We start from the raw sequence: 133,871 nt of genomic DNA, 5'->3' as shown, positions 1-133,871 counted from the left end.
TAACTATACATTTTTAGTTTTAAATATTGTTCTGATTCAAAGTGAATGTTGGAGTCCACACCACAACTATAATGATAATAGTGGAGAACGATATTGTTGGGATCACTTTCAGAACAATTTGATGAATGATAAAAATGCTGACAGCCAATCAAAATCCTTCCCTTGACTAATATATTTATTTATTTTAATGTATCTTTGCTCTTCTCTCAGCACGGACTGACAGACGGTGACAGAGATGATTTATTTAGATAGGTCCTTATTATTACAAAGATGCTGGAACTTTGTCCTCTTATTATAATGTATTTTTGTAAGCAGTGCACTTTTATACACCACGCTTCAACATCTGCTGCTGTCGGTTGGGTAAGTTTGGTCTGTAAATACTGAAACATCACAGCAACTAGTGTCTGATTCAGCACCCACCTCTTTCTTTTTTACTATCAGCTCATCAATAATTAGCTGCAGACACAGCTGGAGTGCGCAGCGTGTGCTTGACACAGCTGTTTACAGATCGTTATTGTTCTCAGTGTGGATGGCCTTTAAATGTCACATCAGACAAGATCATTTGTATGTATTGAACATTTAATTTACATTGAATTATCCAAATCAAGACCAGTTTTAAAAAGGTTAAATGAAATAAATGGGTAAATCTAAGAAAAAGCACAATGCAGTCCCAGTCCTTTAGATCTATATACACTCCCACTGATTAAAGAGATAAAAACAAGAAAACAGTTGAGTCTAACAAGATCTCCAGGGGGAAATGTGTACCATACATTGAATTAAGTTTAATATGAACTCAAAATTACTCTATGCCTGAAATCAAGCATAATAGTTTTTGAGAACTTTTGAGAAGCTTTATCTGTCCTACTAGAGGCAACGCTGTCACATCAACACATTTAGTCAGTGCGTGTGGTCTAGGCATGGGCCGGTATGAGATTCTGCCAGTATGATAACCATAAGATAAAATATCACGGTTTCACAGTATGGCGGTATTCGATTACAGCTCTAAAATGTAGCAAAAAGGAAGAAAAAATAAAGACAGACATGTTAATTTAACCTGAATATACACTGTAATGATAGTGTGGGGGTCGTGATACTCTACGCTGCAGCTGCACCACCTGAGGGATTTCTGACCAGCACTTCCTGTCTTTGACCAGACAGAAAACAGCTCATACTTTAGGAACGGTATGACAGAAAATTTGGCGGTTTTGGTTATCGTGGCTTTTTCAAATCGCGGTATACCATGAACACGGTTATCAACCCATGCCTAGTGTGGTCAAGCCGTGTGGTGGAAAGATCATCTTATTCTGTCTTGTATTAATATACAAAAAAAGGGAAGAGAAACTGTCTCTCAGATAGGAATCATTCAATTAAGAGGAGCTGCCAACTCAATCTCAACCAATACATGGCTAACCTTCAACTCGAGGCTTTTTATATTCATACACTAATTTTGCTGTAAACAAACATACCAACCATTCAAAGAGTCAAGACCATCTTTATTTGCCTTGTAAACAGCATAAATCAATTCAGTAGCATTGAAAACCCCTTACCGAGCCATTATTTACAAACATTTCATCAATTATTACAGTCAAAAGGAGAAAAACTGTAGGCAATAGGCTATGCTGTGGGCATTTCATAAGGATGAGATGCTTTCAGGATGACATTTTCAGACATCTGGTGAGCAGTAACATTCGTAATAGTTAGCTAAGGAAGTTGGGGGAGGGGGAAAATATACTCAACAATTAAAACAAACAGACTTTAATATTCAAAAATCGGGAGGAAGGGAAAAGCAGCCTCTAAAAAGACTCAATGCATTCTTTTAACCAAACGCTACCACTCCATGCTCGCTTTAAACTTATTTTTAAAGACAGGTCTAACCCTCAGTATTTACATGTGTGCATTGAAGTATTACACCTCTCTGACAAATTTTTAATAATAAGATATATAAAATGTTCAATGTCACTGATTTCGAAACCAAACCTGAAGGAGAAGCAAATCTATTTCTATCATGAACCAAAATTTAAGCACAAAGGAAAATTAATATTAGATAAAGTACGAGTGAGCCGACTAGTAACCCTTTTTAGCGTTGTGTCAATTATTGCATAGTAAACTACACTTTGAGTTTTTTTGGGGGTGGGGGGGACATGCATCTGTCGTTTGTGGCCTCGCTTCAAACGACTCGGACCGTACAAAAGCGTAAGAAATCTCACTTTGTGCCTTACAGCCGATTTCAGAGGAGCTTAAGCAATTCAACATTCATTTGGGGAGAGGGGGGAGGGGGGGTATGGAAGAGGGAAAGAAACTATGATCAGTCACATGATAACAGCTTCTCACAAAGCACAGTCTATGCAGAATACACATTCAGGCAAGAGAGGTCAGGAAAATTGTTCAAAGTGCTTTATGGCTAGTGAGATAACGAGGGATGCAGCATTAACCAATTTTTTAAAAAAATGCTTGTATTTGTAATATTGAAAAGTGGAGCTTGTGACTTTGAACACAGGTCTATACTTCTATTTATGGACCTTTATGTACAAATTAAGATTTTTCGATGCCTTTTTCTAAAAAAAAAAAAAAAAAAAAAAAAAAAAAGGTTTCTACTTTAAGTTGTAGGAGAGGGGGGAGAAACTAGTCCACATAAAACATGTCACTAGAAACACTCTAAAACTTAATCGTTAATTTTCAGTCCCTGCTACGACGTGACGATAATCTAGCCTCGCTTCTATATGTCCTTTCAACACATTCATTTATCATAACCTGCACAGAACACTTGTTAATAAAGTAAGGATCATGTTGAGGAGTAGTGTGGTTTTAAATAGAGAGAGAAAAAAAAAACAATCAACTAAGTTACAGTACATGTAGATCAGCGGTATAAGAGGAGAAACTTAAATGGGTGGGGGAGGTGGAGGGGGGGTGTAAAATTTTAAAAGTTGTGTCAATCATCTCAGTAGTGTATGGCCTTTTATCTTGTTACAGTTCTCACTGTTGGTATAGGGCAATTATGAGCCATGCTAGGCACTTAGGATTCTCTTGTATTAACAGATGTGGGCGATCGCTGATAGATAGCGATAAACTGCGGACCCAGCTCATTCTGTGCAGATTAGCGGATAATATAACTAGCTCTTGAATCGGCTTTTAAAAGGCTGGCTTAAATTCTTATCGTAACACCAAAAAACAAAAAAAAAAAGAACACTTTCCTATTATGATACAGCAACTTTGCGTACACGCTATTCTTCCCTGCAGGCAAGCTGGAAATCTGAGAGCATAAAAATGCCTCTTGTTGCCATAAATCCAAGTGAGAACAAAAAAAAACATCTGTGCAGTTTAATATAAAACTAATCAACATATATGTATGCTAACCTAAATGTAAGCCATGACTGAATACTGGGGGATTTCTTTCCATTCAGATAAAACCATTTACTCTAATATGTTAATCTGTGGTTTGTTCAATCAAGTGTGTAATCCCTGATAGCATTAGTCCTGGTGCCTTAAACCTATCAAGACCCTGCCTTCTTCCTGGCCTTATTAAAAACATTTCCCCAAATGGAAATATAGTATATACTGCATACATATAGCCAGGGTGGGGTGGGTATCTGTGCAAAAACTAGAAGACCAATAAAATAAGAATTACATTGCTGTTTATCTATCCTTGGTTGTCAGTTTTTCAATCAGCTCCTGTAGTGGGACCAGCTCTTTCCTGTCGATGAGGTTGAACTCCTGGACGAGACAAAAGGAACGAGAGTATTTTAAAAAATTGTCCATATCTACTAGTAGGATAAATAACAGATAATCAATATATATATATATATATATGTTTGTCAGTTTCTTTACCTGAACAAAAAAGATGAAGTGTTTGAATGACGTGTTGAGGTGGGCCTCCTCTTGGAGCTGCATGACGGAGTCAAAGTGCTGGTGGTAGATGTGGGCGTAGACCCTGAACAGGCGCTTCAGGATGGTCTTTGCCACGGACATAAAGTTTCGCTTAAAGGGGACGCCTTGGGAACAGAAGAGAGACAAGACAGAAAAGACTCATTACATATAAAACCAAAGCTGTGTACATTACAGTTACTAGTCAAAATTAACAATTTAGGATTTTTGGAGTTCTAGAGATAACACCTTTTTACCACTCAAACAGAAACACAGCAGGACCAAAGAACCAGGTTCCTTGTCTATCTACGTCTATAGCTACTGTGAGCATGACTTTCTATGCAAACATGACTTTCTATGCAGCTAGTTTACAGTTGAGTACAAGTGATGGACAGTGTGCAAATACCCAAAACATATCAGAACATGCACAGGATCTAACAGAAGGAAACACCGAGCTGCAGTTTGCGGGGGTTCAGGTTGGGGGGGGGGGTTCTCTGTTCGGTTTCAGTAATTTTTCCATTTATTAGGATTTCAGAAAAGCTTGATGATCTTTATAATGATACCATTTACCGTGATATTTTTGGCTACAATAGCATGAAAATTTGACACAGGCATATCTCTCTTTGACATGTCACTAATTACAGGTGGTTTCTTCAGCTGTAGCCTTAAAATAAAGTCAACACTGGGAGGATTAATGGAGTGATTTTTCCCCCCTTTCATTCCTGTTAACACTGCTCATCTCAATAAGTTCAAAAAAACCTCAAAGCATTGACAGCAGATCTAGATACAGATACACCATGTTCTCCTGGAGTGCACATGTCTTCACAGGCAGGCCTCGGCATGATTGAAGGGGAGCGCAAACAATCGTGACTGCTACGGGGAATCTTCTCTCGTGGCAACGGCGTGTAAAGTGCTGGTCTGTAGTCGTAGGAATTTTGATGTTGTTACAAGAGCCGTGTCTCTACCCTGCAGACGTGCTGTGCTGTGCTTCTACCGTCCCTCAACAGCAGGGGTGAAAAGTTACAGCACAGCAGCCTTCTTATCACAGATTGCAGGCAGCTACCTGCAGTATAATTCAACATCAATTATTCAAAGGAAGCTGGTCACCTAAAGGCAAAGGAGTTGTTTTTTTTTTTTAAATGAATCATACCACCAACTTGTCCAATTTGGCACCACATTTGACTATATCAGGAACATCAACCATTTATATGATAGAGAATGGCATTAGTCCTGATGGGGTTTAACATTTTAACATGTGCAACAAGCTTTTGCTCATATTCAATCATAACATGTTGGAAAATGTTCTTTCCCATGCTGTTTAAGCCACAGCTTTACTTCCAGCTTGATGAGGGTTGAGAGGTTTTTTGAGGTACTGTGGGCCCAAAATGAATAGTACATCTATTGATTGCGGACAATGAAGCTAATTCTGTCACCCCAGGGGAGCCCTTTTAGTCTTTGGCTCCCTCCACAGAGATGTACTAAGGGATAGTTCTGACATTTATTTGTGCTGGCTGCCATCCAGCTCTATTAAGGCTCCACCCGAGACAGCACAAGCCTCGGCTGGCTTCGGGGGTTGGAGAGCTGAGGGTTGGTATGTATGTGAACGGCTTTTTCCGTGGGCCTTTTACACTGAATGTATTCTTCTGAAAGCGTGAAATACATTATTACTAGATTGGAACTGCGACTGATTATTCATTTTTTTTCCATCGCCAATGAATCTGACTAATGTTTTCTTGTCATCTTCTGGTTAAAAAAAAAATGTCTGTTGTAATTTCTTTGAGTTCATGGTGATGTCTTCAAATGTCTTGTTTCGTTTGATGAAAGGTCAAACATCCAAAGACATTTGGTTAACTGTCACGCATGAAGAGAGTGAGGAGCTCCAACCAACTGTTTTTTGCATTTTTGCTTAAGAAAAAGTTAGTTGCATGCATACAACACACAGATGTCCATAGAGTTGTGTAATAATGTTGTTCACTTATGTAACACTCTTTCTCTGTAGTCCATTATTTATTTCACATTAATTTCAAGCAAACCTAAAAGAAAAATGAAGCCTCTGTTTTAATTAGTCTACTTGATTACATAAGAACAGCAAACAAACAAGAGTCTGCCCTGCTATCAGGATATATGTGCATAATCTCCATTATATTGTTTTAATATCCATTCATTTTGCATGGCAGTTACATTTCACAGGACGTTGCTTGCTAGTGATGGTCATTATGGTCGACTGCAGAGTAGGTTTTTTTTCTGTCAGACAGTTTCTTGGCACTAGACATTCAGCAGGTGTATAAAAGTTGCTCTTCTTGATAGTTGAACACTAATTGGAACCAGAAACTGACTGAGAAATGACTTTGAGGGGGTGGGGGAAAATAGAAAACAGACACAAAGCATACCGATCTTTGAAGGGAATAGTGTCTCATCGTCGAGCTGGTCTTGCACCCAGGTCATGAGGTAATCGATATACTTGGGAGCGGAGCACTTGATGGGCTTCTTGATGTTGGTTCCATCGGCCCAATGGTACTCGTACCTACAGAAAATATAGAGATAAAAAAAAAATATTCAGAGCAGTCATTCACAACTGACGCCATTCCATACACCACAAAACTTTATGATGAAGCCTCAATTACAAAAAGACTGAAGACTGATTGTAGAAGCCAATCTAACATTTGCGAGCTCAGTTTTCCCTACTAGAGATATCAGCATGTAAAACATCAACTGACAGTCTACTGAGTATGGCAGCTGGAGGCCACACTACTGACCACATCAATTCTCCATCAGTCTTGAATAAAAAGAGTATTCTATTTATTTATGGTAAAAAAGAGACATTTAATCTCTTTTTATGATCCAGAAGAACATTTTATAGAGTATAAAGAATACAGCAACAGGTTTGAATGGTGATTTCTGAATTTTGTAATAAAAACAAGTCAAAGTTGGACATTTTCATACACGAGAATGTTTATCAGCTGCGCAAAAATGTAAAAAAATGATGCGTTTTATCTCTATTTTTGTATATTCAGGGTCACATTAGCAAAAATTCCACCAAGAGGAAATGAATATTGAGTGTTTTTAGAGCTCTTAAATGTAAAAAAGGGTCAAATCTGACCCTGAAAAGTAGGTACGGGTTGAGATGATTACAACATGTGTGCTAGATTTTGAAGACAAACTATTTAATTGTCATATTTGATTTGTCTGATAAACAAGATGACGAAAACACAGCTAAAGTACGACCGCTAATAAATCAAAAAGATGCTGAAAAAACGGATTCATGCCTTCATTTTTCAAGCTGATTCAATCACTGTAATGCACTTTATATGCCTCCCAAATAAACTTCAGCTGATCCATAACTCTGCAGCTCGGCTATCAACCACAGCTAAAAAGGAGAGGAACACATTAGTCCAGTTTTAGCTGCTCTGCACTGGCTTACTGTGAGTTTCAGAGTTCACTTTAAGGGCCTACTCCTCACATACAAAGCTCTTAATGAGCTACAGGCTTGGTGCTAGCTCATTAAGCTGTTAACTTGTTAACTGTTTGCCTTCGAGAACACTGCGATCATCTGCTGCTGGTTTATCGGAGGTTCCCAGCAACAACTGAAAGGAAATGGGGGAAACCTTTGTCAATTATGCCCCAAAATTATGGAAGAAACTATTTTTAGATATGAAGGAAGCCACCAATATTATTAAAAGAAAGCTAAACACTTATCTCTTTACTTTAGCCTTAAATTAGCTTTTTAAGCACTACTGATGCACTACTGACCTTCTTTTAAAATGTTGTATTTTACTTGATTTGTATTGTATGTATTCTATTGTTCAGCTACTTCTACTGTACTATTTTAAACGATTACTTATTAAAATGTTCCATCTTATATTACATGAACGCCTCCCTTTGGAAGTGTTAAAGGCATGTCCAGCTGGGAGGAGACCCCCGGGGCAGACCCGGAACACGCTGGAAGGATTACATATCTCTCCTGGCCTGGGAACGCCTCGGGATCCCCCCAGGAAGAGCTGATGAGCTTGGCTGGGGAGAGGGAGGGAGGTCTGGGTTTCATTACTCGGCCTAATGCCACTGCGATGGATGGATGGATGGATATTACATGTTTCTTTTTCTTTGTTTTTTAACACTGCTTTATGTTCCTTCTAGGCTCTTTTAATGTGAAGCACCCTTTAATGTCTTTTTGTTGTGTTGTAAAGCACTTTGAGCTGCATTTCTTGTATTAAAGGTGCTATACAAATAAAGTTAATATTATTATTTAAAAGTCTTATTGATCCAAGTAATGTTGCTGTATTCCCACTGACTCAATCCCCTAACCATCACCCTGTTGGACCATGTCAGATCTAGATGAGTAAAGCTCAACTGGTGGGCTGGTTTTATGAGATTGGGAACCCCCCCCCCCCCAGACCTGTAATGACAAACTTACTTAGGACCAGCGGACATGACCGGACAGCTTTCCTCTGTGCAAAAGTCTGTGATGGTGCCGTACAGCATGTTGATCTGGTTGAAGAAATCCACAGCTGGAAAAAAAAAGAAGAAAAACAAATTAATAACATATTCAAATCATCTCTGCGTGAGACTAAATACCAGCTCAAACAGTCGGCGTCATGTTCCCCCACCGCCCCCTCCACCCACGGCTTTTACACCCACCCCCACTTCACCCTGCCCGGTCCAAACTGAAGACCAGTACGCTCTCCAGTTATCTGGCACAAATGGTGTTATCACTCATTCCCAGAGGCATACAGCCAACTCTGGCTTTCCATCAGCCGGTGAGATCCATTTAAAGAGTTGGCAGCGTTAATGCTGGTGCTCGATTTGCAAATCTCACAGGGGGGAGGAAAAAAAAACCCCAAAAAAACATATTGAACAGCTGATATGTTTTAATTAAGGTCTTGTTGACATTAGCTCTGAGTCCAAAACATTTTTAATCATAGCCTGGTGACAACCTGACTTAACTAAACTTTAACTTTTAGTGTCTTCTAAAAGCCACAAAGGTTGTTAAACTTATTACAGGCTCAGCTGCTTTCCAATGACCAGTGTAGGAAGTAGAATTAGAGTTACCTCCATTTCAAAGCAGCACCATACTAACATTTCATTTCACCTTCTCTCATTAAACTTCTTATTGCCCTGCCAAGTCAGCCAAGAGTGAAAACCTCTCCTCCTGGGTGTTAAAGAATGGGAAAAACTATAAACAATAACAGGTGTGTTGTCTCTGTCGTGCTCCCAGCTGGTAAACATGTTGACTTTGCCATGACAGGTGCCAACGTCCTCATCACCATGACAGATTTTTCCTAAGGTCTAAACTGGGAGCTGTATGCAAAGAGACAGCGGAGCCACAAGATATCAGAGATGCTCCGGGGATAGAGAATAAAACCGATGGTATTGTTCAGTCAAAAGAGAGAAAAAACCACTAGTGATTATTCTGTAAAACCCCGCTGGTTTCATTCTGGTCTGGGAGCTTTGTTGCATGTCATAACCCTCTGTCAATCAATTCATCTGTATTTAAATAGTACCAAATCATAATACAAGTTATCTCAAGGTACTTTTCACATAGTAGAGCCAGAGCAATATATTGGTATCGGCATATATGTTGTCCAATGTGCACCGATATTTCTTTATATAGGCAGCATTTTATGTATATCTGTTCATTTTTTCTTAAGTTCAGTTTCAGTGTACTGTATTAATAGTTAAACTGTATAATATCCTGCCTCCATTACATATCTTTACACAAGTGTTTGATAACCACATTTCAAAAAGATGTGTGTGTTACATAAATATTCTGTTTTTCAAAGATTATCAGCAGATGTATCGATATCAGTATTTTTTGACTCCCTAATATCGATACTGACATCAGCCCCAAAACTCCAATATCGGTCGTGCCCTATCACATTGAACAGGTCAGGAGTGTACTCTTTAATTGAATTTAATGTAATTTAAAGAGACCCAATATTCCCCCGTGAGCAGCACTTGGCAACAGGCAGCGAGGAGGAACTCCCTTTTTAACAGGAAGAAACCTCAGCAGGCAGAACCAGGCTGTAGGTGGGCGGCCATCTGTCTTGATCGGTTTGGAGAGATACCTAGTCATTGTTGCTATGTATTACAAGTAAAATGCCCTCCCCCCCCCCCCCCAAAAAAAAAACAAGTGCTTCACGCGAACACAGATCATGAGGAAAGTCATCAGTGGTAGCAGAAGTTACACTCACAGCAACTTCCCTTCACTGTAAACACTAAAATAACTCTCAGTTCAGTTTTGACCCTTGTCCTTCTTTTCCAACTAACTTCCTACTTCACTGTGATGTAATGTCACAAAGCTACAAAGCTACAAAGCTAAGCCACTTAACTGCGGCGAGATTTAAACGCTAATAAGTCTGTGAACTTGTGTGAGAATTTCTGTTCATTAGGGCCTGAACGATATTAGATTTATGGGTCCAATGCCGATACCAATATTAAGAAAGTTAAAAGATTCTGACATCAATATATCAGCTGATAATCTTAAATGGCAGTTGGAATTTAACATGTATATATTAAACTTCAATTAAGTAAAAAGGATCAAATATACATAAAATAAACTCTATATATCTTTAAAAATACATATATCGACACTTATCAGACGGCATAAACACTGATACCATAATATCTATGATGGACCAATATTGGCCGATAATATTGGTAATGTTGATCGATGTATCAGTCAGGTTCTACTCTTATTATGTAAAAATCGTGGATAAATATAGTCATTATATTCCAGTTTTCACACATCTGGGACTACAAAATGGATCAAAACATAAAAAACATGAGTTAAAGTTGACCCACTGTTCTTGTAAATAACTTCAAGATACTCAAAACCCACACTCACACCAGGGAAACAAAATTAATCCTAATCTTTTACGTCATAATGTAGTAAAAATATTCAAATAGAAAGCTTTATTGAGCTGACATGCTGAGCCGCTGAACAGCTCCATCCCTCCCTAAAGGCGCTCTGACGCGAGAGGAAATTAAGCTCCGACTTGACCAACCATTAGTCTCAATTTAGAGGAAAGTAAACAAGGCCCTCGCAGCACAGACAATAACATCTATTTAACATTCACAGTGGTTTTTCCAGCATGAATGCACATGGTCTTTAGAGGGGATGCCAAGATCTTAACACAGCGATAGTTCACTTTCAAAATGACTCTCCATGTGGATTCATTGAGATTTCGGGAACAGGAGAAAAAGAGATGAGAAGAGGAGAGGAGAGAAGAGGAGACAGGGAGGTATAAAAATAAAAAAAGGCATGTGAGGTCACTTTTCCAGGAACCCAAAAAAAAGGGTGTATCAAAGGAAAAAAAAAGAAGGGAAAAAGGTAAACTTGGCTGTGCTTACTGTTGACTGCGACCCATTCATTTAAGTCTTCGCCCTCGGGCAGCATGACTGCCATGCGCAGGTTTCCACTTCCCAGTGTGGCCTCTGCATGTTTCAACAGCTCGTACTGGTGAGAACCCTCCGGGATATTCTTCTTGGGCTTGAATGTCTTGGAGGAACGATTTCCACTGTGAGTCACATTTTTTTACGAGAGAAAAAGAGAGAGAGAGAGACAAATAGAGGGGTAAACACGGAGGTAGTCAAGACAGATATGATGACAAATCATGAGTTCATGGGGCCCGGACGTGAGGAACTTTTGTTAACAAGAAGTCAAGATTGTGTTTTTTTTTTAATGTTGGCAAACGAGCAGTCGATGACTTGATGTGTTTGGCAGAGAAAAACAGAATAGTGAACAGAACAAGAGTGTCTGTTGTGTAACGAGGCCATTTGGAGAGGTGCTGTGTTCAATCTCTCTCACTGCCCCATTAAACAAGAATCCATGAGAGTAAATCACAACATGGTAGGTTACACAAGTTTTTCTTTTAATTAAAGCCCCAAAGATTTTGAGAAAATATCTAAATCTCATTGTGATATGATTTGCGATATTAGAGGGTAACATCATTTTTACCCCATGATTGTCATTTTGATTGAGAAACTGATTTTTGACACATATTTCGCATTAAAAAGGATACGATCACAAAAAGTATGTCTTAAAACAACAGTCAGTTGTCCCAAAGAATCCTGAAGAGGTATTCCCCTTTTCATACTGGCTATTAAAAGATCCCCTTCAAATGTTTTTATATGAGTCTTCTTAGCATCAAATACCCTCTTTGTGTTTCCTTGTTGAGCTGTGGTGGAAGTATAGTAACACAAAGAGGGACTTTGGCACATAAAAGACTGTAATGTTGAAAGAAATCTACTTGATATGACTCACTTGGACGGCTGAAGCTTCATATTAAGCTTCAGATAAACTTTTAAATGCATTTTTGCACAGAAGGCCATTTACATTATAAATGCATTATAAAAGGGATCTTCTAATGGTCAGTATGAACAGAAGGAATGATTATGACAAGAAAAAAACAGTTTTAATGTTGATTTGGACATCTGATTGTTGTTTAAGACAGACTGTAAACTTGTTCAACTTATATTAAAATCAACATTTCATCTGAAAGCCTATTCAGATGACAGCCCTATTGAATTCGGCAGGGCAAGAGAAAGATTGTTCTTTTATTACAATACATTACAAATGTTACCTATGACTAGCTGCTTAAAATTAGATGTACTTTTGATCAATTTAGCATGAGATAAAACATCAGGAATTAGCTGTAGCTAATTCAAATGAAAACTGCAACTCTACTACAGGGTTCCCACACATTTTTACCATTGAATTTCCAAAACTTTTCCATAACTATTCCATAATATTTAACCCCATTTCCATGACTTAATTTAACATCATAGTGACTACAAGGCACAGTAACAGGTCCTCTAACAGAGTAGATGTAATTTCCTGTACTCTGGTGCCTGTTTTGACACTTTGATCTCACTAAATGATGGGTGCATTTTATAATTACATCCCAGAGCAAGTGTTTGGCCCCAGATCACAAATTAGATGATATTAAAAAGCTAAATATAGAAGTTAATGATTAGTATATTCATTTTCTGACATGGTTAAAGTGGGAGGCCCAAGTTCATGCAGCCTGTCTCATATCTGTTATCTTTGATATCAGAGCAGGTCATCATCATCAATTAAAAACTTTTCCAAAACATTCACCTAATTTCAACCAATTTCCTGATCTCATAACTTTTCCAGGAATTTCATGACCGTGGGAACCCTGCAACTAAGTGAAACTACAACATGATTATCTATATGACAAACAAACACCGTGTTAGTTTTGTTTTTTTAAACTCAGCTTCTTTTTTGTTTCCTTTTCTAATTACCTAAAAACATACTTGCATCCTCACCAGAGGGCGCATTCAGTATGTTTCTCCTACGCCCTTTCATTTCATCCACACGCAGGCTAGATTTCATTAAATGTGACCATCTAAATGGCAATGTCACACAAGACAATCATGATACTTACGATACAAAACAATGGATAAGAGGTTTGTGCATCCTGTAACATAAAGGCAAGATTAGCTCATGACAACAAAGTGTTCACACCAGCAACTACCCAGGCCAAACCTCTCAGTTAAATATTGATCTGAGGTCGCTGTTACAGAGGTTATAATTTCATGGCAACTATTCTTTCATTGGTATTAACAAACAATCATTACCAATGCTTCTTATTATTAAAGAAACCAACGCGAATTACGTCAGATAGTCGGGGTCAATTCAGGAAATAGTCTTAGCCCGTGTACTAAGGCTTTAGCTAGCACAGCCAGTTAGCTACGAGGTAGTGACATTTCCCCCAAAAAAACACAACTGCAAAGCAAAGACAAACAATAATAATAATATACATTCATCATACAATCAGGTGTAAACTCACAAAAGGAAGCTCATGATTCCTCAGACTGGTGAAAATGACTCTGGTAAAAAGCTTAAAGCGAGCAGAGTGGAGGCGTCTTCAAAGAGGGTTTCCTCGCTGTTCTTCTTCAAGAAAATATCCAAAATAAATATCACCGTAACATAAATAACTACTGAGTTAGTGTGAGTGTAAATAGGTTGATTTTAAAGACAAGCTTGGTTCACTGTCTGCTGCTCTGTACGCTGAGAGGCAGCAGCGTACTGAATGCAATACTAACTTCTTCATGTGACGCTGCGAGGAAAACTACACGCACTTCTGTTGTGTGTGCTGCCACCTAGTGGACGATGATGTAAAACACACCCGCTTATTTACCCTGTATCACCAAGGGAATCATTTTTGATAAATGAGTTTTAGAGACCTCTATATCATCAGTGTGATCTTTTTCCCCATGAAAACACCTGTTGTGTACAATGTTAAATGTCTAAATATTTTGTAGCTTATTTTATGGTAAATTCCTGTTGAAAATGTGTGTATCAAATTAGATACAGCAGATATAGAGGGTCATTTTAATGCATTTCCTGCGTTATGTATTATTATCATGTATAAAAAAGTTTTAAGGTGCTTATGTAAGCTTCATGCAGGACTTCAAAAAATGTTGTATTCAATATGTTTCTGTGTGTTTATTTGTTTGTTTTATTCCTCTATGTTTGCTTATACATTGTATTTGTGAAGCACCTTGTAACTATGGGTTTATCTACCACAACTCAACAGTGAAACGTTGTTCAAAGAAACACAAAGAGATGCTAAAAGGACTACATATGGCTGATATTCACTTAATAATAATGCACTTATAATGTAAGTCATAGGGGACCAAATCCATTTAAAGGTTGATCTTAAGCTAATATGTAACTTCAGCCATCTAAACGTGTTAAATTAAGTAGATCAACGTTACAGTCTTTTTAGTGCTTAAGTCCCTCTTTTTGTTACTATACTTCCACTGCAGCTCAACAGGGAAACGCAAAGAGGGAGTTTGACGCTAAATAATCCACTTATTAAGACTAATCAGACTGCTGAGGCCTCATATAAGCTATAAGATAAAGTTTCAATAGGAAATTCATATGAAATCCGAGCACATCATGTTCAGGGAGAAGATGAGGTGGAGGAGGAAGTGAATGGTGGCGGAGGAAGATTGGGTGTCTTGACCAATATTTCATTCTTTGTTGTCTGGAGAGTGTCACTCCTCACTCCCCCCCTGCTCCCTCTCCTCCAGAGCAGGTTCTTTCCATTGTGTCTGTTTGCAGATGTTTTTGCGAGTGCTGACAGTTTGCATACACTTTGTTCTCAATGCACTCCAGAGGATAACCTCTGTCTAAAGGTTACTGAACTCCTGCGACACACAGTGACACAAAGCTTTAAACTGGGGATATAATGTACGTTCCATGGAGTTGTAACAATTTTGACACTCGATTAATCATTTTCAGTTATTTTTTGAGAGAAAAGTTCAAATCCCCTGGTTCGACCTTTAATGGGAATATTTATAGGTTGGTTTAGTCTTCTATGACAGTTTTTTAAAACCATTTTTGACATTTTATGGACCAAACAACAAATGAAATGAGAAAGGATAAGATGTTTCATTGCTAATAACAGACATGTGATTAGTCTTCCAGTTTTTTCATTGTAAATCTGCAGTTTTGGTGAATATTTGAATTTAGGCTGCATTAAGTCCCACACACATGGTTTTGTATTCAACTTTGAGGTCATGAAAACAAAAGACAGCATGTTCACCAGCTGGGCTGCTCGTCCAGGAGTTAGGCCACTGGCACAAAGGTCCAGGGTTTGACCCTAGGTGGACAAATCCTATTTGACAAAGATGAAGCAAGTCATGCATGTGGTATGTTTCCAATTGTTTATTGTGTTTATTTATTTAGTAATTTACGTATGTATTTATCTATGTATCTACATATTTACATTTGCATCTATTTACATAGTTGTTTACATGTTTTTATAGTAAGATGTATATTTATTTACATATTTACTTGGTCATTTAGTTAATTCTATTTACTTTTTTGTTGTTTGATTTTTATGGAAGCAAATAAGGCTGAAACATATTTGTGATTACAAGGTAATATGATGTTAACAGACAAGCTGGGCAGTATTTTTGAAGATTATTTTTCCCCGTCTTTTTCCCTTTACCATAAGTGATTTGCCTCTTGACCCTTCATATGTGTCTTCTGATGTTTGTTATTGTTCAATTCTGTTGTGCAAATTGAAAAAACGAATAAAGAAAAAAACAAAACAACAGCGACATCATGAGGCGTTCAGGTGACTTGTGCTACCTTCATGGGCTGTTGGAAACATACCCTCAAAATCTTAAAGGTCTGACTTCAGATGTAACCGTCTTTTGTAATCATCAACATTTTCATAAGTAACTGTAATTTAATTACACATTACATGTAATTAGTTACTCCCCAAAACTGGTTAAATATTAATAACAGTGACAGTCAGACCTTTAAGATTTTGCTCAGGAGGAGGGCTTCTTCTTCATATTTGTTACTTAATACATATCCATGTTTTTTTTATTCTTTGAAATCAATATTTTTTTAATATATTTTGTAAATAAATCATGACATGGATCTTATTTGGCGCACATGGGCTTAACTGGTGTCACAGTACCAATTAAGTCCATGCCAGACTTTTGACTTTTTTTACAATACAATACAATATCTTTTATATTCCAAAATCTACATGAACTAATGAATACATTTTCAAATGAGAGATACATCTTGTTTCATAAGAAATGATTTCCCTTATAAATCATGTCAGTATCTATGAAAAACAACTGAACTGGCCTTACTCTCAAACCCAATTCAGATAGTAAGGAGTGATTGCAAGAGGTTTGAAATGCAGCCTTTAAACATATATGGCATATTTCAGACAGCAATTGAAGGCAGCACGAGTCACCTGAAGGCCTTGAAATAGTTACATTACAGTAACATTTTAACCCTTACATACTGTTCATATTCTACACCCTCACAGTATGTTCTGGCCTGGGTCACATTTGACCCAATCCATCACAATAAACTATTCATTTAAACAAGAAGCCAATAGATATGGCTCAAATTTGACCTGGAACAGCATCATTAGACAAAAGTTTGTAGCACCCATTTTAAAATATTTTCATTTTTGTGCATGTTATTATTATATTATTATACATTTCAGGGTAAAATAACAACATTTTCAGTGTTTTTACAGCTGCCAAAATGTCAGAAAGAATCAAATTTGACTTGGATAGGAGGATAAGACCTTTAGTGGGGCTCATTCACATTCAATGCCCTGTAAGTGTTCAAACCCCCTGCTAAATAATTCATTTCACTGGATAATGTAAATTACATTAATACATAGTAGAGTGGTCTACTATAATGTATAACAAGAATAAACAATGACAGAGAGGACTCTAAGATAGTTAATGAACCCTGAGGAAAATACAATATTAATGACAGAACTATCCAAAGTACATTAGATCTAAAATAAAACAATTTTAACCTGTAGTATAAGTGTTTGTCCCATCTCTAACAGTTGTATAAAATAATTTAAAAAACCCTGCTGAGATCAAATTTAGGGCTGTTTGAGCAATCATAAAAAGGGTCTAAAAATCGTCACTGATATACGTTTATTTTTATTTTTTTACATGTGTGACTTGAGCCAGTCTCGCACTAGGACCGCTCGGCGCCGTGTTCAGCAGATGACGCAGCCCGTTAAATGCGACGGGAGCCCGTAAGGCCCGCAGCTTTTCCAGCTTGTTGCGAAAACGGATGTTCCTGCTGCTACAGGCCCATGTCTGAAAGCCCAGACAGACGCTCACATTTCACCAGAAAGTCAGGAACACTAGATTACGTCGGCTAAATCAAAACAGGTAAAAAAAAAAAAAAAAAAAAGGCGGAAAAAAAGGGCAAAAAAAAAAAAAGCAAAAAAAGCAGCCTCTATCTTGTATCTCTAAGTAGTGTTACGTGTCCTAGCTAATGTAGTAATTGGTTCATCGTTTGATGTCAAATCCTCCGTGTTAGCTTCATGTTATGTCTTTATCCGCAGCAGCAGCAGCAGCAGCAGCAAAGATGGAGTGTGCGTGGAAGCCAGACGAGCAAGGACTTCAACAAATATTACAGCTGCTGAAAGAGTCTCAGTCGCCAGACACGTCCACACAGAGATCCGTCCAGCAAGTATCCTTTTCCTCACGCATAGACGACGAGACATGCTTTGTTACGAGTTAGTAAGCGCTTAATAACGGGCGAGATAAGACTCAACAGGCTAGCGATAGCCAACACTAGCCTGGGTGGTCACCGTTATGAGCAGGTATAATACGCAGGTGCTGGTCGTGCTTGATGTTTTTTTTGTCTGTAAAAGCACAACAACTCAACCATGCTAGTAGAAAAGCAGTATGTTTTGGTCATATTAAACATGTCAGATTTATTATAAGGTAAGCTTTTCATTGTGCTTCAATAGAAATGTTTAATTTAACAGCTAATGCATGCAACCTTCATGTAAAATATCTGCATATTAATCTTCAAACATGCATGCTTACATAGTCTGAACTAACTAGGTAACAGTTCAACATAATATTCATTTTTAAGTGTCTCATATATATATAGTTACCTGTGCAATGTCACATCTCTTTAATTCTTATAGGTTTCCATGTCAGAGGTCATAGGTGCAATTAAAGTCTACTGTAAAGTAATAATGATGTGATGATTAATGGTGACAGAACAGGTGTCCTCATAAATCCAGTAGGTTGTGTCCTCCTAAATTATCTTTCACAGGAAACATAAAAAGCTTCAAAGAAATCCTGAAAAGCATACACAACATGTATCTAATACCAGCGAGGCGTATAAGCATGAAATCCCTAGATATGCATCAGCGTCTAAACATTTACAGTGCAGGAAAAATGAAAACTAGAGAAAAGATTTGGATTTAAATGTTTAAAAATGGAGGTAAAAATATCTTCTGGCAAACTTGGTTAGCATTAATAATGAATGACAAATCCTGTTTATCAAAGCTTTCAATGGCATTTGCTCCATCTCAGTCTACAGAGGACTGTCAGGATTTGTTCATATCCTAAAAATCAAACTACGATCACCCACACCCCCCCCACACACCCCCAACCCCCCAACCAGCATCATCTGCATGCATTAGACCCAAACAGGAAACAGGCTGAATGACGTTTGCTTTAGTCATTTGAACTGTGTGACGGCGAAGTGCGTTATAAACCTGTCATATAGCTTGTGCAAGGTTACTGTTATTGTTGACGCAAATGGGCTACAGTATTGTTTTGTATAAGTCAGTTACCTCATTCTTTTGCATCAGAGAACAATAACTGTCCTCTGCTTCATGCTTCTGACCCTAATGTATTTTTTTTGTCCGTTTGCATGCTGATATTAAATGATTAGCTTATGTAACTTTTCACTGCATCATTAACTCATAGACGACCTGCTGTAATAAATATGCCATCTGGCTGCTGGGTTCAGTCACATCAGATGACAAATTTATGACCACCACCTACAAACATAAACTCACTCCCCTCTCTCTCCCTCTCTCTCTCTCTCACACACACACACACACACACACCATTACACTGTTACATTACACCACCACTTGACCACACAAACACCTGCTATTTCTAAGTGTCTTCAGATGAAATAAAAAAACACATACCTGCTGTTACGATCATGTGACAATAACGTGCTCATGACCTTTTTAACATGCCAACATGCTCTGTTAGCACATTGTCTTCCTCAACCGCTTCTCTCCCAGAGACTCGAGCAGCTCAACCAGTATCCAGACTTCAACAACTATTTAATATTTGTTTTGACAAAGTTAAAATCAGAAGGTGAGCCATCTGTTTCTGTTTCAGTACTCTGTTTTTTTTTTAAAATTTTGTTGTGCTCGTATTGTGTTCCTCGATCGTCTGATGCTGCTGCACGGCGTCGACGTCAGATATGTCATTTTTTTTATGTAACTGTTCAGTGACAGGTTTGTCTGGCCGTGACTCGGGCGACCCGGTGGCATCTTTGCCACAGATGATGTGGCACTCAGAATATGGGTCACTCTAATTTTAAACCTAATTCCTGGCACTGCTCAACTTTTGGCTTCACTGTCTGCACAGTAGACGACCCAAATGTTAAGTGGTGTTAAGACATTTTAGGATGCTGCTGCGCTATTGCTTTCAAATGAAATACAGCAAGTGAGAAATAATCAGTCCAAAATGACAGCATGTTTATTATGAGGTATATTTCCATTTATTTCAACAAACAGTTATTTTTTGCAGTATCTAGTTCAGCATTTGACATGGAAAGCAGGTCTGTCTTTATGTCGTGATGCTGGCATATTGTAAAGCAGGAAACAGAATGAGATGGTAATAGGATCCTGTGAGCAAATTAATGACTGAGTCACCAACCTTCACTGCACTGTAACCTTTGTCTCCGCTCTACCAGTGTATTTGTGCTCAACAGAAAACACTGTTCTAAATGTCTGCTCTTTTCTATTTCCCCCCTCCTCCTGCTCGTTCGCCCCCTCCCAAACCTAAGATGAACCAACGCGCTCCCTGAGTGGGCTGATACTGAAGAACAATGTGAAAGCCCATTATCAGAACTTCCCTAACGGTGTGTCTGATTTCATCAAGAGCGAGTGCCTCCAAAACATCGGAGACTCCTCGCCGCTAATCCGGGCCACAGTGGGTAAGTGGCGTCCTCGGGGGGTCCATTGACTGTTCCTGATATCCGTGCACATTTAGACCAGCAGTGATAACTTCATCCTTAAAACATCTACCCCAAAATACTGAAGCTCAGGGCTGTTAAATCTTTAATTATTTATTCAATTTTTTGGTGATGAATCTTGCATTATTTGTCTTGTTTGGTTGTCCGGTTGATGCAGATTTGCCTATTTGCTGACACATCGCGCTGTCACATTGAATCTACAGCTGAATGCATCAGCTTCACATCAATAATGTCAGCATCTGCAGTAAACAAAGCATGTTAAAGGAAAGTGAGTCTACCATGGAAATTAATTACCACTCTCAAATGCCAAATCTTGAAACAGTTCTGTGTCTGGAGATATTATTATCTTATTAACACTTGAAACATAGCCTCATGATTAAGGCCTAGCTTTTAATGCCTCTAGTCAGGTTTGATATCCCAATCTCTCCTTGTTGTTGTTATTATTATTATTGCTGTATTCAACTTTACTTGTGACTAACAGAGTTGCAACATGCTGATGTTTATGCATGGACAACCAGTGGCCACACAGTCATTCAACCAAAGTTAAAGCTATTTCATCACCACATTAAATCACCTGATGCATATTTATATTGAGCATATGGCTACAAAATGGATAGTAGAAAAGTGTGTATCTCTTAACTCTTGGCTTCTGCACGTTCCTGTATTTGTTCAGCTCACAGAAATAGCAGCGTCTGCACCTTCTCTGTAGTTATGTCACACCGGTGTCAATTCTTCTCCCCAAACAGGTATCCTCATCACCACGATCGCTTCCAAGGGAGAGTTACAAAACTGGCCGGAGCTTCTGCCTAAACTGTGCCAGCTGCTTGATTCGGAGGACTACAACACATGCGAGGTGAGGAGACACGGTGAAGCTTGTGATAATTAGTTTACCGATGACAGGAAACACATCCCCGTACAGACATTAGCGCTGGTCTGTTGGCAAACGAGACCAGATAAATCTTTTCACGCTGTAATACTATTAAGTTACAAAAATGGAACTCTTAATATTAAGCATGAAATCACAGGATTTGATAGATGGCAACAGCAGCTAAAATCTTTTGCTGGAATCAGAGATATTAGATGATAGTTACTAGAATAAAATATATCTTCTGACAAAACTGGCAAGCACTAAAAATGGTTGAACGTGAAATTTTTTGATGCTTTTCTCACATATCACGAGGACATGTCTGTGCTGTGACAAGCAGTGAGAGCTTTTATATGGCAGCATCTTTTAGGGGTTATAGTGAATGGTAACCCTAATCTTGTTTTTTGTATTGGAAGCTGGCAGTACTAAAGTTTCAGTTCTTCTAAATTCTCATCGGAAGTCAGAGAAAATATGTTTTTGCATCTCTGCGTGTGTGTCTGCTCTCTTATAAGCTACTTTTGGGGACACATTTCAGACATAGGACCTTAATTGTGGCTGGCTCATGTAATTGGGGACAAAAGCTGTGTCCCTAATTTGGAAAAGGTGAATTGTTTTTGGTCAGTGGTTGAGGTTAGGGTTAGGGTAAATCTCCGGAAAATGAATGTAAGTCTATGTAATGTCCTCAAAAGAGACTCTGTGTGTGTGTGTGTGTGTGTGTGTGTGTGTGTGTGATGGAGAGATGGAGACGGAGATTTGTCATTGCTCACTTACGCAATAAGTAAGCATGTTTCTATGTGTGCGCACGTCTGTTCATTTATTTATTTATCGTGGAGAGGAAAGAGCTGGGTCGGCTACGAAGCAGCATCTGGATAGCATCCCTCTGGCCAGATGAGCTGAAGGCGGCCTCACAGCTGGAGCGGCAGCCACAGCTACAGATTATTCAACACGGAATCATTTTATTCTCTTTTTTTTTTTTTTTTTTATCCCTTTAACCAGAAAAAAAACATATGACCTCATTTTCTGACTTGGCCCACACGGTTACCCAGAATAACTTTCATAATGTGCACATCAGCAAAAAACAACAACAACAATGTGTTGTTTCATCTTTTTTGATCGAGCTCTTTTTTTTATTTCAGATTTTCAAAATATAGAAAATAGAAACAGCACTCAGCTAATCTCAAGCATCCATCCAGCCACCCTGCAGACCTGCACCATTAAATCAAAGTCAGGCATTTTACACTCTTGCAGAATAGGACAAATATACAAACAAACAGAAAGATGAGGTCATACATATCATGAGGTGTCATTCTTAGATTCCATTTTTTTTCTACTAATGTCAAGAAAAGCTGCCGAATTGCACAGAATCTCAGAACAATGTTAATGTGTTTTATCTTAATCATAACAATAATGATAAACTTGAATTATGGAGCACCTCTCATACAAGGGATGTAGCTCAAAATGCTTTACAGAGACAAATGAAATACAATAAAATAAAACAACAGTAAAAAGAATAAAATTTGACAAATATATGACATTTAGTCCACATCTCTTGCCATCATTTTGGAGCATAATTAAAGAGAGCTGCACCACTATTTCTATTTTTTTGTGTATATTTAAATGTGTGAGCTCGTCAAGCATTGTAAGAACGACAGAGAGTCTGTGATGTTGGATTTAGAGCTTTAAAAACAAGTAAAAGAACCTTAAAATCTATCTTAGTGTGCAAGTTTTACATTTTTTTCCCCCTCTATAGTCCATCATCATCCTTTATTTGGTACAAATACAGTGTCTTAGCTCCTGTGATTGCTCTGTAGTAAAGCATTTATCTTTTGATTGTATCAAGTAGGATTGCCTGATGTCATCCGCTGCTGGTGATATCAAACACTTCTACAGTTACAAGATGAGGATGCTGCATAAATACTCCATTGTGGCTCAGCTGAAATCGCCGTGTGCCGTTATAGAGGCTTTGTAGTATGTTGGATCATCTGATCTGTGTAATGATACCGCACCCATACTTAGACTCACATAAAGTCTGCAGTCGTTAATACGCTGTCAGCTGCATGTGCCCGTGACATCAGCCTTAGCAATAGGTAAGGTAATACATTACATCGCAGAACACGTTGCAAATTAAAATCAATGTCAAGTTGTCACGCTCAATTCAGCCTCGTTTGAAAAAGCATCCTGTCAGTAATTGTTCGTTAGCGGCAACGTCCAGGTGATTATTATGAGGGGGGGGGGGGGGTTTAACACAAAAATGGCTCTCTCCGTGTGGCACCGCAGCCCGCCTCTCTCTCTCTCTCTCTTATAAAGCTCATTCAGAAGCAGAGATTTAGGTCAGCTATTTACTGCAGAGGATCTTTAAGTGTATGTGTGTGTGCACGGCTTAACACTGAACAGCGGCCAAATGTAGCTGCTCCTCATAGGAATCGCTATGTTGTTTTTTTGTGGTTTTTTTTTTTTTTTTTCAAAGCAGCTTGGAGGCTGGAAAGCTCCTTAGTATCTGATGTTGAAGATCGTTAAATTGGTGCTGGAAGTGTCCTTTAATCATTCAGTGAAAATGTTTTAGTGTCATTGAGTTAAGGAAGCAGTGCCAGAGGTCTCTTTATACTGTTTATATATTAAGTGTTTTAATACTTTTATGGTTATAGACTCAATTAGACTTAATACATTCAAATGATGACAAAATGTAACAATAAATGATACTTTTACTCTTTAGCACATGCTTCTCCTTTCATTTGGATTCCTCTTGTTTGCTCTCACATAATCAAGTGAACCAAAATAGACAATGTTAGATAAATGAAGTGATGGAACTTTTCTGTGGAAAATGGCCTTATCTGCTTTGTTTGGCTTTCCTTTCCGGAGTTAGTAGCTGCTTGTTCTTCTTCTTCTTTGAATATATTTTCTTCAGTAAAGCTTAAATGGACACTAGTAATAGGCTTTGGGAGATGAATGCACTTTGTAACCTAAACAATGAGGTCGAGTACAGGACATGTGATACAAATCTCTTGATCTCTTGACTTCAGACTTTTTTCTTTTTTTTTTTTTAAATCAGTCTGCATGTTCTATAGTGTGCAATATAACATATAGATAATTTAAATAAAGGTATGTAGCATCATTCTTTTGTATTGATGCAAAAGTGTCATACTGAGCTATAATTCTGCTGATGCTGATGTCATGGGGGAAAAAGAGGGGTGGATATGTGGTACTGCCCCAAACTCTAAACCTACAGAGTTAAAAAAAAGGTGATACAAAACCAGTCCACCACCTTGGTAACATCAGGATTTGCAGCTGCACCGGTTGTGTTTGTGGTTTTATGAGCAGCAGTTGTTAGATGAGCTCCCCGTGCCGCCGCACTCTGCCCCTGTCTGCATGTATCTATAAAAAGACACCAGCAGGTGTTTTCGGATGCCAAGTGTGATGTTGGCGGATGGCTTTATATAGGTTTTGCTTGAGAGCAGTTTTTAGCATTTTGATTAATGACATTTGGAAAGTGTTTGCGGGGGTGTGTGTTGTGTGGGTCAAGTTTGATTACACTCCAGAGGGCATAGGATCATGCATGTTAATGTTTTTTTTTTTTTTTTTTTTTTTTTTTTTTCCCCCTCAGTGCTTATTTGAACAGCGGCACATTAAAATTTCCAAGGCTAAAGTGTAAGGGGAGCTGTTTAGTTGACTAAATGCATGCCTGTCTTTGCCCCGGCTCGCTGTCATCTGCATAACTTGCATTCTCGCCTTTAATGACCTTCCATAGCAGGACTTGGAGGGAGGATTACACTTTAAACACTCAGCGTCACTGGAATGCTTTAAGGCCACTCCCATTCCTCTGCCCTTCTCTGTGAACACTCAAACACACACTATATTACGTTTTTAAGTCAACGGGAGGGGCTCCAATGTCCTGCTCCATACATTTTCACAAGCTTTAATGAAGCCATATTTCAGCATGTTATTGTTCCCAGAGCCCAAATATGATTCATAATAGACTTTTTATTACTGATTGGAACATTTAAGGCAGCTTTTTTAGGTCATTAAAATGTGTGCTGTTCAGTTTCATCAGGCATCTCATACTTGAATTATTTTATTTCAAAGACTCTGGCTGTGTTTTTATGCATATTTGCTGTAAGAATCAATGACTGAAGTCTTTTCCAACCCGAGGAATGCTTCCACCTTGTCTCTTCTGTCAACGACCTTGACACAGCCGCAGCCGTTACCCTCCACGTCTCGTTTCATCCCTTCAGCTCCCCCACATTTTTTTTTTCTTTTTCTTTTTTAACCATTCTGTATCTGTCATCTGAAAGGAATGCCGACATGGGAACGGTTTCCATAGAAACACGTTTTCAGACGGCGTCGGTGTCAGTGCCGTGCCGGTTGCTCCTATCATTTCCTCAGACTGCATTTTTGTGGGAGAGAGAGAGAAACTGATGTCTGCAGCATATCGTGAGCATGCATACTAACCATCAGTCAAGCAGCTCGTATTAAGAAAGGCGACGCAAGAGAGATGACGTTTGTGTGTCTATGTGTGTTTGTGTGTGTGTGTGTGTGTGTGTGTGTGTGTGTGTGTGTGACTGCTTTTCAACTGTTTGAAGATTATTAGAGCAGAAGTGGATGAATCCTATTAAAGATCTCGGATAAGCAGGTTAAACCCATTTCATGGCACTTGGCACTGTGCAAGAAAAAAAAAATAAAACAAGATCTTTTAACCTATCAATCTAATCTATATATAAGATTAGATTAATTTTTTAAGATTTTCTTCAATGAGGTCAATAAAATATGAAGATATTAACAGCGTGTTGTAGAATGTACTGGAAAATAGGACGTCAGCACAAAGCTAAAAAAGCTGAACAGAGTCTTTAATCCATTCCACCTCCACAACCCCTCCTGTACAGCTGAGCCTGCAATGAAACCTGCCTCGAGGTGGGGAGGAGGCTGAGGAAAAGGAGAAATGATGATTCTGTTATTATATTATAGCTATAACCTGCCTACTAGAATTACATAGTTATGAAATCTGCAATGGAAGTCTCATCCATTTCTGTGCTTCTTCTTTCTTTCCTTTTCTTTTCGATCCCCTCAGGGAGCTTTTGGAGCCCTGCAAAAGATCTGTGAAGACTCTGCTGAGATCCTGGATAGCGACATGCTGGATCGTCCTCTTAACATCATGATCCCCAAGTTCTTGCAGTTTTTCAAGCACAACAGCCCCAAGATTAGGTATCACATTTTCTTCCAATACTTGCCATGATTTAATATAAAGACAACTTTGAGTCTTTCCAGTGGAGGCACATTTGTTAAATCTGCTACTGATAAGTTATTTTGAAGAATCTATGGCATTATTAAAATGATTATGAATCCCAGTCACTGTATTTGATTGATGATTAGCTCACAGAGATTTTCCCTACTGCTGCTCTCTAATTATATGATATATGATATATAATATATAATATAATTACAGGTCCAACCTTTATTGTATTTGTTACATTAGAATTATAAACTATTAAGTCTCAAGTGGGAAAATTGCCCGTCATTTCTTTTTTTAGTCCCACCTTTTAACCCAGCATTTAATCATCAACTTATGAGTATGTTTTATAATTGAAATATATTTATTTAGATCTGTATATATCGTACAGTATTATGTACCAGACAGGCTAAACGTCTAGGACTAGAGGTCTATAATATATATAATTATACAGCTGAAGTCTCAGTCTGTTCATTTGACAGAAGAAAAGAGGTTCTTCATATTTGGAGGTTAAATTAGAGGAGAGAGGAGTAAAGAAGAAGACAGAGGCTGCATTCATAGCGTTGCAACATGTGAGGAAAACATGTTGTTGTGACTCTTAAGTGGTGGTTATTGTGTTGCAGGTCTCATGCCATCGCCTGCGTTAATCAGTTCATCATCAGCAGAACTCAGGCTCTCATGCTGCACATCGACCCTTTCATTGAGGCAAGTCTGGCTTTAACTTCACACTAACGTCCTGTCATGTGTGTAGACACAAAAAACACACACACACAAACAGTCGGTCTATCCCCAATAAAGATGAACTTCCTCCTGCAGGTCACTATTCATCACTGCAGTAAATAAGACACTAAGCTACCTCACAGTTGTGGTTTGTGTGTAGTTTCCTTTAAACGCTCTTCTTAAAGTCTTAGTTTAAAAGCCTTCGTGAAAAGATACAAGTCATGATTGTGTTTGAATGTTGATCGTTTTTAGCTCCAAACATTAACCTGGACTTGTTTTAGTATCACAATTTTTTATTTGTGCTGTTTTTAATTCCTGCATATGATATTCATACTTATATATTTTACAGAAATAACTCACAATGAAAAGCTAGCCTGCTATTTTACCCATAGTAATATGTGCATCACATACAGATTTTATTCCTACCTACACCTACACCTACAGCCTACACCTATACCTACCTATACACCTACAGCCTACACCTATACCTACCTATACACCTATATATATATATATACACCTATACCTTCCTACCTACACCTATACCTACAGCACCAAACGTTTGGACACACCTTCCCATTCAATTGAGTGAGAAACGTGTCCAAATATTTCTCTGGTACTTTATATTGAAAGATTTAGATTAGATTTTTGGTGGAAGAAAATATAAAATAGCTGAACAGTGACAGACGTAAGGTGTCTTTAGTGATGCTACATGGCAGAAAACGTGGTCGCAAATTAAAACATATATGTAGAAAATTACTATTTACATTTAAAAAAAACGCTTGGTGGTGCAAGATTGGTGCCAGTATATTTAATTTAATTTAAAATACTGTTTAATTGACCATTTCTTCCACCCCTATTCATATTTGTTCTTGAACTCACTTAACTTGTGTGTTATTCATGTATTACTGTTACTACTGTTAGCAGTTGTTGTTTTGGTAGTTGTTTGGAATGATTGTTTCACACTATGGAAAGAAGATCTGATCGTGGTGTCTCTCTGTCCTCTACAGAACCTGTTTGCGCTGGCGACAGATGAGGAGCCAGAAGTGAGGAAGAACGTGTGCAGAGCTCTGGTCATGCTGCTGGAGGTTCGTCTGGACCGTCTGCTGCCTCACATGCATAACATCATAGAGGTGAGTGAAGCTTGGCGGAGGATGTAGGAAGACGTAGCAGTGATGTCAGTGTGATACTTTAGATAGAATTTACTGTTGATTTTTTTTTTTTTTTTTTAAGTATTTTTTGGGGGGCTTTTTGCCTTTAATGTACAGGTTAGTAGAGAGAGAGACAGGAAATGGGAGGCAGAGAGGGGGGCAATGACACGCAGGCTGGGGCCACTCGGCTTAGTGTTGATTTTTATAAATACAAATCATAAAGGATGTAACATTTAATTTATCTTCATATCATCTTAGTACATGCTGCAGAGGACTCAGGACCAAGATGAAAATGTGGCGTTGGAGGCCTGTGAGTTCTGGCTCACTCTGGCGGAGCAACCGGTGTGCAAGGAAGTGCTGTGTGGACACCTCTCACAGTAAGAACACACACACACACACACACACATATATATATGGATATACAATTCACAGACTGACACTCCAGTACAAATATTGAAAGCTGTTGATTCATAGCAACCTTGGCAGTAAGTCAGTAAAGACCTTGTCCCAGGATGATATTCTTCCTCTTCACCTCTGGACAGCTGATTAAGAACCGTGGCTGTTGACCTTAGCTGTAGCATCTGTCACCCATGCTGTCACATTAAAGTGTGCCCCCAGCAGGAATCACATGTGAGTGATCACTTCTGGGCTCTAACCTATCCTTGCCCTTTGTTCTCATCATTTTCTCCTCTGGCTTGTGCTCCAGGCTCACTCCGGTGCTTGTCAACGGGATGAAGTACTCTGAGATTGACATTATCCTGCTCAAGGTCAGTTTATATAGCTTAATATTTGCACCTGTAGGTAAGGCGATGAATTCTCCCCCCCCCCCCCAATGACTCAAGATGACATACAGTTCAATTTGGTTGTTTGTGTGACGGAAGTACTTTTGAGTTAAATACATTTTTACTGCAGTCATTTGTAGATGTTGGTACGCTGTGATGTTTGTAGACCGTTCAGTCAAGTTTAAGGATAAGTTCACAATAATTCAAGTCTGTATTAAAACAATAATCAGGTGCCCAAATTAATATTGAAACAGCTTTTGCTCACTGCAATAGTTATTTCTGTTCATACTGGCCATGAAAAGATAACCTCTAAATGCATTTACAACTGAACGATGGAGGACAAAATCTACAGTCCTTGTTATAAGAAGGAAATTTATTTAAAAGTTAAGTATGAGTTAGACAAATAACATTGCTATCCTTCACAGTTAGCCTTTCTAGTAACAGAGAAATGCTCTTTGTGTCTCGTTGGGTAGTATTTTCCTGTTCAGCTACATTGGAAGGATGGTAACACAAAGAGGGAAAATAACTGAAAGACTTGATTTGGGCAGCTGCAAGCCTCTCATTAGATTTGAATATACTTTTAATTATAGTTTTATATTGTAGGAAGCTTGTGGAGTTTGTCCCCCAGCTCTTCACACTTAAAGTGTATTATTAAGGGATCTTCTAATGGTCAGTATGAACAGGAGGAATGAATACAACAAGAAATTTTGGCTCCTGACTTTTGTTTTAAAACATGAAACAGAACATGAACATTTTTTGAAATATCTTATATGACAAGTACGAGTTTACCTCTATATTCCTGTACATTCATCATCAGGGGGACATTGAGGAAGATGAAGCCATTCCCGACAGCGAGCAAGACATCAGACCCCGTTTCCATCGTTCCCGCACAGTCGCTCAGCAGCATGAGGGCGATGGGATAGAGGAAGAGGAAGATGATGACGATGAGCTGGACGATGATGATACTATCTCTGATTGGAACCTGCGTGAGTTAATGGAGCTGTCTAGATCTCTCTCTCCAGCAATGGTCTCCATGCTGATATAAATCTTCCTCTTTCACAGTCTCCCTTCCCTTTATATTCTGAGACAGTATTGGGATGTGGACTGATTACTTGTCTTGTGTTTGTGTTTTATTGTGCCTGTGATGTCCGTATGATGTTTGCCTTCAAACATCTATGTTTGTATGTATGTCTCTCTGTTTTTCTCTGAATGTTAGGTAAATGTTCGGCAGCAGCTTTGGACGTTTTGGCCAATGTGTTTAGGGATGATCTGTTGCTGCACATTCTGCCCCTACTCAAAGAGCTGCTCTTCCATCCGGAGTGGGTAGTTAAAGAGTCTGGCATCCTTGTGCTGGGAGCTATAGCTGAAGGTAAGATGGGAAAGAAAATGAATTAAGGAAAGATCCCCCACAGGACTTGAAATATCCTGCTTCAAAAGACACTGTTCTCATCCTTTTATCTGCAGGCTGCATGCAGGGCATGATCCCATACCTGCCTGAGCTGATTCCCCATCTCATCATCTGTCTGGCTGACAAGAAGGCCCTGGTGCGCTCCATCACCTGCTGGACGCTGAGCCGCTACGCCCACTGGGTCGTTAGCCAGCCACCAGATGTTTACCTGAAGCCTCTAATGACGGAGTTACTCAAACGTATTCTAGATAGCAACAAGCGTGTGCAGGAGGCTGCTTGCAGGTGGGCAAGAAGTCCTGATAAGCCATGTAATTTTACAAATTAGGAACCCTGTAATGCATTAGGACCGGTGCCACCCACACAGTTTACCCTCAGGTGTTGGAAATGCATCCAGATTTCTTGGTAACAATATGTTCTTCTCTCCCTCTACTAGTGCCTTTGCCACACTGGAGGAGGAGGCTTGCACAGAGCTGGTGCCCTACCTGGCATTCATCCTGGACACACTGGTGTTCGCTTTCAACAAGTACCAGCACAAAAACCTGCTGATTCTTTACGACGCCATAGGGACACTTGCAGACTCAGTGGGGCATCATCTGAATAAACCGGTACGCAGAACAAAAATATATCAGTTTCACTTCACGTTTCTATGCATAACATTAGCACATACTATTCACTCCTTCCTCATTTTATTTTTGTAGGTCTAGTAGTGGTAAGCATACTTTCAGAAGTTATAGTTAAATAGAGAGGATGCCCCATGCTTCTAAGATCTATTTGCTTTTAATTAATTACCGTCTGTAATTATCACTCACTCATCAAATGCATACTGTGTTTCAATGTATTCATCAGGAGTACATCCAGATGTTGATGCCTCCACTGATCCAGAAATGGAACCAGCTGAAAGATGAAGACAAAGATCTCTTCCCTCTATTAGAAGTGAGTTTCTAATCCATAATTAGACCGTGCATGTGTAATGATAACATAGTGAGGACATACCTCTGACTGAATGTACTTCCTGTCTGTCTTTTTGTCTGCCTAGTGTCTGTCATCTGTAGCCACTGCCCTGCAGAGTGGCTTCCTGCCATACTGTGAGCCTGTGTACCAACGCTGTGTTAACCTGGTCCAGAAGACCCTCGCTCAAGCCATGGTGAGTGTTCAAGCCCATCAAATGTTTACGATTCATACACTCCACTGTTATTTTTATATACAAAAGGTATATATTTGAACCCCTGGACTCCTAAATTATTGACCCTACTTCCTGCAAAGCCAGGTAAAACTTAAAGCTGCATTACTCTGTAATTTTAATACCAACACAGGATCAAATAACTATGTATCATGTGAAAAGAGTTGCTTATAGTGACAAACCCACCAATAATTATAACCTGACTCTAGTTCCCCTCAGCTAAGAGTCTTTGTGTCTCTTTCATCTCATTGTTTTAGTTTTATGGCCTTTAATTTTTTGGTCCACTGTCAAAAAAAGACTTGTTTTCAGACGCAGCTGTTTTTGGTGAAGAGGCTTTGATATACCCACTCTACAGATGGTGGGAACTGTATCATCAGAATAGAGAACTGACTTCTTAACTCAAGCTTATTAAATAAGTATAATGTGATTATCCAGTGGTTATGATATTAATTTAACTCAACTATCTTTACTCTTCTAGCTTCATCAGTCCCAGCCAGACCAGTATGAAGCCCCTGACAAAGACTTCATGATCGTAGCTTTGGATCTCCTCAGTGGACTGGCGGAGGGTTTGGGAGGCACCATTGAACAGCTGGTCGCTCGTAGCAACATCCTGACCCTCATGTACCAGTGCATGCAGGTGAAGATCTGTGAAAGTGTGCAACATGCCACTTATCTGATGAACTGAGAAACTCACGTTGCATGATTCACCTTTTTGTTTTTCTGTCTTACCATTCAGGACAAAATGCCAGAAGTGCGTCAGAGTTCTTTTGCTCTACTGGGGGATCTGACTAAGGCTTGTTTCCAGCACGTCAAACCATGCATTGGTATGTTCTTTGAAGTTCACTATGAAGCATTGTTTTGGAAATATGTTGTCAGTCAGTTGCTAAATCGACTCATTTCCTTCTTCCAGCTGATTTTATGCCCATACTGGGTACTAATTTAAACCCAGAGCTAATATCAGTGTGCAACAATGCTACATGGGCAATTGGAGAGATATCTATTCAAATGGGTGAGTGCTTCATTTGCAACACATGTACACTATATTTTCTGTATACTGTGCTTGCTCTCCACAAATTTCTTTCCATCATTTTCTCATTGTTCATACTTTCTTAGGGCCTGAAATGCAGCCGTACGTTGCCATGGTGCTGCACCAGCTGGTGGAGATCATTAACAGGCCCAATACCCCAAAGACTCTTCTGGAAAACACAGGTACCGCTATGTGGCAGTGCTGAACCAGCCAGCCAGGTTGCCACACATGCAGGAAGGTGCTCACACACACTTAGGTCCACTCAGCCAGGACTCACCACACAAACTTGAGTGCCTGCCCTGCCCTTTTAAACTCTTGTCAGAAACCCTTCCAAAGCCATGAGCCTTACAGGTTGCGCTGGTTTCTCTAAAGTATGTAAAATATTTCAGCCACTGATTTGTTATCTGGCAGTGTGGCCTGTAAACATAGATGAAAGAAAATTAAACCCTGGGCAAGCCCGGGTGTGAAATTCTTGACACTCTTGAATCGAGCGAGCCATGTAAGCGCCCAGACTTGGAATTAACTAATGTGGATTGACTGTGAACCATCAGGTGAGGTAGAACATAGAGACAGAACAAAAAGCAAAAGCAATAAGCAGTGTGTGAGATAGATAGGTAAGTTCACAGCCTCACATAGTTAAATGTTACTTGAGACATATTTACACTTCAACAAGAACTACTCATCAGTGATTTAGAGAACACCTAAACTGACTAAATGAAGGGCACCTAGCTGATAACACTGTTAAATGAAAGCTTACACTCTACTCTTGTTTTACCAATTCAACTGGAAATTTGGGATTTGATGTGTCGCAGCGACCATCCCATCAAAAAAAAAAAAATTTATGCAAGGGTTAAGTGTAACCTGCCTAAAAAAAAGAAAAACTAGGGACTCAGTAGATGTGTTCCTGTTTGTTTGCTGTCAGTTTATTTGTTGCTTTTATTTACTGTTCTTTAAATGTGGATGCATATCTGCCAATAGATGTTAAATGTTGTTAAGAATGGCCAATGTTTGATGCAGGATACATGATATTCATAACTGTGTCACGCCAGTCGTATTTCATAAGACTTTATAGGAAAGTCTGCATCTGACCAGTGAACCTTTTCACCACGTTTTCAATGTGTTAATTGAAAACGTGACAGTGGATACAAAGGAAACAAAATTAAGAAACAAAATTATTCAGTTTTGCTTTAGAGATTTCCAGAATAACCAGTTTAATAGTTTAATACTGGATCTAAATTTTTAAATTAACAGCCATGTAACACCACAGTTAAAAAGGTGGGTGTGGCGGAGCATTTTTTCGGAGTGCGTGGCAGCACTTTTCTTCTCCGATCAGCTGATCCTGCACTGAACTTTATTCTAATGAGCATACCATCTGCTTTCTGCATGTGTCATTGGACTGTTCATAAATGCCTGTTTGTTAATGAGAATGTTGCATAGTTTTGTGTCTCTTAAACTTAGGTCCTCCCTCCTCTCTGCCTCATAAGAACCTGCTGTGCTGGATACTAGTCTCCCTCCATGTAGTTGGCTTGGAGTAATCTGTCATTTCTTTTCAAAAGAACAAAAAAAAAAAACACACAAAAAAAACAACATTTCTGTTTCTTCTGTAAAATTAACATTTGTGAGTTTAAGGGAGAAATCTGAAAGCCCAAGTGAACTGCTTCTGTTTAGTCCAGTCACATATATACACATGCTACAGCTTAGCTAGCCTGTGTGTTTACATTTTTGAAACCTATCATATATTTTTTTTTAATTCAAGCTAATGAATTTTAAATCGGTTAAGTATAAAAGATTTGAATAGCTGTTTGATCCATATGATTTCTGAAAGCAGATGCCATTGTTTGCCTTTTTCTATGAATGTCTTGTCAAAGTTGTCAATGTGTTCTCCCTTAAACGTGTTGTATGTTTTTTTTAGAGTGTCATATTTTACATTTATTCCCCATGACTGACGGGGGCAGTAATAATCAACACTAGTGAAATCTTCTGTTTATTATCATACACAGATTCTGTTGATTTATGTCTCTGAGTTGTTTGTTTTTTCTTTATTTTTCTCCTCCCCTCCTCATTGCTCATGTCTTGGTTGGCGTTTGGTGGTGTGTAACCGTGATTGCGTTACCTTAGCAATAACAATTGGTCGTCTTGGTTACGTTTGTCCTCAAGAGGTGGCACCCATGCTACAGCAGTTTATAAGACCCTGGTGTGTATTATTCAATCTTTTATTTAATTCATCTTCTCTCTCTCTCTCTCTGCTTTTCTTCCTCTCTTCTCGTCTGTCTCCTGTTGCTACCCCCTTTTTTCTCCCCTGTTGCTCTCCTCTCCTCACTTTCCTTCTCAAAAAAAAAAAAAAAAAAAAGTCTTTCCAGTTTTTTTTTTTAATTTAAATTTTTTCGTTGTTTCTTATCAGTTTGTAATCATTGCCAACCATGTGACTAACCCTGTCCTCTTTTAGGTCCTACTTGTGATTTGTTTTTGCCTCAGTAGCACCTTCATGTATTATACATTAATTTGTTTAATTTCTAGTTTTTTGTCATTGTTAACTGTCGCTAACAACCTAAAAGATGCATGGGATCAGATTTGTCACATGCCTGCTGGTTCAACAACAGAGAAAGGATGCAGTCTTTGCTGCAAAAAGAGCATTCCCTAAAGCCCTTTCTCATTTAGTAGTCACCCAGCTGCATGTGCCTGTCCCAAAAGTACACCCAAACCTTCTCTAGTCAAATCTGTCCCAAACCCCCCACCCCCCACCCCCCCCAAAAAAAAGTAATATTACATTTCAAGGTGCTATAGATGAGGTTTTGCTGAACACACTGCTCATAGACAAAACAATGAAGTTATTAGAGCTCAGAGTAGTTGTGTTAAAAGTAAAAATGTTTGTTTTTTTTTATTTTGGATCTGTTTTGTGTGCATGCTTGACTTTTTTGTGGTTATCTCGGGTCGTGATAGACACAGTTGTCTCCTCACGTACAGTGTAACATGGTAGTTACTGTTAAGGAAGATGAGGACTGATGATAAGAAAACACCTAAATGTTACATTTAAGGGTAGCAATAAGCTGTATTTGTTACATATCTCTTACATTTCTTACCAATATGATGATATGTCTTATAGAGATATTAATGTTAGTGTATTTGCTTTAGTCATTCATAGTAGCAGTTGATAGTCGATTCATACATAAGTTTCTACAATTGTTACTTGATTCTTTTTGGTATGTCTGATGTTAAATTTGGCCGTCCCTGTTGTCAGGTGCACCTCTCTACGAAATATAAGAGACAATGAGGAGAAAGACTCTGCGTTCAGAGGAATTTGCACTATGATCAGTGTAAATCCGGGAGGTGTAGTGCAGGTGAGGTCCAGCAATTAAGATGGTAGAGTGGGTGGTCAATATGTTTGTTAATCGCTCTGGAAGTTGAAAAGTTGCCTCACCTCTCTTTTCTGGAACAGGATTTTATATTCTTCTGTGACGCAGTGGCCTCCTGGGTAAATCCAAAGGATGATCTGCGAGACATGTTCTACAAGGTAAAAGCTGAAATGCTCTCTATAGACACAACTTAAGCAAATTATATTATTTTATGTTTGATTTATTCTATTTAAACTAAAACATTTTAAAAACTGAAATTAGAAAGTCCATGTTTAGGATGCAAAGCACATCTTGGTTTCAGACTTCAAAGATTTGTTCTTTCTCTAACTTAGTCAACCTTTCTGCCCCCTAGTGGCCAAATGGAAGAATAACAGTGTCTGCAATAATCCTGTCATGCACTAGATCTATTTTGAAAGGCTCGGTTTTAACTTGGTATGAACTTCTCCCGGTGTTTAATTTCAGATCCTTCACGGGTTTAAGAACCAGGTGGGAGAGGAAAACTGGATGCGCTTCTCGGATCAGTTCCCCATGCCACTGAAAGAGCGGCTGGCAACCTTTTACGGGGTGTAACTGTTTCCACAGCAGTGTGCCTCATCACTGGGGTCAGTTTTCTTATCTCGTGATTTGTTATTGTAGGAAATTCTTCACTTGCTACTTTTTTCCAGTGACGTGAAAGAAACATTTTTATGGGAATCTGTTCCCTGTCTGATGCCGATCTCTCTTTTTCTACGCAGGTCATTCATGATGGGAGACAATATAGGGAACCTCTTTTACCCAGGGAACATGTTACCCTTTACTGGGGGGAAGGGTCTGCCTGATAAGGGGAGGGAAGGGGTGCGAACCCTTCCCCGAACCTGGTGGACGGGGTGGGAGGGAGGTGGTACCTGCAGTGCCCAGTGCCCCAATGCACAGGCAAAGGGGGGGAACGGGACTGGCAGAACAACCTTATCATGGGAGGAAAATTCATGTAATCAATCAGAAATAATGAAATTTATCACCTTTTTTCTCTCCATTTATTCCTCAAAAAATCATTTTCTGTCACCCGAACTACTGAAAAAGAATGGAGAAAAACTTTGCAAAACACTATAGGATTTGCTCTTTTTTTTTTTTTTTTTAATTTTGGTTAGATAAGGAGTTTGCACATATTGAAAGGTTAGTGCATTAAATGATCTTCAGAGTAATCATTTCAGCCACGTAGACGGCATGTGGCAGTAAAATGAAACTGAATTCTACCAGTGGAAGACTTGTTGTTGAAACATGACGTGAAGTCGGAAGGTTCATCAAAAAGATATTTAACTTAGCTTAAATGCTAACGGATAGCAGCCGATGCTAAGAACGCATCCAGTTGGAGCCGACCCTGGAGAATATAGTTTTATAATGCTGCATATCACCAAGAATTTTAAGTTATCATCCATATAGTTACCAGATTATTTCAGTGTTCCTATTCCTTAGCAGGGCAAAGGCTGTTAATTATGTCACTGGAGGCACAAGATTTTTTTTTTTTTTTTAAGAGCAGCTTTTCTGGGAATAGGTAGCATGCTTTGTATCATTGTGGAAAGCTGTAGAACATTTTTAGTGATGTATGTTGCGTTTAACAGCTGTCATTGCCCTGTGATAAGGTTCTTCTTTGACCTTGTAATTTATCTATTTACAGTACTTCTTTTTTTTTTTTCTTTTTTTTGTTTCCTCTACCAGAGAATTACGGCAATCAGCTGTAATGTAGCATGACTGGGTTTACACACCAAAATTTTTAGGAAAAAACGTGTCAAAATCTTGGCTGTGATGTAACGTCGGAGTGAATCTCTCAGTTTCGGTCTTGTGTGCGTGAATGTGACATGGACATTCATCAGCAAGCATATCAAGAGCTTTAGATGCTTACAATCCTTAACATTTTTCTGAGCCACTCGCGGAAGGGATAAAAATGAAGGAGAAGCAACGCAGGTTAAAACATCCTGTGAGTCAAGTCATCACCGGTCCTGTTTCTCGGGGACTTCACACCACTACGACGCAAATCCTGTCTTGGTGATTTTTTTGTGACTTTGGCTGTCAGAACCATGCAAAACCATCGAATCAATGTTAGATATGTTACTTTTTACGATGTACTGAAGTTCTTTTTTGTTATCGGCTGTTTGGCTTCTTGTGCTAAAAAGCATGATCTTGAGGATGACTGTAATGTTTTTTGGGTGGTTGTGTTTTGTGGGGTACTTGGATGCTTTCATCTCTTGCATGTTGGTGGCCCCTCACACCCCAACATATAGTGGGAGGGGAGGGGATTTAAGGGAGGGAGGGTAGCTTCAATTACAGGTTTAAAAAGTACATAGTGACCGTTTATGTATTGCAGCACTGAGACTTTTATAACTTCACATAAATCTTGCTGGAGTGTTCTCCCTAAACTTTTACCCCATAGCTGGATGTATAGTTTTTAAATACTGTGAAACCACAACAATGTTAATTGTCTCTGGTTGTTTTGCGCTGTTGTATTTTTTTTTTTTTTAAAGTGTATAAGTTACAGATAGCCTGAATGTATTCCATGATGGGTTGGAGAGATTGGAAGATTATTTTTTAAATATTGTTAAGGTTTTTTTTAAATGCCCTGCCAGTCACTTCTCTGCTGGCCAGAGTAATAATTGCAGTATTTTAACCCCATGCAATGCACATGAAAGGCACTTAAAATTTTAATTACAAAGTGCTCAAGTTTAACGATGTAGCCAAACCCTTCAGAATATGACCTTAGTGTTAACATGAATCAATAATAATGTATTGCTGCTAAAAAAAAGTGTATTTAATGAATGCAATAAAAAAAAGAAATCGTGATGCAATTGGGTCACTAGACTGTAAAAGTCGTTGAGTGTCTTAGATAAATTGATGTATTCCACAATATGAAATGTATAACAGGTCTCTTAGATTAAGCATTTATCGAGGTAAACGATGTTGAATACAGGATTTTAATGCATCATGGAATACAGAGGCAAATACTTGTATGTGCCACATCATTTTGTGTTTTGAGGTGATTTTGTCTGTCACATTCCAGCTGTTTGGCATGCAAAAAAATGGAGTGATCACGGCTTGATGGGGTGTGTGCGTGTACACAGTCCTGTTATTCTTTCATTGAAAGAGTGTAGGTCTATAGAACACACATGAAATAGTCCCCACCATTACTGTGCTGTATTTCTGACTTGACTGCTGCTATACATTGTAGGTGTGTTTCACTACTTGAATATGTGTTTTCTATGTGTTAACCTCAGGTTGTCCGTGTTAAGTGTTGTTCTTATTTGTTTTTATCATTTGCCCGATGTGTACGCCTTTATGCATCTCCTTTTAAAAGAGAAAACTGAGATTAGTAAAATTTCGCCCTTTACATTAGAAATGGATGCCCATGGGTGTTAATTGACATTAGTGTTATATGTGTGCAACACTGCTAGCTCTCAAATGTGAAGGTATGATCAAACACTTACAGCTGAAAAGCAAGGGGGGAGAAGAAATTGTGCTAACTTGTACCAACTTCATGTACCTTTTTTCAAAACAATGATTGTTATCAGACTATGGTTAATATATAGTATAATGTATACAATGCCTTGAGAGCAAATACTTTGAGGTTTTGTTGGTGTTTTGCAATAGTTATACAGTATACAGCATACTGTATCTGAAGAGACAGGTAATGCCTAATTTAAAAGCAAAGAAATAGTTCAACAACTTGGTATAAACATAATGTTTGCAAATATAAGTTTGACTTTCTATGAAGCTTTATTCAAAAATTTGTATTTTATAAAGCACCCACCAATATTAAGGAATGTCTAGTCAAAGAACTCCTGTATTTTCATCCTCATTTAGCCTTCAAACTTGATTAGACTATCTGCCTTCATCTTTTTTGCTAATAAAAGCAAAAACATAATTTTGATAGACAGTTTGATTTTCTTTTTTTTTTAAATAAGCTGCTGAATTTTAAAAAAAGTAATACTTTTGGGGCCACCAAATATTTTGGATCATGCAAAGAATCTATATTGTACTGTAGTAATTTTGTAATATTTGTAAGATGATATAGTGGGTGTGACTGGTTACCATTGCTTGAATCTGTACATTGTTCCAATAAATTGTTTACATTATTATGGGCCTTTGTCTTCTACTTTCTCAAAGTTTGCAGATCATTTTCACACTACAGCTTCACAACGTTGACATACAAAGAAACATGGAAGATGTAGATGTTGAGAAGCATCTCTCTCAAGGTTCTGTTTAAGATGCTGTTTCCTAAATGTTATCAGTATAATCCATTACACACTCACTGATTTTACTGTAACGATACTAATATATTGTAATTAATTGTTTATTGTAGCACTATTTATGGAACCTGTGCTGCATTAAAGTACCAGAACCCTGTCAGGAAGACTGATTTCAACAGGTAAATATTTTAAACATGATTAATGTCTTAACAATAATAATTATAATAGCAAGGATAATGATAATAATAATGTTTATTATCAGTGTTTTAAAATTGGCTTTTTAAAAAAATATTTAGAAATATACGATACAATACTACGGAAGCGTATTGCATTCACTTGAATAAAAATAAAGAAAATTGTTTTTTCTGAGTAATTTATTTTTTGGTCTGTTTTTCGAGGTAATTATTTCTGTTTTTCTGAGTAACTTTTTTTCTCTGAATTATCGAGATACTTCGAAATCTCACGAGAACAGCCAACCTGCAAGTGACTCTCATCTATGGTGACTCCTGCGCCGCACATATGCCCAGTTTCTGAGCTTTTTGGTGGGACTTTGTCTTTTGACCAATATATGCAATTAGTGAGAGAAAAGGCAAAGAGGGAGAAAGATATATAATAATAGTAATACCATCTATATGACTTAAAGACATGACAATCTCCCAGTGTCTTAAACCCAGATCAAACTAAACAAGCAAGTCATGTTTGCTTCCATTACATCGAGTTCTCAACAAAGAAACTCAGAAAAAAAAATTAGCCCGAAAAACAGAAAAGAAAGAAATAGCTAAGAAAAGCAGAAAAAAATTCTCCCGAAGCATGCATAAGCAAGCATAAAAATAAATTACTCTGATAAACAGAAAAAACCTCAGAAAAACAGAAGTAATTACCTCAAAAACAGACGAAAAAAAAAATTACTCAGAAAAACCACTTCTTTTTTTTTTTTGTTCAAGTGAATGCAATACGCTTCCGTACAATACAATGCATTTATAAAATTAAAATAAATGTACTTTAAGTTCCCCTCCAGACAATTAATATGTGTGTTGAATAATAATTTGTGTCTGAATAGTTGTGACCTATTTATAAAAAAATTACATATACTCCTTCTCCCTCATTAAAAATCCCACATCTATGAATATGTATGTATTTTCCATTTAAAAAGTTTAACCAATGGACACATGCAGTCTCCTACTCCACTGATGGGTAAATTCTCAATGTATGTGCACTGAAGGCTTCAAGTTTCCACATCATGCTTGTGAGTTACATACTGGACCAGGATCAGTTTCCAAAATAGATGTGATGTCATAAATCAAGCTTGTGGGGTACGCCACTTTAACTAAGATTTTCAATGAATGCAGAGAAACTTTCCACCTTGGGCGGATGAATGTGAAAACAAACATACATCATTGGTGAAGCTCTAACATCCTACGAAAGGAAGAATGAAAAAGAAAGAACAACTCATTTTTGAGTGGAGGGGGAATAAAGGCAAAAATATCTTTACATGACAGCAGTCAATGCATCAAGTTTCAATTAGATTTTATTACCTTACTAAAAATACCCTCTGTATCATAGAGCATCTATATATTGAGACCCTATGGTCATTAAATGAGTAAATAATAACATATAGTCTAGGTCAAAACAGCAGGAAACTGCAACATAGTTTGACATTTTTTTAATTATCATCCTCAATCTGCTGCTGTAATATTTCAAGTCTACATAAGTACAGGAATTTTCACAGCACACTTGAACACAACATGTTTATAGATGACCACAAGTGTTACGAAGAGGCTAAATCAGGGGTGTAACCCTTATTTGTGCAATGGTTTTATTGGTCCGGCCCACCTGAAATGAAATTGGGCTGAAATTTGACCCCTGGGCTAAATTGAGAAGCCAAATGGAAAAACTCAACAAATGGATTACTTCATATGTTAATAGGAAAAGGAAATGCAAATTCAAATGGGAAACTGAGTTGCCCTTTTGTCTTTTTAAATTGTAATGGTGCTCATGGGAAATGTAGTCTTCACCAATTCAACACCAATATTACTTTTGTACATAATGTTACTATTTTTTTAACTATATGTTTTACTACTATTGTTTTTGATGTTTTGTTTTGTACTTACGTATTATTTATTGTTCTTTATTGATTGAATTTGTTTTTTTATTGATTCTCTTTGTATTTGTACTATCCACTTTGCTACTTACCTTATCTTTTACGTTACTTTTATGTTGATTACCATTTTGTCCACGGGGGGCTGTCAAATCAACACAAAAGGAAAGTTCCTTGTATGCAGTTTAAAATATAAATGAATGAATCATCATCATTTATTTATGGATTAATTAGGCAAATTAATTTTTAAACCACTTAATTAATTTCTGGTTGTATTGTACAACTGGATATTAATTAATTAAATTCTTTATTATTATTATTATTATTATTATTATTATTATTATTATTATTATTAATACTATGTTTGTTACACTTCTGGTCTTCCATACACTCAATTAGTTATTAATTGATTAAATGCTTTATTATTATTATTTTTTGTTATTATATTATTATTATTATCATTATTATTATTACAATGATGTGACATTTTTGGTCTTCCATACACTTTCACCCAGTGACGGCTCATAGGTTGGTTGAGCCGGTGTGTGGTGTAATTCTTTCAGCAGCCATCGGTGGCGCTGTTTCATCCACTAAAAGAAAAAGAAAAAAAACTGAATTTCTACTGGAAGAAGGCAGCACACACACACACACACACACACAGAGCGAGAGAGAGAGAGAGAGAGAGAGAGAGAGAGACGCAGCATACAGCCCTACAACAGAGTGGAGGTGGAGTCTCAAAGGTGGGGAGGGAAGAAGAAAGGGGAGAGAGAGAGAGAGGAGGAAAACGGGGAAAAGGCAGATACAACAGAAACTGGGGGGGAAGGACGGCGGATGAATTACGCTTTTAAAAAAAGTTGCATTACAACCAATTTGAGAGTTGCGGCGAAGAGGAATAAAACAAGATGATAACGCCCTACTTCCTAGAGAATTTCTGGGTAAGGTTGTGTGCTTTTCTTATTATATTCACCGGTGCTATTCCCTTTATTATTCTCTTTGCTTGTGCTCCCTCCCTGCCATGTTCATGTCAGGCTGCAACCACGTATTATTCACTTTATTGAGGCAGTCGTCCGCTTTTACATGCGGCCGCCAGACTTGACTGGTCAGCAGCCCGGCCATCGCTTCATTTTCTTCGGCGATTATTATTTTGCCACCCCCGGGGGTTTGGGGCCTCTGTTACCGTGTAAACCCATCTAACTTGAAACCTTAAAAAAAAAAGAACACACCCCTAACCCTTCGCTAATTGGCTGACGCAGGCTCGCTTGGAATGTTTATGGTCAGTTCCATGAATGCGATTGGACGCCGCGGCTGTCAATCATGGTTCGCTTCGGACGTACGCGTCATTTTTCCTTCCGTACGTAACAAAGTTTCAGTGAGATGCCAGATGTTTTATTAGTAAGTTAGCGAACAGGTTTTTTGTTTAAGGAACTATAGATACAGCCTGATACTGTGTTGGACATTTAAAGCTCATGGTAAAGTCCAGTGTTGTGGTGTGGCTAATTTCACAGGTTATAGTGTTATCTTTCCCTCTGCTTAAAGGTCACTTCACTCTCGACGTGGCTATGTTATAGCAAGTTTAGGAAACTACATTCATTACTGTTTGCAATTTGGTCTGCTTGACTTGTGTTTTTGTGGTTTGTTGTTCTTTGCAAAGCACTTATTACCTAAAGGAAGAGTTCACAATTATTCAAGTCTACTTAAAACAACAGTCAGATCAGATGCACAACTGAGTACTCAAATGTGTTTTTCTTGCTGTAGTCATTCCTCTTGTACATACTGGCTATTACATTCCTTCATAATGCACTTATAATATAAGTGATGGGGCCAAAATACACAAGAGACTTTCTAATATGAAACTCTTTCAGTGTTACTTTTTGTTGCTATAGCTTACCTACTTTCACTGCAGCTCAAAAGGGAAACACAAAGAGGTAATTTGATGCTAAAAAGGCTGTAAATGTGGCACATATCCACTTGACATCACTCACTCGGACTGCTGAAGCCTCATATAAGCTTCAGATTAAGTTTTAATTGTATTTGTGTGTATGTACGGACAGGAGGAACGACTACAGCAAGCGAAAACCTCCTTCACTGTTCATATGTGCACCAGACTAGAAAAACAGTGAACCTGTCCTTTAACCCTTTCTGTTGTCTTCCCATCAACTTAAATCCTCCTCGGGTCAAAATTCACATGGCCTAGGTTGACTATTTATAAAGTATAAGATATAACTTATTACCACAGGTTTTATACATTTTTATTTGGAAATTATGGTCAATAAGTGAGTTAACGCCTGTTGACCTCCCGGGTCAAAATTCATCTGAGGACAACAGAAGGGTTAACAACATCATTATTAAAAGTGAAAACAACCCAGGCTATAGCTTCATTAGGCCCACTTCTCCAAGCTAAAGTCGTATATTGCTCCTATTGTAATCATTGCAGCACGAGTCGGTCATGTATTTTTTGGTTTTCAGTCATATGTTGAGTCATATCTGAACTGTTGTAAATGTTAAGTTGTCTGCGGTTGACTGCATCATCTCCCTTTTAAGAACAAGGTGTTTCAGACAAAAGCCATTAGGTACATACAATGACAGATTATGAGAGATAAATGCTGATGAATGTTTTATTGATTTGCTCTGCTGTTTTTGAGTGATTACAGCTTCACTCAAATTGCATTTTATGTTGATAGAACATATATATTTTACATACTGTATGACTGTAGTGCTGATATGTTGAAACATGAGTTCATACTAGTTTGTGTATTTAACAACCAGTCCTTAAATCACCTCCATAAGGGCTGCAACTAACCAGTATTGTGATTATTGATGAATCTTATTATTTTCTGGGTTAATTATTAGTTTTTTGGTCCATAAAATCAGAAAAATATCTACTACTTTTGCCCAAAGCCCACTTTTGATGTCTTCAAATGTCTCGTTTTGTCCATAACAGTCTACAACTTAAAGATAAGGACTAAAGACTAGAGAAAAACCCAAAATATTTACATTTGAGAAGCTGGAATCGGAGAATTTTTGCTTAAAATGATTAATTGATCAAAATAGTTGGTCACTAGGATTAACTGAATACTTGTTGCATGTCTAACTTCCGTTCATATTGTATCCCTGTTTCCCCTTTGGTGGGAAAAGCCAACCATAGATTTTTAGCCTCAGTTGACCTCAGTTCCAGGTGGTGAAGGCAGCTGGGGATCTGCTGCTGACAAAAGCTAATAAAAATGAACTTTGTTAGCGAAAACGACCTTTAGGAAAGCGTCTGAAGCGAAAGCAGTTTGGAGAGTACAGTGCTGTCAACCTCCCCAAAGACTTTTTTATTTATTTATTTATTTATTTTTGATAAAGGGGACTTCATCATTAACTAAATGGAAAAGAGGGGGGGGGGGGGAGCCAAGACACTCCTGATTCTTCAATCTGCCCTTTGTGCCCCGCTGAGAGCCACAAGAGCATCCAGTGATGGCAAAGATCAGCTGTGTGTTTAACATGCAGGACACACACAAACACACACAAACACACACACACACACACACACTTGGCATTAGGGGATGCATCCATTTTCCTTTTGACCTGACTACAAATCATCAATACAAGCACACACACACACACACACACACACACACACACACACATTAGGATGTCTGATTTAAAACTGATTTATTTCACTTTTGCACAAGTAGACACACAGATAGATTTTTTCCATACCATTCTCTGTCACTCGAGTCTTTTTTAGAGATCTCTTCCTTGTGTCTAATCTTAAAGTCTTCTGAATCAGACATTATCTCCCCTCAGCTGAATAAACAAGTTCTTTAGGAATCAGGACAGACATGCTACCGCTATGTCGCTTCTTCTTGTCAGAGTTGCAGCACTTGATTGGTCATGTCTTGCTGCAACATTTCCGCTTACTAGATTTATTTGCGCTGTCTGTTAATAGCTATTTCCCCTTTTTTTTTTTTTTTGCCATGGGTGAATGGGTAGGTGCGTTCACTGTGGTCTGTAGTTGAAAGTTTTTAATGGCACAAGCGTACTATGCATGATCGCTCCCACATGTGCTAAAAAAGGTGGGTTAAAAAGGCAGCAGGTAGTCAACACAAATGCTGAAGTCATAGTCCATTTATGATGAACTTATGGCGTGTCATGGGAAAATAAGCAAACAGTGTAATAAGCAAACAGTGTTGATGCAGCCAAGAGCCCCAGGACATGCCTCTTTTTCCTCCCCGCTGTCTGTGTTGTGTTGTGTTGTGTTGTGTATGTGTGTGGTCTAATAGGTTCTCACACAGTTGCACTCCCAAAAGTGACAGACCGGCATATGAAGTGTCGCAATAACACAAGCGAAGACTGAAAATAATAAGAAGAAGAAACGGACAATAGTGACGCATTTCCTCTCCAGCTGAGCCTTACACACACAAACAGAAGCTACCGCATTGCTTCACATCTTTGTCTTTTTAGAGGAAGGTCTTGCTGTGTTTTTGGCGAACAGGGAGCCATGAGAATGAGAAAGATTGACCTTTTTTTTTTGTGTGTGTGTGTATGTGTGTGTGTTGTTTTGGTTTTGTGTGTCGCTCCCCGAGGGCGAAAAAGATTTTGGTCAACATCGACTTTCAGTTTAGCCTGAAACAAAAATCCTGCCTCATGGTGGTTGTTGTCTTTCGCTTTTTTTTTCTGCTCGCGTTTCAGCTCTCATAAATTCCTAAATGCAAACTAGGTTCAGAGAGAGAGAGAGAGAGAAAGAGGGGTGTGGAGGGGGGTTATAATAGGGGCGTAAAGCTGTGACAAAAAAGCTAAGCTCTTCTGGGATTCATCCGGTGGCCGTGCACTTGATCTCACATCCCTAACCATGAGCAGCGGTCAAGCTCTTTGTGTTTATACCACAAACAAGGCCCGCCGTGTGTTGCTGTTGGTCTGATGAGTTGCGACAGCTCAGTGCACCGCTCCCAGACCTCCCTGGTCACATGACCGAGGGCAGACACTCTGATGTCATTCTTGCTGTCTGCCCGTTCTATGCTCAAGGCTCTGGGGGTCTACAGGCCACACCAGGCCACGCCAGCATTTTACAGCCCTGTCTGGAGAGAGAGGGGAGTCTTGTTTATTTGCGTGCAGTCATACTTCTCTCCTCTGCTTTCACTTTAACATTCATTCAGAACATGTAGCACGCTTTAAATTACCTGATATGCCCCCTTTTTTTCATTTGCAAGTGGAAATTATATGACCATGACTTCCTAAAACACACTTAGCCTTCTTGTGATACATTCTGCACCATGCTGTGATGAATGCATATACTATATACACTACAGCAAAGCCATCGCTGTTAGCTCTCATATAAGATGAGAGGAATAGGTGTGTTTTTGAGGTATTTTTCTCCTGCATAATCAGCATATATTTTCAGCAAAAATTAGACAATAACACACCAATGTTAATTACAGAATCATATTCAGTGTCCTTTCTATGCATATGCTGTGTTAGAGAGGGAAAGCATATCAGTCAGTGACTAATAAGGGTTGGCAAGCTCAAAAATATCTAAAATTGTCTTAAAAGCAGCATCAGGTTTGTTAAAATGTACATTTTGTGCCATTTGAAATGACATTTGCACCATTGTTGTAAAAAGTAAGACTGAATGCTCCTGAAAATGTCAAATGGTGTAACCACAAAAGAATGATAAATATTAAATATGTTATCCACCTTCAGTATAAGTGTATAAGTATTCCATTATCTTTATTTAATATAAACAGTTATAATCTAAAATCATACCAAACTAGTTGATATGGTGTTTTATTGAGAATTTAGTGTTTTAGTTTTTATGGTTACACCACTTAGTCATTTTTACCTGAGTCCTCTAATATATTCTCTCTAAATGGATTAAAAGCAGAAATGTTATGCTCCACAAAAAAAAAGAATGTGTGCAAGTTATTCATACATTTATTTTCAGACTTGAACCCCTTTTTAATTTTGACTAAACCACATGGACACAAAATAACATCATTGACCCATATATAGCAGGCCACTTGGAAATCAAACAAATAGAAATGAATGAGTAAAACAGTGTAAGTGGCTCAAGGCAGAGTTCATTTCGGTGTCGGTGGTTAGTCGTTTGAAGAGGACAGTGTGATACTGAGAGATAAGCAGGGCTCTCTCTGTGTCATGTGTTGCATTACCGCCTGTCAGGCAATAAAACGTTTGATTCCCTACACACAGGATATTGAAACTGCTATTGCTCTCTAAACTGAAAAGCGTGAATTCCTGTCCTCTTCTGCCTAGCAGATGTTACATGATAAACTGCAGCATTGTGGTTTGGTTTATCTGTCCTCTAAGGTGGTATTTCAGATTAGGGATGGATTCTAACAGTTACTTTTTTTTTTTTAAATGTTGATTTTACTCTGTAACAACGCTGATATTACATTAATGTTATTGTTTTGTCTGAAAACACTACAGTAATTATTTTAATAGAGGTTTTCTGTGTGTTTTCCAGTAATAGATAGAACAAAGCTACTTGATTACCACATCCTGCTCATTAATATCTCCTATTGACTTAGGAATCTGTGTGCTGCTGATGAGAACAGTAAGGAATATAATAATATACAGTAATATCTTAATACAAGAGGGGATGTTGTTCTGTGGGATTTTGGTTATGTGATGTATCTTAAATGAGTTTTTTTTTTTTTTACTGAAAGACAAAATTCAAAGCTTTAACATGCCAAATAAGGCTTGTATTGTATTTTCATTTAGAGCTGCAGTGATTAGTCCATTAATCACTTACTGGATCGCCAGGAAATACATCTGCAACTATTTTGATAATCACTTAATCATTTCAGTATTTTTTTTTTTTTTTTCAAACGTTATCTGGTTCCAGCCTGTCCAACGTGGGAATTTCTCTGTTTTACATCACTGCACATTAAATATGTGTGGGTTTTTGACTGGTGGTTGTTCAAAGCAGGACAATTGAAGGCATCACTAAGGAGTCTGGGGAAAATGTGATTATTGTGAATTGTAAGGAACAATTTTACAAACCAGATGATTAATCAAGAAAATAATTGGGAAATTGATAAATGATTGAACACAGCAGCCCTATTTTCATTATTGTAATCTGCCATTTATTTTGTCTATTAATGGTTTGAGCCTTAAAATTAGTGAGAAAATGCCCGTATAACTTCCTGTAGAGTGAGAAGAAGTCTTCACGTTGCTTATTTTTCTTTAATTTTTCGTTATATTGTCACATTTGAGAAGCTAGACTGAGAGGATTGAATGCTCATTGTAGCTCTGATGCCAAACTTTAAGCAATACGGTGTAGTGTGTGTGTTTTGTACTTTAGCACTGTGTGTTCTTCTGGGCTAAAAGGCTGATAAACATTTAGATAATTCATTTTCTCATCATTCCTTTCATCTCTTTCTTTCTTTCTTTTTTTTTATCAGACACCATTTAACCCACTCATAGTCTAGATGAAATATTCAGTTGTAGTGTTATGTTGTGGAATGATCAGAATTTAAAGGGTTAATTGTTTGCTTAATAATTAGTTGAGAGTTCCTTGAAACCTCAACATTTCTCAGTTCAAGCGTTCAAAGACCTGAGTCCTGGTATTTGTCTTTTTTTCCCCCTGGAAATGGAAAAAAACAGACCACTTTTAGTCTAAATACCACTCACTGTATAACCTGAAGCTATAGTTTACTGCTGTTTTATTCTCAATTCTGCATTTAATAGCAGATGAAGTGACTGTTATTTCCGTCGAAGCTCCCCTTCTCTCTCTCTCTCTCTCTCTCTCTCTCTCTCTCCATCTGAGTGAAACCAGTCTCCCCAGCAAAAAGCTTTAGGGCACATTCAACCATGACGTAAGCCGTCTACTTGCGGGGCCCTTACCTTACATCTTTTTTTTTTTTTTTTTTTCAGCCTAAAGCATACAAAGAAGCTGAGTCTCCTCTAGTCTGTGAGTCTTAGTGATATAGTGCAATATTTCACAGCCTGTATTGAAGGTTCATGTTGGAATCTGTGATAATATTTGCACAAAGAGAATATCGGACAGTTGACACCATTCACTCTCATCCTTTTTTTTTTTTTTTTTTTTAATGAACTCTATCAGTCTTGTTGTTTGAAGCGGTCTATAAGCTTTCAAACTGCGCTGTTGCACAAACAAACCGTGATTGACACGTGTGCTAACCCCTCAGCGTGTTATTCTCCTTTGGGGTGGGGTGGGGCAGAGCTCTAAAAAACCTCTCCATCTAAATCCAAGCATAATAAGTCCTTCTGAATTTCACAATGTGTGGTTGGAATATTAAACAGGCCTCACGACGGCTTTCATCAATGAGTCTCCAGACGAGGACATTGAGGAACTGTGCGGGACTCCGGTATCACCCCCTCCCCTCCCCTCCTCTCCCCTCCCCTCCCTGCTGCTGCACCAGTAGATGTAAACTAGCTCATAGAATAATTAGAGATTGGTAGTTAAGTTTTTAAAGGAGAGTTTCACAGTTTATCAAGTCTCTCTTGTAACAATTGTCTGGTGCCCATATGAACACTGAAAGAGGTTGTAATCATTCCTCCTGTTAATAAATGAAAGATCTCTTACAAATGTGATTACAATGGTGTTTGGGGACAAAATACACAGTTCTTAGCTGTGCAAATATGTATTCAAAGGTGTATCTGAAACTAATACCAGGTGTCAGCTGTGGATATCACATTTCCAATCTTTTTACCATAAAAGTCTTTGTTTGTGTTTCCCCAGGCGTCATGAACAGAAAAAATAGTTACAAAAGAGAGAATTTAGTACTAAGAAACCACTAACCTTCAAACACTTGATTTGACCAATTTGGACAGCTGATGCCTCATATTAGCTTCAGATTACAGAGCAGGAGGACTGTGGTTCTTTTAATGGTCAGTATGATGGTCAATGACGTGACGCTACTTCTTTTGTTTCCATGTGCTTTAGTCAAATTTAAAAGAGTTAAAAATTGAAAATAAGATGAATGAATAACTTGCACACATTCTCTTTGTGGACCTGGCATCAAATTTCTGCTTTTAATCTATTTTGGGAGAAGATATTAGAGGATTATGGCAAAAATGTCTAAGTGGTGTAACCATAAAAAACTTGAACCAAATAATTACACTTACACTTTTTCAGGAGCAGTCAGTCTTACTTTTGGTTAAGAAAAAAATTGCAAATGTTCAAATTACATAAAACCTACTCAAATACTAAATATACATATTAACAAACCCAATGCATGATTTTAAGACAGTTTTTAAAAGATATTTTTTGATTGCTCATCTTGCCAACACTTATCACTGACCAAAGAACAATATGAAAGATTAAGGCAAAAAAAAAAACTTTTTCAATATTCATGCAGACACCATAATATAGATTTAAGACAGACTTGAAAACTGGTGAACTTATCCTTTAAATACCATGTCTTTTGTCTTTCTTTTTTTTTAAGGTGAAGATTTTGTATTCTTGGCTGCTGCTTTCTAAGTTTTAGTTTTTTTTCTACAATCAATTCGAGTATTGTAACCTGGTGAAACGTCAAAAACGCCCAGAACGGTTTCCTGTGTTTGTTTTTTTATTTTTCTCGTGTATTCATTGATATCACATTCCACGTGAGCGCAACTGTTGAACAGAATGGACTTTCTTCCTGTCGCTATTCTGCTCAGTTTTTAGCTTGGGTGTGTGTTTACTCACTTTTGTCACTTCCCTGTTTTGTGGAACCATTGGCCAATTGTCAGTTTGTCTCTCACTTTTGTGTTTCTTACTGCGTCGGCACTTTGAGTAGAAGTATTATGTAAGCTTAACGTAATGGCCCGTGCCTCACCTTCACGTCTTTATATCTGAAGGAGTAGCTCGGCAAGATTGTGTGTCACACTGTTTGCTGCATGGTAACTAGACTACACGTGTACCTTTTTTATATTTATCTTATTGCGACAGGAAACACGTCTCAGCAGTCTGCTCATCGGAGTTAAATGTATGTCAGTGAGCTGCAGCGTAGAGAGGGATGCTTTCATTTCAGTGTCTCTGTTTGTTCTGTAAATATAGTCCTATTGAATCTACCTCTGAGCTTCATTTTCACACAAACCCTCTGACCTTTCATCTTTGTCAAAGGGGGAGAAAAACAAGGCTAGACCGATGTGTTTTAAAGCTGCACATTACTTGCACAGCTGCACTGATGTTGCAGCCTGTTTTACTAAACTGCTGAGTGTGGATCTCTCCAGGAACCAGGAAATATCTGTTTGACAGTTGGGTTGAAGTGAAAAGAAGAGAAAAAAAGGTTGACGTGCAGAATCAGACAAGAATGTGGAAGAAATGCGGTGTGAACAGCGGTTTTGCTTACAGTAGTCACTTCCGCTTAATAATGACAGTTTCCTAAAGGTTACATATCATGCTTTCTGTTATTTTTATACTGTTATGATGATGTTGGATGTTAAACATGGTCAAAACTCCAAAACATGATACCTAAATGTATGTTAAAAGATTCCTTGCGAGCTTCAACCTGTGCTGATCGATTTGTTTTGTAAAGTTATCTCCGCTTCCTTCTCGTGAGGATTTCACAATAATACGTAGCCTTTGTTACTAAGGTTGTTCCACAGGTTTTTTGCTTTGTCCCCTCATATGTTTCAAAAATAGATTTAGGCTCAAACATGTACTGCTCTTTTAGAAGTGAGAGACGTTTTTATTGTGAGTAGAGAACATGAAAAATAAGTGAAATCCTATTTCTATTGTGTGTTTATGTAGCATCCCAAGATGCCAAATGTCTGCTAATTTGTAGCTAACCAAACCAGACAGAGTGGGCCTTATGGTGCATTATAAGTTGTACTCGGAAGTCGGAATGTCCGAGTTCCCAATCGGAAATGAAGTCGGATCTCCAACTTGGAAAGTCAGACGTACCCCACCAGTCCCGACCTCAAAATCCAAGATGGTATATCCATGCATCAACAGTGTGAAAGTTATATTAATATCATGTTTATTAGCAGTTTTACCTTATGTGTCATTAAATCAGTTGTACACACAGCACTGTCCGACTTCTATCTGCGGACATGTTGCTACGTGTGTTTGTATGAGTGTTGCCAAGTGTTAGCTCGTGGGAATGTTGGGTCTCTTTAAATTGAATTAAAGACTACGGCCTAGACCTGTTTATGTGTAAAGACCCGTGAGATGACTTTTGTTGTGATTTGGCGCTATATAAATAAAGATTAATTGATTGATTCCCAGCTCCGACTTCCAACTTTTGAGTTAAAATGGAACGCAACATTAAAGAGACAGGAACTAAAACGGCCTGTTCAGACAGAGGTTGAACTGAGGAGCTGTGTAAAGGGCCAGTATAAGATAAATAAGGTATTTTAAACTGTAACTGATGCAGAGATATTCTAGTAGAGCCCCAAAATATAAATATCAACCAGGAAATGTGCTTGATACAGTACATCTTCTTCAAACTCTCCATTTGAGACCATCTGGTAGAACTAATGCTTCAGTCCTCCAGATGTTGATTAAAAGGGTTTATTATGTTTTAAGCATTTGCCTAACCAGATGTCTCAAATTATCCCAATCGATTATTAGGATTATTATTGTAATCTGTTGGGCCTCTTCTCTCAGATGATTTATGTTTCAACAGAAGGATGCTTCTAGCTTCCAGTCATGATTTGTATGTTTCCTCCTTTCACTGGAGACACAGCCTGAGGAATGAGGAAGTAAAGTGAAGTAAAGGGATTCTTGTTCTCTTTTCAGAGGTCACAAGAACCTTTTTGGATCTAAATCATGTCAAGAACAAGGAGATATAAAAATGTATGCTGCTCAGATGACCAATAAGTCTGACTTGTCAGCTGTACTAGACTACAGACTGGAAACTGAAGTATCTCTGAGGCCGGGTTAGGATAATTCATTTCATGTTTTCCAAATAAACACACAGATACAATTATAGAGTTCTTACAAACCCATTAGGACAGCAACCAGAGCTGGAAAGATTATTTGATGAATCAAGTGAAAAATAAATCTAATTAAAAAAAAAAGACATTTTTGTAATATGAGGAGGTTTGTTGCTTTTCTTTGTTTTGTTTGTGTAGTTAACTGAAGATCTTTGGGACTGTTGGTCAGACAAAAGAGGGCATTGGAAAACCTTACCTTGGATTTTCTAACATGTTATAAACCAACAACTCTATTAATCAAAACATTTAATCAATAAATAATTAAAATAATAGTGCAATTATAGCCAATTCAAATGCCTTAATTTTGCTAGTTTTGCGTCTTTCAAAAAACGAAACATCTTAAATTTACCTTAGAAATATGGTGAGTTTGAGGAGTTAATGAGTTATCGAAACAGTCAAAGGTTAATTTTCTGTTGATGAACTTATTGATTCTAGCTTTGAAAGTCACGCTAGCAAAGGACATTCAAATGTATCCAGTGGTAAAGTCTATAAATGAAGATCCTTATCTGATTCTGCTGTCTGTATGTCTAAGTGATTATACTGAGCCAACTTCCTGCTGCAGATGATATCACAATTTTATTATACAGGATTGAGCTCACTTTTCCATTGCAATGTTTTAGTAATTCAAATGAGGTTTTATCCATTTTTAAAAATCTATTTTACCTTTAATTTACAATGTAGACCATTGTTGAGTATTTAAACTACTATTAATATATCATCATTAGTTTATCAAACATTTTGTTAAACCTAAACCTAACGTTTTTTTGCTTTTTAATATTAATTATTCAGAGGTATGTTTGCATTTTTAAAGCATCAGTGCAACCAGACACCTAGTGGCATGGTTACGGCAACACAGACAGACACTAGTCCGGCCATCTCTGACATTATTTGCTCAAATTTTTTAACCAATCTACAACAAATTAAGATATTATTTTACATTCATTACTCTAAAACATGGCCAAGATGAGTATGGTTGACCAGAAGCTGCTTCAAATGCAGCTGGAAGCCATGCAGACAATGAGATTACTGCTTGTAGAGAGAGCCTTCACGGTAATGTACAATCAATAACTGTTGTTTTTGTTGGCGGTGCTTGTTTACTGATCTGTCTCCATTCCTTTTTTTTTTTGTCTCTGTAATACAGGGTGAAAAAAATAATGGCTTTGATGTGCTGTACCATAACATGAAACATGGCCAAATTTCCTCCAAGGAGCTGACAGACTTCATTAGAGAAAGGTGAGTCAAGTACAAAGCAACACATCAAGACTTAGAAGTGGCCCTTGTCTAAACGGCGTGGTTAATCTATTACATATATATTACTCATTAACCTGTTATAAAGTACTTCAATGAATGTCTTACCTGTCTTGGTTTTCTGAGTATTTAAATCAGTTGGCACCTACAGGTTCAGGTCCTTGTATTGTGCTTGAATAAGACTGCAGCTAATCCCTAATCCACTCTCAATTTGCTTGGCTGCTACAGATGTACAGACAGAAGACGAATTAAAGGAAAATACGAATAGGAAAACTTTATTCTCTACATTGTGGAAACTTGCCGTTGGTTTCACCTTAAGACGTGTCATAAAAACATAAAAACACACATATGACAATTCATAATCTCAGCATAGTTGCAAGGAGGGATGTTGGGACTTGATTCACTACAATCTTCATTTATTACCTTTGACAGTACTTGGGACAAAGGATTTCTTTTAGATGTTTCCATTAGCTATCAATAATCAATAACGTCTCCTAAAGGGTAAAGGTTCAAATCGTTAATAATTCTGTCAGCTTTACTTCTTAAGAGTTTATCACATATACTACTCAGCTGCTTTTGTGGCTTCCTGAAGATTTTTGAGGCCATGATCACTATTTTCTGTAGCTTGTTCCTCCTCTTAATGTTCATTTTACTGTACCACATGATCATGTTAAAAGATAGGATCCTTTCCACGAAGTTCTTAAACACAGTTTTCAGAGTATTTTGGCTCACTCCAATCTCTGCATTTGCGTTGTGAGCGTTTCTTAAAAATGCGGTCAGTATTGTTCTTAAAGGGTAAGATTACTCTTGATGTACGGACCCAGGTATTTAAAATCTCAACCATTTGTCCAAGAATCATCATTAGCTGCATTAAATCTTTACTGTTTTGTATAATGAGTTCTGAAGTGTCTTAGTAAGGTGTTGGACCAACCTTGACATTGATTCGTCAAGTCTCTGAACTCTACTGGAGGGATGAACACAATATTCCGAAACGTATTCCCTCACTTGTTGTTTTGATGATGGCGGTGGTGGAGAGCGCTGTCTGACATGGTCCAACATCTCCCATAGGTGTTCAATTGGGTCGAGATCGTTTTAAACTCCTCAAACCATTCAGTGACCCCTCGCTCCCTATGGATGGATGCACTGACATCCTTGAAGAGACCACTCCCATCAGGATAGAAATGTTTAATCATAGGATAAACGTGATGAATCTTGATTTGTAGTGACCCTTCCCTCTAAGGGGACAAGTGGACCCAAACATACCAGAGAAATGCCCCCACAGCACAACAGAGCCACCAGATCTCCTCACTGCAGGCGTCAACCATTCAGCCCTGTACCGTTCTCTTGGTGAACGCCATACATGCCCTCATCCACTTGTTGAGAATAAGATAAAGGATGGCTCATCTGACCATATCCCTGTTTTCCACATCTCTGTAGACCTATAGTTTTTGCTTCACTGAAGTATGAAATTAGGTGTTTATGCCCTACAGCCCTACTGTAATAACCCTCTCTGTGTAGTTGTCGATGGACTGTTGTTGCTGACACAGTCTGATCATGCCCTGCGTTGACATTCTCACTCACCTGAGGACTAAGTGTACTAATGCACGAACATCACGGTCATCAAATGTGCGTTGTTGACCACAATTTCCACTATTCACCCTTTTTACTGATGCATTTAGATCTAAGTGCAGATGTATCTTTAGCCACGCTTCCTGTTGAAACAGCAGCCAGTTGAACAGTCTTTGTGACTGGAGCTCCTTCCATCCATGCCTCAACAATCAACCCTCTTTTAAAGTGACTTTTTTTCTTCTTGCCATCTTGATACAAAATCCAAATTAACTTGGCCTACTCAGGTTGTCCCATGCTGTGCACCTGTGTGGAAGCATCTGCATTTGTTTTGTTTCTTTATTCAGGTTTTTCCTTTAATTCGTCACTTATCTTATATATCTTTGATTTAATGGATTCATTCTTACATCTTAAATCTGACAGAGTCTCCATATTTCTCATGAAAATTAACCACTAAATTAGCGCAAAGTGTGAATGTTACGTAAACTTTACCTTTGTTGTGGCAGGAGCTTAATCCAGAGCCCGTCCCGTAACCTGGCATTATTTTACACACCTCCTACCTCCACCCGCAGCTTGATAATACCATAATAATAGCTCCTTTTCAAATTCCTGCCACCTATGTAAAGATTAGCTTCACTGTGTGAGAGGTGTGTTTATTACCTGCCACATGATAGACGGTCTACCACTGGTATTCAGCACCGGATTCCTTTGTCTGATCCCAACTCTGAGGAATGCACTTAGTCACTCCAGACAGCTTCATGTTAGACTCGGTGTAAGATTTAACATTCTCAATCACCTGTGTCTTATTAAGTCTTATTGATACCAAATAAAATCAGCTTCTTTTACCATTTGATAGTTGCTTTAACCTGTAAATTGTCACTTATGTACCATCCATATTCTGACCCTTCCCTCATAATTGCCAAACTTCTGAACCACAAATCTATCTTTCATTCACAATTGCTTTTATCATTCATTGCTAATGGTTGAGTAATCGTTAATGTAGCTTTCAGAGAGCAGAAAGAGTGTTTATGGAGAAAAAACCCATTCACAATCACATGATATTATGGTCCTAAAATAGCTATCATGATTGTAATCAATGTTATTGAATGTGAAGAATGCAGCAACAGTTTTGAATGGGGATTTTCAAATATTAAAAAAAAAAAAAAAAGCTCTTATTGTGCATAATAAGATATTGCTACACAAAAAATGTAAAACAAAGTGGAAATATTTTAATTTTTGTATGTTCTGGGTCACATAAGATCAGTCAAAATAGGTCAAATTTGACCTGAACTGATATTTAAGGGTTAAACACATACATTTATTCTTTAGTAGCAGACTGCAATGAAAGGAAAGATACTTAAAAATCAAATGTGACTTTCTATCACTGAATGACATGATTGCTGGTGCACTATTTGTAAAGATTACCACTGCTTAACTGTTCACACTCGTATATGGTGTGTAATAAATCATCTTTTAGCTTTTCACTTTGCTTAAATATTAGCCCTTGACATTACACTTCACCGTCTGCAGGCTTACAATTGTTTATACTACTGTCATGTATTATAAGGAAGGTCATTTCTGGGTTCACACACATGGTCAGGTTTTAATTCATTGTGTTTATATTGTTCTGGGGTATCATGAGTTCAATCACAGTGTGTCAGCCTCAAGGTTTTAAGTTCTCAGGCTGGGTAGTGATGATGTTTTGTAGCTAAAAAAAAATGACACAAGGGCTCCCTCTGGTGGCAGAAACAGCTCTGTGCACGGTATTAATATATTCCCAGCATCTTTGCTATTCTGTCTAACAGGGCCCTATAATTTTATAGGCCCTTTAATTATAGAGGCTAAAATTATATAAGCAAGCATTATAAATACTTAGGACTTTGGTTAGACAGCAGATTGTTCTACAAAGTTGTCAAATATTAATCTAAAGAAACTAAAAATTCAAATGGAAGCTCTTTTTTTACTTTTACTTTTTAAAGGAGAAAACACATTATACAAACCAGCATACTGTTCACATTGGATTATGGAGCTATCCTGTATGCTCATACTGCTTCCTCCACCCTTAAACCTCTTAATGCTATTTGCACAGTGTCATGATTCATTACAGCAGGCAATTATAACTGTGAGTTGTATGAGAAGATCGGATGGTTATCACTGTGGCTTCATTTATTTAACATCTTTAGTTGAGCTCAGAGCTATAATAACCATGACACCAGTCCACAGAGCATGTTGGCTTAAAAAACAAATCCTGATAAGAACTCTGAACTGGGACAGACTGGTTTATGATACCATGCACATCATTCACTACTGAAATGAACTACAATACAGATTGAAGTAAGAGACACTTGTTCCTTCTAAGGGACTTTAAAGTTTTTCTAGCATTAATTCTTTTACCTTGTGAGGCAGCTGGATTCACAAGATCACTATATCACGCTAGAATCCATCAGGCTTTAAGTTATGTGCTTGTGTCTGAATCACCGATGGTTCGGACCAATCAGTGTCACGAATCCAGCAGCCTCTCAAAGTAAGACGCTGATAGACGGTTCATCCAGTTTAGTTTACTTTACTTTAATAGGAGCCGTATTAGCAATTGCACTGGACAACATCTACTGTTCTTGGGGTCCACAAAAGAAAAACAATACGGTTATAAAAACTCAAAATATTATATAAAAATAGATAGATATTATATAGATAGATATATATATATGAAAAAAGATGAAAGGAAATGAGAACATGCAAGAAAGTAACAATATATATTCAAAGCATACAGGGAAAAAAAACACACTCGAAAAGTGGAAAAATAAATAAAACACCATAGAAACCTGCCAAGTGATTTTTATTTTATTTTTTAGAACAGTTTACATGGACGACTTTTCAGATTTCATTGTTTTTTAAAGTAGAAGGTACTGCTGTCACTGTGGCAGTATGTATGACATGATAAAAATAACAAAACAAGCTGCCATTGTGAGGTTGTGAACTCACACAGGGTTGTGGGAGTGTGAATGCAGCCTATAATGCTCGTCTTTTTTTAGCCTGTCCCATCCTCTGTGCTGCTGTTGTTGTTGTTGTTGTGCTATAGGGGAGCTTGTTTGCTTGTTCCTCTGTTGCAGGTGTGCGTTTGTATCTCTTGTGTACCTTTTTAGTTTGTGTATATGTGTGTGTGTGTCCATGTTTGTCCCGTTTCCCCTTGGCTGACCTTATTCCTATGACGTGACTGCAGAGAAAGAGTCTGACTAAATGAAACATGCATAATTTAGCTTTTCATTATAACACGCCTACCGTTTTTTTTTTTTTTTTTTTTGCTTTGTTTTTTCACTCCTGTCACTTTGCTGCAGAATGAAAGGATAAAAATTAAAAAAGGAAATTGAGAGAAGCAGTGGATTCAAACACCAGCTTTCACACTCAGTCAGCCTCAACATGGGGTTTAAGAACTAATCACAAGCCAAAACCACACTTATTTGCCCACACGCAGTGCATGTGGTCAAACATTTATGTTGCAAGTTCTGTGTGGGTATTTTTGGCAGCGATGTTGGCCGATCTGAGCCATAACCTAGCTGAAAATACTTAGGAAAAACTGTGTCATACCGTACAATAGCAGGGTTTTTAAAGACATAATTGTTATCTTGACACTGTTGGCGTATGATACTATAATCTAGAGAATATGAGCTGTTATTTTAAAATAATTTTTATTGATTTAATAAATAATCTGTGCGCCTGTTGTTTCTTTTTGCTCTATCCCAGGAGTACCATTGAAGAGGCCTATGCCAGGTCGATGACCAAACTTGCCAAGTCAGCTGGCAACTTTTCTCAGCTTGGGTGAGTATAAACAGCTTTCTAAAGGAGAGGGGGGGGAAAAACAGTGTGAATTAATGGCTATGAAGGCCATGTCCTGTCCTGGCTTCTGAAGTGTCTTGTCGCTCTTTATCCCAGGACGTTCGCTCCAGTTTGGGATGTGTTCAAGACCTCGACAGAGAAGCTGGCCAGCTGTCACATGGAGCTGGTGAGAAAGCTGCAGGAGCTTATAAAAGAAGTTCAGAAGTATGTGGAGGAGCAGGCCAAAGCACACAAGAAGGTAAGGAGGTGTAGAATGAAACTGGAGCACATGTGCTAGAAGTTGTGGCAAGGTCACTAGTGCTGTCTGATTGAAGAAGAAGAAGCAAAGAAAAGAACAAACTGGAGCCACCATTTGATTCCAGCTTTCAGTACTTTAGGTTACTTTGAAGTTTGATATGGAGCTGCAACAACTAGTCGATTAGTTAATCAACAGAAAATTAACTATTTTGATAATTAAGTAATCATTTTGAGTCACTTTTCTCTGGTTCTAGCCCCCAAAATGAATAAATATGTGAATATTTTCTTGTTTCTGATATTATCTTTGGATTGTGTACAAAACAAGGCATCCTCAAATGCCTTGTTTTGTGCTTTGGGAGACAGCAGTTGACATTTTTCACTATTTTTTCTGACATTTAATAGACCAAAAAAAAAAAACCCACTGATGACACTTCTTTCCTGGAGCAGTTTTTCTTCTTATTGTCACAAGTAGTTTTCCACTCCAGTGTTGCTTCACTTTAGTTTCATTTAAGAGAATTAACTATTAAATACAAACCCATTCTCACCACTTTTTTGTTCTGTTATCAGATGTTTCTCACTCTAGTTATCATCCTTAGATTGAGAGAAGTCGACAGTGTTAACCATCCTTAAAGAAACAGGACTTCATTTAATAGTTGATTCCCTCTTGAGAAAACACAGCCTGCAGTATTATTTTATGAAGCTTTATTTTCCTACTCTTCACTCCTCTATCCCCCCCCCCCCCCCCCCCCCCTTTGCTAAAACACAACATTAGCTCATATCTCATGCATGAAGCCACAATAAACACCGTAAAAGAAGAGCTCTGGAGTCAGTGGAGTTGGGACAAAAACACTGTCGGTTTCTCCCAGTCATCTCCCTGCACTTCCTGCTGCTCCTCCCTGTCTGGTGTTAACTCGCAGATATATTGTGCATATTGTACTTAGACAGTGTGAAATAACACCCACATGGAAAAGGTGCTCAAAATGAGTGCATAAGTTAGGCTATTACCAGTTTTATTTTCCTTATTTTATCATTTATATTACACAGTTACCATGTCGAAATGAGTGTTCAGTGATGATGATGAGGGTTGTGTGTCCACTTTCTTTGTAAATCAACTTCATCATATTTCTCTTTTTATGTCTTTAAGTAAAGTTCATGTGAGGAGCTGTAGAAATAGAACAGGAGCCACTTCATAGCAGCTTTAATTGTTCCCTGTGTGTGTGTCACATGCTGGAGAGTCCAACTAGAAAATGCAGTAGTGTTTAACTGAAGCAGTCGAGGGGGACGTCCGTGTACACAGAGATTTTATCTGTTACGCTTTCTTTTAAAATCACGTAATTAGCGCCGCCACTCCCTGAAAGTCGATGAGTCAGATTATCTGTCGGAGATCCCTCAGCTGACTGATATTTTTCAAGTTGTGCAGTCATTCATTGGGGGTCAGACTGCGTTACAGTAACAGGATAAAACAGGTAGAAACTAACACATATGCAAGGATAACATTTCAGGGGTTGATGAGGTTATAAATAAGAGTCATAAATACATTTTAAAACAATAAGTTACTATTTCAAAGCGGACATTGACGTAAATTAATAAAACAATTTCAGGCCTATGTTTTTTTTTCCATCTAAAAATAATTGTATTTGTTCATTCATTCTTGTTAAGATTTATTTATTAGTTTTTTATGTTTAAAGAGAAGTTAAGAAGTTAGCCTATCTTGTTTAAGGAGAAATGTCAATTAGGGCAAGGCTGTGAATTTATTTTAAAGGACTAAATTTGTTTATTAATTTATATGTGTTAAATGTTTAAAATGAAATAAAAAAATACAGTATATTAGCTTGATTTAAACAGAAATACATGTGTGCTGGCTGTCTTATTGTTCTGATAAATCCATATGCTACCCTGACATTATATGTTGGGAATTCAGAGAGACCGCAATTCAAATCTTGCATCATATGCAGCTGTCTTTTATTGATTTTATTTTTAAATGCTCATGTTCCCATGACTTTGTTGCATTTGGCTACATTAATCTGGGTTGAAATCATCACTGAAAGTCACGCCAGTTGATTTCTTGGATTGCCAGATAGTCTATGTGGGGAAAAAAACAGAACAGAGTAGTCAAATCATCGTATTGAACAGCCAAAAGCTGAGTCTAGTCGAGTCTGTTACAGCCCTACACATAATTAAGGGTATTCAAGGACAAGTGTTCTCTGTGTATCATGCTAATGGGAAACAATACAAGAAACAACTGCATACATAGCAGAGTAATGGGTGACACTGGCACATATTCAACCTATTGTTATCTGAGTTACTATACAAGACATATGTGTGTGTGTGTGTGTGTGTGTGTGTGTGTTGTTAGACAAAAGAAGAGGTGGCGTCCACACTGGAGGCCGTCCAGAACATCCAGACCACGTCTCAGGCGCTGCAGAAGTCCAAGGAGATCTACAATGCCAAAACCGTGGAGCAGGAGCGCCTCCGCAAAGAGGGGGCCACCCAGAGAGATGTGGACAAGGTGGGAGGTCACACTGGCACATACACACACTCACACCCACACCCACATAATCATGGTATGGTAATAGGGCATGATGAAGTGCCTTAACACCCCCAGTCTATACAGAAACTTTAACCCCAAATGCCTCTTGCCGTTAGATGTTAAGTGGAGTTTGGTTTCCTCGTCAGCTGATCCTCTGGAAACAAGAGAGCTATTGTCTACAGCTGCAGCGACACAACTGGTCAAAATACAATCCAGTCTTACAGATGTTAAAAACGGACTCAATTAAAACCTTTTATAGTTAAACTCCAATGAATCAGAAACTGTTGTCATAAGTCCAGACCCCCTCTAGCGATCACTTCTCTGGTTTAAGTTCTCTATCCTGTCACATGTAAAAACCCAACGCAGAAATTTGGGTGTTAGCCTTGATAACAAATTTAACTTTGACCAACAGGTGAAGCCAATGGTTCAATCATGTTTTATTCAACTTATAATATCTCGAAAAGTAGATCTTTTTTCTTTACCCTCTAAGAATCTGGAAACCATCATCCACACTTTCATTACATCCCGCTTAGCCTGCTGTAGCTCACTGTATTCCCGTCTTTATTAATACAACCTCTCCAAACCTTTAAGTAGTTCAAAATGCTGCAGCAAGACTACTCACAAAATCTAATAGGAGAGTCCTTACATGGCTTATTTTACCATCTCTACACTGGTTACCTGTACAATTTTAAGATTGGTTTCACAAAATTACTTTTAAAGCACATTTGCGGTTGGCCCCTCGTTACATCACCGACTTGTTAACCACTTACGAGCCTGAATGCAGCTTGAGATCCTCCAGCAGCAGGTCTGTTAGTAATTCCCAGGTCAAGGCTTAAAGCCAGAGGAGCATCAGGGCTATATACGACCTGCTGGAGCTGTCTTCTTTTAAGTGTCTCGTAAAAAAGAAAATACACTTTTTCACAGTTGCTTTCCCTCGAATTTGTTAAATTTCTTCAATTTGTACATGTTTTTTACTGCGGTTCATTAATTCATACCTCTCTTGACATTATTAGTGTATCAATTCTACTTTCATGCGGTATTTATCTGGCAATTTCTTCTTGTTTTTATGTATTTTTAAAGCACTTTTGTAACTTGTTTTTGAAAAGTGCTACATAAATAAAGTTATTATTATTATTATCATTACAGTGTATAAACTAATTATAACCATTCATCTATCTGTTTATAATTTGCAGGCTGGAGTGAAAGCCAAAAAAGCCACAGAGACCTACAAGTCATATGTGGAGAAATATGCCACAGCCAAGTCAGAGTTTGAACAGAAGATGGCAGAAACTGCACAGGTATTGTGATGTTAGAGTTTCTCCGTGTATGTGCTTTCTATTTACAAAAAAAAAAAAAAAAAAGCACTCACAAACTCTGTCTATTGTCTGTCCGCGTGCTATGCAACACTTTTCTTGTGTAATCTGTCAGTCCCATGTGTGTGTGTTCCACATTTCGTGCCCTGTATTATCTCCAGATTGTGTTTTTTCCTCTGTAACGGAATCATTGTGGAAAGAGCCTGATTGGATCCATCTGAAGGACTGATTAGATAAACTCCAAATTAAAATCAGATCAACAGAATTTGGCCCCCATATCCTCCTGCACCGCAGAAGCTCCGCCACCATAAAAGGTTCCAGTTAGCCCCAGCGTTTTTGTTTTCCCCCCAGAGAAAGCGGCCGTTGCAGATTTCCTTCCCCGGGATCACAGTCTACGGCTCATCTCAAACGCCGCACATGTGGATATGAGTTATAAACACTGAACACATGTGCTCTCCTGACATTACCGGGGCTCCTACATGTGTGTTCTCTTTGTCTGAGCGTGTCTGTGGGTGGGTGGGTGGGTGTGTCTGCGTGTGAGCGTATGCTAGCGGTTATCGTTGCGAATGACAAAAGTTATATTGTAATGTGTGTGTGTGTGTGTGTGTGTGGGTCTCTGTCTCTGTCTCTCTATGCAGTGAGCGAGTGGCTCTTTATCTCTTGTGTGTTTGCGGTGAGGAATGGCTCATCTTCCTCTCCATCCCCACTGTGATTTTCCAGTTTATGATTATTTACACTCATTCTCCATGGTTCACCCCAAAAGCCCCGAGTTAGATTTTGCATGGGAGTATACACTGGCATTTAAGGTTGTGTTTTCCCATCAGTGCATCTCACGAACACAATAATTGACATCTCTTGGAAGGGACCTATAACTGTCTGTGTCTGCATATGTGTGTGTGTGTGTGTGTGTGTGTGTGTGTGTGTGTGTGTGTGTGTCCGCCATAGACCACCCAGACTCATGGGAAGTGGCAGTGACACAATAAGGAAGTGTTGTTTCCTACGCTGCATTTTGTCCCAGACTTATTTTTGTTATCATGCCTGTTTAATTGGGCCGACACCAGGATGCAGATTTGTTGCCGTGCAGTTAATTTGATTTAAGCGACTGGATGATTAGTTGCATCGTGAGCGCCGTTAACCCCCCCCCCCCCCCTTCTCTCTCCCTGCTGTTTCCAGAAATTCCAAGACATCGAAGAAAGCCACATTATCCACATGAAGGTGATCATTAACTCGTACTCGCAGTCCGTCACCGAAACACACGTTCAAATAGAAGAGGTAAGTGCGCGCATACATACTCTCAAACATTCCTGTGGGTGGAGTAGGTGTCTTGTTGACCTGAGGCTGTGCTCATTGGGTTCACTGTGTGTCATATCAATTAGTGTCATCTTTGATCTCACTAATCATTTAACTGAGAACCAGGAAATGGTCCATTCAGCCCTTTATGCCAAGCAATTAAAAACTGATCAAAACTCCCTCTCGGCCTATCTAAAACACCTCCATAAGTCCAAACACCGGTCAAATAGCGTGTCTGACGATTTAAAGGCTGTTTGTTTCTGGAAGAGCCTGTTTAGATTTCAGAAAATGACATCAAGTTCAATTGTGAAGGCTTTCAAACACCATTCTCAAATATATTAATCAGTTTTCCAACATTAACCCACGGATTTTCTTCCTCATTTGCTGCCCGCTGCAGTTCCCGTATCGTCCGTAGAGGGCGACGCAGCTCCACCGTGAGAACGTCTCGGTCCTGCCTGCAGCTCGTGCGGCAAGTTGGAAAGAATGTGTAGCGACAGGCTACCACAGGTTATTCAGCCCCTCAGTTCCTGTGCCTCTGAGCGGGAGATGGGCAGTGCTGCTGCCTGTTGCTGAGCCAAATTAAAATACAGCTTTCAAGACAAGTGACCATTCTCACCAAACCATAAACTCATAAGCAGTTTATGAAATTGTAATTTGGTGATAAATACTCTTCAAAACCAGGTTGTGAGGGACTGTGCGGGTAAGAGGGAGGGAGGAGAGGGGGGAGGGAGAGAGCAGGGCCAGTTTTAACTCTGCAGCATTGTGCTTAGTCACCGAGTCTACTGGTATTCATGCTGACAAGCAAACACACTGACCACATCATACATTTGCATATACTTACATTTGAAATATCAAATATTATGAGTGCTGTTTCAGTTAAGCAACCACCAGCACACACAGTGTCTCACACACACACACTGAAGACATGTAACCATCATACTGTGTAGTAATAGTGTTGATGTTTGTGGATTTCAGCCTCTTTTTTCTTTGAGGAAGACGCTGTGATTGACGTATTTCATCCATTTGCGTCAATAATATTATTTTATGCAAATGAGGAGTTTCAGCCATTGTGAAAATACTATCAAAGCAATAAGTGAACAACCCACACAAGGACATTTTTCATTGGTTTCAACTATCAAGACCTTTTCCAGCTGTTAATGTTAAATGTTTCCTCCGTATTCAGACTAGTATGACATACAAGAATAGAGTGAGTTAGTTTTTCCCACACAAGATAAAACCAAAAGTAAACAGAACCTAATCATCCAAGCCTTTAAATGGTTGAATATGTTATGTGTGCTAAGGGAGTGCAGGAAAGCGGAAGGTAAACAAGTTCATTACCATTAAGCAGAGGAGGTCACAGAAGTATCATTGATCCTAACATTACAATGTGCATTAGCTCAGAAGTGTATTTATAGACTCTACTAAAGAGCTTAACTTCCTTTTTTATAGTGTAATACATTGTTAGGCTTAAGTTATGTATTTGAACAATTTAAACTTCATCTTAGAATATTCTTAAAGTCAAAACACCTACTTATTGATAACATTACTGTAAGAAATATATAACTATATTTGATGTATAGAATGTAGCATCACTGAATGTACAGACAGGAACTGTATCATAAAATCTGGTGTTTTCCCTTTGTGGTGCAAAGAGGAAAAACAATCACCCAAAACCAGAGGGCCTGAGTAAAGTCAGCAGCTGTGGTGTTTCCAACTTTCCAACTGGTTGCACCACAGCTGTGAGCAAAAACCAGAAGTGCTCATTGGGTAGGAAGCTGGTGAGGCAACATGTTCTTAGTGCGTGCTCTATAATGGATGGTCAGAGTCTTGCTGCCCATCTGGGTTGGAATAGTATGAATCTCTACATGTGTTACACTCTGTTATTGAAGCTCAGTGCTGGCAGGTGAATGGGATTGTGTACTGGTGTATCAGAGGTGACGTGACTGTTTATGCACACACGAGGCCAACAGTGGACTTGGCAGTGACTTTTACCTGTGTACAGTGGAAATTGGGGAGAAAATCCAACACTAAACAAAAATCTTGCCTTATATGTAGCTCATCCAAGAGAAGAGTTCAGTTTTGGAAGCTGCTGTCTGTGCAGAGACATTAAGCTACCAGAGACGAGCGACTGCAGAAAATTGAAGTGCATGAAAGTAAAAGCAAAGAGCCACCTGTAACTGAAAAATCAAGGAGCAATCATGTCGACCTGGCAGGTATTTACAGAAAAAGGCTCAGCTCACTAGGCGTGAAGTATAAGAGGGTTAGATTGAAAGGATGAGAGAGGGGGAAAAAAGTAAGCAGTGTAAAGAGGAAAATACCTTATATAGGTGTATTAAGTTCACATTTGAAGTTGAGAGGAGAGCAGAGTGTTGTTCTCCCGTGTAGAGAGAGCTTTAAACACACAAAGGCAGGTGTATGTGTCAGTGTGCGTGCCGTGTTTGTTTTTGTAATATGTGAGCGTTTGTGTGTGTGAGGGAGGATCCCTTGAAAGCAGATGCATGTTTCAGGGATGTGGGCGAAAAGTCTCCAAGGGATGAGGTCTGTGTATGTTTGTGTGTGTATGTGTGTATGTGTGTTTGTGTGTGTGTGTTTGTGTGTGTGTGTGTGTGTGAGAGAAAGAGAGAGGCCAGGTTGAGTCCAGTGTTAGTGCCCGCCGTCATGGCAGCAGCACCTGACAGATCGCGTGTGCTGCAGTGAGCATACTTCCTCACCGCGGCAACCTCCCTGCCCCCCACCCACACACATCAAACCCCCACCCACCCCCACCACCCTCTCTCCCTCACAACATCCTTTCCTGCCAGGACACAGAAGGCTAATGCACTCCACTTCGCCACAGGGGCCTGTGGGAAGGGGGAGAGACACATTTATGTGTGTATGCGTTTACAGTATCACGCACATCTAAATGGTTTGGTGAGATGGCACAGAATCAGCCACTGCTCCTCATCCCCATCCCTATACGTACATCACTTTCACTTCCCCCTCAGTAAACACACAAGCACACATGCACATTCAAAACAAACAAGCAAACAAACACTATGCTTCCTCTGATACTGCCCAAAGGGCATCAGCAGTCTGCAGTGCCAACAACAATGATTCAACTTGACACAATAGAATGACAGTAAAGAATAGTATCTCTCCACGGGCCAAATACAAAGTAAATGTTATAAATATCAACTAAAGGCTAAGCAGTGTGAATTACAGGGAGAGCCAGCAGCAGCAGATTGTGTTTGTCTCCTGTCCTGTATATCACAAAACAGACGCCCAGACATCTCACCTCTCTCTCCATCAACCTGTGACACTAATCCTCTGTTTTTCTTCACTCTTTGAAATACTCGAACATTATGACATGGACTGAAAACATAAAAGTCTAAAACAATCTCTGAAAAATAAGTTCAATGTCAGCTTACATGACACTGATTTATGTAACTGCACTTCCTTCAATTACTGGTGATTATGGTGATGATTGATAATGTCAGTCCTATTCCAGTTTACCAAAACAAACAGAAAACAGGCAACTGGAAATTCATTGTCATTTATATGTCTTCTACTGATCAAAGAATTTCAGTAGCACAGTCAGAAGAAGGGTTAGGCACATTTGAAGTGCTTAAAATCTAAATGTGTCATACTTCAGTCAGAGCCCAGAGCTCTGCAAACCTGACTACAATATTTACTGTCTTTGCTGGTGAGTTTGAACATGCTTGAGTTGCCAGTTACTCATGTATCTAGTTGAATGCACTTGGCTATATGCTTTTGTCAAGTGAGAGTACTGGCATTTTCTGTAAGATTGAATTTGAATTTGAATTAAATTTGACCCCTTTTTTCTTGGAAATGTGGATTTTATATGAGCCTCTGCTGCAGTTGACCCTTTTTTTCTACCATGTGCTTTCTCTCCATCAATTTTCCATCTAATTTAATTGCCATTAAATACGAGTTGTTGTTTTTTCCATTTCGTAGGTCCACAATGAATTTGTCAGGAACGTTGACAACACCTCAGTGGAGAGCTTAATACAAAAACTGGCCGAGAGCAAAGGAACGGGCAAGGAGAGACCAGGTGAGCCGCCTCAGCCTTGTATGTTTTTCTTTTATTCTGAAAATACACGTTTGTCCACGTCTGAGTTGTGCGTAAACAAACTAGCGGTCCGAAGAATGGGCCCTCCATCCGTTTCATGCCTAGTGGGGAGGGGAGGGGTGTATAGAGAGGGGCAATTAGAAGTCGGAGAGGACCATCAGAGTCAATCATAGTAATCTGCTGTAAAGGTAGGCAGGCTTGGCATTCCAGTAAGCATGTGACACACAGGGGGCTTTGCTGTGCTCGCAGGCTAAGCAGGCAGAACCAACCTTTTCAGGAGGTCAGAGCTCAACAATGACTCTTGTGTAAACTTTGCCATGCCACAATAATCAAGGGAATACTCCTCAGACTCCTTTTGGCTCTACCCCCCTCCCCCCCCCCCCCCACCTCCCTCTTTCTGACACACACAAAAACACACGCACACTTAGTCACACACACACACACACACACACACACACGCCCAGCTCATTCATTGATATTAGGCTTCTGATTTTTCATACCTTAATAAATATTGATTAGTCTGTGAAGCATGTGAATAGTTTTTAAAGGCTGGTCATAAATATCCAATTACTTCGCTAGTCTTCTGTACTTGTACTACATTACGTCAGGTCACAGGCACAAAGGGTTCACCTCTGCTGTGTTTGTGTGTACACAAACGGTGACCCCTGTGTCCAGACGCTGCGTCCAAGAAGTGGTGGCCTTCATTTGTTTGGACAGCAGAATTAATTGAGGCTAAAAAAACGGTCAGAAAATTCCTCTTGTATCAAGCTGTTCATTAGGGATTGCACAGCAGCCCCGGCCCTGTCAGAAAAATAACCTGTCTGTCCCCTGATTAAATAGCTGAACGGATGGCCGGTCCAGTGCCTTTAGAGAGAGAGAGGTTGAATAAACTTTCTATTGCGGAAACAATCCCAAAGTGACACGCTGCGAGGCAGGGGGGTTCGGAGTGTTCAACGATATCCAGCTGAGCTGTCAACTGGCGGTGGGCCAGACACGCAAACCCCCCCCACCCTCCCCCACCTCCACCCCTCTCCCACTCCCAGTGCCATGTGAAGCATATGCAATTTAAAAAACCATTCTTCGCTCATGCGTGACTGCATGCTTCCCTCACAGAGAGTAGAAAGAAAAGAAACATCTTCCCCTGTATAAACAAAGTCGTCTGTCTGTTTAGGAGATGTTTAAACAGTTCCTAATGTCTGTCCAGATTTAGGTAATATTCATGTGTCTGGTGTTTAGACTTTTTTTGCAATTGGTGTGCATAAATATTGTCAGATGCAATAGCAGGATGCTAGCGGCAAAGGGTTCCTGCTCATGCCTGGTCCTGACGTAGGTTCACAGCAGCTTTTGTTAAACATCCCAGAGCTCGAATTAAAAAAAAAGCAATGTGTAATTTTCCATTAATTTCCCACATTCTGGCTCTTTTTGTATTACTCTTGTTTGACAGTTTCTCCAAACCGGTGCAGCTAACAAAATATGATGGCTGATGATGAGATAATGACGATGAGTTTCCTCTCCAGGAAAAGACGCACCAAGATCCACAAGCTCAAATACTCTTTACCTGTTTCATGTCAACACAGTGACCGAATGAGGACGATGAAATTACCGTGTCTGCGTGCGCCTCTCTCACTTCCTCCCATGAGAGAAAGTTCTTGAATGAGCATGCCAAGTCGTTCGTGCTGCCGTTGTGTATTTGCCGGCGGTGAAGAGGCCTGATATTGCACAGTAGAGTAGATCGGTCATTGGTGTACTTTATCCACTTCACTTGGCGTGATGCATGCCTCTCGTGACTCGCCGCTTCCCTGCGCTTCACTCAGCATTGCACACGCCAAACAATGCGTCAATGCTGCTCGCGACTGGCATCCTCTGGGGAGGCTGTATTGGGCCGCTGCTACCGTATACGTTTAGAGTTAAAATATCATTAGCTTTGTTGTTTTCAGGTCAAGGCATGTTAGTGTATCGGAAATACTGCCAGAGGGTCTTGCCCCATCTTTCTCTCTCTCTCTCTGTCTCTCTTCTGCTCATCTTACAAAAGCTATTAGGTTTCTAGTTATATGCAGTCTATCTGGTTTGTTAGCAAACACAGACTATATGTCTTTGAGGTCATGTCATAAAAGAAAATAGGTAGAAATACTTGACATGACAGTAAAGTATTGATGTGTTTTCTGTTAAGTGGGCAGTTCTAGTTGCTTCTAGTCACATGCTGAAAAAATGAAGCATATGTCCACATGTGTAATTGAACAATCAGATCATATCCACTAATGTTATATTACATTAATGTAAATGATTTCAGTTTGTTTCACTATACAGCTGAGATGTCACTTTTTGTAATAGATAATAAAATCACAGCCCCACCACCCGGACTTCACACATAAATGCATTGCATGGCTTGCCTGTGTGTGTGTGTGTGTGTGTGTGTGTTTGTGTAAGCGTAGTGTATGTTAAAGCGCAGACCGTTAGAAAAAAGCCTCCTTTAAATGTTTCTGGAGGAACGATCGAAGCGTGACAATCCAAAGTGCAGGGCCTTGGAGGTAAATGTGTTTAATTGATGAGCATTAAATTAAGTGTAAACTTTGTTATTTTTCACTGTTTTCTCATCACATGAATGATGCATCTGAATAACCAAAAGCAATGTTTTCTTTTTTCTTTCTTTTTTTTCTTTTTTTTTTTTTTTTTTTTATAGTGGTTTAATCTAAATCCATGGCTGGTTGTGCTCCAAGTGATATCGCAGTCATTGGCTGGAACAGATATGAAAGTGTATTACTTCCATCCATTGACCGGGGTTGTGTTTGCGTGATAATGTTTATTTGTTTATTTTAAGGTCTGTTCTTTTTTTTTTTTTTTTTTTCTGGACAGTTTGTACATGCCAGAGAGAAGCAGAAAAGGGCATCTCTTAAGCCTGAGAGCAGATTTGTCCATGTGGATTTAAACACTTCATTGCATGTAATCTCGGACTTGTTTGTCTTATTGTAATAGGGTTAGCGACTTTGCGTGCACCGTGCGGGCAGGGTTAGTTTGAGCTCGGTTTAGTCTTCATACCTGCTGTTTGCTGTGAGCACCGACACTCCTCCTGAGTTGATTAATTGGTTTATAACTTGCAATTTATGCATCCCAGGTGGGGTGTGTGTGTGTGTTTATCTGTGTCAGGAAGCACTCAATGTTGTAGAGTAGGTTTTTGGGACTGTAGGAGGGTGGGGTCATATCTCTGAAGGCCACCAGACACACAGTTGACTCCGCTATTGACCCTATCTGCCCTCTGGGACCAGCCTTACCCTGTTTGTATACACACTCTGTATGGCACGCCAGACTGCATGTTGTGTGCTTCCCCAAATGTATGTGTATGTGTGTGTGTGTGTGTGAGTGTGTGTGTGAGTGTGTAATTATGGCGTGATGTTCGTTCACAGCATTCTCAGCAGTGGGTCATTGACCCTTTCTGTGCCAAATGAACCTAAATGATTATTTTTTGTCTCATTAGGACCCATTGAGTTTGAGGAGTGCAATGCAGCCATTGCTACTGAAGGCAAGTTTGTTTTCTTTTGCAATGTATAAGATGCACAACTTAGAAAAGTAACAAATAAACTGCAAGTGGTGTTAAAATCTTAAATATGCACTGCAAAAAGTTGAATTATGGTTTAGAACAGATATAATGTAATTTCTTTAAAAAAAAAAAAAGTATGGTTAAAATAATGTTCTGTTTTTCTATGTAGGTGCCAAACCCAGGAAGAGAAAACCATTTGGCATCCCAGGTCGGAGGAAAGACAAGGACACAGACTCCACGTGAGTGAAAACTTTTTTTTTTTTTTTTTTTAGATCTTTAGTCCACCAACACATTTAATACAACTTCCATTTTTAAAGAATTCCTCATCATCATCATATGAACATTTTGTCTTCTAGGGAGTCCACAGAAGTTGAAGCTGCTGTGAGTATCTTTGTATGTAATTTTTATTTCAAACAGCAGGAGGTGGAAAAGATCCTCGTTGGTTTTTTATTCTGCTCAGTATTTCACTATTGGAACATGTGACTCTCTCTACTCTCTCTGTTTCCTCTTGTTTGTTTTGTAGATTTGCTCATTCATTCATTCCTCTCTATTTATGCTTGTAGAACACTGCCAATGGCGCTCCCCCTGGATACTATGGGGCCATAGACATCCAGAATGCTGTAAGCAAGCTAATACACATAGACATAAACACACACAAACTAAATATTCATGTCCAGACCTTTGGTGTTTTTTTTTTGTAAATCATGGTGAGAATATATTTCATAAATATTCATAAAGGCTGCTTTATTACTTCTTTGCAAGAATTTACTTATTAAAAAATGAACCAATTAGTCATAATAGGAGGCAAATTAACAATTAACGTCAGCAAAAGACATTTCACTGTTTTGTATGTATTTAAGTAGCAAATGTTAAAGATGAGAAGTTGTAAAAATGTCAGCTGGTGCCACTAAGCTGTCGGTGCAGTTGATGATGTGTTTGTTGTCAGTCATGTATGACGTGTGGACGTATCGAGGGAGTGTTTCCACTGCGTTCTCTTTGGGGGATCTCAGCTAGGAGACTGGAATTAAATGAACTCAGTGGGTTATAAGTTGTTACAAATGTTCCCAATTTGTACCCATCTTAACACACTGAGTTAGTAATATTGTTTTTTTTTTTATTATGTAAAATGTTAGAAACAGAAAGCAGTAAATGAAAATGAACTTTCCAGCTGTTAATAGACTGCATGATCCACACTTAATTAACTAATTGGCTTTGATGAATTTTGAAAGTTTTGAGCATCTTAAAATATAGCCTAAGGAGGAAGTCTGATTTATATGCAAAAAAAATGATCTAAAGTAGTACACGCGTTAGTTTAAGAGTAACTTTAAAAAAATATATATATGCGTTGAGCACTTTAAAACATTTTGAACAAATTCCTCACCTAAATTAGATTTTTACATGTTACTTTAAATGCAATTTGAAAAGAAAAAGCAAACTTTTTCTTTTTGATAAAATAAGATCAAACTTATTGATCCCTGTGAGTTAAATTCAAGTGTTACAGCAGCTGATCATAAGATTAAAAATATAATAAGATTAAAAATATAATAAGATTAAAAAATATAATAAAATAAAGAATACAACACAAAATTAATATAAAGTGCGCGTGTAGTATATGTGTAAGAATAAAGTGCAGAAAATGGCAACAGTGGCATTAAAACTAAGCATAATGTGTGATGTGAAAATTTGATATGTAATAATTTATAAATATGATTTGGTTGCCATTTAGCTGCTTTTAAATGAATGTATATAAGTATACTCATATAATACATTTTGTTTTAATAGTGCAAAAAAAAAGTTTGATTTTAAACTTTTTGTTTGTCTGCTTGTGTTTTGCAGAACGTTCCCCAGGTTGATGCGGAGGGTTTCTGCATCAGACCAGAAGCAAATGAAAACGATATCCTTTACATTTATCTCCTCTCTGTGTACATTCAGCAGTTAATCAGTGCTCACTTCGCCTCGTAGGACATCCAAGATTTATCATGATCATTCATCATATCATTTATCGTCACACCCACCTGCATTTGTACTTTTCTGTTGCCCTGATGGCCTAAAGAAAACCGTAGTTGTTATCTTGTTGTCTCCTTAACTTCTTCCTTTTTGCTCACATGCCAAAGAGAATTCCTTCTATTCATCCAGCGACTCTGAAGATGAAGACGAACCCAGGAAGTTCCACGTAGAAATCAAGCCCGTTCAGCCAAACAACGGCACGCATCAGAACCGAGCCACCATCGACGAGCTCAAAGCCTCCATCGGCAACATCATCCTGTCGCCCTCCACCTCGGTACGTATGGATTTAACACACACACACACACACTTGAAAATCCCAAACCTGTTGCTGCCCCTGCGCTGCTACAGCTTCAGATGTCTGCTCTGCCTCTGCAACACCAGAGGGCAACAGGAGAATGTCTAACCTCTGTTAGAGTAGACGTGAATGCCATTCAACTGTAGTACACGTCCTGTGGATGAACGCCATTAGTCACTCTTTCTTGAAGCTTATTTTATTTACATTGGAAAGTCACATGTGTTATGTCTAATTTATTTCATATGCCAGATTAGCTTCTGATTCAGTAAAGATCCTGTTTGCACACATGTTGGGTTTTGCTTTCTCTCAGAATTCAGTTTCATGTCTGTTTAAAAAAAAAAAAAAAAAAAAAAAAAAGATATAAAACAATAATTTGTGAGCTAAGTATCTGATGTTGTTTGCCTTTTCTTTAGACTCTCTCACACACACACACATATATACATACACACTCTCTCACTCCTTTGCAGGCACTTAAGAAAGGGCTTTGCGGCAGACACACACACACACTCACTCACACACACACTCTCACACTGCCCGGTCTGATCCGTGGCCTCAGTCGTGGAGTCTTTCATTCAGCTCCTTGTCCCTCACCATCACTCAATCTCTGAATCACTCTCCGACCGCTCTATGAAAATAGTCGCCGCCATTAAAATTTAAAACCACTACTGCTTGTGTGCAAACATGCGTTGTGTGTGTGTGTGTGTGTCTGTGTGTCTGTGTGTATGCGCACCAAGCTGTTGTTGTTGTTAATGTTGCTGTGCAGCGGCTGAGAGGGCACGCTCAGTGTCGCTAAAGGGGGTCTAGTGGGTTTCACCCGCCACACTCCCCGGCTGCACATTAAACGAATGTCACGGCATCTCTCTCTCTCTCTCTCTCTCTCTCTCTCTCTCTCTCTCTCTCTCTCTCTCTCTCTCTCTCTCTCTCTCTCTCTCTGTCTCTCTCTCTCTCTCTGTCTCTCTGTCGCTCTCTCTCTTCCTCTGTTTTCACCACTGTTCCTCCTCACTGTTTGTGTTGTACCTCCAGTCTTCTCTTTTTTTTTCTCTCTCTCTCTCTTTTCTTTGTTTGCTTTCACTCTTTGGGTTTTATTGGAGCCCACTTGTTCTAGACAGGACTCTGTTGTGGTTATTTATGAATACTTTATGGGCTTAGTTGCCTAGTTTTTTACAAATGTTTTCTTTTTTTCCACTCTAGGAATTAATGGTAAAGATAAGTTACAAGTTTATAGAGGATGTTTTTTGTTCTATTTAATATGACAAGATTGAGGAGGAAAGATGTTCTCTTTTAAACCTTTGACTTTGTTCATTGCAGTTTGGTTTACGCTTGTTGTTGAGACTCAAACCCACAATTACTTTCTCATACTAAAAGTACAAAAAAAAAAAAAAACACAGACCACAGTTTGTGTGTTCAACTCTGATTAGCATCTAAATAGCAGTATTCTTGCCTTCTTCGCTGTCTGTTCAGATTTATTTTTCACACCTTGTTCCTATTAATATTTACAGAAATGTTCTGGATTAAAGTTAAAACATACATCCAAGGTGATGAAGAACGTTGCATCATCTGGGGTGAATTATTGAGAGATTTTCCTTTTTTTTTTTCTCTCTTTTCTTTTTCTTTTTTTTCCGCAGCGCTCATTTTTCTGTCTTTTTCATTTCTCCTCCTGTTTGGTTCTCCCTCCGCGGTGTTCCTTTATTGAAATAGCAATGGAAGTCGTGTGTGTGTGGCCAGCAAGAGCCGTAATTGAACCCATTTGCCGCTTAGCGCCTGTGGGACTAAACCCTGGCCTCACAGCTCTACCGTGGTTAAACGCTTTTGCTATGTTCCTTAAACCCATTTTGTTTCTCTTTCTCCCCCCCCCTCCTCCCTTGACAACCCCCCCCCCCTCACCCCCCCACCCATCCACCTCCCACTCCTCATCCACCCTCACTCTCCTCATCACCCCCACCAACCTTTCTTCCTTGTGCGAATACATTCTTTATTGAAATTGATGTTCTAAGTTTCCATTTGGGTTGGTGGCCCTCAAGAGCATATCTTGCATATCTTGCGTTACGCAGCATGACACAGCAGATTTATGGGTTGGAGAGGGGGGGGGGGGGGGGGGGTTGTGTGAAGGAAGCTGGTGAAGTGTTGGGGGCACGCTCTCTGTTGTCCCTGACTGATCGTTGTACGGGCTTAGATGCACGGTTTTGAGCTGCTGAGTTTTTCACCCTAGGTTTAACGTCTGGTATGTGTGAGTCCAGAGTAGCCCTGTGATTTACTGTCTTTAACTCTGAAGTGGAAAATTCCCTTTGCCACTGGGAATAATTAATAATATAGCGTTCAAACCTTTTTTTTTTAAAGTTTTTTTTCTTTTTTTTTTTTTTTAAACTTTCATTGTGCTTTCATGTATTTGAGATTGTATATTTATTCACATAACCAATTTAAGGCTTAAAGTTTCAACCTGTCAGACATGTAAAAAAAAAATAAAGGAGAGGGTTCAAGCTTCTGAGAGTTGTGCAAGCAGAGAGGAGCATAATGACCCCCTTTAAAAAGTTGCGAAAAAGTCAGATTTATGGGTCACGTATGAAGGATGATCATTTATGTCTTAGGGTTAGAGTTAGGGGGTTTTTTTGGAGGGGAGGGGGGAGGTTTACAAGTTGACAAAGTCCTGCCGAGCAACAGCTGAAAAGTCGTGGTGGGCCGTATGCGCCTCCGATTAATTAATGTCTGTTTTTGTTTTCAGGGGCAGATGCGGAGGAACCAGTCCAGTGAGTATTTTCTCTGTCTTTCCTGACCTCTCTATCTGTGTGTTACTGGATGGACTGTAAAAAGCGGAGGCGTGGGGGGGGTGCAGGGGGGGCTGGTGTGGGGTGGGTGGTGGGGTGAGTGAGGGTTGACTGTACAACCTCTCAACTAGGTTTTTCTTGGCCGGCGTTGTTTTTAAAAGAAGTTTGTCTTTAAGAAGGAAAATTCGGAAACCAAGCCAAAACCAACATATCCCCAGCAAAAGTAAATAACTGTTCTTTTCTGTGAATGTGAGTTTGAAGGATACCCCCCCCACACACCCCCCCCCCCCACACACACACACACACACACACACCCCCTATGGTACAAATAAGATTAATTGCTTAATTAGCTGTTTATATTTTGACATGTCAGAAATTATCTTTTTTCCTTTCTGCAAACTGACACAGTTTTGTGTGTTATTCTGTGCTTGAGAAATACTTAAAGCATAGGTGTAACCTACAGGTCATGTATCATGCTCCATGAGGTCTTTAACAGGTTTAGTCTTTCACACACACTGTTTGTATGTCGCTAAATAGTAATAATATCCACATTCTGCAGCTAAAGCATTTAAATAGAGTTTCGATGAATCTACTAAAGGTAATTGCATTGATAGATGTATACTCTACATACGCTCAGGGATCACAGGAGTATCTACATTAAGCTCTAAGGCTCAGGGTCCTGGTGAGTATGTTTTCACTACAGTAGTAAGCCTCCAACCCTTCCTTCCCCTCCGCTCAAAATATCTGCCACAGCCCCTCATCTCTCGCTCTACACCCCCCCCCCCACCCCCCCTCCTTTTCATAGGAGCCTTTCACACAGCTGCTGCAGCCAGCTAACATCACTGACACTGTGTTCTCTCACCGCAAACTTTCACTATCTCATTTTTAAACAACAAAAAAGAAAAAAACAAGTTAACTTACATGTGTGGTGTTTTTATATTCGGGTCCCTCTCAGTTTCTGTCCTCTTAAATCTTGTTGCTGCTTCAAGGTTGTCGATCTTTGCAAATTGAGGAAGGGGGCACAAAATTAACAAAATAATACCCTGGTTCTCTTTTTTTTTTGAGTTGCGAAATCACTCCCATCCCCTTTGTTTTTAAAGTGCTACTACCACGTTTAAAAGCACATTAAAAGGTTGCGTTTGCAGTAAGATTTGAACTTTTATGAGGCAGACATAAGAAAAATATGGTCGCCTGAGTTGAAACTCTTACTGCAAATCTATATTTTTAACTTCTATGACTCGTGGTAGTTGGTGGTTCTCACTTGGTTCAGTCATAACCTCAGTTTATATTCTGGTTTAAGGTGTGATTTACTTAAAACATTACTTTTGGCAAATGTGTTGGAATCCTGTCTGGTCCAAAAAATCTCTTGTGTGCTTTTTTTTTTTTTTCATTTTATTTTTTACTTGCTGTGAACATGTATTTGCTGTCATCACTCTCCGCAGGTCTGCAGGTCTTCATTTTTTTTCTGTTTGTTTTTCTCCCACTGCAGGTGATGAACTGGCGAAACCCAGAGTGCCAGCGTCGTACGAGTAAGTATGAGAGCAGAAACTTTAAAGCATTTTTTGCATTTTTTTTTAAAAACGTCTGCCAAGAGTGAAAGTACCCTTCATGTATGCACTTAAAATAGTCTTTGCTTTGTATGTGTATGTGCATGTTTTTTTTTTTTCACTGAACTCTGATTCATCTCTGCTACAAATGTAATAAAGTTTCTCTCTCTCTCTCTCTCTCTCTCTCTCCCTCTCTCTCTCTGTCTCTCTCTCTCTCTCTCTCTCTCTCTCTCTCTCTCTCTCTCTCTCTCTCTCTCTCTCTCTCTCTCTCTCTCTCTCTCTCTCTCTCTCTCTCTCTCTCTTCTTGCAGTCTGACTAACAGCGACCTTCTGTCTCTGGACCCCTTCGGCCCGACTGTAGCAGCAGGCTCCTCCTCCTCTGTGTCCTCATCAACAGGTAATAATCACTGTGCACATATCTTTCCCCCACAATTTACGATTTGAACTTTATCTTTCCTTTTTATACGGCGCAGTATCGCTTAGCAACAAGAGGTTACTATAATTCCTTAAAGGAGCAACCAGGCTACAAGTATTCTGGGTTTTTTGTATTCATTCATTCACTTGAGCTAGAGATTCAATCATTTTTGCTCTCTCCTTGTCCTTGATCTCATCATCTCTCTGTGCACTGCGTAGTGTCCCCCTCTCTCTCTCTGTCTCTCTCTCTCTCTCTCTCTCTCTCTCTCTCTCTCTCTCTCTCTCTCTCTCTCTCTCTCTCTCTGTCTCTTTTTTTCCAAGCTACTCAGTTGCCCCCCCCCTTTTCCTCCCAGATGGAGGAACTGACCCCTGAAGTCAACTGAATACTTGACTTGAGGGAAATATATAATGCCAGGCTTTTTCTATCCCAGTGTGCCTGCTAGTCTGTTTTTTAAAAGTTTTCACTGTTAGGCCTTTTTCCTTTTATCCTTTTATGTTTAAAAAGCAACAGCTATTTAAGGTATACCTATCTCCTTTCATAAAGATTTTCCAAGTTTCACACTTCCACTAAGAGTTCAGTTCAGCTTGTTTTACGTTGACTTTCGAGGGTTTTCGAAGCGTGCAGCGTTGATAGAGGGATTCTCATGGCTTTTGCATGCATGACACCAGTGTTTAAACAGAGTGACATTAGCACTGACCCATAGCCTAGGCTAAGCGTAATCCACAGTTAATTGGCACCTAGTTGAGGTCAGAAGGTTGGCTATAAAGCCCGCTGGCACGTATGTTGTGAAACAGTGTCTCGTTACTGTCAAAGGTCTCGGCTTAAAAGTCAAAAGAGCAGCGCAAAGTGCCCCGATTAAGATACCGTGATGGGAATTAAGTCCCTGCTTGCACCCTGTTAAATCTCTGTTGTACAGTGTAGCAGTAATACCAGCTCAAAATGCACACGACACATTAAACAAGTCTAATATGTGAGCTATCAAAAAGATTCAAACATGCATGGATGCTTTTATATATTATTTATCATGTATTATGTATTTATTTTATGTTCATGTATTTTTTTTTCACATTTTTACTTGTTTTACACATTGTTTTACTTTACTTTTTGTTTTATTACAATGTCATCCTCTGAGTTGTCTTTACTTTGTATTGTATTATTGGTTTGATTTTTGATTTTTGACTTTACTTATTTATTTTTACCCGCTCCTGTTAGACCTTGCCTCTATTTTCCTCTCAATCCCTCCCTCTCCATCTATTCTGATGATTGACTCAGAAGTGTTTCTGCCGGAGACGTCAGGTAAAACGTGTGTGACAGCGATGTAGATTAAAGCTTTTGAAGAAAACTTGAGGCATTCATCGGCTACTGCTTAAGCCTCACTTCAGATGCATGTGACAAAGTGTGATTGAACTTAACTATAAACTGTGTAGTCAGACTAAATTAGACTTTGATTATTAGGATTGTTATGCTTGTTTAAAATCAGGGCTGTGGCTTTGCCTGTTTGTTGCTGATAATAACCGAGCAAATTAGTTTCAAATATGCTCAGTATTTTCTTGGGTTTGAAACCAACACTAGAGTTTCAGTAGTCTGTTATCTCTATTATATCAATCAGTCTATTTTTTTATTCCTGTTAAAAAGAAGAAAAATATGTCATAACTGGAGAAACTAATTGAAGTTTTATTGATGTTTGCCAAAGCTCAACCAACTGTAATATAAAATGTAACTTACTCATATATCCTTAAAGTTCATACTGAGTCACATGGCTGTCCTTACCAATAAAAACTCTTAATTGTGTTGTAATAAAGTTGTAAAAGTGTTATGCGACAGTTTAAGATGATGCGGTGCAGCTCTCTGTGATGTCAGCATCTTCATGTCTACCTTCTATACTCTTTGTTTTCCCTCCACCGTCACTCAGCTGAGACAGTGGTACAACGGGAGCGCTCTCCTCCCTTGGCAGAGAGCCAACAATCCAAAGATGTCTCCTCTTTCTCTTCGTCCACATCCTCCCCCTGGGACTCGCCGGAAAACCCTTTCCAAGCACTCAAGCCTGTGCCGGCGCGGGCCCAGAGCGCCCCCATCACCCTGCCGACCGAGCCGGTTGACCCCATCAAGAGCCCTGCCGCCGCCAGCCCTCCAAAGAGCGTCGACGCCTTCTCCTCCGTGTCCTGGTCTCAGAGTCAGTGGATCGCCTTCAATGATACTTTCGCTCCACCTCGTCGTCAGGGCTCGGGGTCGTCAGTGAAGGAGCTCCTAAGGACCCAGTCCACCTCGGGCAGGCCTAGTCGCTTCCTCTCTGATGACTCTGCTGACGGCGAGTGTAAAGCGGCGGGCAGCAGGGAGGACAGCGGCTCTTGTTTCGGTGATGTCTTCTCTGGGATTACAGATAGGGCGATGGCAGCTGCTCCATCAAGCAAAATATTTAATGGTAACATCTTTACTGATGGTAGAGACAGTTTTGCCTGAGGTTTGGAGTTTTGTTTTCAGTTCTCATTTTTTGTGCATTTGTTTCATAGTTGAAGTTGACACAAAAAGTTTTCTGTTGTTTGTTTGTTTTTTCACTATTTTATTTGACTGGCATATGCTTATTTAACTCACAGCCTGGTTTGTTTTTCCTTGTTTTTCTGTTTTGCGATATTTTCTTTGGAATGTGTTTTTACTTGTTCCTTGTTATGACTGTCGATGTATAATTTTGCTGCTGTGGTTTTTTTTATATTAGAGGTCTTGATGCATGATGGTTTTGAATCTACTTCAGTTAAGTTCTAACATGAACAGACATGTTATTTCTTCCCAATCTCTGTGCTATTTAACTGTCACCAACCAGTCACATTTTCTTTTGTTTCTCTCTCGTGCAGTGCCAGTACCCAACAGACCTACCACCCCTTTGACAGCTGGAGCCTTGGTGCCCCCTCCACGACCCTCTTCCAGGCCCAAACTCCCCACCGGAAAACTCACAGGAATCAATGAGATTGTGAGTAAATATGTGCAGCAGTGTTTTAAAAAAATAGATTAAATGATGCAAAGATTATATTTAGACATTGTGATATCATCTCACGCAGGTACGACCGTTCAGCCCACCCAAGACCTCCAACGCCAGCCCGCCTCCTGCAGCACCACTCGCCCGGGCAGAGAGCTCCTCCTCCTTGTCCTCGAATGCCTCGCTCAGCGCCGGCAACACCCCTACTGTTGGTAAGAATGCATCCTCAGCTTCCCACCATTAAAATTACATCTCCTTTTTTTCTTGGGACTATTTATTCTCCTTTTTTCTTCAGCTCTTCACCAAACTGTCACATGCCTTTGTATCTGCACCACAGTGTGCCACCATGCTTCCCACTTCCCTCACTCTCTCCTCCCATCCTTCACTCCACTCCTCTCCTCTACTCTCCTCTCCTCTCCTTACAGGAGCTGAGCACAACTTTGCTCTCCTCCTATCCTCTCCAGAGACAGAGCTGCTCCTCTCCCCCTCTCCTTTCTTTCTGCTAAGCCAAAGTGAGTCTTCCTTTCCAAACTCGCTCCTTTCCGTGCGCGTTGCTTATCGTTATCATCTCCACTCTGCATACATACATTTTTCGCTGATGCTAAGGATGTCATCGTTAGGGCCTGTTAGTTCTTTGTTCATCTCTGTGCAATCATATCAGCCTTGTCAGCTTAGGGCTCACCTGCCACCATCACACATGTAGGAGCTGGCTTACAACTGTGATCAGTGTCATCTCTCCTCTCATTTTGTGCTCTCTGGGTCTGTTTATCTCCTCCTTTTCTCCTTTACGCCTCTAATTTGGTGTAAAGAGGATGATGTGTTCATAGCAAAGCTGCCTACCTTTGAGAAGCGGTGTGAAACACCAGCAGGTATGGGTTCTGGTTCCTATAAGAGGGCTCTCCTCTATAACTAAAACTAACACCAGCCTGTTGGTTGGGCCGGATGGAGAATTGCATTTTTATGCTTTGCAGTGATTGCATTCCTTTGTCTTGCGCACTTGTTTCTCACATTATCTTACTTTTGAACAGCATCAACTCCTAACATGATTAAGTAATGAATGATATGACTTGTACTCTTGTTTTAATATGATCTCTTCTCTCTCTTGACTTTCTAATAGTACTTAATTTTAGGTAAAGCAGCTGCAGCACAAACTGCTCTAAAAACATGTCCTGTTTCTGTTCACTTGAGAAATAACAGTGTACTGATTTGCAACGTATGAATGACTGACTCAATGAATAATATCAATAATAGAAATGTTCTTCATTATGTAACATATCTTTGCATGATCAAACCTTCCTAACTCTGACGTGAGGACCTTGCTGTTATGAAAGTCTGATCTGCAGCTGAGTCAACAAACCCACAACTCTTTCTCCTTTCTCATTCTCAGGAACGTCTCGCGGTCCCAGCCCTGTGACCCTGGCATCCCAAGATGCTTTGCCCATTGCCGTGGCCTTCACAGAATCGGTTAATGCTTACTTCAAAGGGGCTGATCCCACTAAGTGAGTCTCACATGACCTCCTGCGGCTCAAAGGCCCCAACATAGACCCGCACGCATACACATTTTTGCTTATACTTGAACTATAACACTTATGACGTTATGAGTTATACAGTACATGCTGTATGGTTTCTGCACTGCACACACACACACACACACACACACTTTTTTGGTTGTGCATTTTGCAGAGTGTATCTCTCAGGCGCTGTGTATGAGTGGAATGTTTTGTGTTAAGTCTGACACCATTCTTTCAGACTGGATAACCTACATGGGGCAGATTATAGTCTGGGGCAGAGAAAACATACAGCCTTTTATTGGTTAACTGCTGTTAAATTGCTGCTGTGCAAAAGGCTTATTTTTGCAGGGATTAGCAAATGGAACATTTCATAAGCAATGCAGCAGACGCACGGTGCAAGGTTGAGACCCGCTGTGGGCCTTTGCCACTGCAGCCAAGGCAGGACCCCAACTGAAGCAAGACTCCTCCTGCCCCAGAAATTGTTTAGAGTCTGGATCTACATTAGACTACAGACGCACGTACATATACTTTATATTAAGATTGGCATGAGTGAATATGGGCATGTGTTAAACCTTCAAACTAAAGCCAATGTTAAACACCAGACTACAACAGGTTGAATATGGAGTCTAAGGCCTTTATTAGATCTTCATATAAAAGGTGGATTAGTGGGCTGAATCAAGACAAAATATGTCAAATGTACCATTGAACAACGTTATAGTGGTGAAAATGAATACATTTCATAATTTAATAAATATTTAACTTACTTCTCAGTCAAAAATGCCAGATATTCTGCTGGCCAAGCTTTTCAAATGTGATCATATCTTGCTTCCTCCAAATCTTTTTGGGTTTTGGACTCTTGGTCAGACCAAACCTCTGATTTGAAAATGTCAGTTTAGGCAAATTATAACTTGTGGTTCAGTTTTCTGACATTTTTATTACCTAAATATTGATTGACTGTTTGAAATGATGAACAGATGCATTTATTTCTATATGGCTTCACTTCTGCAGGTGCATTGTGAAGATCACAGGAGACATGACCTTCTCGTTCCCCGTGGGCATCATCAAGGTGTTCACTACCAACCCTTCCCCGGCCGTGCTCACCTTTAAACTGAAGAACACCAGCAGGTTGGAGCCGATCCTTCCCAACCAGCAGCTACTATTCAGGTGAGGCGTTAAAAAACATTGATCGTTAAAAAAAAGACTAAAATACAAACATGCAGGTTTGCGAGTGAAGAACTTTGCAGAGCTGATGAGTTTACGACTTGTACGAGCTGCGGTTAAGCAAAAGAGGGATTTGGACTTGATGATATGAGTGAGAATCGAGGAAATATAGAGTGCGTCAGTGAGAGGAAATTCAATTAGTAATCTGACATAAACCTATCATTAAGCTGTCAGAGAAGTATTTTCCACCAGACTTTAACAGCCAGGTTCTCAACAGCCCATGTCTCTTCTGAAACACTTCACACCCTAAAACAGCAAAAAAAAAAAAAAAAAAAAAAAAAAAGGACAGCGAGCTTCTTATAACAGCTGCTTCACTCAACATACATAATTTTACCTCTCACCTCTTTTGTCTCAGTGAAAGGTGCTGAAAGTATATTATACCTCACATGCTGTGCAAACTTCAAATACAGCTCTAAATGTGTCAGGTTGGGCTGGTTGACAGTTTAAAACTTCTCCAAAAAAACTAAAGAAAAAAGGTTTTCTTTTTTTTTTTTTGAATGTTTCTTGCTCTGGTTCATCTCGGTTATCCCAAGACCACACGGCTGGACTAATTGAATCAAATGGAATTCATGATTTAGTAGCTGGTTGGATATAACAAGGTCATTTTTTCCAAGCTATTGGAGCTTTGCACACAAAGCCAAGAAGAGCAATGAATAATTGAGCCTCTGATTATTCCTTGTGTGTGTGTATGAGCGTGCGATCACGTGTATCCTTCTAACTTCTTTTGTCTTTTTGTCTGTGCTTTTTATTTATTTTTTTATATTCAGTGATCCTTCCCAAAGTGACTCAAATTCCAAGGACTTCTGGTTCAACATGCAAGCACTGACGTCCTACCTCAGAAAAGCCTTGGATCAGAATCCTTCAGCTTCCTACTATAACGTGGACATCCTAAAATACCAGGTCAGTCAGCCAACGGCGAGCTGAGAACATAATCCAGATAAAATTACTGTATTTAAAGAATGCTTCTAAAAACATATTTCCCAAAGTGCTTCATAATCCGGGCACGTCTGAGAAAGAAGCAAAAAAAAAGGAAAATGAAGATGAGGTTAGAACAGTTAGAAGGATTGTAGATTTGCTATATTATAGCTGATCAATGAATATATTTATGTGTATGTGTGTATAAGTTCCTCTTTCCTCTTATTAGCTGGCAAATGCTATGGCGCCAGAGTAGGTAAGGGTTAAATAACTTGTCAAGGGGTTCTTCAGCTGCTTCAGCCGCACTGTCATCAAACATCAAGCCTCGGCCCTCTAGTTGGCGGACAACCTCACAAACCACTAAGGCCATCCTGCCACCCCATAATCATGCCCTGCTTCTTTTTTTTTTGCTTTCTTGACACATAAAAAAAGACTTTGTTTGTGTATGATGGATCAAGAAATATAGCAATATAAAAATCAGAGAGGTGTAAAACAAAACAATCCAAGAATAGGCCAAATTTCAACTTTGGAGCTTTCCAGGAAGCTTTGAAATAATATGAGTTTCATTTTTAGCTTGCATTTTTGTTTTTTCATCACAGCAAATCAACTAAATATGTTGTGTTAGAAATATAAGATGTGAAATTAACCTTCTAAATTGAGATTCACAGTGTAATTTTAGCTGAGGATCAAATTCAGTGCAATTTTGTCCATATTTTAAAGTTTGATAATGACGCTGTGCTGCTGCGTTCAGGTGCTGTCCGACGGGATTCATTCCACTCCTCTCAACCTGGCCGTTTACTGGAAGTGCACACCAAGCACAACAGACCTGCGGGTGGACTACCGCTACAACCCGGAGTCCATGGCTTCCCCTGGGCCGCTCACCAACATACAAATCTTACTGCCTGTGGATGGAGGAGTCACCAGCATGCAGTCCCTACCCAACTCCATCTGGTGAGCTGTGGAGCTTTGTTTCATCAGCCGCTGAAGAATACTCCTTTTTTATTTATATAGAAGCAACTTACGCTGTTCTCTCCTTTTTTTTAGGAATTCAGAGCAGAATAAGTGTCTGTGGAAGCTGAGTGACATCTCAGAAAAGTCTGAAAATGAAGGTAAAGTTTTTTTTTTCTCCCTCCGTTTACATAAATTTGTTTGCCACAAGAGACAGCTTGTTTAAAATCATACTTGTAGACTCAGTGGCGAGTGACTGTGTGTGTGTGTGTGTGTGTTTGTGTTTGATTTGCAGGCGCTGGGTCTCTGAGGGCCAAATTTGAGCTGTCAAATGGCCCGTCAAACCCCTCCACTCTAGCAGTGCAGTTCATGAATGAGGGGAGCACCCTGTCAGGAGTGGACATGGAGCTGCAGGGGACTGGATACAGACTTTCTCTCAATAAGAAGAGATTTGCCACAGGTATGCATGTAAGCTTCATCAACCAGACTTATCACATGATCATTAGTGCACCAGTAACTCAAATTATGTCTCATTTGTTTATTTCTTTAGGTCGTTATATGGCAGATTTCTGAGGTGACCCACCACTCTGGTTCTTAAAAAAAAAAAAAAAAAAAAAAAATCTCGCTCGAAACAGAAGTCGTCAACTTTGAACCTCTGGATCCATCTGAGCTCGGTTGTGCTTTTGCCAGGAATGCGAGAATCTCACTACAATAAAAACAGCACTGAGTATTGAACACTGTTAAAAGAAAAAAAGAAAAGAAAAAAAGACAAATAAAAGAAAACTAAGACGAGCTTTCAGGAAATTGTGTAGATATGAAGTCTAATAATGCTTTCTGATCAATTCACTTTTGTATAGTCAGAAACAATTTATGACTAGATATAAATCTATATTGTATTTGAAATCATAAAAAGAGAAAAAAAAAAGTGCACTAAAAATCTTTCAGACGCTCTTCTTCCCTTTTTTATATTCGTTTTTCAAGAGTCTGTAAAGAATCTAAAACAAATCAATTTCTGCGTGGAAGAGAAGAATAACCTCGTGGTTTGTGCCTCTGTCCCTCCGCACTGTAAATACTAACACTCGACCAGCTCTGACTCGACTCTCAAATCAGTTCTGTCTTACTGTCTCTTTTTTTTCTCCTCCTCCTCGCAAATGATTGTCTTTTTTTTTCTTTTCTTTTTTTTGATCATGTGCAATGAAGCAATGAAGGTAGAATCTGTCTCACACACACTCGTAGCACAAGCTTGATCTTTTAAAACAACATTGAAGTGCTTTCAGACAAATGCAAAAAAAAAAAAAAAGAAAAAAATCTCCGACCTCAGTGCCTCCTCTTATACTGTGGATCAATAGGCATCAAAAGTGCATCAATGTTTTTACTCAGATTTGGATCTCCAGATTTTAATCTGCATTTCTCTGTATGGAGTTTTTAGTTGTTGTTTTTTTAAACAATCACCCTTTAATGGGGTCTATGATCAGTGTGGTCTTTTTAAAACTCAACTATTTTGTCTTTGTAAATTCCCCTTTCAGTCAAGGTTGTACTTTTTTTTTTTTTTTTTAACATTTTTAAGCCCTTCATTTTTAATCATGTAAAAAAAAAAAAAAAAAAAAAGAAGAAAGCTCAGTGATCTTGACTGTAAAACATTGTGTCAAATGTAAAATGCTTTAAAAGATTCAAGGGACGTTACCCCAAACTTCAGTTTTTTTTAAGAACCTTTTATTAAAAAAAAAAAGAAAGCATTTTTTTAATCACACATTTGTGCCCTCTTAATAGAGAAATGTGCCTAAATCTAACTTTTCTCTACTCTCTTTTTTTTAATATATACTACAGCACAGTTAATGAGAATAGCACCAACATTGTGCCAGTTGTGTTTTTTACTCCTTTTATTCGGATACTGAAGGGAAAAGGCTTCCTGTTTTTACAACCCGACTGTCTTCCAGAAATGATTAACTTATGTTTTCTTTCTGCGATTGGGTTTGATCATTGAACTCTTTTTATATAACTTTTTTCTATTCGATACTCATCGGGTTGATCTTAACCTCTCATTCGCTCGCTGTGCAGTAGACGACGTTAGTGTCAGCAGCACAATAAGGCCAAATTAATGATTGAAATGCCTTATTATAACTACTCGACACTGAGTAATCCGGTGTTATTGACTGTGGTTAGATATTGTGTCACAGTACTGCCATTGCCCTGTGATAGACTGGCCAACTGTCCTGCCTCTCACACCCCGTTGCATGCTGGGAAAGGCTTTAGCTCCTCGAAACTATTAACAGCACAAGTGGGTGAATGGAAAATGGATGGATGGGTGGAAAAAATTGCCACGTTTGACTCTTGGTGTTTTCCATTTTTGTCTATTTACTAATGGAGGGCTGCTGCTGTAGAGGTTGTTGTACTTCTTGATGGAGTATGTTTTGTTGTGTAGGACTTTTTTTTTTTTTTTTTTTTTTTCATTGACCACGTCCTTGCAATGATCATTCAATGATGTGATTAATTGCTCGGAAGCTGTGATTGAAAACTGATGAAACTTTTTTTTAGGACTGGAGTTTCATACACTGTGCATGACTTGGCCAACTGACCTCTCTGATAAGATTTTAGGAAATAATCTTTCATATCAGGCTTTTTTTTTTTTTTTTTTTTTTACTATAAAACATGGTTCCTTGTAGGTTTTTCAATGATTGGATAACAGGTGATGACTTGATTCATTGTCTCACCAGGAAACTGATGATTTATCTGATTTCAGTCGTCATGTCCAGACAGGGTAATTACATGTAATCATCAGTTTTTACTATGTCTTATGCTTAAATGGACATCTGTATCTGGTTTAAGACTAAAGCCTTTAATAATTATTTAGAGACACTTACTTTAAATGAATGAATAGAAAATGTTCATTTAAGTTGAGTCTGTCAAACTTAAATTTTTGTATCTCACACTGAACTTCAATCAGCCAAATGTTAAAATGTTGAGTTTACATCAAATCCTAAAAATGTAGCACCAGACATTTGTACAGTGAGAAATCAACACGTCGCTCAGTGTTTGCTTCATAAATAATTATGCCAATGTTTTAGGTAAGATGAGCCGAATGCATTAAAGAAAAGCAAGCAGATTCTGTAATTGTATTCAGTATTAGCAAGCTGGTTCTTGCTGTCCCTAAAAAAAAAAAAAAAAAAAAGAAAAAAAGAAAGAAGAAACCTTTCAAAATGAATTTACAAGGCTCCTTGTTTGGTCACTTTCACATTCTTTTTTTTTTCCTTTTTTGTTGTATTAAACAGAGTTTTAAAAAGAGCAAAATTGTGTAAATGATTCTCATAAATTGTACATTTTTACCAGTATCAGCCACTTTTTGTCTCTACTTTATGATTTCTCATTGTGCCTGTATTAAATGTGTAATATATGAATATATACAAATATATGAAAATGACTACTTTAACTGTGTTCTGTGTGATTTCTTTGAGCTTGACACAAATATATATAGTCATAGTGTAGAAGATCATATTCGCTTTTAGGAAACTGACATTTTTCTGTTTTCTATCTTTTCATAGACCAAGTGGATAATCACTAACTGGCAGATTAGTTGAGAATGAAAATAATCATCAGCTGCAGCCCAGCCCTGTTCGCCAAACCTTATGAGAACATTTTTTTCATTTTTTGTGTGGAGACAGATAGTTGTGTGTGTGTGTTTTTGTAGAAATTAGTGCAATGATTCAATAATGTGGATTGCTTGATAGTTTAGGGATAGCAAAAAGGCAACTGGCTCTTTCTCACCCAGCTTCATACTAAGTAGACAAAATACAACAGGAATTTCCACTAAAGTCAGAGCAGTTGACTTTTGTGCATTAATCAGGATTTTAAAAAATCAAAATGTGATGACAGATTGCTTATTTAGTCATGATTCTTTATTGATTTTAAACTAAGTTGTTAGAGGCTTTAAAAACCTTGAAATCTCACCAATATTCATCACAGACACAACGTAGACTGTAGAGGTCAAAAGTTGTGATACTGCAAGATGACGACTATATTTTTCATTGTACTTTCCATTGTCAGTTTTACATTAAATAAAAAGGCTATGATCCACATCAAAAGGTTTGTATTAAACTTTCTACTGACTTGCAGAATGATAGAGCATGAAAACAAAGCACGAAGACACCATCACACATATGTTCCTAATGTACTGTGTGCACTGAGAGAAGCCCATGCAGTGCTTTGCTGTGGAGGATGTATGCATGACTGTGCGTACGCGCTCAGCACTACATCAACACCTTGTGCATATTTACACACTCAGTCATGCCTTGTGTCCCTCTGCCTCGAGACCTCCTCCACGCTGTTTGAAATACACCGTCTGAGCTGCCTGTTCACAGCCACATGTGTGAGCCATCAGTGTTGACTCTACTTTTCCCTGTCCGCCTCACTCAGATGAAGAGGAGGAGATCTTAGGGTCTCTGGTGTGTGATGTTATTCTCTGCAAAACCAAAGTAAGATATGTGAGCTGAAGTCATATCCAGAAACTGTGTTGAGCCATATGAAGACTCTTGTGTGTGTGGCCAAGCACTTTATACAACTTGAGAGGATTTGGGAGGTTTGAGTATGAGAGCTGTAGGCTACAGGTATGAGGTATGATTGAGAGCGCTTGAAGGAATAGTTAGGGCATAATGTATCTCCCTTCATTGGCTAGACTTTTAGCAGTAATGACAAAACTCCAAGAAGTAATACTCCCTCAAATAACTTCCTGTTAAAACTCAGAACCCAGGATTTCCTCAGTTTTAGACAATACGTCATCATAATTAACACCGTATATAAAGGCTGATTGTATCATGCACTCCAGAGCGACCCAGTGGACCGTAATCAGCAGGACAACATCATTTGTCTTTGCTTTTGCAAAACTAAATTACAAATAATTGAAAAATAATGATGTTTTATGATGTAACAACACTGTGGTTCAGCCCTGGTTAGGTTTAGGCACAGAAAACACCTGGTTAGGGTTACAGAGAGATCATGATTTGGGTTAAAATGACCACTTGAAATGTGGTGTGGGTTAAAGTTACTACTTCTACTACTAAAGTTAGGCAACCTTTGACATCATGTCAACAGTGAAAGACAATCATAGCTATTGTTTTTATAAAAACTGGCCTGACTTGCGGTTGGAAACATGAAGCAAACAGTGGTCTCCTGCAAGTCCAGTTTTTTGCCATTTATCTATCTATCTATCTATCTATCTATCTATCTATCTATCTATCTCACTCTCTATCAATCTATCTATCTATCTATCTCACTCTCTATCTATCTATCTATCTATCTATCTCACTCTCTATCTATCTATCTATCTATTTTGCTATCTTGCTATCGATCCATTATATAGACGTCATCTGAACTGCATCTCTTCTGTGGGTCATAGTTGCTATGGTTGCTAGATAGCGGCTGTCCCAAAAACATAACTATATGTTGCTTTTATGGCAACATAATTTATGACCTTTACTGTCATTAGATTAGATTAGCTGGTGTTTATCAGGGAGAAGATTGACACCACTCTCATTTTAAACGCCAAATATGAAGCGACAGCCTGCTGCTGTTTAGCTTAGCTTAGCTTAAACACTGGAAACAGGGGGAAACAGCTATCATTGTTCAGTCCAAAGATAACAAACTTTGCCTACCAGCACCTCTAAAGCTCATTAATTAAAATGTTAAATCTTGTTTGTTTAATCTGTCAAAAAAACAAAAGTGTAAAAACTACATGTTGTGATTTTACTGGGGGGTTATGTGCAAGACCATTTCTTGGCCTGGGGCATTGACGTCCTGGAGTTTTGTTGTTACTGTGATGTTGCCAGGCAACCAGCTGAGATACACCGTACTTGGCCAAGAAATAGTCCTGCACATAACTCAATTTACCACAAATTGTAGCTTTTACATTTTTGGTTTTTGTGTGGATTTAACAAAAGAGTTTTAACTGTTGTGTTAATAATTGAGCTTTAGAGGGTAAGAAAGTAAGAATAAGTGGATTTACCAAAAATGCCAAACAATTTCTCTTAAATGGGGGAAATTATGGGTTCTAGGCTGGTTGAGCCATCTGTGCCTGGTATCGATTGAGAGATCCAGGACGTCAGAATCAGCTCCGTGAAACAGTCGGAGCTGAGGGAGCATTCAGTCTTTGTTGTCCACCATCATAGTTATGTTTGTTCAAAGGCCCACAGGAGCTATAGAGTTGAGTTATTCTACAATCCAGAGAGCGAGCCCCACATCAGTAACATTTATGGACAATTTATAATTGATGTGCCCATTTGATCTCGCTCTTCACCACGAGGAAAACCATCTGAACAAACAATGATGGTGTAAGTTTATTGCATTAATATGGATTCCTCTCCTCTGCTTCTCCCGCTCACTCCAAAACCCAGAAGACCTCTTTAGAATAACTCAAACCCTGAACATGTCAGACTCACATCCAGCGGCATCTGTCACATTTTCCACTCAGCAAGCAGAACTCTGACAACTTTTCCCCCCTGGCAATAAAAATATGAACACAATTCACTGTTAACAAAACTGACAAGCGATTTATTACCATATAAGGACTGAATGGCTTTAACTGCCTGACATCAGCAGATCACCAGCTTCTATCAATCAATCAACCCATCAACCAACTAATCAGCTAATCAACCAACCAATCAGTTAGTCAACCAACCAATTAATCAATCTTTAATTAGAACAATGTTATGTGGTTTTACAATCACATGAAAAATCTAATAAAATACATGAATGTAGAAAACAACAACAAACTTACAACACAATCAATGTTAAAATGGAGAAATAAAATAAATGAAAAATGAGAGTACAATAAGGCGACTGTACCTAATATGAATATCTATGAAAGTCAAGCTGATAAAATATATTTCAAATGTTTTTAAAGGTTTTGGCAATCCACAAGCACCATGGGGGAAAAGAAAAAAGCTGAAGAAAGAAATATTTGGTCATTTTAATTGGACATAGTCATGCAAACACAGTATCAGCTTGGTTTCTTTCTGCTATTTCCTGATTTAAAAAAAAAAGAGAAATGATGATAGAGGACATATTATGTAGCTACACGGTATTCTAAAAGAAATCCACCTTTCTAGGTCACTCACACAGCTCATGTCATAACAGTATTTAATTCACAAACAGTCTGAAAATGGTACAAATTTTAAAAACTGGAACATGTGAGTATTTTGCAAGCATTTTGGGACAGGGAACGCAATAGCTTCAAATCATCCAGTGTTGGAGCCTCATTAAGGAGCCAAAGACCAGAGGACCTACAGGTTGCCATAGCGTTAAGTTTTTAGCTTTTTGAGTATATAGTAAGTAAGTCATGAGAGGCCTTGAGTTGTCTGCTTGTTATGCATTTTGGAAATCTTTCCTAAATGTATCTCAGGTGCTGGTCTTTAAATTAATGTAGAAACAAATCTAGAGCTTGATATTAATGCTAAAAGAAAAAAGCCAATGAAGTGATCAAGCTTTATTTTAGAAGTGATGCTATCATAGGGCTGATAATTTCTATCTGGTCCCCTGTAAAACTCTCAACAGCATTTTAAATGAATTCAACTTTCTAGAAGAGTTTGATTAGAAGATTGATACCAGTGTCTCTCATGTCTGTATGCTAAACATGAAGCTAAATGTGAAGCTAAAAATTAAGCTAAATGTGAAGTTAAATATGAAGCTAAATGTTAAGCTAAATGTTAAGTTAAATGTGAAGTTAAATATGAATCTAAATATGAAGCTAAATGTGGAGCTAAAAATTAAGCTAAATGTGAAGTTAAATATGAAGCTAAATATGAAGTTAAATATGAAGCTAAATATGAAGCTAAATATGAAGTTAACAATTAAGCTAAATGTGAAGTTAAATATGAAGCTAAATATGAAGTTAAATATGAAGCTAAATATGAAGTTAACAATTAAGCTAAATATGAAGTTAAAGCTAGAAGACAGTTAGCTGACCTTGTCATAAAGACAGGAAAAAAGGGGAAATAGCTAACCTGACTACGTCAAGGTAAAAAAAATCCACTTGAGTTTACTAACACATTATATCTTATGTGTGTAATCTGTACAAAAACTGAACTCTGAAAACAAGTTGCAGTTTTATGTGCTAGACTACCTCCTGGCCGGGAGCAGTGACCTCTTTCCACTGTGATGTTACCCTCACCCAACCAGCAGAGACTCCAGGTAAGGTACTGAGGTGCTAGTAGATTCTTTTTACCTTTGGACAGAATCAGGCTAGCTATTTCATCATCCATCTCTCCAGTTTTCATACTAAGATAAGCTAATCAGTTACTGACCACAGCTACAAATTTATAGTGAAAACATGTGATTGGCACCCATTTTTTCATATAACTCTCGGCAAGAAATCAAGTGTATTTCCTAAAATGTGAAGTCTTGTCGATAAATCAAAAAAAGGCACATTTCAATAGTTTAGCCTGTTTGTGAAAAAAAGGAAGTATTAAATCTTCCAAATCCCCTGGAGAGAGAAACAGCTGACCTTTGCAATAAAATGTTCACACACTACGCCTGCTCTCCATAGGGAGGCTGTCATTTAAATTTCTGTCTTCTGTCTTCTAACATAAACTGAATTTTAAATTTTAAAAAGTCATTTCTTGGGCTTGAATCATAGCTTGGAGTGATTAAACCATACAGTCTGATTTATATTTGTCCAACCCTTCACCCTTCTGCTCCTTTTTACACATTAAAGACACTGAGTCAGGTGGTGTGCTAAGCCTGAGGTCAGGGAGACATGACGAACTGCAGGAACAGTATGGCTGGTACCTGGAAACTGCAAACAGACAGACACATAAATAGTATACTGTTGTTACTTAAGAGTAGATTTTTTTTTTTTCCTGACCGCTGCTAGAAATGATTCACCGGAAGAAATTTTTAAAAAGATCCAGTGAAGACACACTCAGACTCCACCGCCCTATCAGCCCTGGGGAGAGGGAGTGGACCCTTTCGTGCCATGTTCACAGAGGCACGTCACAGGCTATTTGTCATGGTAAGCATGTGTGTGTGTGTGTGTGTGTGTGTGTGTGTGTGTAAGTGTGTGTGTTTGGGGGGAGGGGATGACTGAGAAATGGTCACATCTTAATTCCTATGATGGTCCTTTTGGTCCTTCTGTATTGGCCCGACAGATTCTGACATTAAAATTAGTCATCTATCATGGGTGATATGATACTCGAGCACTTCTTAAGAATTTGGGATAACAGACTGAAAAGATACATGAGGGGCGGGGGGGGGGGGGGGGGGGGGGGGATCATTCTCTGCATGATCTCCTCTCCGCTAGATGGAAAGAGGGATAAATCTGGGAGCAGAGTGTGCAGCTTTGATGTTTTAATGCAGGCCTGCAACTAATAATTATTTTTATGATTGATTAATCTGCAGATTGCTTTCTCAGTTAATCAATTTATTGTTTGAAACCAAGGAGATGTCCTCAAATTGCCTGTTTTGTTCGCCCAACAGTCCAAAACCCAAAAATATTGAATTTATGATTGCATGAGACAAAAAAAAGCAGCAAATCTTCACAAATAATTGCCTGGAACTGGGAAATTTTTGGCATTTTTACTTAAAAAACAACTAAAACAATTGATATCAGATTATATTTCTCTTGATTAATCGACTCATTCCACGACTCATACTCATCGCAGCTCTACTTGGGTGCATGAAATAAATTTAGGCGGATTTAGGAGGAGTTTAGCCTCTCCAAATCTGTTAGCGTTTAAAAGATATTAAATGACATCATCCGTGAAGTGGCATCATTGTTTAAAAGAGTCATTTTATAACCTCTTCTGCTGGATGTTTGACAGGTCGCTGCTTTGTGACTATTCCTGATTTTTATTATTTTTTTAAAAAGCACACTATATTGTATAGATGTTGGACAGATGTACTTTTACAGGATAGTGGCAGAGCTGAAGTGAAATGAAGCATAAGCCCTGGGGATCAATACACCCCTAGTGTGAGTCAACAGGAGACACACACACACACACACACACACACACACACACACACACACACACACACACACACACACACATATACAGAGCTCTCCTTCCTTCCAGAGAGGAAATGTTCAGTCCATAAATATTTGGAGTTTTCTAATTGAAAGAATATGTGCAGCTTCAATTCTGGGGGGTTCTTTAAACACTGTGCTCATATGGATTCTTTGTATAGTTATCTGTCCCTTTGTTCATTAGTGCCAAGTGAAATGAGGCTGAGGCTATGGTAAACATAAAGACAGACAGATGCACACATGCAAGGACACTGACACACACACACACATGCACACACATACACACACACTGCACCGGTTATAGGTTTGATCAGCCATTGGCAACCAGGGCAGCAGTTTAGTTGTTTCTCCCTCTGAAAACTTTTGTTTTGCTTTGCCATAAGCAACGGCCTGATCTTTCTTTCCGATTGGCGGGCTTGTTACACGCATTGCATCGCAGTGTGGATGTGCTTTTTATGTAGGCGGATGCAAGCTGTCTGCTGGGAGAAGAGCAGACTGCTATAAAATGCAACTGAAAAACATGTTTGCATGTCACTGTGTTTGCATTCAGGATGAAATATTCATGAACATAGGTGTTTCTTCACTGTAGCATACAAACACATACACACACATATGTCTTGATGTTTTTGCAGGCTGCTCTGCTGCAGCCTTTAGAGGAAACACACTGTCAAAAGACATTTTTGCTTTGTCTCACAACAATAAAAAGAGAATTAAACTAAAAAAATACAGACATAGAGAGTAAAGTATGCCAAACACACTGTAGCTACAAACAGAAATTACCTTGGTTACTTGTAGTTTTTCATGTGAAAAGAATTAAATACAGTTTGACAGGTGAGAAAAATTATGTCAGTCTTAAAGGATATGTTCACAATTTTGCAAGTCTGTCCTAAAACAATAATCAGATGCCCAAATGAACACTGACACGTGTTTTTCTGGCTGTAAACCACTCCTCCTGTTCCTCCTCTACTGGCCATTAAAAGATCCATTCTTATTATAAGTAAATGATGGGGCACACAACCCATAATCCTCTTTCATCCATCCAAATTAGTCAAATCAAGTTAACATATTTTCAAGTCTCATTGTTTTTAGAGCCAGATTCCCTTTTTTTGTTACTATCCTACCACTGTTGAGGCTGAACAGGAAAACACAACCCATCTAGACACAATGAGGGAATTGTTTTCTAAAAAGACTGCGACGTGGAAAATATCCCCTTTACTTGGCTAACTCAGGCACCTGAAGTCTCTGCTGAAAACACCTTTTGTCCTCCATCATTTACATCTAGAGTAACAGGAGGAATGATTAAAGCCAGCAAAACCTGTTTAAAACTTCATATATACACCTGACTGTTGTTTTATGACAGATATTTAAAAAAAATTGAACCTATCCTTTAACATTTTAAGCACCATGTGCATAAAGTCCACACCTTACAGGATTTCTTGGCGGGACCAGTTGCCTTCAGCAGACTTCAGCGACACCCTGGTATGAGTGTTGAGGCTCTTTCAGCACACCGCCTGCGTGTTACGTGTGGGTTTCACTCTGTGTACAGCTCATTTCGCCTGTGACTGTAACACGTATGGCGTGATGTGTTTTTAAGGGCCTTCCACTTAACATGCTAGACTGATTGTTCAACTATTGCAGCATGAGGCGTCTCTGATAAGTTATGCATAACACTGTAGTTGGGAGACGTGTCCGTGTGAAATGACATGTGACAGTGTGGATTTCGGGTCACGTTCTGTGCATGCAGGAATCCCACTTATGTCCCATTTCTTTGTCTCTTTAGACTGACCTTAAACACACAGGATATTCTCTCTTGATTTTAATATATCACGCTCAAGGTTAGTGACATCTGACCAAACCTTTAACCATTTAGTTCTCATTGTTAAATTTTCATTTTTTATTACATCAAAATTGTTATGTAATTTGACCTTTCTGCTGTACTGTACTGTACTCTGCACCCAGCACCACTTTAGACTATAATAGTAATCTTGTTGTCCACATGAGTTGATTCACACATGCTGAAACAGAGGAGTTGCCATTTGAACACAGTACCCAGCAAGTGCAGGTTAATTTATAACTTGTCCTCTTGTCTGGTGAGTGTCTTCATAGTTATTCAGTGTTCAGTCAGTTTGACTTCACAGTAAGAGGCTCAGTTTGAGTGTCTACACACACATGTGACACCCAGAGGAACTCATGGACCAACAAGCACCCCAAGGTTTCTGGACTAACATTTTGGGACAAAGGTCTGTAGTGGATACCAACGGTGCTAGAAATCCTACAGTAGTCCTCAGTGGGCCTCACGATCACCTGGGTCCACCTCCTCCGCTCCCTCGTCCGTCAGACAGTTTGCTGGATGGCGAGAAGACCGGAGCCACCTTGCTGTTCTCTGGAGTCTTCATCACCCTGGTTGGTATCACCTTCACCACCATGGGATGGCAACGCTATCAAGACAAGCCCAGCTTTGAGTGGCCCCAACTGCTGGGCCCCATCCTGATCTCAGTCGGATGCACTTTTGTGTTAACCAGCGTCTGCAAATTTGGGATCATCTCCTGCTGGCGTTCCAGACAGTGGGATGAGGACGTGCTGGTGATGCCTGTCACAGAGCAAACCTCGGCGGGACATTCTTTTACACTGAGCGGCATAAATCAACCGATCATGTTACGTGGTGGCACGACGATGCTGTGTATTCCACCTCCGTATAACTTTAACCTTCCTCCACATGACGCTGCGTGCTGTGCGGATAACGCAGCGTTCACAGCAGACGAAGCAGACGGCTCAGACCTAAGAGGAAGCAGGTAGGGAAACGACTCTTACACGACTGACATCGCTCCAACTTTTGTGAAGACATAAATATGACAAGCAGTGTTTTAGTCCTGCTGGGGTCTCCCATTACTTAAACATGCTGTTATGATGAGCATGTGGTTTTTTGGAGGACAGAGGACCAGGTACATGTATCACTTTTTATTCCCGAAGAGAAAAAAAACAGCTGTCATCCACAGACGATGGATCCCCTTCGAGGCCCGGGTTTTTTTGCTCTTTACCCAGCATGCAACATGTTGACACTAGAGTAGATAAAGCCAGCTGAGGGAGAGACTTAATCTTAAATCAGATTTGAGTGCGTTAAAGACTCTCGGCTTCACACAGCGCTCATTAAAACGGTTAAAGTGTGCCAGAGTTCGTTTCTTATTAGCCACAAGATCACACTTAGGCCCAAAGTGTTTTTGGCCGTCATTACTCTCTCAGCCAATTATGGTGCAATGAATCTCTCCATAATAGTAAACACACTTGGATGGATTCACGCAAATCACTAGTGTACTGTGAGCAATGTGTCACATAAGCTCTAACTATTGTCACACTAAAAATCGTAGAATATACCTCTTCATATTTTTTGTAATAAAGAGGTGAAAATCAATAATCAATTTAACCTTTTATCCAAATAAGTCTCCTGTCAATGAAAGGGGGATAATTAAAATTAAATATAGATCCCTATATTCTCATATAATCATCCTTTCAGAGGTGTAACTTCATTTCAAAGACATTTTTTACAATATATGTGAATATTTGGTTCATATTTCCCCCTCTAATAATAAATATTACATGTAATTTATACCACACTTTCATTCATAGTGAAACTCAAAGTGCCACAGTATTAATAACATAAACACACAACGTTAAGAAAATAGTAAGACGAGTTCTTTAAACCGAGTGGATCATTGAAGAGGGAAACATAAGGTTATATGCTGTCATTAAGAAAAGCTGCTTTCCTTTCCACTAATTGCAGGATCCCATTTATTTGAAATCCAATCAAATATCCCTGGACGGACGTGTTGGGTGAACACAAAGCTGCGTTCCATTAGCGGGAAAAAGTTACAAGTTTTCACTTTCTCTTATTGTTTTTAGACGATTACTCCCAGCAGGTTTCCAGGAAAGTAATTCACTTTAATAAAAGCAGACAGCAGGAATAATACAGTTAACCTAGGATAACTATAAACTGCTGCCCTGATCATATGAACACATGCTCAGCTCACCAGCTCTCACTTATGTTGTCACAACTTCTGACCTGTTTCGCGATGTTTCCAGTGGTTAATGCCAAATAGAGGAATGATCAAGGGAGAAATTGCTCAACGTCAGTGTTTTTTTTTCCTTTTAAAGATCAACTGGCTTCCTTAACGTGAGCTTTAAGCATAACCAATTGAGCCTGTAAACATTTGGATATTAGCCAGCTCTTATCTCTTTAAATCCAAACCTCTTTGAGATGTTTTGTTTCATTTCCCGTGTAGGATTCAGAAGACGGAGGATGAGCGAGGACGCGGTGAGGAGAACGGTTCGGCTCCTGCACAGCCACCTGCGTACGAAGACATATGCCCATCCTATAACAGGCAAAATCTACACATCTAATAGAAATGGAGCCTGAAAGTTATTATTCTGAGTTTCATGCATTGCTTTAGACTCTCCCAATGATGATACTGTATGTCAGAAATGATTTAAAAAGATTCACTGCACAATAAAACTTAAACGTCCTTGATATTTCACTCAACAGCAACAGATTATTAAAGGATGGGTTCACAATTTTAAAAAAAATACTACATGTAAGTTCTCAGCGAGCTTCTGAAGCCTTCGAGGCCGCAGATACAATGTTCGTCCATAAATCTCCATTTTAATGAGGTTTTTCTTCCAGGGAGCCTCATCTTAGTGGATTTTATGACTTCATACATAGTTATTATGGTTAGTGTACATGATAACAGCTGTGAGAGGAAAGTGAAACCTACAAGCTCAGTTAAAGGACGAGTTCACCATTTTTCTCAAGTCTGTCCAAAAGCAATTATCAGGTCTCCAAATGAATACTGACATGTTTTAATTGCTGTAATCATTCCTCTTGTTCATATGTTCAGATCGTCTCATAATGCTCTTCCAATGTAAGTGATGATGGACAAAATTCAGTTCTCCTTTCATGCAAAAAAATATTTAAAAGTTTATTTGAAACTAAAATGAGGCTTTCGCTGTCCAAGTGAGTGCAATCAAGTGATTTTTTTGACTTTTTTCCAAAGTTGTCATCTTTTTAGTGCCAAATTCCCTAATTTTGTTATAATGCCTTGAGACACAAAGACACAAACTTTTTTAACTAAAAAGACTGCAACTGTGGAAGATATCCACTTTATATGACTAACTCAGACTAATGGAGCCTCATTTTAACTTCAGATAAAGTTTTAAATACATTTTTGCTCAAAACAAGGACTTTCAATTTAGTTTCTCATCACTTACATTGGAAATGCATTTAGAGATGATGTAATGGTCAGTTTGAACAGGAGGAATAATTACAGCAAGAAAAACCTGCATCTATGTTCATTTGAGCACCTGACCACTGTTTTAATTCCGACTTGAAAAAACTGTGAACACCTCCTTTAACCGAGCTTTCACTTTCTTCTCACAGCTGTTATCATGTACACTAACCATAATAATTATGTATGAAGTCATAAAATCCACAAAGATGAGGCTCCCTGGAAGAAAAAGCTGGAGATTTATGGACAAACACTGCTCTATCTGAGTGCTCCAAGGCTTCGGAAAACTTAGAGGTATTTATATTCAGCTTCAATAAACACACATTTATCCAGAGCTTGTTGTCTCTCAATAGCTGCACAAACCACTGTACATGCCCATTAAATGTTGGCAGGGGTAATGCAAGCGGTCACTACAGCCTGAAACAAACATGGAGACAATTTACCAAAGATATTAAAAAAAAAATAAAAAAAAACAAGAAAAGAAAAGAAAAGAAGAAGAAGTGTTTAAATGTTCTATGCTGGGATAAAATGAACATCAAGAGAGGAAAAAGTCATAATGGTCATAATTGTTCACATATTGCCAACGTTATTCATATTTATGTGTGGTGAGACAATAAAAATCATATGATGATCACTTCAGTATGAATAGGTCAAAATGTCAGTTTGGGTAGACACTCAAAATACTACTACTACTACTACTACTAGTACTACTAATACTACTTCTACTACTACTACTACTGCTACTACTCCTACTGCTGCTGCTACCACTACTACTACTACTACTAATACTAATACTACTGGTACTACTACTACTAATACAACTGCTACTTCTACTTCTGGTACTACTGCGTCTACTACTACTGCTGCTGCTACTACTACTACTAATACTACTGCTACTGCTACTTCTACTTCTACTACTACTGCTACTACTACTACTTCTACTACTACTGCTACTACTACTACTACTTCTACTACTGCTACTACTCCTACTGCTGCTGCTGCTGCTACTACTACTACTACTACTACTAATTCTACTACTACTAATACAACTGCTACTTCTACTTCTAGTACTACTGCTGCTACTACTACTACTACTGCTGCTGCTACTACTACTACTACTGCTACTTCTACTTCTAGTACTACTGCTAATTCTACTTCTACTACTACTACTGCTACTACTTCTACTACTACTACTGCTACTACTACTACTACTACTGCTACTTCTCCTTCTACTACTACTGCTAATTCTACTTCTACTACTACTGCTACTTCTACTACTACTGCTACTACTACTGCTACTACTACTGCTACTCCTTCTTCTACTAATACTACTACTACTGCTGCTGCTACTCCTTCTTCTACTCCTACTACTACTTCTACTACTACTACTACTTCTACTACTACTACTACTTCTACTACTACTACTACTCCTTCTACTCCTTCTACTACTACTACTACTTCTACTACTACTACTGCTGCTACTGCTACTCCTTCTACTACTACTACTACTTCTACTACTACTACTACTCCTTCTACTCCTTCTACTACTACTACTTCTACTTCTACTACTACTTCTACTACTACTTCTACTTCTACTACTACTACTGCTACTCCTTCTACTACTACTACTTCTACTACTACTTCTACTACTACTACTTCTACTACTACTACTTCTACTACTACTGCTACTCCTTCTACTACTACTACTTGTACTACTACTACTCCTTCTACTACTACTACTACTACTACTACTGCTATCCCTTCTACTCCTTCTTCTTCTACTAGTACTTCTACTACTACTACTACTACTACTACTGCTGCTGCTACTCCTTCTTCTACTACTGCTACTCCTTCTTCTACTACTACTACTATTATTACTGCTACTCCTTCTTCTTCTTCTTTTTCTTCTTCTTCTTCTTCTACTTTTTCTTCTTCTTCTTCGTCTTCTTCTTCTTCTTCGTCTTCTTCTTCTTCTTCTTCTTCTTCTTCTACTACTACTACTACTTCTACTGCTACTCTTTCTTCTACTACTACTACTATAATAATAATAATAATAACAGTAATATCAGACCATGGTTCGGTGGGATCCACTCAGTTGAAGCTCCAGTTTCATGTTTATTTCTAACCCTGTTTTTCTTGCTGCATCATTCAACCAAATGTAACAGTTGAGTGAGGTGGTTTTTGTTGTCAGCTGTGTTTGCAGGATAAACACAAGTGTCACAGCACCACACGGGGGCAGAAACACTGAGGAAATCAATACACCTTCACTCACAGGGTCAGGTCAGGTGGTTTCACAGCGGTCACATTGGCAATTAAGGTCTTCCACAGTATAATCATGACAATAATCATCATCATAATCATAAAGTAATATGTAATAATTAAATTAAATCATAATTGTAATGCATTCATAAGTTTAATCAGGCTGCATTCTTTTTCCAGGAGAAAAGACAGATGATAGCAGTAAAATAATCTCTATTCTTTTATAATTCAGGATTGAAACTTTCTGCCACCTCTTTTGTTTAATTAAAGATACATTTTGGATTATTAATATTTCGATATCATAGCTGCTGCACTATAACCTTTATTCTCCTGTTATTTTCAATTTAGAGTCATTTGAATCTTCTATTATAGTGTACTCTCTTAAAAATCATATTCAAGTTTATACTGAATACAATTCATGTCTTTTTAAAAATGTCTTTTTATAGGTCACGTGCAGCATTTTGAATTTCCTCATTGATAAAATGTGCTATACAATATAACGGAACCGTCTCCGTTATATTTTAGTTTGATCTATGTGGGTGGCGATCTTAATTGGTAAAATGAAATACAATAAAAAATAAAACATATCTATATAAATAAATAATGATTGAATTATAGACCCCCCCCCCCCCCCCCCCCCAAAAAAAAAACGACGTGTTGCATCTGTTTGCTGGATCATGTCGCTGCACAGTCAACACATCGATCATTTATACTTTCATTGGAGAGAGAAAAAAAAAGATTTTATTGAATGGAATTATTTTATTAGATCAATATATTTGGAATTGAATTTGGATCAGTTGGAAAAAAGCCTCCTTTAAACTTGATTTACGTATTTATTTATTTATTTATTATAAACTGTGGCTCGTGAAAGCAACCTCTTAAAAAACTGCTACCAAGCTGATAAAAATAGATTAGAAACGGTAGATTTATTTATTTATCTATTTATCTATTGATTGATTGATTTATTCTGAGCTAATATACTATATATAGCCTATATATGTGGAGTTGAGGTAACGTGTCGCCGCATTCAGCTCAGTAGAAATATTGACTCGATAACTAAAAATATCTCCTTTTTTCCCCTCCTCTAACAATCTTTCAAATCGCTCTAAATTTACTGTCGGATTCGCTCCAAAAAGCACAAACACACACACACACACACACACACTCACACAAACACACACAAACATACACACACACTGCAAGTAACTTTCCAAAACCCGAAAACTGAAATATTCATAATTATTCAGCAAACATCTCAAGACCTCCTCCAAACTTTTTTTTTGCGCACTTTGCCTGCAGATTTTCAAAACCGCAGCGCAATATGACTTTCATTATTTTTACAGCTCAGTTAAATGCGGGTGGCCGACAAGGCCCATTATTTCACCATTTTGGAGCATTGGAGACGATTTATGAAAGTATTACGGAACATGCTGAACGATAACAACTCCGAAATGAAAGCGAGGGGGAGGAAAAGTGGAAATAATCGCCTATAAAATCCCACGAGAATGTGAGTCCTGATATAAGTTTCGAAGATTATATGAATAAGGTTATTATCAGTACGTTTGCGGTTAATAATGAGGAAAAACACTTTAATATTTCCAGCTGGAGATCATCTGGCATCTAATATTTCACAATTACGTGCACAAAAAAATGTAAGTTCTCCTTCACGAGCTTTAATTGAAATTGTTTGTCAACCTTTAATATGTCAAACATGATTATATGTGTAAGATAAATATTTCTCTGAGAATTAAAAATGAGGATTTAACAGAGTTAGCGAGTTTAAAATATGAAGGGAAGTGCATGGAGGTAACAGGTGTTTTCTCTTTATTCATCTGTCCCTGCTGGTCTGAGCCAGTCACGCGTTTTTTTTTTTTCCTAGGATGAGCGTTTATTGTGTGGCCCTCTAAAGTGGTCTGATTGTTGCATGGAGGCCTGGAGCTGCCTGGAGGCCCTCTCACTAAAACATTTGTGCACGGATTTTGAAACTACAATCTAAGATGGCATTTTCCTTTTGAAATCATAAAAATACCAGAGGGGTCAGATGATCCCATGGGAATCATGATTAGACTAAGATGTAATTAGCACTGACCTTGCTCTGCGTGCTGGCAAAGCAGAGTGGATTTGCATTGTGTGTGTTTGCATTGTTGCACCACCAAACTCCCATATGGTGCACACGCTAATAAGACTGAGAAGACTTGGTGGTAGCTCACAACTCACACAACTCACAAACAGCTGAAGTTGGTGTTTAGCCTGTAACCTGAGCTCATTGTGTGTGAGGAGATGCTGTTATAACAACTGAGGCTGCTGAAAAAAAAGGAGTTTGGTGTTTGTTTGTTTTTTAAGTGACAAACACAAAAACATATTATGTCTGACAATGTGGAGAGAACAGAAAAAATTATAAGCTGAGAATGGTTAGAGCCACTTTTCTTTCTGTCTTTGTATAACCTTTTAGTTTAACACACTTGAAACCCTTTTTTTTAAACCACCACTTTACTCTTTTGTTTCATCTCAAGGTTGATAACATGTCACACAGTCTGACAGCAACACTCTGCATATTCTTACTCCAGCTCACCCAGAAGTTTACACAATATTCAAACGTCAAACACATCAGGATTTTTATGGTTCTGTGTAAAATGTCATGCACTTCTCCTGAAAACTTCACAAACTTCACCTTCATTTCCTTTAGAAACTTTTCCTACTAGAATTTAAAATAAAGTTTGCACAGCATTACTTTTTAATGACTGCTCTAATTACTTTTAATTGTGTCTTAATTGCTAATTATTGGCTAATTCACTTGTTAAATGAATTATCAGCATCAAGCAGATGCCTTAAACTATTTAACTGAGTTTCCATTAAAGGGCCAGTTTACTCAAATTACAAAAAAATGCATGTTTCCCTTTTTTCCCCTCTATTAACTCACTCACTCATTTCAACCATAGAAATTGTTCCTATGTACTGTAAAGCTTTGTCAGTGTGTCCTGAGGGGGGGGGAGAAAAAAAAGTTGCTTTGAGAATCACAAACAAAATTGAATTACCTTCATGATATAAACGTCTGACTCAGATATCTAAAAACCTGGACAAATAAAGCCAGAATTATATCTGCATGGCTACACACAATTAAAGGCAAGTGAGTAAATGTGTTTTTGTAATTTGAGTGCACCTACCCTTTAAATGTCCTGTGTGTATGCATGCATGTGTGAAATTGGCTATATCTGAGGAAACTTTTTTTTTTTTTTTCACTTAAACTCAGGACATGTCTCGTTATTTTGACTGGAGAGGCAGATCTGTTGAGCCTCATTCACGTTTTTTCGTCTCTTGAGTCCCTTGGGATTATTTTTAGCAGCTGAAAGTGGCTGTTTTCAAAATGAGTTCCTGACCGTATATCAAAAAGATCCCAGTGCCACAGCGGTGGGCTTGCTCTATGCGCCTGCTTTCATTTCACTGACTCAGTTTGTGTGTGTGTGTGTGTGTGTGTGTGTGTGTGTGTGTGAGACATGCTATACGTAAGAGCCTGGTGCAACTACAGGGCCCGAAGACAGGGGACAAATGGATTCCATGTTTGCAGGAAAACACGCCGGAGGCACAGGAAAACTTTGTTGTTTATGAAGAACACGTGAAACCAATCAAATCTGAATTATCTTCCTGTTGTTCCAGCTTTTGTCGTTTGCAGCTTTCAGTTCGCTCGCCAGCAGTGTCACCACCCAGCGTGCGTGCAGGTCTCTGTCTGTGCATGAAAGGTGGAGAGAGTTTACTGGTCGCAGACGCAGAGGCAGAGGCAGTGAACTCACATGCACCCAGATAACACAGACACACACACAGACACACACACACACACACACACACACACACACACACACACTGCACAACTCTGACACTGATTTGTCACTTCCAGATTTAAGTCCTCGCACTTTTCATGATGCTGCTTCTGGTAATGAAAGAGGCAAATTATCAGTTTCTTAATCTTTAAGATGTAGGGAAAACTTTTTAAACTTTGTTGTTTTTTCTCTCTCTCTCTTTCTCTCTGTCTTTTAGCCTCACACACACACACACACACACACACACACACACAAGTTTGCGAGAGGAGTGTCTAAATCTCAGGGGAATCTGATAAATAGTCAGCCCACAGGAAATGATTTGCAGACCTTCTCAGCATAATAACCCATTTACATACTCATCCTTGTATGGAGTTGTGCTGCACACACACACACGCACTACTGCACACACACATACACACACGGAAACACACATTTCTACCTCTCTCTAACACACACCATATGCACAGACAGAGTTACAGGTATGTGCAGTTTTTTGGAGACACGCTAACACATGCAAACAGCCACTAACTTGCCTGGAAAACATACACACAAATGCTCTCTGAACACACACACACACACACACAGACATGGACATACACGCACACACACACACACACTTTCTGAGATAAAGATTAAGATGACTGCCCCCGTTTTCCAGAGCTAATGTGGCAAAACTATCAGCTACAATCAAGTTTTTTCTCATTGACTGTAGGCCAACGACTGTACGCAGCCCTGATAAAGTCATCTCCCCCTCCCTCCCCCTTCTCCCCCCCCACCCAACCCCTTACTCTCTCTCTCTAATAACTTTCCCATCGCGTTTTTTTTTTACGGCCAAACTCCCTCTCTCTCCGGCTCACCTCACCTCAGAAAGCAGGTGTTCAGCTCATTCACGGAGAGCAGAGTGAGGTCAAATTCATCTGCTGCGTTATTGGAAATCACTATATGTGTGTTATAAGGTTGAACCACAGAGGATTTGAATGTGTTTTGAGTGCAATGACATATGTCCTCTGTATGGGTCAGTGCTTTGTCACACCACAGGAGTGGAAAAAAGAGTTTTTTGCACACTGATAATTACATTTATGAACAGCACTTATATTTCATTTTGTGTAAAGAGGCTGAAGTCGCCCTTATGACTATCTTTAACAAGTATGAGGCTTTAAAATGATACTGTGTAGTTATTATGATGTCAGATGTGGGGATATTATGTGTCGAAAAAAGTTCTGTAGTCTAAAAACTAAAACTAACTACTCACAAAATGAGTTTTAAGAAGTGTGAAGAACTAAACTGTCACAGTGGAACTTATTTGAAACTTATTTTTTTTATATTTTTCATCCCTCAGCACATTTTTTCGCTCAGTTTTACAGCTTTTTCTTCAGTTTTGTTATTTAATGTCTTTTTTAAATGATGTTATAAGAAGTTAATAACACTCAGCTCATTCTTGATATTGGGAATAGTAGCTGTTGTAGTTTTTGATGGATTAATCTCAATTCAAGGCCCATTTAGAAACTTTCTTTACGTAGCTTTGTGATCGCATGTCATGGTATTCATCAGTGGATGGAGTTTGTTAAGTTATCATGGAGGGAAGCGCTGGAAAAAGCTCCGGAGCGGACCTTGATTTTCAAGAAGGAAGCTGTAAAGAAAACAAAATAAAATCCTTTAAAGTTGTGGCACCTAATTTTAGGAATCTGTGGACACCTTTAAAAAACACTTAATTAAGAGTTCATTTTGAATATGTTTTATTTGATACTGTTTATGTTGTTTTTAACTCCTCGTAACTCTGCATTCTGTGTCTGTTGCTTTATTTTTCTTGTTGTAAAGCACTTTATGATTCTCAAAAGATGCTATTTAAATCAACTTTCTCACTTATATTTTTACTCAGATGGCACTAAAAAAGTCAGTAAAACACACACAGGAAGTGGTGCCAAATTGCTGACATCACAAAATAGAAATAGTGTAGACTGTGTGTTAAAACTTACAACAAAAGTACAGTGTAATGTGCTTTTAATTGGTGGGAATGCTTTTTTTATGAACACCATCGAATGTGTTCACCTGTTGAAATATAGTGTTAAATATGCAGCTGTATGTTAGAAATTCAGACTGACAGGGATGTCTATAAAATACAACAATACATTACAAACACACCATGTAACAAATGGAACTAATATTTTCTCCAATTAGACCCAACCCTCCCCTATTAAACCATTAATTTGGGCCAGACTGTTGAGAAAGAGAAATGGACAAACAGCAGTAAATATGAACAGTGTATGTGTTGTAGACCACCCAGTATCTGGCTGTGATGTCGCACTTTACAACGATACAGCTGAAGCTTGTCCCCCAATTAAATATTAACAAGATTATTATTTCTGTGGAGGAAGTGGTGTAAGAATGTGTAATACTATTTCACTTTACTGCATTGCAATATATTAATTATATCACTGTATTACAATACTATATACACTGTTAGTATTGCATCTTTATGGATATGCTCTATCATGGTTTTCTCTTCCAATTTCATCATATATTTCATTGTATTATTATTATTATTATTATTGTATAGTGTGCGTATATTACACATACTGCACTCTATTACATAATACTGTTAACTGTGTAATACATTATTATTTTTTATTGTAGCTCACATCTCTTCTATACTACTGTAGTTCACACATAATTGCTACAAGATTTTTTGCACACATACAGTATATTTGCACAATTCACTCACATAGTCTTAAGGCAGCGGTTCTCAAAGTGGGGTCTGGGGACCTCCAGGGGTTCCTTGAGGGGGGTCCCCAGCAAAAAGAAGTGTAATTTATTCTCACTATAATTGCATCCATAAGTTTTTCGCAATGCAAGTCATGAGTTTCATACTCTCTCTGTAATAAAACATCGAAAAACATAAAGATTTTATTAGTCCATGGTCTAATTTGTGTAAGTTTAGGGGTCATTGACATGAAAAAGTTTGAGAACCATTTGTCTCAAGCATTGTAATTTATAGACTATATTATATATAGCTTTACAAAATGCCATTATTATAACTTCCTTAATTTCAACACTGATTTTTATTTATGTTATTCAGATTTTCACCTGTTGACTTTGGACTGTTTCTGTGCTGCTGTAACATGTGACTTTCCCCCAGGGGTCAATAAAGTCTAATCTAATCTTGCTGTGTATGACAACATATAAATTAATATTATTATAATATTTGTATTAATTACTGTATTAATTATAGTCACATACATGACATGTCAATATTTTATTACAGAAAAAAGGAAGCTTGTAATGAATTATAAGATGCAAAGTAAATGACATAATAAAGCCTTTATAGTTAAGGACATAGAACATCTGCTGTATTAAATGTCAATACAACTTTAAATTCTAAACCTGTTGAAGATTTAAATAAATTATAACATTTATATAATCAGGCACTTCATTTTTGCATGAAACTTGTGCTCCTTTTGGACTCTCTTTCTAATTAAAGTGGATAATTGGGAACTATTTTTAAATGGCACCTTTATTTAGCTTTTAGGAACAACCTGACACACCTGCAGGCATTTTAATATAATATTGTGATACCTTAGGAGAATTTTAGGGGAGATTGTGCCTTATTACTGTTTGATGCAGCAGTGAAAGAAACTGCAATGCAAATCAAATAATGAGAGTTATTAATAATCAGTTTATTTACTGTTTCAATGAAGATTAATAAGCGATTTACTCAGACTCACAGATGGTGAAAGGGATCGCTCCTGGTCACACCAAATGAAACTGAAAGGACAGAGACTTACTTATTTGGCTAAGCAATGTGCTGTAAGGATTGCTTTCCCTGCTGCTCACAGGTTTCCATTCCTGCCTGTCAGTAAATACAACAGTAAGTATAACATTTCACACTAACAGAAATTAGGAGCAAGGAGAAAAGTAAACATGAGAGAATTTGGGAGCTGGGTATTTTGGAAAAGAGATCCTGTGTTTGTATTAATATTTCACCTCTGGGAAAACTTCTGTCACTGACAATTTAAAGGGCATGCAGCCAACATTATGTCAATTTGCTGTTACGGTGGTATTTATGACTTTATTGAATTAGGGCAGAAAGTCTGTGGTGGGTCGAGATGTTCGGGGCTGGGGAGGAGAGGTGAAGGAGAAAAAAAAAAAAAAAAAAGAGTAAAAAGAAAATGGCCTGTTTGGAGTGAGGACGGAAAATCAGGACTTATTTTTGTTTCAAATGTGTTTCCGTCCACATATGGTCCTTGTTTTGGCCTATATACCGAGAATCTCAGAGGTGACCCATGACCCGGCTCCTCAGACTGACATGATTTTGGCTGTCTCACTCAGGTCTCACTCTGAGTTCAATTTGACCCCGTGTCCCCGAAGTTCAAGGGTCACCTCCAGGGAGCAGCAAATTAACCCAATGTGTCAAACCTGGCATGACACCATGTTCAGCCAAGCTCTGTTGTTTAAATATTCTCCTCTTTTCCACTTGCATTCATTTGATGTTAAGCCGTCTCTTGTCTTTGTCTTTCTTGTGGGTTATTTTAAATTCTACCTCTCTTCAAAGTTTATGGTGTGTGACTAATTTTCCCCCCTTTAACCTCCCTCATCCTTTTCTGCTGAAATCCCACCCCTCTATACACGGCAATCACTTCTCTCCAATTCTCCCTGTCTCTTTTTTTCTTCTCTGACATCTTCTCCTTTCTTTCGGGCAGGACCTTTCTGTCTGATCTTCCCTCTCTCACCATTTCTCTCTCAGCTCAAATCCTCCTTACTCTGTGTCTCTCCCTGCGGTTAAAGACGTTTCAGTTCAGCTGTCACAAATTATGTTCGCCTGCCCAGCTGTCAAAACAGGGGGGTGTCCCTTTCATTCCACCTCACATACTACGAAAGGAGATGGGAGGGAGGAGGGCTTTAACGCTCGTGTTTGGACACAAGCAATTATCTCTAATTATTGTTTTTCTTTTCAGTTTCCCTGTCCCGATGGAGGTCCGACCAGACGAACATGCAATAATCCGCTCCAGTCGTCCGGGATCAGCGGGCCTCGGAGTCCAGGCTCGGTCCTGGGACTCTGTGGCTTTCATCTCAATGTGAGTCAGGAGTTGATTCAAACATGTAGTGATGGGAGAATTAACCCCTGGGACCCAGCTTTCAATGGGCTCAGCTAAGAGATTATATGTGTTGATGGCAGGCTTTTATATGCAGTGGGCTTTCAAAACTTCAGCTGTTAAATCAAGGCACCGCTGCCGGGATCTTCACCTTTACATCTTCACTATATGCACTGCCTATGTCTCCCTCCTGGTACCTTATCTTTCATCTTTGTACCCTGGAACTTGTGCGTGAGACAGAGTATAATTTCCTCTAGAGTGCCAACGATACGGCCCAAATTTCACAAATTATACCATACATGTTCAGAGCCGAAGGACTCTCATCAGATTGCCACTGGGAGTTTACGTTCGATGTGCAGCTTCAGATTCCCATGACCGTCACTGAGCCTTTGGGACTCGAGCTCTTTTTTAGTGCATGTAAATACAGTATATGCAGAGTAGTTATGTGCTGGAAAGTAAAGCGCGCACAGCCGTGAATAGAAGAACAGAAACACACAGTTGATGTCAGACGGATGGGATCATCCAAAAGATTGTAATTAATTTGAGTTTAAAGCCGACATCTTTGGTGGTCCTCGCAGGAAAAAAAGGCTTCTCAAGCACAGCGAGGGGGGGAAAAAATCCTGTTCGTCTTTGCAGACTTGTACAACATGTTGCATGCATCCTTTGGGTTTGGCATGCATGCCAAACCCAAAGGATGGCATGCATGCCAAACCCAAAGGATGTTTTGGCAAAACAAAAAGCCACACTTCTCAAATATGACTGACACAAGGGATGTGAAAGGAAGGAAGAAAACAAAAGTGGAAAAAACAAATGAGAGTTAAAATGTGTGACTGTGTAAAGATCACTGTAGATAACAGAGTAGAATCCAAAAACATAGTAGGTTTGAATTTCTGTTTACCCAAATTCATAAAAATATGGCTTCTGACTCCTTTGTTGTGACCATTGTGGTCCAATCATGGCATGTTTGTTAGATCATGTGACTGCCTCACACCTCCTCCGTTCTTTGTCCTGGAAATGCTCCCTGCTGAGACTGTTTATATCTCTTAAAGGCCTGATTACACCAGCATTTAAAGGGATTTCTGTTTTTCAAAATTTGCACTGGTAACCATTAGCAAGCTGTCTTGATATTGCTGATCTTTAAGAGAGTAGAAAGCTGGGGAGTCCAAAATGGAGTAAGATATCGTAGCTTATTGGATTTTTTTGCACCAAAGGGGAGTGTTTTTTAGACAATTATGAAAGGAGTCAATGGTATAAATATGTCTCTTTTATAAATTGTGTGAACTTATTATACTTTTAGCAATCAAGCAGTAAGTAATCTTGCAAGCTGATACCCCCCCCCCCTCCCTCCCTTTCAATAAGTAAAAAAACCAAAACATTTAAATAATGAACAATCCTGAGAATTTTTCAGGGTGGAATAAACGGCCCAGTACAGAGAAAATAAAAAGCTTGTGACTGATGAGAGCTCACATGTTTCCGGTTTGCTAAATGGTAAATGGACCGCACTTATATGGTGCCTTTCTAGCCTTCCAACCACTCAAAGTGCTTTTACACTACAAGCCACATTCACCCATTTACACACAGATGGCAGAGGGTGCTGGTGCAGCCATTGGGTGCAATTTGGGGTTCAGTATCTTGCCCAAGGACACTTCAACATGTGGACTGAAGGAGCCAGGAATCGAACCACAGATCTTCAGATTAGTGGATGACATGCTCTACCTCCTGAGCCACAGCCGCTAAAGTGTTAGCCATTAGCTCGAAAGCCACAGTTCACAAACTAGCCCTGCAAGGAGTGTTTATATTTCCAAGCCTCTAATGCCACCTATTCCATGAAAGTGCATTGATGAATTTAGTTTTTGAGCAGCATTCATCAGCAACATGACTGCTCAATATGGTTAAATCATTATTATGATATCTGCAAGAATGTTTTCTGATTTCAAATCAATACATACATTTAAATATGCAACATATATATAAAAACTAGCAATGAGCCTTGTTCAACTATTATAAATTACTAGTAGTTTTTATTTAATTTGCTCAAAATCTTTCATTTTGACAACAGAAATTTGACAGTATATATCATTACAACAGGATTCAGCTGCACAGTGATAAATAATATTGTGCTAATACACCTACACACCCAAAATAAAATCTTTTACGCTGTCAATTGTACTTTTCTCCCCCCAAAATTCACTTAATGTGAGAAAAGCACAACGGAAGTTAGCTCATATGCAGTTTAATAGCTGAATCTAAACCTGACCACCATGACAAACCCCAGCCTCTTTATTTGGTCATATCATAATCTCTAAACGTAATGAACATTACATGGACCACCAAGGTAAGTATATATGCTATATTCACACATGTAGGAGAGTACGCTTCTTTTAGTGTGGAATAATTTAGCCTCTGTAAAAGTCATTTATGTCACTGAAAACCACTAATGTGAGCTCTACCTCATTGACTTATGAGCTTTCCATGTGTTTGAGAGATTGAGACCTAAGTCCTCCCTTTGGGTTTTTCCCTATAGAGCCAAAATGACATTCATGGAGCAAGTGGTTGATGGACACTTAGCCCTGATCAGATAAAGCGATTTTTGCGGGTTGCGAAATGTGAGGTAAACCGCACTGCCTTCTTTGTTGAAACCGACAGTTAAAAAAAAAAAAAAGAGCAGCTTGCCGTCAACCATAGAATCACCTGTCCTCAGCTTAACCATTATTTAGCTGTGAAGGAAAATCACAAATCATACCTTTTATTTTTTAGCTAGTTAATTAGCTAGTTACTGTACCTAGTGAATAAACATCTGCATAAAAAATGGGCAGGGGAGGGCTATTAGTTTTTCCTCCATGATTGTTGTCGTCACCACCACAAAAGGCCCGCCTCTCAATTCAAGCAATTAGAACATGGGGGAAAAAAATGCTAATCATGCCAGGTGCCTTGTCTGCTCTGAGTTTGAAGGTTTTTCAAACCAAGGTGTTCAGAGCGCTTCTCTGTAGCGAGCAAAACGCTTTACTCTCATTGAAAACAATAACAAAAAGCCCACCCCAGGCTGCTAAAAAGCACTCTGTCGGGGCTTCAGGAAGCAACGGATTATTTAGTGAACATGTGGGAAAATTATTCTTGATATCCTGAATGAAAACAAAGCTGCAACTACCAGTGAAGCCAATGCGTTTTTAATGTAGATGTCGCTTAAAGCTAAAAAAAAAAAAAATTCCTGGCTCCAATTGAATCCCATTAAAAAAATGTTTTCTCCAAAAATACTACTTCAGTGAGTCACTGTGGTCTCAATTGCTTAATTCAGGCTCTCTAATAAGAGTTCTGGTGGTTATTTTGTAAATGATTGTTCCCTTAATAAGATGTGTAGAAGTCCGTCGTATTGATACACAGTTTATTCACCTACTGCTTTACCAGCTCCAGGACTCACACTGAGATGGACAACTGTTGCAATATTTCAGTAAGTTTAATGTTACTTGATTGCAATACCTACCCTGTTAACACAATATAGCTAATGGCTAATATATCCAATGTCTGATGTCACACCTCGCTACATCCATCCTTATACAATCTATTTTTCACAAAGTTACTAAGTTGATGTGGTGAACATTTGGGGAGGTGAGGGTCAGAGGGGGGGCGGGGGGGTCTGTTGGTTTGTCATGAGCGACTTAGTAGTCATGTGATTCGTTGCTCATATATAAATATTTATTATAGCCAGTTTAAAGCATGAAACAAAAGTAAACACATTATTCTTATCTCATTTTGGCTAATCGTAATAGTCATTATCTAAGGTCGTGGGTGACCCATGTGATTTTGTGCTTTGTGCTGTTTGTCTTGCTGCCCCCTCCACCCCTCCTCCACCCCTCCACCCCTGCAGCCCCTCCCTATCCTCACATTGTCCCAAAGGTGGCACCTCTTGGCCGGTGTCACATCCACCCCCCTTGCCTTACCCTCCTCTAATTCCTCTCTCCTATGGTCTGATCCACCCTTTTTTTGTGTCCTGAGTCTATAGTGGAGACATTACATAGCAAATCTCCATTGTCCAGCCTGGGGCTCTGCGTGTAATCTCTCTTGTCAAAGGGAATATTCAGCGATTAGCCCCCCACAAATTACAAGGGGTGATCAGTGTGTCTGTTCAGCTCTCATTAACTGCTAACAGGACTTCATCAGAACCACCCACACTACCAGGACCTTCAACCTCTCACCCCTGACACCTGGAACTTTCTTGGGTCGGTTCCCTGAGCTCAGACTTATTTCTGAATTGGACTTACTCATCTTTTTGTGTTCTCTTGAGGCATCTAGGAGTGATTAAAGAGCTGCCGTGGTAGTCTAAAAAAAGGATAAAAGATTATCTCCCACATCAGCAGGTTGTCATCTCTTTGCCACACTAGTAGACTCCCTCCTTTGAGACATTTGTGATTTTAAGGAGAAGAGAGAGGGAGAAGTACGGGTGTCATTCAGTGACATGATAGGCCCTGTGCCATGTTATCTCAAGACCACCCATCTGTTACATATGTTGGACAAACAGAAGAGTTTTTAGGTGTAATATCTAGCAGATGGAGGCCCAACCGGCAGGGAGGGCAAATCAGAAAGAGGTCGTCTATGATGTTGGTCAACTGGTCATTTCTCCCGGCCCATTAACCACCTGGGATCGGTATGTTTTGTCAGCTTTTGCAGAGTTTTAGGTTTCATTTGCCATGCTTTGAAATCAAAGACACTCTCCCCACACACGCCCAGAAACAAAGCTTTCCCTGACAAATACACATAAACACATATGTACGGGCATGCATGAAGCACTGAAGTCTGACCCAACCAACCTCTACAAACATTCACACACACACACACACACATAAATAAACAAACACAATATACAGTATCATTGTGTGTATAAAAACATGTAAATGATGCATGCTTATGTACTTCTTGACTTTGATGATCCAGCTGAAATTTCTTCTTGTGCCACCATGAGGTTGACATTTGTTCATGAAATTTGGCATTCACGCTCCTCTCAGGAGGAATTATAACAACTTTGGTGTTCCCCTGCCTTTTTATCTAGTGTCTAAAATTTAAAGCTTGTCCAATTTGGATTTATGACCACATCAATCAAAACTAATGACATTCCCTGCTGTACTTTGTGTTTAGAGCTAATTAGCAGCCATATTAGCACGCTAACACACAAAACTAAGATTGCTAACATGGTAATCTTTATACCTGCTAAACAACAGCATGTTAGCAGGTATAAAGCAGGTAGCTGTACTTTGTGTTTAGTGCTAATTAGCAGCTATATTAGCATGCTAACACATAAAATTAAGGTTGTTAAGGTAATCTTTATACCTGCTAAACAACAACATGTTAGCATTAGCAGTGTCATTAGCAGCATGTTGTAAATACCACAGTGATGTTAGCATTTTTTTTAGGTAAAGCCTCACAGAGCTGCTGATTGTTGTACTATGAACTTTGCATTGTCAGATCTAACTTTTCAAATATGAAGCTATGATGTGACAGTAGAATTTTTTTGTCTGTGACTTTCATTTTATTGTCTGTTTACTGCTATAACAGTAAAAAAATGAATGTAAAGTATAGCGTGGCATTGTCGGGTTTTCGCTCAGTAAGCATTTTATGCAATGATGGAACAAGCAGATACAGAATATGCTGCACATGTGATGTTGTTATACACTGTTACATTTTTCCCCCCTAAAAGTTTTAAGGAACAAAAGGGGAAAATGTAGCTGGAAAATCACGAGTTCAAGAGGTTAACACACTTAGTGACAGACTCTTATCGTGTCATAAACCCACACACTTTAAACCCATATGTGAAAGTCTTTTGTGCTTTTTGCCAGTGAATTAAAGAATGTGGACAGATTGAAGTGATACGTGCAGAAATCTTTCAGGATGAAAGAGGAGTCAATTGTCACTTTGCCTCCAAAAAAGCTACATCAGCTGCAACATCTTAAAATTCACCTTTCAGCCTGTCGTGGAAATCACTGCTGCCACTTCGAGAATGATAAGACATGAAAAATACAAAGGAAACTGATACTCCTTAGAGTGTTCATGGGGTCCAGACTGCACAAGGAAATGAAGAGTTATATTCCCAAATGTTGGATACCAATTTGGGATTGTTGATCATTATCAGATGTAGAAGCGCCAGTCTGTCACAGTAAATATTAACACTTTGTCACCCAAAACACTTCAGTTTTCTCACAGTCTTTTTTAAAAGATTATACTTAAGCTTATTTTACTACCCAAGGTTTCCCAAAGTGTAATTTTGGAACCAAAATTGAAGGTATTGTGTGAATTTATTGCATTGTATTCTACTATAATTGATGAGTTGACTGGAGAAGCAGTGAACTTAATTCAAGCAGAATGTTTTGCATGTAAATCTGCCACTAACAATGCCGACAGTGCATCTTTCATAGCTGAAGATATTTATTAGGCTGTCAGCGAGTGTGAGGCCTTCCTTCACTGCTGCTTTATTATTCAATCATTGAAGAAGTCTTTTCAGCGTGTCCCTTTAATTGTGGTTTTCTTTGTAGCGATGTTTTCAAAGTTACAGTAGAGACAAAGCTGTAAGAGGAGGAGGAAGTGACTGTTTACAAACATGATAATCATTAATAAAATCATCTTGGTTTATTTCAAACTCTTTGAGATTTAGACATATGACGATTCATGATTCACTGTGTACATGTGTGCATGTAGGGTGTGTGAGCTCACATACTGGGAGGTTTTATTAAGTGATACAGTAATTAATTATTTATGCTGTGGCCCTAATTCAGTTGCAAAGTACAAAATACTCACTTTTAAACCATCAGACGTTGGTAAAACAATGTTATTTTCTTATCTGACCAAATTAAAAAAACATGAAGCAAATGAGTAAAAACTGGTTAAAACACTGATTTCACAAATAATACCTAACAATCAACTGAACACATTTCATTTAACCCATACTTTGTATTGCTGTGATGACTGCTGCTCTCTAAAATTAGTCTACTCTGTGCACGATGAGAGGAATTAATGTGTCTGCAGATTCAACACACATGGTGATGCTTTCACTGTCCTCATGGGGAGACATAAAGCTTGACAGCACATGTATCTTCTTTCAGACTTTAGTAGAACAATGGTGTCTTCTTGTCTGACCAATTTAAAAACATGAAGCAATCGAGTGAAAACTAGTGAAAACACTTTGATTTCACAGATAATACAAAAATGATCCACTGAATAGATTTTATTCAGCTCTTATTCAGTTTGTACTGCTGTGATGACTGCTTCAACTTTAAAAGAAAACACACATGGTGATGCTTTTGCTGTCCTCATGGGGAGACATAAAACTCTATTGTGTTGCTTGACAGCACAAATCTCTAGTTTCCGGTTGGTTGACTGGATTTTTGATGGTCCGGGATTGGATTTTTTGCACAGTAGCAGACAATGCTGCCGCTGGGATTAAGGTATTCTTGTCTGTGTCTCTAACACACTCTACCTGACATTTGTACAACGTGTCAACATTTGTTACACCTCACATTCACATTGGTTATCTTCAGCATAAGTTGGGATATGAAGAAAGTGAAATGATGGAGAGCTACGAGTACTTGTACTGTAGACCCAGGATTCATTGTGATCACAGATCATCCATCCATCCATCTTTTTATGCATGGCCTCAATCACAAGCCTTGTGTTGCTTCAAACTCATTGCTTCATTCAGTTTCCATTAGATCTCTTCCTCTTTATCCTCTTCACAAAACTTAACAAGCATCAATCATCAACAGCATCATCTTTTGGCCCTTAAACAGCTTCTTCTGTTTCAGAAACAAAATAAATGATATCACTTTTTTGCACGATGAATGGCCTGGAGCTCATTGCTGCTTGTGTCTTTCAGAAACCTGTTGTGCATAAAACATTTGAAAAACAGCTTCTGAAGTAGAAGAATTTATACCCGCCCATCCACTTCACACACTCAATGTGAAAACACTTCAAGCCAAGCTGTAATTGCATCTGGATTGTCTCAAATTTTTGTTTTGCATTTACAGAGCATCACCCCCTTCTCCCATAGCTATAGATCATACTCTCCCACGAGAGAGTGTCAGTCTGGGCTTTTAGGCACCTAGTGTAATGGGAAGCTGACCTGGATTTGAACTACAACAAACACTACACTCATCAATAACATCTTTATATATGTGCATAATGGTTGTATGGTGCATAACCAATCAACATAACATTTAGAAGCAGCAGAAGCCAGCACTTAAACTAAAATGTCAATAAAAAGCTCCTCAAGTGAGAATTACCCATTGTTGTATATAAAATCAGCACAATCCACACATAATTGCTTCCAAATTGTATATAAAAGTTCATAATCTAAAATAAAAAAAATCAAATTTATGCAGCAAATGATAAAATGTTAATACTGACTGCTGAAGACAAAAATATAATCTATTCATTACTATTGTACGCTCCATTTTCTATAACAGTCAATTAAAAGAAAATCGTAGCAGCATTCATATTCACATGTGTGTCACTGGGTGAGAAGATGAATGCTGCTCGCTGGCTTCAGTGCGAACTTTGAGAAACAAAGTCTCACACAGAGGACCACACTTGAAGCCCTCACCCCAACCCAAATCTGTGCTCCACTCTATATCGATTATTTCCATAAAATGTTATTATGAAGCTAATTGTGCTCCTGTACTTCAGATCAGATTGCCAGAGTATGAAAGTCAATAAAATGTGGTATTTGTGGGCTTGAGGATAAATCCACTTCAACATAAATGATCTAACAGCCCCCCTCAGTTATTAACTAGACTGTATGGCGTTCACTGTTGAGATTCCAGTGCGATTTGTGTGAACATTGCAAAACCTTCTGGCTGAGAAATGATCGATTTTACCCCCATAGCACGGGCATGTGAGAGTCTCTTTAAGCCAAATGTGCGCAGAGTAATGGCTATGGTGCAGCACAAGTAGTTAATGCTCACTTATCTGAGCACGATAAAAGTAGATAAAAGTGTCGATTACTAGAAGCGTTATTTGAAAGGCAGCACGCAGGCGTACAGTACAGTAAGTGGATAAAAAGATAAAAGTTAAAATCACTAAGAACCATTATCTGTCTGATTAATGGTAAAAGTCCTTCATGAACTCATAGAAGAGTTTTTACAGCATCCTTTTGGTAAAGAAACGTCAGTGTCGGTGTATGGGAAGCCAGCTGTGCAGTGTGCTGCTCTGATGAAGATATTGCACGGTAAACAGTTCCAGCCTCCTCCTGGAGTTCGAGTTTGTTGTAGTAAAATGGCACAGAATGTGAGCTGTGCGCACCCCAGCTGAGAGCCACTGCTATCAGATGTAGGGCGCAAACCGCACAGTGTGGGACCATGTGGGGCGGACCACCCATGAGCGTGCCTCCCCCATTTTCCCTGGCTGCAGCTGGAAGAGACACAATGCTGGAGCATGGGAACTGAGCGCCAGCCATCAGCTATGGAGTCGCTCCTTTAACTGGGGATATTTTTGGTTAAGCAGATGAGGACAGTCTCACTTGACTTTCAGTGCATGCAGAGGTTTTTTTAGGCTTTCCTTCTCTGTAATGTTGCTCTAAGCTTTTATTTGCTTAGGGAAAGTCCACTTAGGGTTTCAGACATGTGCTGTTGAAACTGATGCAGCCTGGGAGTAAGATGGGCAACATGAATTTGTCACTGATGAGACAAGGATCAATATTTAAGTTAAAGGGGAGAATATGGTTTATATTCTTTATTGAAGCACATTTTAATAAGTAGAATTTGAATTATAAAAATTGAAAAGGTCATAAAAATGAAATATGTGACGTAAAAATTCAGTTTCATCTCAAATAAGATAAATAAATTGGCGATATGTCATCCACCAATCATATTCCCACTTGACAACTATGACCATTTGTAAATGTGGATAACAAATTCCATCATCTTCACCCTCTGTCCCTCTCAACGCTGTTTAAAAAAAAAGACTTCTGTTAAAAATGTTGAAACCCAAAGCCGAAGCGTTGGACTGGGATGTTTAGGTTAAGTAACCCCCTGGGTTAATAAACTAAACAAAGGTAAACCATGCAAAATGGCTGCAATGAAAGCCAGGCTAAGTAAATGAAGCAGAGTTTACAAGTTACAAGGGGCTGGGGCTGCATGCGTGAAACTTTAATGTGAAACAGGTGATGAGTGTGTTTTTACTCTAATAAAGAGGCTCTGAGGGAGAATCCTGGTAAAGAAAAGATTATTGAAAATCACATTACAAACCCATATGTAGGGACAGTTAATGCACTCGGTTGCAGCATGTCAGCATGTCCTGTTGTGATTGATATTACAGCAATAGATGTAGATGCTATCTGCACCATATCATTTGATCAAATATCACGGCTTTGGTCTTAAGTCTGGGCTCAGTTCTGTGGATTACATTATGTTAGGTCACAAAATTGTTCACTAAGTCTTCGCTGGCCATTTAAAGCGTGAAGTTAAACTGTCTAAACACAAATTCTGGAAACCACCTTCAATAAAAGCCTGGAGCTCATGGCGTTACTCCCTGCTTGATTTATATCTTATCTGAGAGATTATCCGTGGAGTCTTCTGAGAGTTTGTCTTCCCTTTAGGTGAGTTATTGCATTCAGGTTTTACCCTTTTCATTTTCAGTCGGGGGAACAAACACTGTGCGTGGAGCAACTCCAGAGAAAATATGAACCCCAAGAACAACAAAAGGGTTCTTTTTAACTTCTTCAAACCACATCTCCCAATAAAAGCTGAACAAACATACCCTGCCACTTGCAAGCGGTTGCTGTCCAGTGAGTTTCACAGAAAAAGGGCTCGCTTTCAAAAGGGGGGGCTTATGGGCCTAATGAAAACTTCACCTTAACTGAAATAATAAAAAGCACACCACCCAAACACTGGCGATTTGTTCCTCTCTGTGGTGTTTTTTCTGGGTCTCTGCTCGTCCTTCTGGACGCTTTTAGAAAAGACAGAGAGCATTCAAAGGTTTTCATTAGTAGCTTGTGTTCTGTGGCCTGTTGATTCTTTTAGGGGAAATAACGTGACGTAGATTTAAAAGATGTCAAATGTGCTATGAACTGCACTGAACCGCATTGTTGTTGGATGTGCACAAAAAAACCCTGATGGCTGCAGAGGGAACGGAGCTCAGGGCCCGTGACCAAAGCGGGGACATCTAACCGTGCGCTCCTCCTGGGGACGACAAAGCGGTTTTAACAGTGGTATGAAAAAGAGTGGCCTGTGAATGGTTACTGTTCAATTTGTATTTGGTTCCCCGCTGGTCGCAGAGCTGAGATCAGAGCCGAAAGTGAAAACACATGGCGAGGGTCAGCAGGATCAGAGGGCCACCACACACACGGCAGAAAGAAGGAAAAAGGCAATGGGAACTTGTGTGAAGAAATGGATTGAATAAACAGAGTCTGCAATCGCCTGCACCCTATTATCCTATAATTTACACTGCATGGGAGCTTGGAAACGCAGGCTGTTAAAGACGACCAATGGTTTCCACTGAAAAGTGGCATTCCACGCCTCATGCCAATCAAAAGGCCAGGCATTATAGTCAGAGACAAGTTTTGAATTCTTTCAGGCCTAATGTGTTTATTTTAAATATCCCAGGGAAATTATTACATCAGCGGCAAGCAATGTCCTCAGAAACAGCCGGTCCTTTGAAGTTTCCAGCAGCAAAACATACATTTAATTACATAATAACTTTGAAAATTGTATTTGTACAATCAATAGTGAGGATTAAATGTGGAAGTATGAGATTGGGCTAAAAAATTGGCTGTACCATGACAAAACAAACTTCAGAGGGAGGAAAGGCCAAGAAAATAACTAGAGATGAAGAATTAGAGCGTTGGTTTGGCGCAGAGCTCAGCATCAGCTTTCCCCCCTCAGTACTGATGAATGTCAGCTCACTTCTTCCACCTCGCTTTAATTACCGCTCTGTGCACTCCGTCCCCTCCAATCTAGCGCAGGACGAGCGCCAGTGAGCTCAACAGTAGTGAAAACATTTCTCGAATCTCTTGAAAGACGTCCCATCTATTTTCAGAGGGATCCTGCGGCCAATTATTCCCCCGCACATCAAAGCATTTTCACTCCAAATGTGAGCAAGGGTGCAGTCGTAGGGGAAACGTGTTATCCAAATGCAGCATTCTCCATTATGCAGAAAGAGGGATAGCACGGATATGACATCAGTGTTTGGAGAGAAAACAGCTGATCCACTTTGATTAACTGTTGTGATTTAATTACATGGAGAATTAGAAAGCATTGCATCACATGGGACGGTGAAGGTCCTGTACAACCTGGATAGAGGAACTAAGAATATTAACGCTTTTAACAAGGCGACTTTTAAACAATAACAGAATATATTTAAAAAAAAAAGTTAATTCTGACTGTTATCTATTAAATGCATTCAGTAAAAAAAACGTAAGGAAGATCACAGCAGTTCCTCTCTTTCAGATCTCCACCCATTTCCCCCTGTGGATCTGGGACTGTAGGCTAATTGGAGTCAGTGTTGTCCCATTTGAGAATGGAGCAGATTACTACGGTCTCTCATCTGTTTGGTTTGATGGGCATTGGCGGAGGTTATCCAGCCTTTGAATCTCTCTGCTTATTTATCCAACAGCTGGGCAAATACCCACAGCCCTTCTGCATTAGGGCTCATTTTTAAACATTTAGAAAAGACAGAGCCCAGTGTTTATGCCTCCATCTTCCTTCACATCTGCAGTTAATATTATTTTGCAGACTTTACGCAGAACAAGGGCTCGATCCTTTGTTATGACAGGGAGATATTTTGAACTTTTTGAGGATTAATACTGTTTGCTTTCCTGCTCACTCTCTTCAAAACAGCTCCAGGGATCCAATAGGTTAAAGCTGAAATCCGTAACTTAATTTGGCAAGCCTACAGTGGATGGAATATTGTTTTCAATTCATCTGCCACTTACATTACTCAGCTGGGATACATTGTCTTTTTTATCAATCCCTCTTTTCCTCGTTTTCTCTCCATCACAGTTTTATTTTCCAGTTCCATGTTCAGTGGAAATATGCATTGTTCCCCCATATGAGCACATTTAGTCTCCCTCCATTACTGTAATACAATCTACTTAGTCTCTCTTTCATCTGATCAATTTGTTATTTACATGTTTTTTAATAAGTTTCCAATATTTCATAATAACAGTCTCGGATGTTTGTCTTTTTTTTTTTTTTTTTTTGAAGCAACTCTAGTGCACATTTTTTGGGTCTAACTCATCACACTAGCCACTGAAAGAGCTCAGTGAAATCTAATTATAGTGATGACAACCTTCTTTGATAGATTTTCCCACAAAATACTTTATAGACATGTCATTAAATAGTCAATGAGCTTAATCATTGGTGCAAGACGGTCTACAGAGGCTGAAGAGTAAACAGCAGAGTTGCTTACTTTGATCTCCCGAGCTAACAGGTTGGTGCTGCGGTAGGAACTGCGGGTTTCCTTTTCCATACACTGAGAAGTTCATGTGTCCTTATTGTATGAATAATTAAAGCGGGATGAGTAGAGAAAAAAAAAATTGCCTACACATTAACAACCAAGTCCTTTCCATACACTTATTATCTTAAAATTAACAATGGATCCATCAGTGACTAAAAGATGGATGAGTGATTGTAAAATTGATTTCTCCCCATGACCATAATAAACTTACAGCTGCTCTAATAAATATTTTTATATTACAAAATTGATGAAATAACTCACAGTGAGGAACCCACTGATAATTATCACCTAACTTCCTGTCAGCTCTACACAGCATTTTAGCATCTTTCAGCTCATTGATTTGGTTTTATGTCTCACAACTTTACTGTTACTGTCTCTTATCTGTGTCAGCAACAGGCAGCTGTGCTCTGATATCTCTGCTATACTCAACACGCCCAGCACCAAATACCAGACAGACAAATCTAGCTTCTGTTGACCAGCTAAAGAGCCAGATATCTCACCCAGGAGACGGTTGCTAAGGGGACTGAATCTGGGTTTAGCAAACATCATCTTCATCATGTAGATACAAACATGACTCCAAACAGTAATGATGCTGTCTGCTCAATGGGTAAATAAGCTACTGTTTGCCATATTAACTTGATGGTGATGTCAGTGTTATGTTTACTGCTTGTTGCGCAGCACCCATGTAGCCAAAAAAAAGATGAATGCAGTCTCCAGTTTCTCCAAATAACAACAAGATCATCACGACCTTTGATTTGACTTTCTTGCATACATGTAATACCTGAGGTATTACCATTGTACGTCATTCACAATACAAAGAATTCATAATTCAGCAAATAATTCAGCATATTATCCTCTTGTTTTCACATTTTGGCTGATCGAAAGGCCACATTAAAGAAGGGATGTGGTGTCTTCATCCAGATTTAGACCAACTAAACAAACCATTTTATTACTTGATCATGAGGCGCTGCAGCAGTGTGGTTCAGGGGGAAATTCCTCATCTAAACTTTGCAGACTTACAATGCAATAGATGAGATATAGTGTAGAATTTCTGGTATTTGAGGTTTCTTATGTGTTTTAGTTTGTTACTGTAACCTCAGCACTGGGTACTTTGAGGTTGTTGTTTTCTTACATTATGAATCTACAGTCAGTAGTGTGTATTTTAGCAAGGCACCAGGCACTCAAACCAAAACAGAGTCCAAAGTGATTGGCAAAAGACAAAATTGCCTCTGGTGGTGGGAGAGTCTTGACGTAACCTGAAGTTGTCCCGGCTTCAAAGATGCTTGGCTTTTCTGGGTCAGTAGTCTTGATGGAGTGTTTCAACACATGGTCACGTAGATTTAAATCCCATATTGGTCTGTGGCAGTGGCGGACTTTGACTCTTTCAACAAGGACCAATCAAACAGATTCTTGAGGACATATTTCTGTTTGATATGAGTGATTCAAAACATTGTTTAGTTGGAAAATTCAACTAAACAATTATCAGTTTTACTGAACTTTTATTGTTTGGTTTAATGAGCAGGGCTGGCTCCCATTTTGAGGTCACACACACTTAACATAAAAATCTGAGTTATTCTGTGGGGAAGAGAAACTTTCCTCTGTGTATAACAGTAAAACCAGTATTAGATCTTGGCTGCAGGAGTCATGGAAGCTGCAACTATTACTCTGTTCAATATATGTGTTTTTACTGTTAGTGGGAGACAGATTTTGTGTTTTGGGATTCAATTTCCTTAATTTGAGCAGACCACCTGGAAAGCAACACATACAGAACAAATGGTAAAAAAAACATTACTCAATTGCTACAGTAGAAAGACCTTTGCTTTGGCTTTGCGTCCGCTTTAAAGGATATCAGAGGGAGAAATTAAAAGGTCGAGCTACACTTAAATGTTTAAAAGTTTCTGTGTCACCTGTTAAAATAAATACTGTTTAAACAAATGGTGCACATTTTGTGCCTGGAAAGTTCAGAGGAAATTAACGTAGTACATTTATTTAAAGCTGCCTTACTCAATATTTTTATATTAATGAATCAAATAAAATTACATGTAATGTGAAAAGTGCTGCTGTAATGGCAAACCCACAGAGAATTAATACCTAACTTTGCTGTTCCCCACCTTGACTCATGTTAGAGTCTTTCAGCTCATTGTTTTGGTTTTACAAGCCATAAAAGATCATTATCATCCACCTTTTTTTGGGGATAAGGTATGATAAACCCACTCTACACTGCCTGCCCAGCTCTAAAATGGGAGACAGACAAAGTTCAGCTCAAGTTAGCAAATAGCTAGAGAACAAAGGGGAGCATTTAGCAGCTAAATAACCAGATATTTCCCCCTGGAGTAGGTGGAGACCAGACTTTGGTTAGAAGCAGAGTGAATACTGGACTTACTCAACCAGGCGACCAAAAACACATCTTCATATTGATGCTAATGTTGATTTACATCTACTGTATGTCTAAGTATATTCAAATGTTGAAATGTTGTGTTTACAGCTGAAAAATTTAGCTAAAATGTTTCAACTGTATATGAAATTGTTAAAATTGTCACCGCAACTTAAACAATAGTGGTAATAATCTTGTAATACGATATGTATAATAACACAGAGCGGGGTCATTTTGAATACTTAAAGCATATTTTAGTATTAATACTTTTGCACTTTCTTTTAATATTTGAATCCAATACTTTTAATGGAGTATCTTTTTATTGTTGTGTTACTACTTTAACTTAAAGGATAAAGCTGGAGATCTTTTATATTTTTCATAGTGTCCACAAATCCCATGAAGAGATAAGAACCAATGAGCATCAGTTTGTTTTTCAATATTTTCCCACTTTAACAACCGGTCTGTTATACTCAGTGGCGTGCACAGACTTTTTGAAGGGCAGGGGCGAAAAGAAAAAAAAAAGGGCACATACAGCACGTTCTCGCCACTTTTTGCCACCCAAGAGGGCAGTTTAGTGTGTTTTGCCAACCACGAGGGCACTTTAGCATGCATTTTGGCTCCCAAGAGGGCATCTTAGCATGCGTTTTGGCTCCCAAGAGGGCACCTTAGCACACATTTTGGCTCCCAAGAGGGCATCTTAGCATGCGTTTTGGCTCCCAAGAGGGCACCTTAGCATGCATTTTGGCTCCCAAGAGGGCACTTTAGCGCATTTTTTTAACAAATGGGCCACGAGGGGGGGGCAACCGTGGCACAGTACAGTTTTTGGAGGTCAAAGGCACAGGGAAATAATCTACACAGCCAGCACTTGTTAGCTGGATGAATTCATCATTGTTTTTTGGTCTTTTCATGAGATTTGTTAACAATAATATATAGAATATCACCAAACTTATCCTTTAACAACGGATATGAGTATCTGAGTATTTCTTCCACCGCTGGGAAAATGTCAGATCATTTATAGACCACATTTTAAATTCATGGCGAAAGAAATGTGCTGTTCATTTCGCTGTTGACACACGTCAGCTTTATGTATGATGTATGATGTAAAGCCTGTTTAAGTTGTGTGTGCGCGGGTAATTACTTTCACGATTCTCCACGAACAGAAAAAAAATAAGACGAAACTATTCTTCCCCTCGTCTTCCACCGTCACTCCCTTTACTCAAACACGTGAATGATTGTGTCTCATATTAGCCACTGCATATGTATGTGTGTGGTTTCGTGTGTGTGTGTGTTTATGCGTGTGTTTGTGCAAGAGCTGACACAGAGAGAGCAGGACAGGCAAAGGGAAGTGTACTGTAAACTTGCCACAAGTGATTTAGAAAGTCATATTTTTCTTGCTATTGACCAGCAACATGTGGTGTTCATAGACAGCACATGAGGCAGGACATAATGGGTTCTTTTAGGATGGCTTTGTCGAGAGTGGCTCTCCCTGTCCCCTTTTTTAAAGTTAAAAACACACACACGCACAAAACATTTCCTTAACCATAATTCAGGCGGACCACCATCTAAGTCAAATGAGGCTCGGTATTCAACATGCTGCAATCTTCCTCTCACATTATGAATTACAGCGAAGGAGAAGGCATAGAGAAAGCTTCTCCACCCACAGTAATGAGCATCATATCCCACTTTTTCTAACCATAATTGGATGGGACTAATGTCAGATGAGCATGTGCAGAGCTAAGAGATCAATCATATTTAACATTCATGTCTCGCTGATGAACTGTGCATAAGGGAGAAAGGGCTAAAAAATGATTAATACCCTTTTCAAACAACAAAATACTCAATACCATTTGATGCTGGTTTGTTGACATATCGTAGGTCTGAGTGATGACTGTGAAGTTTTGATTCATTTGCTGTTTGTTCCCCCTGATCTAATTGACAGTGTCCTGTTCTTTGAATGTGGAGAGTGTTTGGTTTTGCTTCCACACACCGCTGAAAAGCTGCAGTCCATCATTTTTCATCGTGTTTTAAAACTATCAACTTCTCTCGCTTGATTACATTTGACGAATTTTTATTTGTACCAACTTGTGAGGCAAACACCAAGCAGCTGATAAAGATTACTGCTGGTTAATGTTCTATTCCGCAACATTCATTTCCTATTTGTTTTCATATTTCCAGTCATGACATTGAACCATTAAGCATCATAAAATATACATCTACACACGATTCCAGTACAATTCTCTCATTACTTGTGAAGGAGAAGCACACACAGCTCAGTCAGTGTGTTTGTGTTGTGTTTGGACACATTGTAGTGGTTTTTGCTTGTGTCTGGGGTGTATGTGAAGAAGATGAATACGCTCAGGTAGTCAGAATACATTCACACTGTTGTTGCCAGACGTTTGATGAACGCAGCCTTCACGGTTGGCCTGAGTAAACTTGTCAAAATCAAATTTATAATAGAGGGTTTGTTCTTGTTTTGTTGGGTAACCTGGTGATTATCTGATAGTTGCTAGTGAGGTAAAGGTTGAAAGTGATGTCGCAAAATTAAAGAGGACATATTATGCACATTTCCAGGTCTAGATTTATACTCTGGGGCTCCACTGTAATATATTTACATGATTTACAGGTTTAAAAAATCCATATTTACTTTATACTGACCCTTTATGTAACCCTCCCTACGGTCTCTCTTTGAAACAGGCTGTTTTGGCTCCTGTCTCTTTAAGACCGCCCTCCTGATGAGCCCACTCTGATTGGTTAGCTTCCAGAAGTTGCGTCTCAGCCGACTTGTGGCTACTTTAACAAATAGCAGCAGTATGATTTAACTTCTTTTTTTTGTTCTTTATTCAAACTGGAAACCTCTGACATACATGCGCACAGTGATGAAATTATGGCCGATACTGTGATTAAGGCATTTTACGTGATTGTGAAGGTGACAACTCCCTTTAATAATTAATTACCAACAATAAAAATGTCATATAGTTACACCAAATCTGTTAAAAACGCACTTTTGTTATGTGATGGAAACCAACCACGTAGCTATCAGCTGTATCTATCTGAAGAGCCAACATATCTTAGAG

General features: G+C 38.8%; 4 protein-coding genes across 6 annotated transcripts; 3 read left to right on the top strand and 1 right to left on the bottom strand.

Annotated features, from left to right (window-relative positions):
• Nucleotides 1-1,472: 1,472 nt before the first annotated feature.
• On the bottom strand, nucleotides 1,473-13,898 carry LOC128380437 (MOB kinase activator 1B). 2 transcript variants are annotated; one of them, XM_053340250.1, is made up of 7 exons: nucleotides 13,674-13,898; nucleotides 13,269-13,301; nucleotides 11,209-11,375; nucleotides 8,273-8,366; nucleotides 6,252-6,385; nucleotides 3,826-3,989; nucleotides 1,473-3,711 (listed from the first exon to the last, which is right to left on the bottom strand). In XM_053340250.1, exons 1-7 carry the CDS (start codon nucleotides 13,685-13,687, stop codon nucleotides 3,634-3,636), a joined length of 684 nt encoding a protein of 227 aa, XP_053196225.1. In that variant the 5' UTR covers nucleotides 13,688-13,898; the 3' UTR covers nucleotides 1,473-3,633. The 2 variants fall into 2 exon arrangements, with proteins under 2 accessions (XP_053196225.1, XP_053196226.1); XM_053340251.1 differs by lacking the exon at nucleotides 13,269-13,301.
• A 3,537-nt stretch (nucleotides 13,899-17,435) lies between these two features.
• tnpo1 (transportin 1) lies at nucleotides 17,436-40,229 on the top strand. The gene is made up of 25 exons (XM_053339723.1): nucleotides 17,436-17,565; nucleotides 17,745-17,869; nucleotides 19,458-19,533; nucleotides 20,231-20,380; nucleotides 21,166-21,272; nucleotides 26,347-26,480; nucleotides 27,129-27,210; nucleotides 28,236-28,358; nucleotides 28,635-28,753; nucleotides 29,083-29,143; nucleotides 29,976-30,144; nucleotides 30,375-30,527; nucleotides 30,623-30,848; nucleotides 31,000-31,171; nucleotides 31,413-31,499; nucleotides 31,603-31,710; nucleotides 32,225-32,383; nucleotides 32,483-32,570; nucleotides 32,657-32,755; nucleotides 32,860-32,955; nucleotides 34,892-34,967; nucleotides 36,012-36,111; nucleotides 36,210-36,284; nucleotides 36,589-36,728; nucleotides 36,861-40,229. Exons 2-24 carry the CDS (start codon nucleotides 17,765-17,767, stop codon nucleotides 36,694-36,696), a joined length of 2,673 nt encoding a protein of 890 aa, XP_053195698.1. The 5' UTR covers nucleotides 17,436-17,565; nucleotides 17,745-17,764; the 3' UTR covers nucleotides 36,697-36,728; nucleotides 36,861-40,229.
• A 3,009-nt stretch (nucleotides 40,230-43,238) lies between these two features.
• On the top strand, nucleotides 43,239-91,967 carry fcho2 (FCH and mu domain containing endocytic adaptor 2). Of its 2 annotated transcripts, XM_053339665.1 has the most exons (27): nucleotides 43,239-43,376; nucleotides 55,469-55,560; nucleotides 60,883-60,957; nucleotides 61,072-61,213; nucleotides 63,569-63,721; nucleotides 64,936-65,040; nucleotides 66,229-66,327; nucleotides 70,300-70,396; nucleotides 73,887-73,931; nucleotides 74,119-74,188; nucleotides 74,306-74,330; nucleotides 74,513-74,569; nucleotides 75,786-75,845; nucleotides 76,057-76,230; nucleotides 78,971-78,995; nucleotides 80,503-80,542; nucleotides 80,871-80,956; nucleotides 83,824-83,939; nucleotides 84,028-84,157; nucleotides 84,755-84,814; nucleotides 85,333-85,444; nucleotides 86,465-86,620; nucleotides 87,445-87,577; nucleotides 88,344-88,543; nucleotides 88,637-88,701; nucleotides 88,836-89,000; nucleotides 89,091-91,967. In XM_053339665.1, the coding sequence occupies exons 1-27, from the start codon at nucleotides 43,344-43,346 to the stop codon at nucleotides 89,111-89,113; spliced, it is 2,538 nt and encodes an 845-aa protein (XP_053195640.1). In that variant the 5' UTR covers nucleotides 43,239-43,343; the 3' UTR covers nucleotides 89,114-91,967. The 2 variants fall into 2 exon arrangements, with proteins under 2 accessions (XP_053195640.1, XP_053195641.1); XM_053339666.1 differs by lacking the exon at nucleotides 84,755-84,814.
• Nucleotides 91,968-100,739: 8,772 nt separating this feature from the next.
• tmem174 (transmembrane protein 174) lies at nucleotides 100,740-102,944 on the top strand. Its single transcript, XM_053339503.1, has 2 exons — nucleotides 100,740-101,341; nucleotides 102,827-102,944. The coding sequence occupies exons 1-2, from the start codon at nucleotides 100,740-100,742 to the stop codon at nucleotides 102,942-102,944; spliced, it is 720 nt and encodes a 239-aa protein (XP_053195478.1).
• The last annotated feature ends 30,927 nt before the right edge of the window (nucleotides 102,945-133,871 follow it).

The sequence above is a fragment of the Scomber japonicus genome, chromosome 19, assembly GCF_027409825.1.
Source record: "Scomber japonicus isolate fScoJap1 chromosome 19, fScoJap1.pri, whole genome shotgun sequence".
NCBI lineage: Eukaryota > Metazoa > Chordata > Actinopteri > Scombriformes > Scombridae > Scomber > Scomber japonicus.
Note: the sequence above shows the minus strand (reverse complement) of the source record. Positions and strands in the feature narration are given on the sequence as shown.

Bases quoted from the DNA above. Each gene is read 5' to 3' on its own strand.
- LOC128380437 (XM_053340250.1), bottom strand. The intron at 6,386-8,272 runs GTAAGTTTGTCA...TATTTTCTGTAG, and splicing joins GTCATGTCCGCTGGTCCTAA to GTACGAGTACCATTGGGCCG. The intron at 3,990-6,251 runs GTATGCTTTGTG...TCTGTTCCCAAG, and splicing joins ACTATTCCCTTCAAAGATCG to GCGTCCCCTTTAAGCGAAAC.
- tnpo1 (XM_053339723.1), top strand. From the start codon at position 17,765: ATGGAGTGTGCGTGGAAGCCAGACGAGCAAGGACTTCAACAAATATTA. The intron at 27,211-28,235 runs GCAAGTCTGGCT...TGTCCTCTACAG, and splicing joins ACATCGACCCTTTCATTGAG to AACCTGTTTGCGCTGGCGAC. The intron at 31,172-31,412 runs GTACGCAGAACA...TGTATTCATCAG, and splicing joins GGCATCATCTGAATAAACCG to GAGTACATCCAGATGTTGAT.
- tmem174 (XM_053339503.1), top strand. From the start codon at position 100,740: ATGGACCAACAAGCACCCCAAGGTTTCTGGACTAACATTTTGGGACAA. The intron at 101,342-102,826 runs GTAGGGAAACGA...TTTCCCGTGTAG, and splicing joins TCAGACCTAAGAGGAAGCAG to GATTCAGAAGACGGAGGATG.
- fcho2 (XM_053339665.1), top strand. From the start codon at position 43,344: ATGATAACGCCCTACTTCCTAGAGAATTTCTGG. The intron at 70,397-73,886 runs GTGAGCCGCCTC...TTGTCTCATTAG, and splicing joins AACGGGCAAGGAGAGACCAG to GACCCATTGAGTTTGAGGAG. The intron at 80,543-80,870 runs GTAAGTATGAGA...CTCTTCTTGCAG, and splicing joins AGAGTGCCAGCGTCGTACGA to TCTGACTAACAGCGACCTTC.